This window comes from Amphiura filiformis, chromosome 11, assembly GCF_039555335.1.
Source record: "Amphiura filiformis chromosome 11, Afil_fr2py, whole genome shotgun sequence".
Taxonomy (NCBI): domain Eukaryota; kingdom Metazoa; phylum Echinodermata; class Ophiuroidea; order Amphilepidida; family Amphiuridae; genus Amphiura; species Amphiura filiformis.
This window is the reverse complement of record NC_092638.1, coordinates 56,032,869-56,139,412: the sequence shown is the minus strand read 5'-3', so window position 1 is coordinate 56,139,412 and position 106,544 is coordinate 56,032,869. Positions and strand designations below refer to the sequence as shown.

The following is a 106,544-nucleotide window of genomic DNA, read 5'->3' as shown; positions in this document are numbered from 1 at the left end:
CAGAAAAGGCAAATGAAAAGTTGATGAAAGAAGTACGGTTGAAACGCCTAGCGGGCCCTTTTTCTAAACAGCCTATTTCAAACTTAATGGTGTCTCCAATTGGATTAGTGCCGAAATCTGAACCTGGTAAAGTAAGACTAATTCACCATCTGTCATACCCTGAGGGAAAATCAATAAATGACGGCATCGACCCAGATGTGTGTATTGTAAAATATGCAAGTTTTGATGTGGCAGTGCAATTGGTGATAAGTACGGGGAAGGGAGCCCTCATGGCCAAGGCTGACATCGAGTCAGCATTTCGTCTTCTGCCTGTCCATCCGGAGGATTTTCAGTTGTTAGGAATGAAGCTTAATAATCAGTTCTTTGTTGATAAAGCATTGCCCATGGGGGCATCATGCTCGCCTGCTCTTTTTGAAAAATTTTCAACTTTCATTGAGTGGGTTGTCAAAAGAGAATCGGGGTCAGATAAAGTCACTCACTACGCTGATGACTTCCTCTTTGTTGGCACGAAGGATTTAGGTAATAAGTCATCGTGTAACCGACTTGTAAGAATTTTCGAAGAGGTATGTGGAAACTTGGGCGTTCCCTTAGCGAAAGACAAATCTGTAGGTCTGTCATCAAAATTGACCTATTTGGGTCTAGAGATCGATGCAGTAAAGCAAATAATTTCCATCCCCAGAGGTAAATTATCAGACATAAAGAAAAAGGTCCAAAATGCGTTAAAAACATCTCAGATTACGCTAAGAGAGTTGCAATCCATAATAGGGTCATTGTCTTTTGTTTGTAAGGCAGTTGCTCCCGGCAGGGCATTTTTACGGCGGTTGATTAATATCACATGTGGTATTAAGAGACCCTGGTGCAAGTTAAAATTAACTGCGGGGGCAAAAAGAGACTTGGAGATGTGGTTACTTTTCTTGACAATTTCAATGGAACAACAATCATCCCTGAGCAAGCTTGGTTTGTAGAAAGTGATTTACAATTATTTACAGATTCAAGTGGGAAAATTGGATTCGGCGGATATTTTCAAGGCAAGTGGTTTCAGGGCAAGTGGCCAAATGCAAAATTCAAAAAGCGATCAATTGCGTGGCTAGAATTTTTCCCAATCCTGGTGTCAGTGGTTTTATGGGGAGAACAGCTTACGGGGAAGAGGATTATGTTAAGATCTGATAACATGCCCGTAGTCAAAATCTTTAACAAACAATCGTCTAAATGCCCACAAATTATGAAATTGGTTAGATTTTTTGTACTCCAATGTTTAAAACTAAATCTAGCATTCTGCGCAAGGCATATACCAGGCAAGGTTAATGATATTGCTGACGCTCTGTCTCGATTTCAGATGAACCGGTTCAGAGCAGTAGCACCACAAGCAGAGCCAGTGGCCACTCAAGTGCCACAGTTTCTTTGGACGCTCTAGTGAGTGAATCTCAGCGTCTTTTACGGGCTTCATTGGCTCCTGGAACGTGGGCCGTGTATAAAAGGAATATAGAGAAATTTATAGATTTTAGGAATTGTTATCAATTAGGATCAGAGTGGCCAATATGTCATAACCAAATTGTGTCGTATATCTCATTGTTATCAATGGAAAAGTGTGCGCCATCGTCAATTAATTCACATATATCGGCGATTGCTTTTGTGCACAAGATCAATGGATGGGCTGATCCCACAGATTCTTTTCTTATTAAAAAATTAAAGGAAGGATGTAGGCGGTCCAATCCTAGGATAGATTGTAGACTTCCAATTAGCCCCATTATGTTAAGAAATATTGTAGCAAAATTGACATCCACATGCAAGTCTGACTATGAGTTAAAATTGTTTAAGGCAGCTTATTTGCTTGCATATTTTGGGTTTTTAAGAATAGGGGAATTTACATGCGCAAGCTCGAACGGGGACACCACACGCATGATATCAGTGGATGACATTGAGATTAGAGAAGCAAATATGTTTGTAAAGATAAGGGTTTCAAAGACTGACCAGAGGGGTGCATCAGCACAACTAAAAATTGACAGTTCGTCGCACATAGATTTGTGTCCTGTAAAGGCAATGTTAGGATATTTAGAAGTAAGGCCAAATGGCAGTGGTCCACTGTTTATTCATTTCAGCGGTAAACCTCTTTCTGCATTCCAATTTTCGCATATGCTGAAAGAAGGAGTTAAATTGTTAGGTTTACCCACCTCCTCATTTAGTTCACATAGTTTCAGAATCGGAGCAGCTACAGCAGCATCTATGAGCGGGTTTTCAGAGAATATGATAAAAACTATGGGAAGATGGAAATCATCAGCATTTCAGTTATATATAAGACCACAGAGCATGATAAAAATTTAACTAGCAAAAATTGTATTACAGGTTACTGCGCTTGTGATAGGCCTGAGTGGCCACTCATGTCACCTGTATGTACATGTATGTACATGCTATGAAAATATGATTATGAGATATGATAATATATTATTATGTGATAATGATTTTAACTATAAGCATTGTTAATTTCAGGGAGTTAAGCTTTAAAGAAGGTCATCATCTGAGATGGCCGAGTCGGGGTAATGCAAATGGAATGAAGATTTAATAATTATCACTTTTGTATCTGGAGTTTTAGTTTTCAGAGGAGAGAGGAAGTATTCAACGCCACCTTTTCGGTCATCACCGGCTTGGCTGTTGGTCATCGCTGGCAGAGGCAGTGTGGATAATTCTTTTTAATCTGGTGTTTATGTTAGTCAAGTGGTCGTCCCACAGCAAACACGAATAGTTGCTTGCGTTTTTTCTGTTTATTTTCTGCAGGCTCAACGCGTACATGGGTCATTGGGGACAGCATTGTGTACCGGGCTGGCCAAAGCAACACTCAGCTACATGGTGGTGGTGAAGTCCAATGGTTCGGAAAGCCTGGTGGAAAGTGTAGAGGCCTTGTGAAATGGGTGCTATTTCTCTTGAGAACAAATCCATACCCCACTACATTAATATTGCATGTCGGCACCAATGATATCTTATCAAGTCCTACGTGGGATATCAGACAGAGGGTATTAGAGAACCTGACCGGGTTGAGAGAGGTGTTGCCAAACACCAGAATTATTTGGTCAGATATCATGCTTCGCTTAGGTTATGCAGAAGAGATAAACAGGGGGGCAGGACAAAAATGCATGGGAAATGTCAACAAGTACGCACATGGGGTCATTAAGAAAGAGATGGGGGGCAATGCTCACATTGTAGTTCATTCTGGAAATTTTACTTCCAATAGGCGCAATGAGAATGGAAGACCCATTTACCTATATGATTGTGTTCACCCATCACCATTTGGCTTGCTAGTGTTCAAACAAACACTGTCAAACGCATTAGTCCACTTTGACAACAGACCTCAGTCCATAGTCTATCCGCCAGATGCTATTATAGACGAGGTGTAGGGATTTTATGCAAAATAATTAGTGAGCAAACAAATTTAAGGGGGAGGGGGGTGATTGGTCAAGTTCCATATATAAATAAGTCACTTGTGTGGGATTTGAATTCTCTTTTCTTGAATTATAATAATACTCATGTCGTGTAATAACATATTTTATCCTTTGTAACTTCAGGTGACCACCTGTTGAGTCTTGGGACTCACGCCTGGGAGCATTTGACTTGTATACACCAGTACCCTATTGATTGTTGAAATTCCAGCCATTATATTTTGCTTTAAGGATCCCAGGGTTCAGGGTCAAAACACTCGGAATTCAGTCTTAGGGTGGGGGCACGCCCTAGGGCAAGTGTGGATCACGTGTTGGTTAGCCATGATTTTTTCTAGGTGCAACACCGAGAATTTATGCCAGGGTGGGGGCACACCCTCGCGCAATTATGATCACGTGGGGTTTTATGGAAAAAATTATTGCGGTAGCGGCCACTGCTATAAACAGGAGTCAGTCGCTGGTCACTGACATCTCAATTTTCCTGACCTTCATATACATGGCTTTTACGGCTGAGATCATAGGGACTTGGTGTTGGTCTGAAAACAAAAGTCAATAAATGGTTGTCTTGTTTGATTGCCAACGAGATTGCATTTTTGCGTCTTTGTGCTTCTTCAGTTTCTCGGTCTTAGGGTAAAAAAAGTGTATTGAGTTACCATGGAATTGCCCCTATATAAAGGGTTCACAAAAAATAACTCCCCCTTAAAATTTCAAAACATTTTTTCGCATAACTTGACATATATTTCGTGGATTTGAAAAATTTAAAAACCTGTGAATAAAGGAATTGTTTTCTACCCTCCCAACGTTCTTTCGTCTGAAAATCTTTTGTTTTGGCTAAAATAATCACGTTTTCTAAAAATGATGCTTTCAGAAAAAGTTGCACTTTTCAACATCCTCATTTATGTCAAAATTAGTTTCAACAAATCATTATTTTGCACTACGTGATGGTTTCATGGGTGACTAAGAGTTCAGAGACAAAAAGGTGAAGGAAAAAAAACACAATTAAATCAATCGTGACATAGATACCGAGAAAGTTTTGTACATTACATGTATGGGATGTTGAAAAGCGCAACTTTTTTAAAGCATCATTTTGGAAAAATGTGATTATTTTTGACCAAAACAAAAAAGATTTTGAGAAGGGATAACTTTGGTAGGGTAGCAAAAAGATGCCTCTATTCACAGGTTTTTAAAATTTTCAAATCAACAAAATGAATGTTAAGTTATGCAAAGAAATGTTTTGTAACTCCTAAATTGATTTTACCATTTTTGAAACACCGGCTCAATAAAATCTTCTAGAAAAACCCAGTACATGTTAATTAGTCATTGTTTTATACTGCAAGATGATTGCATGGGTGACTGGGTAATCGTATACATAAAAATTAAAGAAAACAAAAAACACCATTAAATAAATCAAAACATTGATATCGAGAATGTTTTTGTACATTAAATGTATAGGATGTGGAAAAGTGCAACTTTTTCTGAAAGCATCATTTTTGGAAAATGTGATTATTTTTGGCCAAAACAAAAAGATTTTTTAATAAAAGAACTTTGGGAGGGTAGGAAAATGATTTCTTTATTCACAGGTTTTTAGATTTTTCAAAACAACGAATTCTATGTCAAGTTATGCAAAGAAATGTCTTTTAATTTTAGGGGGGGGGGGGGGATTTTTGTGAACCCTTTACAATTATCATGGGGGGGGGGTCTGTCCCTAAGAAATGGTGTACGGGGATGCTCAAAAGTTTTGAGGTGCATTTTCATCGTTTTTGGTGTACCAATGGGGTGGTTTTGAAGTTGTTTCGGGTATATGAATGACCCCTTATTTCGGTGATGGTATTAAGATGGGCTGTTGTAAGACTGACTCCAACTCCACCATTTGTAACAATGGTATAGAGATGGGTTGGTTAACTGATACAAACGAGGTATATTAATCGGTATAGAGATACTTAGTCTATACTTTTAGCACCCCCGTCCAAATATTTTCCACGAACCCCTCCCCCACCCCCCCCCCGAGCAAAGCGCTTCTGACATTTAAGGGCCCATTTCTTTACAGACCTCTAAAAATTTCAGCCCCCCTTTTTTTTTTTTGACATGAAAATTATAGGTCAACCCCATAGAAAAGCATATAAAACTCAATTTTCCCAGGAAAATTTGTGGTTATTTTTTTCAGCCTCCCCCTTTCAGCCCCCCTTTTTGCATCAGGCTCCTCTAACAAGTGTTTGTGAACGGCCCCTAAGGTTAGCAACTATTTTAAATTGTTGCGATTTGGTAGTTCAAGTCAAGTCAAGTTAGCTCAATCGTTAAGGCGTTCGACTATGGTGCAAGAGGTTGCGGGCTCGAACCCTGGCGGTGCCTATAATATGCTCTCGTGGAAAATTGAGTTAGCTTGGAATTCCCCTGGACAAGAAACTTAATGCTAATTGTCTCGTTGTAACCCGTACGAAACTCGGGGAGCTGATCCTGGTTGCGATGGATATTTGTGGAATGTCTAGGGTGTGCGCTCTTGAAGCAGCAAAGTCCCTGATTTGTTGTTAAATGGTTTATGGAATGATGTGGGGCCGTAGTGGTCAGCGACAACCTGTAAAGTGTGCTGAGGCTTGTGGATCCACGTCTAGGCGCTGTGCCTGTGCGTAGCGCACTATAAATCACTGCGCTTAGTTCACAGCATCTTGTGAAAGGTAGTGAGCTTTGGGAAAAAATTAGTCATACAAGATATAACAACAGTTAGTCATACAAGATATAATTCTTTTATTCAAGAAAAATAATGCTGAAATCATATATACATTTATAATGCTAAAAGAACAGTTATATCATTTCACATTAATTTACATAATTTCAACATATTTATGACTTTGATATTCAATTTGTAAAGAATAAGAAATTGCATGACTAATGACGAATTTATGACTTTGCCATTTATCATGATTTAGTTAGTCATTTACGTGCATTACTAATTGAATGATTAAATGACTAATTATATTATTTATCAAAAATCAGATTTTCTGGAACAATACTTGTAATTTAAAGATTTAAAACGCCCTTTGTTTGAACGCAAGTATTAAATTTTAAATAATTAAATAATCTTCAGTTAATATCCGCACCATTTTAAAATTGTTCACCAGTGGTTATACTTTTGACTTTAAAGTCAATCCAAATGTCTCTCGTTGTCTTGGCTGAAATGTACCATTGATCAAATGCTGACGAAGGATTCCATTCTGAAAAATACAAAAATGAAAATATATATTTTTTTATTAATAACATTCGGCCGAAGCCAGGCTAATCCCAATAGTGCTCAGAGTGCTCAAAGGGATGCCATCCGGATATGATGGGACAGGGATAAAATAAATAAATAAATGTTGGTATTTATACAGCGCCTACATGTACCAAAAGCGCTTTACATTTATTCCGCTGTCGTTATAACATGTCAGCTGCCATACAATGCCCAAGGCATGCTCATACCTTTGGGCGGCGCTCAATGGACAATATTCATAACAGCTCCCCATTTCACCCCTGGGTAGAGAGAGGCAAGTAAGGTAAAGCACCTTGCCCAAGAGCACAACACGATGACACCGCCGGGGCTCGAACTCGCAATCCACCGATTACAAGGCAGAGCCCGTACCGCTGCGCCAACGTGCCCTATAGGGATATGGAAAGAAGTTCGATTTTACTACTAAATACTACTTATCCAAGTCTAATTTGCTTTCAGTTTTTATTATGATTGTTTGAATTCTCCCAATGGCGTACCGGTATATCAGTTGTCGGTGTGGGGTGGGGATGGGTTGTGGGGGTAAAGATCCCTAGTGTACATAATTTTGACCAGGTATATTACGTTCATTGATGTATAGGTGATGTATAGGCATCTACATATCGGGCAATATATTTTGAGGATGAACTGCTCCAAGAATGACATGCGCGCGAAGAAAATGGCTTTATTCGTACAATTCCGCGCGAAAAATTGAAATTTTTTCATTGATTCTTTTGGTCCATAATAATCAAGTTGGGAAACACTCTACCCCCCCCCTCCGCCCCCCCCATGCATAAGCGCTATATTGTCCATCTTTCTCCGGGCCTTTCTCCTTCTTACCGTGTCCCTGTCTGTTTTGGCCTGTCCCTTCTCTCTTTCCTCTTCCTCCACTCTTTTTCTCTCGCTGTTATGTCTTTCTCTCTCTGCCTAGCCTGTGGGATATTCATAGTGTTCTATACTTACCGTGATGTTAATCTGATGGTATAGCAAAGAGCATAACATTAGGACTTCCTGCTCCAGCGTTTTGAACTACTCCTGGCGTGCCATCAGCTACCAGATAACCTGGGACACTCGCCGCATCAATTCCTTCATGCATCAGAAGAGCTGCTACACCTATAAGTGGTAACCAGGGAAACGAAGAAATATTTAAGGATGACCATTTAGTGCTTCTGCCAAATATAATGATACTCTGAGTATTTTTGATGAATGAGACACACAAAGTATAAAAAATCGATGTTGCTTTAGGCCTACTCTGGGGGAGGAAGACAAAAACAAAAAGAAAGGAAGAGGAGAAGGGGAGAGAGGGAGAAGGAGAGCGAGGGAGTGACAGGTCCCTAAAGTGTAGGCATAAAAAAGAATAAGTGCAGAGAAAGGAAAAGAAAGGAATGAATAAAGAAAATAATAATCATCATTATAGAAACTAAGCATATAACAGCACTAGGCAGCCATTCAATGATGCCAAAACCTTTATGCGTTACGTAATTAAAACACCCAGTCAGATGTATTTCACACCTGCCAAACACACCCCACCCAATTCGATAACTGGACGTTGAATGTACACTCTCATGAATATTAATTGGCAACATTTTCCAATATGTCAGCGCTCAAATCGGACACAATAAACACTGCAGTGCGTTGGCCGGGACTATGACAACCGACAGACAGACAAACAAACTAACAAACCTACCAGCCACATGAGGTGTTGCCATAGAAGTACCACTAAGCGTGTTGGTAGCATCATCAGTGGCATGCCACGCACTGGGAATCCATTGACCAGGAGCAAAGATATCCAGGCACGATCCATAGTTCGAAAAGCTAGCACGCTCATCTCCAATCTTGTTATAGTTGCTATCTTCCGTGTAGATTGTGGCACCGACAGTTACAGCCTATAGATGCGGTCATCGGGTAGAAAATGTTGGAAAAAAATGGAGTAGAATTATATTTCTTGTTCCAAATTTCCTAGATTTCCAATACAAATTTGCTAAAATAAGAGAATTATTTTGTGGCATTTCGATGAAGCATACCTGAAAAAGGGGGTCATTGGGGCAGCCATACCTGAAAAAAGGGGGTCATCGGTCAACTTCAAAAAAGGGGACCTATTGAAATATACATACAGTCACCTCTAAAGTTGAGTTTCCCGGGTATTATTGTTGCAATATTCCGTCATTGTTCGTTGCAACAAACACAAAACTTAGTCCTGGCCCTGTCCTACAGACCCGTATACATTTTTCAAAGAGGAAAGTTTGAAAGTTGATTCGAGTAGGGTATGCATAGGTCTTTCAAATTCTACTAGGTGGAACATTCCAAACCCGGGCAAACTCTGTATATGGCCATTTTTCAAAATGGCCGCCAAAATGTACGTATGAACCAGGTAAAATGACAATAACTCTGAAACTACTTGACCTAGAGGGGTGATTGAGGTGTCTATCCCCACTAAATCAAGGCTGTCTGGTTAAATGAAGGGGGTTTCATGGATGTCTGAGGTCCATAACACCTGGAATCCAAGATGGCCGCCCGTAGCAACCATAATCACCATATTAGCCAGATATGACAATATAATATGACAATAATTCGGAATCTGCCTGACCTACAATGGTCATTGAGGTGTCTAACCCCACTAAATCAAGGCTGGCTGAGTGAATGAAGGGGGTTTCATGGATACCTGAGGTCCAGGACACCTGAAATCCAAGATGGCCGCCCATAGCAACCATAAATCATCATATTATCCAGGTGAAATGACAATAATTCGGAATCTGCTTGACCTACAAGGGTCATTGAGGTGTCTAACCCCACTAAATCAAGGCTGGCTGAGTGAATGAAGGGGGTTTCGTGGATATTTGAGGTCCAGGACACCTGAAATCCAAGATGGCCGCCCATAGCAACCATAAATCATCAAATTAGCCAGGTGAAGTGACAATAATTCGGAATCTGCATTAACCTACAAGGGTCATTGAGGTGTATATCCACACTAAATAAAGACTGGCTGAGTGAATGAAGGGAGTTTCATGGATGTCTGAGTTCTAGGACACCTGAAATTCAAGATGGCCGCCCGTAGCAACCATAATCATCATATTAGCCAGATGAAATGACAATAATTTGGAATCTGCTTGACCTACAAGGGTCACTGAGGTCTCTATCCCTACTAAATCAAGACTGTCTAATTGAATGAAGAGGGTGTCGTGGTTGTCTGATGTCTAGGACACCCACAATCTAATGGCTGCCCATAGTAACCATATAATATTCATATTAACCAGGTGAAATGACAATATCTCTGTAACTATTTATTCTAGAAGAGCAACACACCTTAAAAGGTGTGTAACTTCGCTAAATCAAGTCACACCAAATCCAGATGTCAGTCATAGCAACCACTATAAACCAAATGAAATGTCATCAATTAGAACCTATGTACATATGAAAATCAAGGCTAGTTTCCATGGTTATCTGAGGTCTTGGACACCTAAAATACAAGATGGCTACCCATATCAACCACATGCATATTTCCACAGTTATAACTCTTGCAAATGATTTGACTTGGGGTATAGGTACATGAAATGTTGCCCACTTAACCAATGTTACAAAATGTTAATTTTGTTTGTTAATATTACAGGTGAGTAGAGATTGACAGACATGACAAGAGGAAAAGGAAGAAAGTACATCTGAGATTGATGGACTTAATCTCCTTATTCCCAAGCCTGCTCATGCTCCTCCAGACCCTGAAAAATGTATCATTTCTCAAAAAAAGAGCAAGAAATCACAGTCACTTCAGAGTGGTGAAACTGGTGGGAAACATTTACGAGCAGTGACGAGAGGTAGCTGAACTCAAAGATGATGATGTTCACAAAAAGCTTAAGGTTCTTTGACCTGATTATACATTCAAGTACCATAACATGATTGCATGTTATAAAATTAATGGTATATACAAATACACGAAATACGTACACATAGCACCAGAGGAACCTCAGGTAGATGAGGGTCCTTAAGCCCACCTCATACCAGTCACGCGCAGCACCGTCGTTCTCCGTCTAGGGCCTAGCAGCCAAACCAAGCATATTTACATTAACTGTGCAATATGTTGCTCTGATAGGGTACGAATAAAAGAAACAAGGGTGCGAGAAAAAAATGTCTGTGAACATCATCATCTTTGAGTTCAGCTACCTCTCGTCACTGCTCGTACACGTTTCCTACCAGTTTCACAACTCTGAAGTGACTGTGATTTCTTGCTCTTCTTTTGACAAATGGATACATTTTTCAGGGTCTGGAGGAGGATGAGCAGGCTTGGGAATAAGGAGATTAAGTCCATCAATCTCAGATGTACTTTCTTCCTTTTCCTCTGTCATGTCTGTCAATTTCTAAATTAACAATCAATAACGTAACATTGGTTAATTGGGCAACATTTCATGTACCTATACCCCGAGTCAAATCATTTGCAAGAGTTATAACTGTGGAAATATGCATGTGGTTGCATGCTATCTTGTATTTTAGGTGTCCAAGACCTCAGTCAGCCATGGAAACTAGCCTAGCCTATGACTGCCATCTGGATTTGGTGTGACTTGATTTAGCGAAGTTACACACCTTAATTGCTCTTCTAGATTAAATAATTACCGAGATATTGTCATTTCACCTGGTTAATGTGAATATTATATGGTTACTATGGGCGGCCATCTTAGATTGAGGGTGTCCTAGACATCAGACAACCACGACACCCTCATCATTCAATTAGACAGTCTTGATTTAGTAGGGATAGAGACCTCAATGACCCTTGTAGGTCAAGCAGATTCCGAATTATTGTCATTTCATCTGGCTAATATGATGATTATGGTTGCTGCGGGTGGCCATTTTGAATTTCAGGTGTCCTAGACCTCAGACAATCCATGAAACCCCCTTCATTTACTCAACCAGCCTTGATTTAGTGGGATATACACCTCAATGACCCTTGTAGGTCAGGCAGATTCCGAATTATTGTCATTTCACCTGGCTAATTTGATGATTTATGGTTGCTATGGGCGGCCATCTTGGATTCCAGGTGTCCTGGACCTCAGATATCCATGAAACCCCTTCATTCACTCAGTCAGCCTTGATTTAGTGGGGATAGACACCTCAATGACCTTTGTAGGTCAAGCAGATTCCGAATTATTGTCATTTTACCTGGCTGATATGATGATTTATGGTTGCTATGGGCGGCCATCTTGGATTTCAGGTGTCCTGGACCTCAGACATCCATGAAACCTCCTTCATTCACTAGCCAGCCTTGATTTAGTGGGGATAGACACCTCAATGACCCTTGTAGGTCAGGCAGATTACGAATTATTGTCATATCATCTGGCTAATATGATGATTATGGTTGCTACTGGCGGCCATCTTGGATTCCAGGTGTCCTGGACCTCAGACATCCATGAAACCCCCTTCATTCAATCAGACAGCCTTGATTTAGTGGGGATAGACACCTCAATCACCCCTCTAGGTCAAGTAGTTTCAGAGTTATTGTCATTTTACCTGGTTCATAAGTACATTTTGGCGGCCATTTTGAAAAATGGCCATATACAGAGTTTGCCCGGGTTTGGAGTTTTCCACCTAGTAGAATTTGGAAGACCTATGCATACCCTACTCGAATCAACTTTCAAACTTTCCTCTTTGAAAAATGTATACGGGTCTGTAGGACAGGGCCTGGACTAACTGATTTTCAGCGCTGCTAGTGGCGTAGCGAGCGATGGGGAGGGGGCAGAGGGGGCACGTGCGCCGAATTGGCCAATTCAGCATCGATTCTGCGCCCCCTCCTAGCGACGAAAATCAAAATGTCTGCGCGCGCATTTTGGCACAAAATCATTTAAAAGATCAATTAATACCGATATTCAACTTCATTATAACCAATTATTAATGAACGATAGGCCATATTTGTGCAAATTTTCGATCTTCCGCATGCATTTATTTCAAGAATTGGGGAGGAGCGCCATTATGTATCCTTAGCCCCAGGCGCCACAACCCCTTGCAAACAAGCCGTAGGCTTCACATGAAAAGTCCAAGTCTTGAGATATTTTCTCAAATTATCAAGAGCTATCTCATTCTCAAGAGCTTCTGAAGCTTGTTTGTACTCATTTTAATGCATTTCATGTGGAATTTGTGAATTAAAAAAAAAAACCTTGTCGTCTGCAGTCGACACACATGACGAATAAATAAAGTCACACGTCATCTACACCCCTCTACTTACTGATGGAGCTCTAGCTGGCGTATAAAGACAAGCATCATCATTGGAGTTTCCGGCAGCAATTACCACTACCACGCCAGCCTTAACCAACCTCTCAACTGCTTCGTCGACGATGTCATATGCTGGTCCGCCAAGGGATAATGAGGCGATTCTGTTGCCGGACTCCAGAGCTAATTGATCCAGTGCTGAAATCAATTTGTGGAAAGTTACAGTGGCTAAAGAATTGTTTGCAATAAAAATTGGTTTTGAAGTTAACGAGATCAGTCAGTCCCCTATACACATTTAGGCCTATTTGGCACAATTCTTAACCCTATACGAGGGTGTCGACTGCATGACAAGGTAAAAAACCATAAATGTCAGATTTGTAGATTTGAAAGATCGAGTAGGTACATCAATCTGATGTTTCTAATGAACTTAAATCTTATCAGGTATGCGTACAATTTCAAGGACATGTTTCCAGAAAGAGATACAACTGTAATTTTGCAGTCTTATATCTCTAAAACGTTTGTAAAGGTATTATCTACGTAGCGCACCCATAATTTACATTTCTTTGTAATTAAGAGTAAGTCATTATCATGATTATATGATATCTCAACTTATAGCTACTTATGACAGAAGTGTGAAATGTAATACATAGTGTAAGAGCTTACTAAATTACTTCCTGGGCCACATTCACAACTCAATAATTGGCACCCAACACAAGAAATCTGTGAGTAAATGGAACTTGGAACAAGACCTGTTTCTTGAAGAAAGTGTGTGAAAAGCAGAAGCAGCCCCGTTCCACATTATTCCACTTACTCTTTGGAAAGTACGTCGTACATGTGTAAGAATCTTGTACGCATTCTCAGATATTTCTTTTGCTGGGTGCCAGTTATTCGCCTGTGAGTGGTCCAGAAATCTGTTCCGTGTCAGTGCATTTTGCTGTGGTGTCAGTTGGATTACTGACATGTGTTTAGAGTAGAGTATTGTGTTAAGTAGTGTAATTTTGGTTCATTTTTATGGACAGGATTTTAAGATATGACCTTGTGAAATAGGCCTATTATAAATTTCTTTTTTAGCACAGTTTATATAATGTCGTATTTACCTTTGATGAGGTCGTCCCATGCTCCCGATCCCCAACAAGCCAACACACGTCCACTGTAAAGCTCTGCATTCTTAGCAATACCGAACGTAGTTCCTGCTGCAGTCCCAGAGCAATGGGTGCCATGACCATTGCAATCTTCACCACGGTTCTGCAATCATGTGGCGGGATATTTAAAATGAAAAAACAAGGCGTGTTATAATAGCTTATAATTAAAGACAGAGATAAAAAGAATTTATCGCGTCTGATGTCACTGTCAATTACGATCCTTGATTGGTTTACACAGGTTAATCAGCGCGTAAAAGGAAGACCGATCTATCTGGTGCTGATCGGAGAAAAGGAATAGCAGCAATTAAATGGCGAAAAATTACGTACTTTTACAAGGCAAAAAGCAGCTTTTCTAGGCATGGGGCATGGTGCCTTCGGTTATGAAAGTTTCCTACTATAAAGACCTAACTTTTGAGATGGTTTGCATGTCGAAAGGTGCAAAATTTACAATAAGGCGCCCGGTTATAAATCCGCGTTCAGCAAGTCATCATCACGACACTTGTAAACAAACCGTGCTCGAGTTTGATGATTGACAGATGACGTCAGACGCGATAAATTCTCTTTATCTTTGTCTTTCATTATACTTAAATCGTATTAGAAACAATGTAAAATTAATGCACTGTTTCGAACTGCACACACACAAAAAAAGGAAGGTTTTTATTTCAAACTCTAATGGTGACCCGCAGGTCAAATTGCTAGAAATGTAGGCCTACATTAAACACACCTAAACGACACAATGCAATTTGCAGGCAGCAGCTTAATCAGTGCCAATATTGCAAACATTGAAACAAACATCCAATCCAATCCAATCCAACCCAACTCCATCCCCCAGTAGGCAATGAGGATAAAGTGCCTTGCCCAAGGACACAATACGTTGGCACGAGCGGGGCTCGAACTCACAACCTATGTATATGAGTCGTGCGCCTTATCCACTCGGCCACACGTGCTCCCACACCCTGGCAATGGTTTCATTATCTCATTTAAACTAACCTCAGGTTCAAAATCCCAGAAGTAGGTTACCCGGCCTCCGAAGTCATTGTGAGTAGAGCGAATACCGGTGTCTATCACATATATCTTCTGATCTGTTCCGTCCACTGCAAGAAACAAGCACACACACTTCTTGTAGGCATACTAGTACTAGGAAGTACTGTTGCCGAAGCCCTTATAGAAAATGTGGCATCGACAATGTTCCTGCCATGTTGGCAAATTTACCAGATGAGGGAGCAGGCCCAATGATCAACATTTAGGACTACGTGAATTGCCAGACATACCAGAAGATCGACACATTGCCCAAAGTTCGCAACTATTCCATTGAAACCCAATTATATTGCCTGGTGCTCCTCAAATACTACAAAATAATGTGGTTTGTTTTATTTTCGCCCAAAACCATCAGTCTTAAATCTTCACTTCGATTCCTCTATACAGACTATGATGTTTTGGGCAATAGATTTTAATAATAACTTAGCTTTTAGGGCGAGGTTTTACGGGCTCCATTCACCTCCTCCATTGGGCAGTTATGAGTTGAAATCCATACACTATAACCTATTTTGAAATATGGCGGTCACAAAAGGAGAGGGCGTACTTTGAAGTGAGTAATCTTCAAAAAGGCTTATGGAATACACGTCCTTAATCTTAATCTTCCACACAGGAGTGTGAATTTCAAATGGAGTTACCTGAATGGGTGAATCCATTTGAGATTCATACTCCCTGTGTGGGAGATTAAGATCATGTCTTACATAATATGAGGCCATATGGATTGCATCAGGAATACGGTAGCCCATTTCACTTCATGGATCTAAGGCCTCGTATCCATAGGCTGTTCCGTTGTGGCATGTGCCCTTGTTCCGTGTTTACTTTTTCCCATGTGACCTGCCACACAGACAACCTATGGATACGGCCACTAAGCAAAACAAAGGTTCGTTGTCTGTGTGGTAGGTCACATGGGAAAAAGTAAGCACGGAACAAGGGCACATGCCACAACGGAACAGCCTATGGATACGAGGCCTAAAGTTGATTTGATATACCATAGACCTATGAATACTTACTGCGGGTAGACAATTTATTATCTAGCGGATATCCTCTCTGGTCTATTCTGTCTAATCCCCAGGACGCAATATCCTGCATTGTACGCATTACAGCATCTTCGTATATTATATCAATACCTGGCAAAGCACGCAGCTTTAAAACAAAATGATAATAAAAGAAGATTAAGGAAAACTTTCAAGACAAATTTACCGTTAAAGGGTAGTCCGTCAAGAATGGACCCGCAAGTGCGTTAGTATAAACAACTTCACGACGCATGATGCAGTCATGTCTACAGTGGAATTCATCTCGACCTTTGCAGGACTTAAACCCCATTAAAAGCTATTAAACCAAGATAACACTCATTGAAACAGCTCAACTGATTAAATCGGATCTTCTCTGGTTGTGCACATGTGTCTGTTTTATATCTGCGGTATCGCTATGAGGTGCTATAATACAGCTTCAGTTGGGTAACTGATTATAAAGGAAACGCAAGGAAACAATGGTATGTGGACCTTTGTTCACGAAATGAGACAATGGCCTGCTTTTTGTTAACCAGCATTCTTGAAAATGAGCAACATAATGATTGTTGACTTAACACGGTTTGGAAATAATTTCTTCATATTTTTGGTGTTATCTGTCGTTTACATATCCTTCCTAAAACACAAAAGTGCGACTATTTCCAAACACCTAAATTAGCTAAAAATTTAGGACATGTTACAAAACTATATTTTCTTAGAATTTCATAGAATAGTTTAAATGTAGCTTGTACCGTTTTTTTGTGGCATCATTCAGAACGGAGCGGTCCGTTACCAATATAGCTCAATATTTTCGGTCAAATCTCCATTCAATTAACACGGGGAGTTGGCTAGCTATGCTTTGCCCTCACTCATATTCTACGAAAGTGCGACTATTTCTGAACATCTAACCTAGCTGTAATTTTAGGTCATGTTAGAGAAATATATTTGCTAGAAGTTTGGAGAATAGTTTAAATATTGGCCGGTTATTTTTCACACAGTGATGTTAACTAGGCAAATGCAATATACTTCTAACATACACTATTTGTAAAGGTCGCGCGTCAATGGTGAGAGCACTGTGTATTGTGTATAGGAAAACGGACAGTAACTGCAGTATGGAATGATTCAAAGGCGCAGTCAGCCTGGTATAGCTTACAGACACTGTCCGGGGTAAAAGTCATTTTACGAGAAAACCCGTACCGGTCAGATCATGTAAATTAAGGAAGGGCTAATTTATCACGCGATCACGAATATTGCGGATTTTCATCTTCTGATCAACCTTTTGGTTGAAAATATAGTTTGCCAACGGAGGGGCACGCTACCCTTAGGCTTAACTGTTGTGATTTTCCCCTCAAAATAGTCTCCCCACGCAGAAAAATATCCTGAATACGAGGAATATCCTTCTGATATCAAATAATTTTGCCCCAAAGACCTACATTTTTGGTGTTTTAGGGAAAAAATACGAAAGGTATCAATATATCAATAGATTTATGAAGTTAACTTCGAGGACGGTTAAATATCAAAAATATTAATATGTAATCATTTGCCATAAAATTTGTATTATATCGCGAATTAAAAAAAAAAATCAATATTATTTGACTATCATCAAGACATTCTTCGTATTCAGAATGCAATTCGATATGTCTGATGTGCTCTCATGAATGTCCCACAAAATACTGTCCATGAGCATTTATATTATTTCGTAATCAGGAAACTCCTAGCCGGCTAGTTATAAACATGAACATGATGAACATCATCATTTTTACTCATCAGTTTTATTATTGATATAGGCCTACTGATCGATCTTAAGAAAATATTTTGAGGGAAAACGTTGTGCGAAAAATCTTACAAAAGAGATCTCATAATTTCTATAGACGAGTTGACTTCTGACGTCAATGCCTGACAGTATTCGCACGCATCATCACAATTTCCATTGTTTTTTGCCTGGCAGTATGCGCGCTCATCGTATTTTGTTCAGGGCTCGTGTTTTAAAACTCCCGCCACATCACAATAAGGCTATTGAACAGTGTAGTGGTTGCACGGGGTTACATTGAGGTCAACTCATCTATAGAGCGGCGACTTTCAAGTGTCTTACCTTATCGATATATTTGGAGGGAAATTCGACAGCAAGACCATGGATTATGGTGTAAGTATGACGAACTTTAATTCCAAGGCTTTTGAAATCTGCTGTTCCAATGAAATTTTCTACGCTGGTATCTTCCTGTAAAGGGAAACGACTTTTGATGTAATTTACAACAGTCAGTGATATTAATACGTTTCTTCTATGGGAAAAAGAAGCCCTGTTTACGTATACCTAAGGAAGCCCAATTTTAAGGCCTCATAAATTTATTTTGCTCTCGTTCGGAGGATTTTTTTGATGAGGGTGGGGTGTGCAATTGTACTCGATGAAACAGCGGAAGGTCTCCCAGTGGGCACGTCAGCAAAATGACGTCGGAATGTGGTTGTAGGATGGTTGTAAAAAACTTTCATATACAACTATCCAACAACCATTATACGACGTTCCGACGTTGTATTGACGTCATTTTGCTGATGTGCCCACTGGCCTTTAACTTCTTTTTTTTCAAATTCTGAGGGATAAGCCCGTATCATATAAAAAGACTTGGAAGTGATTCTCGCTCTCTAATAGACTTACTTTTCTGTGTAGAAGTCTTCCTAAAGTATTCCAAAGTCTTGCGTTTTTTGAAAATTCAACTCAATAAAAAAAGTTCCAATTTTCTTTTTAAAAATCACTGAATTATAACCATGAACAGCTATCCCGGTCCGGGGGAAGATACAAAAATTAGATTCGAGAAAATAATCAAAGATTCATCCTGTTTTAAGAAGAAATGCACAAAAAGAGTCCTCACAAAAAGGCACTGTCTTTGATGGATTAATGTCGCGTGTCGGGCCTTCTATATAAGTGTTTTCACATGCCTTATAGATAGGGTCTGGACCCAATGTAAATTTATATAGGCTATTCACCCTCCTTTATGATATAAATGCAAGACTTGCAACGAGTCATGACTCGACTTGAGACTCGACTTATCAAAATGCAATGACTCAACTCAAGATTTTTCAAGCTTTTCCCATAGAGATTGCACAGTGACTCGATTTATTTGACTCGACTCGAGATATTGCTAGAACTGACTTCACTCGACCATGAAATGACTCGACTCAGATTTTTAAATTTTCCCCGGCCCCATAGAAATTGTACAGTGACTCGAGTCATATGACTCGACTCGAGATATTGCTAGAAATGACTCCACTCGACCATGAAATGACTCCACTCATATTTTCAAATTTGCCCCGGCCACATAGAAATTGTACAGTGACTCGAGTCATATGACTCGATTCGACTCGGGATATTGCTAGCAATGACTCCACTCGACCATGAAATGACTCGACTCATTTTTTCAAATCTGCCCGGCCCCATAGAAATTGTACAGTGACTCGAGTCATATGACTCGATTCGACTCGGGACATTGCTAGCAATGACTCCACTCGACCATGAAATGATTCGACTCAGATTTTCAAATTTGCCCCGGCCACATAGAAATTGTACAGTGACTCGAGTCATATGACTCGATTCGACTCGGACATTGCTAGCAATGACTCCACTCGACCATAAAATGACACTACTCAGATTGTCAATGGACTCAAAAACAAACATGGGAGACAACAAAATTTTGTGGTGGTCATGTTCTATACCAACCGAGAGATCATTTGGTTTATTTATAAAGAATATCCTCTATGGGATTTCTTAAGTATCTCATACCAAAGAAAAATGCCTCTACACCAGACATGACCATAATCTGCGCGTATTTAAAGGCACATTATTTCTTATGACGTTATTAATTTAACAACTTCTAGATTCCATGGGAAAGTGACCCTTGACCCGGACAAGACCATAATCCGCAGCCATTTCAGGGCACATATTATTCCCTATGGTAAATGCCCCAAAGCCAAACATGACCATAATTTGCACTAATTAAGGGCATAAGTTACCATTGTTCACCATAAATATTCGCCAATTGGCACCCTTCTAGATTCCATGGGAAAGTGACCCTTGACCCGGACAAGACCATAATCCGCAGCCATTTCAGGGCACATATTATTCCCTATGTGAATGCCCCAGCCAAACATGACCATAATTTGCACTAATTAAGGGCACAAGTTACCAAAGCCTCCAAGTGTATTTTATAACACCCAATTCCATACTTTACGCAGATTTCAAATAATGACCATGTCATTTGACATGATTTGTCATAAATGCATATAATTAATGCATAATATCATTGAAAGCCGAAAAATAACTGCACATGTGCGTTTTCTTTTATAGACATGAAAGGTTTTGCTTCACTCATTTCACGTATTTATTTCCCATCTTAGGCACAATTAATTGGTATGTATTTACCACAATGCCCAGGAAACTGGTGACATACATGTACTTGGCTTGTATCTTTAACTTCAACAACCATTTTTGGTTGTTTTATTTTTATTTTATTTTTGATTATGTGGTAAAGTGCTTTTTCTTCTACTTTTTGTTTTTATGATAAAGTGCCTCCTTGATGCCGACAGAAACATTCTTTTTGTGGGATTATTTTAGCATACAAATTCTCAGACTTCAGAATTTGCTATGAATTCAACGTCATATCAAACTTATTTTGAATTTGTTGACTTTTGTGATCTTATTTCTATACAGCTAGTTCCTATTTACATTGTGAACCATTTTTCTCAAGTGTTTCGCGCTTGGAGACATTCTTAGTTTAACACGACCGCTATATGCAGTTTTTAAGGCTCAAGTATATACAATTGAAAGCTTTAAGACTTAAACTTGAATTCAAAATTATAATAACTTGCTAACTTGCGAGTTATTATCTTATCCGTGTCCCCAATTATTATGATAAACATGTTTTATTAAACATGTTAAGCCATTAACTTAATTTCCATTAACAAATTAAGCCTGCACGGCTTGATTATATTCACTTCAATTCTTATATTGTTATGCATGAATTCGAATTTAACTAATTTTGTGAATATTTGACATTTCTTATTTTTGTTTCACATGATTAACTTTGAAACGTTTAGCGCTCAGATAAACATTTAATGCTCGTGTAAATTCAAGCCGCATAATTTAGCTTTAAACATGTTTTCACAGTTACGTAAAACTTATGACCAATTGATTATTCTTACTAATTTTCCGCTAAAACATGTTAACTTATTCATGACTCGCTGTTACTTTACTTTCACTTAATACATGTACACTTATTGGGCGTGGAGGGTGGGTTTTTCAGTAGAAGTTGATCTCTCGATGATAAAACATGATATGAGTCAAAAACCCATTTGCATTTGACGATTTTGACCAGCTACAATTATGCCAAGTGATTGGTTGCATCATAGCAACAACAAAAACATTTAACAAAACCATTATGCTTGCTTTATAACCATGCACCTGTTTTAACACGGGTGAACGCATGTGCATAACTCCAAGTGGATCAACGGCTTAACCCATATTATACACAAGGGCGAAAAAAAACTCCCATTTTTACACCTGGCCAAAAATTTTCTCCCCATTGACAATCTAGTTTTAATTCGACTTCGCTTAATTAAAAGCCATTTTCAAATTTGCCCGGCCTCATAGAAATTGTACGGCGAGTCATATGCCTCGACTCGAGATTTTTAGAAATGACTCGACTCGACCATGAAATGACTCGACTCAGATTATCAAATTTGCCCCGGCCCCATAGAAATTGAACAGTGATTCGAGTCGTATGACTCGATCGACTCGACTCGACCATAAAATGACTTGACATGTTACAACTCTGATACATACCTTAAGCTTGATGACATATCGTCCTGGTATCCCTTCCTTAGCAGCTGGTTTGAAGGTTGCCAACTGCCCTAAAGAGACGGCAAACACCGCACATAGAACTACCAAAACCTGCATGACTATATTATACATACATATTTTTTACATATTTTATTTATTTCCATCATATCAAAATACATGCAAGTAAATTTAACAAAACGGCAAAATAGAATTTAAAAAAGATGGCGGAGATGTAACAAAAGGCAAAAGCCTGAATTGAGCGTTACACCACCTTAAAAGAAATATTAGGCTAATTAATATAATACTAGAATTACAGAAATTAAGAATTACACTCAAATACAGATACATACATTTACACACACACACACAAACACATGTCTCAAGCAACAAAAGCATTAAGCAAGGTAATGTAGGAAAATAACTCACAAAAATAAATCATTTGATCAATAAGTCAAAATTACGGATGTGATAAGAAAAATAGTTCAAACAAATCCTAAACCAATTATATACATGTACTGATACATAATTTACAACAAAGATATATTATATGCTTAGATTTTTCTCCATGAGAAAAGACGACAAGCGCTTTTAAAAAGAATTTAAATTTCGAGCCGCTTTAATATCATGGGGGAACGAGTTCCAAAGTTTCGGTCCCAAAGTTAATACAGATTTAATTTTGTGTATTTCGAGTCTGTAATCAGTCTTGTTTCTCGTATCATATTTGTGAATACTTTCCAATTCTGTAAATAAATTATCAAATGATTGAGGAAGTAAACCAGTTTTATACTTATACATAAATATACCCAGTTCTTTGTTGTACAATTCGAAAATATTTAAGGTATTGTAGTTTTCAAACAAAGGCTTTGTATGGCATAGATAAGAGCTATTAGAGATGATTCTTAAAGCCCTTTTTGAAGTTTAAAAATTTTCACAAGGTACTCTTTGCTGGCATTACCCCACAACAATATTCTATAGGTCATATAAGGCAAAATTAGGGAGCAGTACAATTGATACAATGATTGTTTTGGCAAGAAGTGCTTAACTTTATTTAAGACACCTATATTTCTCGAACACACCTTATAAATTTCATGTATCTGTGATTTCCACGTCAAATTCTCATCAATTGTTATACCTAAGAATTTTGCAGTAGAAACACGAGTTAATTTACAACCATCTAAGTGGATATCAGCATTTATTTGAGCGTGTTTTGTTCGATATGCTGTTCCTATAAGCATAAGGTTTGTTTTTGATGCATTGAGTGATAATTTATTGCATTTGAACCAATTGCATACTTCTTTTAACTCACAGTTCATTGTATCATAAAGCACATTTACATTTATGGCTATCGACAAGAAATAAGAGGGAATGACTGAGTGAGTAGAGTGGGAGAGAAAGGGGAACAGAGACAGACAGACAGACACAGAGACAGACAGACACACACATCGACAGACAGACAGACAGACAGACAGACAAAATGAAAGAAACAGATATTTGCTATTACAGTATTCAAGCACCAAATCCATGCAAAACCAAATCTTCGACATTTAACAAAAAATCGAAATGTGCATACCATGGAGCCTTCCTTGATCCAGGGTAAAGTGTTCATTAATTAAATTAAATTAAATTAAATTAAATTAAATTAAATTAAATTAAATTAAATTAAATTAAATTAAATTAAATTAAGATCTTAATATAAATATATAAAATCACTTAATATGAATTTGAAATAAGAATTTCATCTAGACGTAAAAATATACATATTGGTATTATTTTTTTTTTACGGCAAAATCAAATAAAAATGAAACGAGTGTTTATTTAAAACTCACCTGGTTTTGGCTGTGAAATTGCGTATTATGAGGACTGTCTCAACGAAAAATAATTGAGGCCCAACGATATTTTGCAAGTTGTGCCGTTTTATTTTCTAATCGTTTATCTCATCACAGCACCAGACATGACACAATAATTGTAATAAGTTATTACAAAATAATCTTGTTATTAACATCTGTTGTTACTCTTACTAGTTTGTTTGTATTATGACAACGATCTCATGTCGAGTTGAGATAAATTTATTTTATGGGCAGATTTCTCTACATTCGTCATCTAGGCCTTTAGGTTAGTCGCATGCACTCTCCACGCGGGTGTCGACTGCAAGTTTTTTTTTAAATTCAAACATGTCAGAATTGTAAATTGTCATGACCATGTTTGGAATCGGCATGAAAAATGCATTAAAATGAGTACAAACAAGCCTAGTATTGGTTCCGTGGTTCTTTAAAAAAAATCTTGATACTTGGACAAAATATCTCAATCTTAATTTTATGTTGACGCCTATGGCCGCATGCAAGTCTGCAAGTCGCACTATGAGCTATCACTGTTTCATTTTTCTCGTGCATTTTTATATTGGGCTTATCCTTTTAAAATCCACACTCCTTCTGTGGATGATTTAGCCAAAGGCTTCCACAGAGGGAGTGTGGGTTTTAAATAGAAAGACAATTGGGTATTACTTCCATTTGAAATACTACTATTTACCTAAAATTACTCGACCAACGAGTGTTATAAGATGACTTCATCAACGAGTGCTATCTTCCTATAAGATGACTTCATCAACGAGTGCTATCTTCCTATAAGATGACTTCATCAACGAGTGCTATCTTCCTAAGATGACTTCATCAACGAGTGCTATCTTCCTATAAGATGACTTCATCAACGAGTGCTATCTTCCTATAAGATGACTTCATCAACGAGTGCTATATACCTAAGATGACTTCATCAACGAGTGCTATCTACCTAAGATGCCTTCATCAACGAGTGCTATCTTCCTAAGATGATTTTATCTACGAGTGCTATCTTCCTAAGATGATTTTATCTACGAGTGATATTTACCTAAGATGACTTCCTCAACGAGTGCTATCTACCCAAAATGACTTCATCAACGAGTGCTATCTACAAAAGATGACTTCATCAACGAGTGATATCTACCTAAGATGACTTCATCAACGAGTGATATCTACCTAAGATGACTTCATCAACGAGTGATATCTACCTAAGATGACTTCATCAACGAGTGCTATCTACCTAAGATGACTTCATCAACGAGTGATATCTACCTAAGATGACTTCATCAACGAGTGATATCTACATAAGATGACTTCATCAACGAGTGCTATCTACCTAAGATGATTTCATCAACGAATGCTATGTACCTAAGGTGACTTCATCAACAAGTGTTATCTACCTAAGAGGACTTCATCAGTGAGTGCTATCTACTTAAGATGACTTCATCAACGAGTGATATCTACCTTAGATGGCTTCGTCAATGAATGCTATGTACCTAAGGTGACTTCATCAACAAGTGTTATCTACCTAAGAGGACTTCATCAGTGAGTGCTATCTACCTAAGATGACTTCATCAACGAGTGATATCTACCTAAGATGACTTCGTCAATGAGTGCTATGTACATAAGATGACTTCATCACCGAGTGATATCTACCTAAGATGACTTCGTCAACGAGTGCTATTTACCTAAGATGACTTCATCAATGAGTGTTATCTACCTAAGATGACTCCATCACCGAGTGCTATCTACATAAGATGACTTCATCAACGAGTGCTATCTACCTAAGATGACTTCATCAACGAGTGCTAGCATTTGTACCATTAACTTATTATGTCGCCAAGAGGTGTTGGAATTCACTATCTACCTAAAATGACTTCATCAACGAGTGATATCTACATAAGATGACTTCATCAACGAGTACTATCTAAGATGACTGCATGAGTGTTATCTTCCTAAGATGACTTCATCAATGAGTGTTATCTACCTAAGATGACTTCATCACCGAGTGCTATCTACATAAGATGACTTCATCAACGAGTGCTATCTACATAAGATGACTTCATCAACGAGTGCTATCTACCTAAGATGACTTCATCAACGAGTGATATCTATCTAAGGTGACTTCATCAACAAGTGTTATCTACCTAAGATGACTTCATCAATGAGTGTTATCTATCTAAGATGACTCCATCACCGAGTGCTATCTACATAAGATGACTTCATCAACTAGTGCTATCTACCTAAGATGACTTCATCAACGAGTGCTAGCATTTGTACCATTAACTTATTATGTCGCCAAGAGGTGTTGGAATTCACTATCTACCTAAAATCAACGAGTGATATCTACATAAGATGACTTCATCAACGAGTACTATCTAAGATGACTGCATCAATGAGTGTATCTTCCTAAGATGACTTCATCAGTATGTGTTATCTACCTAAGATGACTTCATCACCGAGTGCTATCTACATATGACTTAATCAACGAGTGCTATCTACCTAAGATGACTTCATCAACGAGTGATATCTATCTAAGGTGACTTCATCAATGAGTGTTATCTATCTAAAATGACTTCATCAACGAGTGATATTTACATAAGATGACTTCATCAACGAGTACTATCTAAGATGACTTCATCAATGAGTGTTATCTTCCTAAAATGACTTCATCAATGTGTGTTATCTACCTAAGATGACTTCATCAATGAGTGTTATCTACCTAAGATGACTTATCAACGAGTGCTATCTACAAAAGATGACTTCATCAATGGGTGCTATCTACCTCAGATGACTTCATCAACGAGTGTTATCTACCTAAGAAGACTTCATCAACGAGTGCTATCTACCTCAGATGACTTCATCAACGAGTGCTATCTTCCTAAGATGACTTCATCAGTGTGTGTTATCTACCTAAGATGACTTCATCAACGAGTGCTATCTTCCTATAAGATGAATTCATCAATGAATGTTATCTACCTAAGATGACTTCATCACCGAGTGCTATCTACAGAAGATGACTTCATCAACGAGTGATATCTATCTAAGATGACTGCATGAGTGTTATCTTCCTAAGATGACTTCATTAATGAGTGCTATCTACCTAAGATGACTTCATCAATGGGTGCTATCTACCTAAGATGACTTCATCAACTAGTGCTATCTACCTAAGATGACTTCATCACCGAGTGCTATCTACATATAAGATGACTTAATCAACGAGTGCTATCTACCTAAGATGACTTCATCAACTAGTGCTATCTACCTAAGATGACTTCATCAATGAGTGTTATCTACCTAAGATGACTTTATCAACGAGTGCTATCTACCTAAGATGACTTCATCAACGAGTGATATCTACCTAAGATGACTTCATCAACGAGTGCTATCTACTTAAGATGACTTCATCAATGAGTGTTATCTACCTAAGATGACTTTATCAACGAGTGCTATCTACCTAAGATGACTTCATCAACGAGTGCTATCTACCTAAGATTACTTCATCAACGAGTGCTATCTACCTAAGATGACTTCATCAATGAGTGTTATCTACCTAAGATGACTTTATCAACGAGTGCTATCTACATAAGATGACTTCATCAACGAGTGCTATCTACCTAAGATGACTTCATCAACGAGTGTTATCTAACTAAGATGACTTCATCAACGAGTACTGTCTAGGATGACTTCATCAATGAGTTATCTACCTAAGATGACTTTATCAACGAGTGCTATCTACATAAGATGACTTCATCAATGAGTGTTATCTACCTCAGATAACTTTATCAACGAATACTATCTACATAAGATGACTTCATCAACGAGTGCTATCTACCTAAGATGATTTCATCAACGAATGCTATGTACCTAAGGTGACTTCATCAACAAGTGATATCTACCTAAGATGACTTCGTCAATGAGTGTTATCTACATAAGATGACTTCATCACCGAGTGATATCTACCTAAGATGACTTCGTCAACGAGTGCTATCTACCTAAGATGACTTCATCAATGAGTGTTATCTACCTAAGATGACTTCATCAATGAGTTATCTACCTAAGATGACTTTATCAACGAGTGCTATCTACATAAGATGACTTCATCAATGAGTGTTATCTACCTCAGATAACTTTATCAACGAATACTATCTACATAAGATGACTTCATCAACGAGTGCTATCTACCTAAGATGATTTCATCAACGAATGCTATGTACCTAAGGTGACTTCATCAACAAGTGATATCTACCTAAGATGACTTCGTCAATGAGTGTTATCTACATAAGATGACTTCATCACCGAGTGATATCTACCTAAGATGACTTCGTCAACGAGTGCTATCTACCTAAGATGACTTCATCAATGAGTGTTATCTACCTAAGATGACTCCATCACGTGAGTGCTATCTATATAAGATGACTTCATCAACGAGTGCTATCTACCTAAGATGACTTCATTAACGAGTGCTAGCATTTGTACCATTAACTTATTATGTCGCCAAGAGGTGTCGGAATTCACTATATACTTCAAGACAATTTCCCAACCCCATGCCCCCATGTCAAAAAGAAATCTACGCCACTGCCTATACATCTGCTTACCAAGGATTATTTCGTGATCCTAGCATCCTCTTTTTTTTTAATAGCATTTGACAGTAGATATCCACGAAAAGAGCTTATTCCCAAAATTTCAGTTGATTCCGATTTTGCGTTTGCGAGTTATGCATGATTATGTGCATTACACAATGTGTTGTAATTTCGTTACCAGAACGTAATTCAAATTTCACGATATTTTTGGTAAACGAATGCAAGAATTTGATTTTTTGTGTGTACATAAACATTATGTAGCCAGAGATTTCCAATGGTATAAAAATCTCAATTTTTTTTGAGAAAAGTGGGGAGGGGTGATGCTGTGGATCACGAAATGCCTTCTAAGTTTCAACAATATCAAAGTAAAATATAGGGCCTACAGCAATGTTGTTGCAATTCTTCATTGATTGATATCTAAATTAGGGGTATATTCATAGTATATTATTATCAAAATTATTATTAGTGTTATTATTATTATTATTATTATTATTATTATTACAGACTTGACATTTAGTATGGAATATTTTTTCGACAAATATCAAGACTGGTCTGGAAGGGGTCTGCATAAACGGGCTAAATATTAATTGGGGTGTGTCGGGAGATGGTGTAAAATAATTGTTTGATTGAAAATTTGCTTTCCATGAGTTTACATTATGGTTCTCATAATGTAGCGAATCTGCCTAAAATGGCGGATGTAGGGAGGCTGAATTTGAGCTTTGAGGGGGACACAATTTCGGACTTTATGCAACATTGTTCTGTTATTATCAAATTTATAGGGGTTTGAGGTGATATTTCCTAAACTTCGTCAGCAATTGGCATTCATCACAACTGAAATACACTTGCAATGTACCAATTTTCTGAACATGGGAGGAGCTTAAAACATGGCTTTTAAAAGTGGTACGTACTCTGAAAGTTTGAATGGCCTCCCTGAGGTCAAATGTTATAAACATAAGGTACAAAACAACTGCGCGGATTCTTGGTTGTCCAATGAACTCAGGCTGTTTCTTTGTGTACAGTAACCCAGCAAACACAAAACGTTTTCGACATCATTCGCAAAAGGTTATAAAAGGTTGTCAGAAAACGTTTAAATGTCGGGTTATATAAAGGGTATATTAAGGGAATAAAACGTTTTCATAACATTAAAAATCATTTTTTTGATAATCTACTGCTCAGCAAAATTGAACAAAAAATGTTTTACAGAAAACGTTTAAATGTCGGGTTATATAAAGGGTATAAAACGTTTTAATAACATTTCAGAAACATTTTTGAAAACTTGATACAAAACATGTAAAAGAATGTTATTTTGGGGTTGAGAAAATATTTTGCGAAAAATGTTTGCCCAAAATATTTGCAATAACGTTTTGAAAACGTTTTCATGACCTTTATATAACCCGACATTTAAATGTTTAAAACGTTTTGAAAAAACATTTTAAGAACATTTCTGTGTTTCCTGGATGCAAATATTTTAACATACTGTTATTTAAGTGTTGACAAAATATTTGGCAAAAAATGTTACAAAAATAGTTTACAATAACATTTTTGAAAACATTTAAAAATATTGTTGTAGTGTGTTTTCATACAAAACGTTTTAAAACGTTTTCGTGACCTTTATATAACCCGAAATTTTAATGTTATTAAAACGTTTTTATGAAAACCAAAAGCCAAAGTATAACTTATTAAAAACGTTTTTAAAACGTTTTTGTGTTTGCTGGGAAGTTTATAGCATTTGGCCCCAGGGGGCTATTCAAAATTTCCGAGTGCATACCACTTTTCAGAGCCATATTTTTAAAGCTCCTCCCACTTTCAAAACTGGTAGATTATAAGTGCATTTCAGTTCTGACGAACACTTATTGGTATTTAGGTTCAGTAAATATCCCCTCAAACCTCAATAAATTTGATAATATCAGAATAATTTTGCTCAAATTCAGAAATTTTAACCCCCACAAAAATCAAATTCAGTCTCCCTAAATCCGCCATTTTAGGCTAATTCACTACATTATGAGCGCCATAATGTAAACTAATGGAAAGCAAATTTTCTGCCAAAAATTATTTTACACCATCTCCCGACACACCCCCAATTATTATTTAGCCCGTGCGGCTTATGCAGACCCCTTCCAGACCAGTCTTGGAATTTTAGTGTATTATTAGTGTTATTATTATTATTAGTGTTATTATTATTATTATTGTTATTATTATTATTATTATTATTATTATTATTATTATTATTATTATTATTATTATTATTATTATTATTATTATTATTATTATTGTTATTATTATTATTACAATTATTTATGACAAAGTTTACAATATTGCGACATTCTAGAAAATGATGTCACCTACCATACCTATATATACAAATATGCGTGTGCATTGGTCAATTCCGGGTCAAACTTCAAGCCTCAATAAATGATCAACTCTACCGTTGCATATAGGTGAGTCAGTGAAGTATATCCGCCACGATAAATAAATAGTTGTCCATATACCGTATTCATACTAAACAGGTAGGCCTGGTGCAAATAATATATTTAATACACGTACATACATGCAGGTTATTTCTTACAATTATTGTGTCATGAGCCGGGGTCATGAGGCCATCGTCGGGAAAGTTTGATTATTGCATAGCCAAGATATTTTGAATCAGATTCACAGCCTTAGACTCTCACTTTGGAATATTGTTGATCAGAATTCAATGGTGACATTTCAGTGACACCATTTTATTATTTCATAGCGAAACACTGGAAGTCCACAGGAAGACAGTACAGGTAGGCATGCATACTATACATATATCATAAGATAATTTCTTTAATGTTTTAGGGTAGGCCTAATAGCCATGGAGCTTTACAGCCTATGAATGATAACGGTATTAAATTATTGTATTGGCTAAATGCATAGGGCCTAACCCTGCATGGAAATAGTAGATAGGCTTACTACAGTGGCGTACCGTTTCAGGCGCTAGCCGCCCTAAAAGCAGCACATTTTGATATGTCGCTCATTCTACAAAATCCGGTGCCAATAGCCTTTTTTCCATTCTTTGGTCCACAAAAACTTTGTCGAGCATTTAGGGCATCAAATATGTTGTTTTTCTGGTAGAACTCAACGAGATCTACACGGACATATATAGTTTTCCATACTTTAAATGCTTTCTTCAGCCTGATTAACCCTTGCAAAGGCTCAAAAATTGCTAAAAATGCGTTTCCACAACTCAAGCGTCACATCTAAGGCCATATAAAATTAATATTTTGGTTCTCGTCCAGAGGATTTTCATGAATTGATGAGGGAGGGAGGTGTTTTTTTTTTTTCAATGTAAAATCAGCATTGTCAGTAGTTTTCGGTCTTCTCCAACAGTGCTCGAGGAAACGATGAGGCACTTTTTTTTTTTTTTTTTTGAGATTCTAAGGGATAAACCCCCTAGAGTACCACAAAAAGACTTGGAAATGATCCTTGTTCTCTAATAAACTTATTTATATGTATGAAAAATTCATAAATCATTCCAAAGTCTAAAATAATTGAAAAATCTAAAAAAAAAAAAAAATCTGACAAATCCCAGAAATTGAGGAGGGAGGGGACGAGAACCAAAACATTAATTTTATACGGCCTAACCCTGAATATTTTCTTTGAATAAATGCGATTTCTTTACATATTTGTTGTTTTTTAATTAGATAACGCACCATCATATTGTTTATCAACATTATTTTTTAGTGATTAAAATGTCTTTGTGTAATTCTAAAATAAATTGCACTTTCCACCAAAACGCTGTGAGCTACGTTTATGGCAAGCCAAGGGGTCCAAAAGCGTGGAACAGCTACGCGTAGCTTCTTTCTCGTTACGAGCAGCTGTTTGACCAATCAAAATAGTCACATTTAATCACGTGGTAGGGTCGTTAGCTGCGCGTAGTATAGTTATAGGTATCCTCTTTCACAATTATTATCTTGTAATTAATTTACGGAATTAGCATAGATAACGAACGGGTAAAGGAGGCCAAATCACAGCACGTGTCAAGAGAACATGTTGCTAATGCCTGGCTAAAATGACACAAAGCATATTTATTTAGTGTTTCCAAGTTTACACCGTGTTTAATAGCAAGTAACTTTATACTCGGGCTGTATTAGCGGTGCAGGGGATATGAAGGTCAAACAACAACTACTACTGATGTAAAGCGCTGTGTAAAGATATTGCAGGGAAAGCGATATCACATGCTACTGTGTAAAATGGGTCATCATTTTTTTCGGAACGGGGGGGGGTGGGGTTTCTTAAATTTACAAAAAGTCGGCGTCAATAAAATTGCGGCCCTCACTATTTTGGCATCAAAATGTTATGACCCCCGACTCCCACCACCGATACACCTTACCCCCTAGACAGTCTAAAATTGTATTGAAATCAGTCTTATTGAATACAATAAACACACTATCTGTCATCTTGTGACTCCCTACATTTTGTCATTATCAATTTATGACCCCCTCCCCCTTAAAAAAAAAAAAAAAAAAGTATGACCCCCTATATTTGGGATCCCCTTCCGAAGAAAATGAAACCGCCTCCTAAATATAGAACAATCATCATTCTGTTCAGATATTACTTTAATAGCTCCTATACCATTTTTTGCTGATATACTACAGATATTTTCATTTACAAAAATTAACAACGTAATATTTGTGAGAGAGGATGTTTACATCAGCTCCACGTGTTTAAAACCGCGAATCTGATTGGTTAATAAGCTGCACGTAACGAGAAAGAAGCTGCGCGTAGCTAGTCCCACGTTCTGAGCCGCTTAGCTTGCCATATACGTTACCCCTTTTTAACACACGTTATTGGAAAGAAGTAAAACAGAGGTTTCAATGTAATTTGCGGTTTTTGAAAGGAAACACTCATAGGTTTTTAAAAATCACTGTAAAAATCGTGATGCTGTAGCATTTTTGGCATAGAAATGTTGTAAACATTGAAATTTCGACCGACCATGTTAAGATTGGTGAGCTACGTTACCAGGATTCTATAGTATGCACTTGTATTACATGTACTTCCTAATAATATGTGAAAACTACCAGTGGTCGAACCCCATTTATATTAGAATTAACCGACATAACGTTCTAACGTTCGCAAATCACATTAAAAACATTAAAAACCAGTGAACTACGTTACTGTGAGCTACGTTACACACTCATTTCAGCATCTTCAAAACTTCTATGAAATGGTGAAATCTGTTTTACATTTCACTCAAGTGATCTTTAATTTGCTTTTTATGACCTTGGATTGAGTAAAACCAGCCCATTTTATAGTCGGTAACGTAGCTCACATTACATTGAGTTTTAGTGTTAAAAAACATCATGACTTCCTGAAAGAAAAATATGCAAGTGGTGTTGGCAATTTTTTACATCTGAAAGTAGTGATACATTTACTTTTAAAAAACACAAAAAGCAGGTCTTTTTGAACAACTTTATTTTTTTCTATTTTTTAGTGGATTGGCACCGGATTTTGTAGAATGAGCGATATAGGCCTAGTACCATTATTTCAAAAAAATGTATGCTTTATCAAATTTTTTCCGCCCTTTATTATTTACTAATTCTTTTTGCCGCCCCTTCGTTTTTGCCGCCCCTGTTTTTGCCGCCCTTCTTCTTCCGCCGCCCCAGTTCATTTTGGCCGCCCCCTGCTTTTACCCCGGGGGTAAAAGCAGCCCCCCAATACGCGCATTTAAATAACGACATCCTAGTATTATTATCATCAATATCTGTCATTCTGTCTTGTTCAAGTATTACAAACCATATCGTCAGGGCATGCCTACAATGACGTATTGTGCAAAAGCGTAACAAACGTAGCCTTTACAAGAAATGCCTTTAAAAGGAGACCGTGAAATCTTGAGAAAATTTTGTACCAGAGTTCCCATCATGCCTTAAAGCTGGTCGTAGGGGAGACGGTGTTTGCACTTACATTCAGGCAAATAAAGCTGACACACAAGAGGAATGGTATGGGTTCTAGAAAGGAGATCACATGGCTTTTGTGTCATTTCCGCCCATGATTTTTCGCGGGAAATGACCCTTCGGAGCAAAATCCCTTTTGGATTTATGACATTCAATTGAAAGCGTGTTCGGACAAACGACTCTTTGGAGTTTACGGTATAACCGTTCGGAACGAAACACTTAGGGAAATCGACTCGTTCTAAGTTTTAGTGGTAACCTTCAAATATACATCTATATAAAATACGATGCCTTTTGAAAAGGTTCCCCTTTTCCAGAACGCGCATAATTATCATTATTATATCAATTGTGAGAATTATTATATCAATTTTGAAAATGATGTTGTCAGAAATTTACATTCACATCGCTAAAAATATTAAGGCAGTAGGCAATAAGTAGCATCAATCATAAAATTAGGCCCCATTTATTTTGACCCGATTGTCTTTTAACGTTTTTGTTTAACAGAATCATTACTCGCAGCGATGGCTTCAGCTTCTAAAACAATCAACAACATCTCCTGGGCAGGTGACGTCAAGGAACACTTCACAGAGCTTGAAACTCGTCAGACAAAGAAAAACATTGATAAATCTTTGCAATTTCTATCAACATGTAGCGATTATTCCAGCAAAGAGAGCGAAGAAAGTGTCGAATTTTTACGCAAAGTTAGTCGACTGTTATCAATAAGACATATTTACGGAGATTATTTGGCAGAACAAGGGTTTGCAGGATTGTTTGCTAAGATGTGGAAGGCGTATCTCGGGCAATTCAAGACTTTGACGGATCCCATTGTAAATAAGATGGGTTTCCTAACTAGAGCGGTGATGGCCAGTCCAAAACTTTGCGCAGCTATGGGGAAGTCTGGCTCGCTGACATTGCTGCTGCATCAGCTGAGAGCTCCTAACATCACGGTAGACCAACTGAACAACGAAGACACGTTCAACTATGTTCTCCTGGTCATATTGATCATCCAATCAGCAATGCATCTTTGCAGCGACAATCGCGAGGTATATCGTCAAGCAGGTGCCGTTGCTGTTTTGACGCCGTATGTGCAACGACTACAATCAACTGAAAAGGAACTCAACAAACGGCTCATAAAGCTTGGTGCTCTTCTTACGCTCTCCTACATACTTAACGAATCAGAAACCAAGAGGCTTGACTCAGCCGATGTCAAACTTTGTGCCACGTTTCTCGGGCTAATTCATTCGAAAGATGCAACTATTCACAAGTCTATGGCGAATACAGGCGTGTCTAAAACCATGATATTAGATGGCGTCAACCATGTAGCGCTGCTAAACGATGAGAACAAGGTGAACTTCGTACAAGCTGGAATGGTACCGTTGTTGACGAAGGTTTTGAAGAACAAGGAGAAGTTTACGGAAGAGGAACGGGTGTTGGCTGCTCGAGGGTTGTGGACTTTGAGTTTTGTGGGTGAGAACAGAGATGTGCTGAAAAAAGATGCAGATGTCATCAAAAGTAAGTATTAACTCTTAATCTTGTCATTATCGTCATCATTTTCATCTCCATTATCGTCACATCATCATCGTCGTCGTCGTCGTCGTCGTCGTCGTCGTCGTCGTCGTCGTCGTCGTCGTCGTCGTCGTCATCATCATCATCATCATCATCATCATCATCATCATCATCATCATCATCATCATCATCATATCTTCGTCATTATCATTATCATCATCAAAGAGCTCCAGAAACTGCAAAGTTAACGTTATTTTGTCAATCAAAAATCTATATCCGCAGGTCTGAAAGAGAATAGCACAAGCAGCAGTGAAGGCCTACGATCGACCTGCAATTCTGCACTGTGGGAGATATATGAAGGTGAAGTAGGTTTCCTTGACATACGCAAACAAAATGCTACCAAGGACGCCAAAAAAGACACTAAAACGTCGAAATCTACCCCAAGTCTTTTGGAGGTAGTCGCTCAATCGACAGAAGATGAGCCTGAGGATGGTCAACCGGGTGGTCAACATGGTAAAGAGAGAGATGGTCAACTTGGTCAAGAGAGTAGCATCGATACGTGTCGACCGATAAAAGTGATGATTAGCTATCAGTGGGATGTCCAGGAGAATATGGTGAAACTTAAAGAGAATCTGAGTCGAACAAACTTATTCAGCGTCTGGATGGACGTAGATAAAATGAGTAAGATAATTATATCCGAGGGCACTTAACACAAAATGACAGTACGGGTACATGTTCCCCCGGAAAGACCCCCCTATTTGGATTTCGCATTTCCGTAAGACTATATTTGGTCATTATAGAGCTCCGAAAGACCCTTGATTTTGATAATTTCAGCTCTAAAGGACCCAAAAATTGTTCATTCCTCATAATTCTGTTTTATTTCAGACGATTTTCAACCAGAAAGCCAAGAAAGACCTTTGATTTTGACTGTTCGCAGCTCCAAAAGTCCCCCTTTTACCGGTACGCCGTCAGCTCCCAAAGAGCGGGCCAAAGATCTACCTCCTCAAAATTCCGGGGAACATACCCACCAAATTGTTTTGATGTGCCCCCTCCCCCCGCCTCCCCCGGGAATTATATAGCATATGCAGGGTTGACACTATTTAATTCAGGTATGAATCAAGTCATTTTGAGTAATTTTGACCGGGAATTTCGAGCTTAGGTCAAGTCAAATCACTGATTGTCACAATTGTCTCGTGATGCACGGAGGCACAGGTCGTGACTCGTTACAACTCTAGGATATGGCAGGCCGGCTATTGCTTAAAGACCCTAGTCGCTATGGGCCTTAGCGGTATTTCAGAGGAAAACATTTAAAGATTTAAACGGTTTTCAAACGGTAGCAGCTATACGACTGATAGGATTGCTATGGGCTCAAGGTTCTGTATCTAATACTTGCTTGTGAAGCTATGATGTGAAAATGTCCATTCTCCTGTTTTCTACATCTTCTGCTCCGTCGGTTTTCTGGGATTCTCATTATTATAAGAAACGGATGTCAAAAATTAGGATGTCAAAAAGTTGACGAGAAGGAGGAAAATTAAGTACGCAAAAGAGGAAGCAAGAAAAAGATGAAGAGGAAGAAGAGGGAATGAAAGAAAGAATAAATTATAAGCTATAATATATAATACGGCGCCCAGGGCACATGCCCCTTGCCCTCTAGCCACGTCACTGGTCTGAGAAGAAAATGTTAGACCTGCCTTACGGGTATACGAGGTAGACTGTTGGTCGATTTGAAATTACTTGGTACTCTAGGTCGGTAAACATGAGTAAGATTGGATCTTTCCCTAGAGAAGTCCTTTTGAGAGGGCTGGGCTTTCGGAACTCTAGCGAGTGCCATCTTCAGAGCAACTAAATAAACATGACTGTTGGTCGAAGCTGCCGGAAAAAAAATCGATTTTCATTATCTGAATCAATATTGAAAAATAACACGTTGGTGTTTTGCAAAAGTTCATTCTACAAATCATATACTTTGAATACTTGGTTAATAATATTTATTGTTGTTAATGAGTTATGTACGTTTTACAAAAGTGTTGTTGTTTCAGCCCTCTTTACAACATAAGTCAAGAACCGCGGGACCTAAAACTACAAAAGTATATCTGTGATATTTGAATTCTTCTACACGCTTGCTATGAATTGAGCAATGCAATTTTTGCTAGTCACTACCATTCGGAAGATGATGTGAACTACATTTTTCTTGCTGCTTCGACCAACAATACATCGTATACCCTTCTTTAAATACCCGGTTGATTGTTTACTTGTTGCTTTATACAGAAGGGAGCATTTTGGCAGGAATGGCAGATGCCGTGGAAGAAAGTGACGTCATTCTAGTATGTCTTTCAAGAAAATACAAGGAAAGCCTCAACTGCCGAACAGGTACGTGGATTTAATGGATCACATGGACGCTTGTGATTGAAACGAGCATAGTGTTCTCCCCATATCAATTCCTTGGGCGCTTGTTATGTACATGCGACTCAATGCTATTTTGTCGCTATTGCTCCAAAGAAAATAGCACACGAAACTGAGCTTTTATTTTTAAAGCGCAGTGATTTATAGTGCGCTACGCACAGGCACAACACCTAGACGTTGATCCACAAGCCTCAGCACACTTTACAGGTTGTCGCTGACCACTACGGCCCCACATCATTCCACAAACCATTAAAGAACAATTCAGGGACTTTGCTGCTTCAAGAGCGCACACCCTAGACATTCCACAAATAACCATCGCAACCAGGATCAGCTCCCCGCGTTTCGTACGGGGGCGTACGGGTTACAACGAGACAAATTAGCAGTGAGTTAATTCCAAGCTTTTCAAGCTAACTCAATTTTTCCATGTGAGCGTATAGGCACCGCCAGGGTTCGAACTCGCAACCTCTCACACCATAGGCGAACGCCTTATCGATTGAGCTAACTTGACTGCTATTTTTGCTAATTAATTAATGATTAATTAATAATTAAACGTAAAGGTAAAGGAGACGATCATGTATAAACAGTGATCGGAGTGCCCATCTCTCTTTCATTGGCGATTGGGCCAGACTCCTCCATGTAAGTGTTGCTGTGGGGGATCGCTACACCTCCTCCACAGCGAGTCTGTTACCTCCCCAGCTTTAAAGAATGCCGGTACCCATTTATAAACCTGGGTGGAGAAGAGTAATCGAGATAAAGTCCCTTACTCAAGGGCACAACACAATGGTGTCGCCTGGACTCGAACCGGCAACCTTCCGATTATGAGTCGGAGCCCGTTCCGCTTGGCCACCGTGTTTCCTGTAAATAAATAAATAAATAATTAATAATAATAATTAATATTATTTATTTCATCATAATTAATTTTAAACAGAGGCCAGCTATGCATACAAACTAAAGAAGCCATTGGTACCTTTGTTGGTAGAAGACAATTACAATCCAGATGGATGGCTTGGTGCTCTGGTTGGTATGGAATTATACTACAAGTTCCATCAACAGGATCAGATCACGTCGGAGCTGCCTGGACTGATTAACGCAGTTCAGGATAAATGCTCACAGGAACTCAAAGGTAAGAGCTATTAAAGATCTCAGAGTCTACTAGTGACGGCGCCAGGATTTTTTTTTTCGGGGGAAAGGGGCATGGCGGCAAAGTGAAGTTCAGGTAGACAGGTGGGGGGATTCAACAAATTTTGCCCAAAAATGCCGTAAAAAATAGAAATTTTCGTAATCTTGGGGTTTTACTGGGGTAACGGGGAGGCAAGAGTTCTGACTGGGGCATTTGTCCCTGCGGGGGGCAATTCTACCCCTGCTATGGATACATTCCCAAATACCAGAGGCAGATGACACTCGGGACAAATGAGTACTGGTAAACTTGAATCATGTATAGTGTTGTTGCCACGGGGGGGGCACTCCCATAATATTGACATACGTCATGTGGCCATGAAACGACCCTGTTATTTTTGGCAAATCCTACACCCAATGACTCCGTTTTTCAGTAGGTTACACTGAATGACCCCTTTTTTTGAACAATAGTCCTCAAAATTGAAATTTCGGCGCGCTTCGTACGCATTTTGAAAAAAATAAATGAGTTTTGTCTATCTTGTACTGTATGTAAAATTGGGTAAAAAGCTATTTTTGATTGTTACTGATGTGAAATTTTGGGCGCTCCCATACAACATCACCCCATTTTTGACATTGCCAACATCGAATGACCCCCCCTTTTTTTTCTGAAAATGTCCACACTGATAGACCCCTAGTTGCGAGTGGCCCCCGGGTTGTTGCCTGTATATGTACTGCATGTTGTGTCCTCTGGTGATCATCTCGGAGGATTGCTACAGGAAAGGAGGGCCAGACGGTATGGCTATAGGCCATAAACGATGCGGTACATCATGATCAGCATGTTGGTGACACTACACACCGACACCGCCTGGCTAATAATTATTTGGTGCAGCAGAGACACTAAAATGAATACACGGGATCGATACACGTGAATTGCTATGCACGATTTTGATATCAGACGAAAATCTTCGGATACCGGGTTAGAAAATGATGAATATCTCCCGTAAATGAATTTTTCTCAAGAAACCAGATGTGGTCTCATACACTTGAAAATACGTGTTGAACAGATATGATGGTCGCTAGAATGCGCTTTGAAAATTGGCCGTGCGCTTTGAACTCAAAATCGGACCAAAACTCTAATTTTATATTGCGTTGGTCCTGTATGGACTACATCGTGTAGTACAGCTGCACTCACTACTAGGCAGTATAAAGTCGATGACCATTGACCTCAATGGGGTATACAAGCTTATTCACGCACAACCAAGATCAATTACCCGGCTATTGTGAGTAGCCTTAGTCATGTCCCTCGACTAATTATTCCTCTCAAAGAGCTTCAAAGGTCTGAACCAAATGGCCAATCGTGGCTGTGGATTCAACCTACCATGGCGATTTCTGCCATGAAGATATAGGGTCGGTGACACTGTGCACTATGCCTCTGGTTGTAGTCTGACTTGACGAACCGGGCATCACGCCTCTGTACTGATTCACGAGGTCTTTGGTTGGTGGGTCCCAGACTGATGAGGCATAGGCCTATTCTAGGGTTGGGAGGACATAAGTACTTACCAGACTGACAACCCCATCCTTGACCGAGAGGTATCGTCTGCCATATGGATACCCAAACTGTTCTGAATCTCAGGATGCTTTCAGTTTAGGTCATGTATAGTGCACACCGCTTAGGTGGGTATCTGGGGGTGAGGGGGCCCAGCAACTCTTCAACTTCTCTCGCTACTTTAGTAAGATAAAGAAGCTCAAAGATCAAGACGGAAACGACCCATGCCTGCCCAACGACTTCGTGAAACGGACCTGACTTTACTAGAACTTAGAAGTGAACATCAGAGATACTCCCTCACATGTCGTAGAGACAGACAACAACAACAACAACAACAAGCAGCTTTTATATAGCGCCGTAACATGAGCAAAACACGACCTCGGCGCTTTACAGAAAAAAATATCTTAAACTACACATCTTACATTACTAATTTAAACAAATAAACAAAGCAGCATGAAACATGGGGGAAGAAATTAGTCCGGGAATAAATGAGTTATTGTTTGGCTCTTGAAAGAAGCAACTGTGATAGAGTTTCTGATGATATTTGGTAAAATGTTCCATAACATTGGGGCAGCATGTGTGAAAGCGCGATCTCCTTGAGTAGTGAAAGTTCTGTTGACAACAAGGCGAGGTTGGTCGTGCCCGGAACGCAGGTTGACAGACGGAATGTAAATGTGAAGGAGTTCAGTGAGGTAAATGGGGGCTTGATTGTGCAGGCACTTGTAAGCAAGCAGAAGGGTCTTGAATATGATTCGCTGTTTGACTGGCAACCAGTGCAGCTCTTGAATCAGAGGAGAAGTGTTCTCACGTCTGCTTGCCCGGAAAATGAGACGTGCAGAGCGGTTCTGGATCTTTTGAAGCTTCTGTATGTCTTTGGCTGTGATGTTAATAAGCAGAGAGTTGCAGTAGTCCAATCTGGATGTTATTACAGACCTACATCCAACAGAGGAGGGATCGCCATCTATTGCCTGTAGGGTATCACCATATATCATGACAGCGTTCTTGATCCATAGCACTTGGAGCTGATGTGGTCCTCAGTAACAATGAAGTCACAGAAAATACTATGCTGCTGTCTATAGACCACCTAGTGCTAACAGTGATATCATCAGCTATCTGAACTCCAATACCTTGTCAAAGCTGTCTGAATTCCATGCACAATCAGTTCTTCTTGGCGACTTCAATGTCCGCACCACGAAGAATGGCTTGGCAGCCGCACAACAGATGCTGCTGCTGGACGTCGCAGACTTCAGATGTGTAATACTCTTGGTCTAACACAATTTGTTAAAGAACCTACCAGGGAAGACCAGGTACTTGACCTGGTCATCACTGATCTTGATGCCACCTGCACTGTACATATAGGCCTACAAGACTAGGTACTGAAGGTGCCGATGTACAGAGATAAACCCTATACAAGCGCAAAGTGCGGCAGGGCTAATTACTGGGCAATGAGAGGTTTTCTTGCATCTGCATCTGCAGACTGGTCTCTTGCGCTCCTATCTGATGACCTAGAAGAAGCTTGCAGCAACAACATCATCAGTGATGCTATATCATGAGATTTTCATACCAGCAAAGCTCGTTATCAAGAAGACTGGAGACAAGCTACCGTATGGGTTAATGACCACTGCAAACGAGCAGCAACCAAGAAGCGCCGATTTTTCAGGAAGCTGAAAAAGAATAACACCAAGGAATACAAGGATAAGTTTACAAAAGCTAGAAAAGAGTATATAATCATGCAGAGAAGGTAGCCAGAAAGAGCTATAACAGCAACTTGAGGAAAGAACTCTCAGATTAGCCTCAGCAGCAAGAAATGGCGGAACACTGTTAACACGGCCCGGTCCACCAGAGTCTACATGCACCATCACATTAAAAGACAAAGCAGAAAAAATCTGTCAAACCTTTGACGCTAAATGTCAGCTTGCCAGCGCAAAAGAATCTGCTCTTGAAGTTCAGCATTCAGCAGCGTGTTCATGGAAAAGATAGCCTTCAATGTCAAAGATGTTAGGAAGCTTCTCAGGAATTTGCAACCAGATAAAGATATTGGTCTGACGAAATCCCTGCAAGAGTCCTGAAGGAATGCAGCGCAGAACTTTCTTGCCTTAATAATGTAGTGAGGCCTGAAACAGAATAAGGCTGGTGCCAATTTGCCTGCTTTTTCTTTAAGGGGTCCTCTCCAAATTGTCCCTTTGAAATTCATGACCCCTTTGAGTCCCCTTTGAGCATTTTAAAGGGTGCATGACTCATTTCAAAGGCGAGGCAAAGGGGATTTCATAAAATTTCATCGGGGAACATAGATTGTGTGTTATTGGGTTCAACAGGGCGATATTGTTTTTGGGCGAATGGAATTGCAATTAACCAGTCACCCCAGCTAACCTCCTAATATTATTATTCCCCTAGTCTCCAAAGGGGTATCAAATTGTCTGATTCCATGTCTGCTCACTCACTCGCTCGCTCATTTTTTTAAATTTTGGAATGATTTATGAAATCTCGGCACAATGACCACTTCCAAGTCTTTTTGGCGTAGGCTACTCTAGGGGGTTTGTCCATCAGAATCTCACACTGATTTGAAAAAACTGAAAAAAGGCCTCCGGGAAGGCCTCATAGTTTCATAAGACCGACAACTACTAACAGTAGGCCTAAACTGCTAAGTTGTAGGCGACGGTACATTGGAAAACAAAATAAAAACAAAAACACCTCCCTCCCTCATCAATTCATAAAAATCTTCTGGACGAGAACCCCGGGACGAGAAGTCTCGAGAACCAAAACATTAATTTTATATGGCCTAATTAAACTGACTCAATTATATAAATGGGCAAAAAAAACCCGGAAAAACAAAAAAAAATCCTGGTGTCCTCCAGATCGTGGCAGACACCGCCTGAGCTATTTGAAATACCGGAAGTTGGGCTTTGTATAGCAGAGTCACGGGCTCAAAATAACATGAAGTGCCTATTTTCGAGTACAATTTTATGTTGGATTTTGGCTCTAAACTTGCACTAAATGTTCAAGGAATGGTACTGTATGTGTTATTTACAATACTGAGAAGTGGTCTGTCACCGTTGATGTTGTTGGAATTGTGTTGGGAATGACTGATCGATGAAAATTCCTACGATGAAGATCGAAAAGTAGTTAAGCTTAACGAACATGATGACGAATGGCATTGACATTTGATGCATTTTAAGAATGATAAGCCCAAACAAGGGAATTTTAAACCAGGGTTAAGGAAGCTTCATAATTCAATATTATTATAACAGATATTCTATAAGCCTATACTTGTCATGTACGTACACCGTACAATACCATCATTCATTTGATGTTAGTGATACATAATTGCTGTATATTCATAATATTGCATATTGGAAATCTCCTGCAGCCTGTCACGGGTCTCACTGTGCGGCACCAACATCTGCACTGTTATTCTACCATATCATGATATCAATCCGTAGAGACGTCTATAAACTATAAATGCCTATTACTATAGGCTGGATTGAATCTTTTGCCAGAACAAATATTGAATTGGAGCCGTCTACGTCTAACACAGGGCTCAGATCACTTTAAAGTGAAACAACCGAGCAAGCAAGACTAAAAGAGCAATACTAAATGTGTAGACCTACAGCCCACTCATTTGAATCCAGCTAGGAGAGTCGGCCAGTACAACCATCAAATACGAAACAGTCAAGACAGGCAGTTATCAAAAAAGCAGTAACTTCATTTTGGACTTTACATACATTGTATGATTGTAAACATGTCACTGTCAACAGATAGCAAATATGGCATGTCTTTGTTAGAGGCTAACCAGCAAGGCATAGTAGTACAAGTGACATGGACAACAGATATGACAAGATGCTTAATAAGACTGTGGAAAGACTACACCGCTAGAGGGCTACTGGATGGCAAAACAAAACGAAATAGCGTAGCTTATGCCCAAATGACTAAAGAGCTCAAAGAACAATGCCATCTAGAATATTCTGTGCCTAAACTTCATAAAGCCGTCATCAGCAAATTGAAATGTTTGAAAAAGAAGTACAATCTTGGAGACAAAGCGAAAGCAGAAGGAAAAACAAAACAACAAATCAGTCAGGTTTTTAGGTGGTATAATGATTTGGTACCACTTATGACTGGCCAAATCGAAGTCCGTGAAAACATAGAGGACGATTTTATTGATGTCCCATTGGCTGAGCAGGATTCACATTATTTATCAAACAATCAAGAGGTTCAAGAAAATGGTGATTGGCGCCCAGGTAAGATACACTAAACCATAAACAGGGACTGCCTATTAACAAGGAAAAATCGTCCTAAGATTACCAACGTCAATGAAAGAGGAATTTGTAGCCTGAGTTGACAAAAGAATCACTCACTGTTAGGATGCTATTTAAAGGGACATATTAGGGACATGAAAGGTCAACGATCCGCCCAACCTGCCGTTGCCCAAAGTAAGGAGTAAGGACGCAATTTAGGGACATGTATGAAATCATGGCCTTATCACATTATCAACTATTGAAAAACCCAATTATATATCAGGCTGGAAAAAAATAATTTTTATTATTGGGTACATACTACTGATACTAGCACTACTTTCGGGCTCTGTTGCTATTTAGTATAGGCCTACTATCCAGAGAGGTTGCGTCAGCAACTTCTCTAGTATCTTTACAAAAAGTTATGACAGAAATATTCCTCACGCTGACGCGCTCGATCGAACCCGTCGCGCTACGCGCTCGCTAAGTCCGTGAGGGCCACAGACTGTGGCTAGGTATATACATGCATAGACATACCAGACGTGTCTGGGCATACATGTACATGTATATTATGTTAAATATATGATAAAGTTAAAGTGGTGGATTGATGATAAATTTTTGGTACAATTTTCTGTAACTTTTAGGTTTTCTGTAAAATGAAACAGAGAGGACACAAACTTCTTATTTGTCCTTAAAAAGACAACCTCCTTTCTGCGAAGATACCAATAATTTTCTAAATTGAACTGATCACATATTTTCGCAAGATTCATACATGGTCGTATGTATTATTTAAAAATTTTGTATCTGATTTGTTTTTTTATTTCTGTATCTTCTACATGTAGAGGGTCTTGGTCTACGTCCATCGGGTGTTAGTGTGGTAAGCAGGGCTGAACAGAAACTACCAAAAGCAGAGTCCTCAAATGTCATCCCTGTTTCATTATCTTCCCTAGCTGCCACTGGTAATACAGTAAGTGCATGGTCCACAGAAAGAGTAGCTGAGTGGTTAGACAACAACGACCTCTCCGACCTCAAGATGAAATTTCAACGTCTTAGAGGGAAACATCTGCATCAGTTGTACAAGCGATACCAGCGCTCACCGGATGTGTTCGACTCAACACTTAAAAACGATTTGCAGATGGATTTCATCACCATTGTGATGCTTACAACAGCATTAGAAGAGTTGTTTACACTTTAATACATGCAATGGCCCCATCCCAATGGCATAGACCACAATGGCCCCATCCCAATGGCATAGTTCTTAACCTCAATTAAACAAGCATAATGCAAAATTTGACCTCAAGTTGCAGAGTATGAGTTTTATACCCAAATTTACAAAGGTCATTCAATGAATTTACAAATGTATTGGGGTTAATGAACTGTACTCTGATAGATGAACATGTTGTGGAACCTAGTGATGTATGTACAGGTAATCTTCTAGGGCAAACTTTTACTGAAATTAGGCCAAAAAAATGGTTTGCTTGTCCTCCAGTGGGATTTCTGGGGTGGGTCTGTCGGTAGGTCAGATTTTTATATTTTTTTTAATGACACACTACTGTCAAGTGGAAAGATTACAAATACTCCAGACTATCAATACGCATTGGCACACCATAGAAATAGATTCTATTAGGGTGACTAAAAACTTACAGGCTTAAGAAGCAAAGTTTATTGGAAACATGGATGCAGGAATGGACAGTTATGAAATGTTTTACAAGTACAGTGATGATTTTCTTCAAAACTAAATGTTGTTGGCCAATTAGCTTTGAAGTGAAATTTACACTCAGAAAAAATAATAAAAAACCATTAAAATTATCTAAAAAAAATTCAAAAGGGCCCATGCTAATTTTGGCCGGGTCGGTCGTTGGAGGACAAGCAAACTATTTTTTTGGCCTAAAGGCGTATTAAAGCCCACCTGAGAGCTCAAAGCAGGGTCAGAAATTTGGTGAGAATCTGAGAATCCATTCTCGCAAGGATTCTCGTCAACAAAATTGCAAGAATCAAAATGGATTCCTGTAAATATTTCAGTTTATCATACAAAGTTATATCCATGGCGAGAATCCATGGATTCTTGCAAAATTCCACTGGGAGAATCCAAAAGGATCCTCGCACTTGGTTGGAAATTTCTGACCCTGTAAAATACATGTACTTTTTGGATTGCGAGGACTTTTTGCTATTTTAAACCATTTTTACCAAAAGTATCCCTCGTGTGTACTACATTGTATTTGCCAAATTGACAAAATGTTTTCCCACTGACTTTTTTTATATAATTTGGGATTTTGGGGCTAGTCTCCCCATAGTCCCTGGGCCCCTCATGTATGTTGAGCCAGCTACATTTGCACCAGAGAAGAAATCTTGTCCTTCCCAGAATCCTTTGCACATGGCACATCACCTCATTTCATCAAATGACACTATTGATTTGTACAGGTTCCCTTTATTTTCATGTTGAGAATAGACTGGCTAAACATGGGTCGATAGTCAAGTAATAGGCACATTTTGCAAGATCTCAAGATCTAGATCTGCTTTGTTGATTAGGATACTTTTTGTCACTATAGACCCATGTAGCAAATCAGTACAGAAAATTTAAATTAAAGAAATGCATTATGGGAAGTGTAAGATATCTTTTCTTCACATCTTTAGCTTTTTTCAATGTCATTGACAGTCATGTGCACTTTGTGTCATTGCATATCACTACTATATTGTAATAATCAGGAGCAGTGTTTCATTGTTGCAGGAAAAACATGCTATGCAGTTGTGGCCCTTGAACATGTTTAAAAGAAAACTGCAAAAAGGTTCAACAGGAGGTTTTGCTTTAAACATGTTCAGGGGCCAATGACACAGAAGGTTTTTCTTGGCCAACAATGGTTTTACTCTCTCTGGAAATTGGGTATACCAATTGAAGAATTGTTTTCCCAAATTGACCCAATTTTAGCTCAAAAATTCCTCAAATTGACAAGAATTGTAATACAGAATTTGCAAATTCATGGAAATAATCGGCCTGCTACATCTGAGTAAACACTGACCCTGAGTATCTAACTGACAGGAGCACCTAAAACATCTTGCTGACAATTTTTGAGGCCAGGGTGCTTGACAATCTAAAAAGTAATAGGGACTAATTTTTTTACCTTTTTTTCATTAGTATTAGTAGTACTGTAGCATGTTTAAACCATATTTGTATCAATATTGTCTATATACAATGTCCAATACCACCAGCAAACTAATGCTAAAATGTGTACATCCATATCAAAAAGATGCACTTGTCGGCTGCTATTGAATAAAATACCAGACTCATCTCAAGTTAAGATCACTTAAAAGTCATACCCAAGTCACATGCTGGTTTAAGAATGTTCTCTGTATTCATTAACCATGACTTAGGGATGATTTGAAGTGACCTGCACTTGAGAGGAGTCTGGTTTTACTACCTGTTATGTAAAAAGAGACACATGTAGCAGCCGACAAGTGCATCCTTTTGATATTAGAACAACTTGCCATTATCAGCTTTTTAGCAATTTTGTCCAGGTATTTAGAACCTTTTGTCCTGATATTTCGAGCTGGGGGCAACTTTCCCCCTCCTCCACCTCCACAGGTCTGTATGCCTTTGCTAGTTGACTCGGGTCATGAATGTAACCCTGGTTTGTATACTATACTGATACTGAAATAGAGTGGGCAAGTATCATGCAGAGGAGGTGCTCAGTGCTGGTGTATGTTTCATATTTATTTTTACAAAGTGGGATTTTTCAGATTTTTTGTTTCTATTCGATTAGCAAAATGATAATGTTATACTCACATTTTAGTGACGTTTCACCACTACATTAGTGGTTTCAGCAGACTGGCAACTCATCACATCTGACTATGGCTAAAAGAAGCCATTTGGATCCGCAGAAAAGGACATGACACTCTAAACAAGGATGAGGGGGTGGGCTACGCACTCATCAACATCTTTGACCAACTCATCACACCCTCTAAAGGTGCTGCCTGGTGTCTATAAAAGGACAGAGTCAGATGTGATGAGTTGCAAGTCTGATGAAACCACTAGCGTAGTGGTGAAACATCACTTTACATAGGAATTGTTAGAAATAAACAAAATCACAGTTGAAATCAACGTTCCTGATGAACTTGTTCAAAGATGTTATAAACACGTTTTGGTTTTTGTCAAAATGTTTTAATAATGTAAAAAGGTCATGAAAACATGTTTAAAACATTCTAAATATGTGACGTGTCATGTCAAAAGAAGACACTTTTGGGCAGGTTATCAATTTTGAGGTTTTTACATATCTGACATATAGAGGTATTTTGCTCCACAATGCCGTTTTTCCCAATGAAATCGGACATTCCTAAGCCAAGATATTGAGTTCGTAAGTTATGGTATTATAAAATTGGAAATTGAGATATCGGCCTTTAAATATATTATTGACAATGTTGAGAGTAGGAATTACCTAGAAAAATGTCTCAATAAGTACAAGATGCCAGTTATATTCTGGTCTGAAACTATCAGACAATATTTTAAACATTAATAACATCACAAATTCGCAACAAACCCAAATTGTGAAAAAATAACCCCGGGCAGATTTTTGGCTATTTCTCCATTTATGATCCTGCCCAAAAGTGTCCTTTTGACATGACACGTCACATATGACAATACACTGAATGTTGTCGAAATGTTATTGCAAAATATTTTTGGCAATCATTTTCGCAAAATATTTCGTCAATTAATAACATAATTATATTAGAATGTTTTGCATTCAGGTGGTACTACACCCTCTGATAAATGTTGTGACTAATTTTGCATTTTTCTCAAAAATAACTACACACTGGTAATAAAAGTTATGTATATTGTATGGAATCCAATTACTTCATTGAAATTTCAGTGATTCAAGACAAGTGGTTCATTATATGTTAAGAATTATATCATAAATAACGCATCACTTGTCTTGAGTCATTAAAATTCCAGTGTAGTAACTGGATTCCTTGCCCCTATAATATACATAACTTTTTGTTTCCAGTGTGTTATTATTTTTGGAAAAAAATGCAAAAATGTGGCTGGACGCGGCGAATGAGCCGTAAACTCGGCAAACTTCATTTCGAGCTACAGGTGAAAATATATGCAAATCTCGTATTTTGGCGAAGTTGAGATTTTTGCAGATTTTAAATGTTTAAGCTTTCTTCTAAACACATACAAAGTTTTATTTTAAAGAAATAAGTGGAAATGTGAAATAATCTACATTTTCTGAGGCCCGTCTGATGAATGGTCATTATGCTTCCCTAACTTTGAACACGTTTTGCTCAGTTTCGCGTTTTGATTCATGACAACCTATAACAAGCCATAACTTCGCTTCTGATTGTCATATGAAGTTCATTGAGGTGTCATTTTAATCCCTGAAACATGCTCTTTGCAAATATGCAAAAATGTAAAAATGACCAGAGGGGGACTTTACGGCTTATTCGAGGTGTCCAGGCACAAATAGTCACAAATTTATCAAGGGGTGTAGTAGCACCTTAAGACTAAGTTTTCAGAAATGTTTTCTGAATGTGAAGATGTTTTAAACCCTTTATTATAATATAACCTGACGTTTAAACATTTTCTGTAAAACGTTTATGTTTGCTGGGGTGAAGCATATTCTTGATATATATTATTGCATATGATGTGACCTCATAATCTTATTGAGTAACAGATTGTTCAATGTTTACATGTAAAGATTGCAATACATGTATACGTTTTTTTTTGTATGGCAGTTTCTTTTTAGGTAAATGTGATAAAAATAGAGAGATTGCATTTTCCAAATGTACGTATCAAATGCCTGTGCAATCTATTCAAAATCACTCTCCTGTGACGGGATTGTGAATAGATTGCAAGGGTGTTCGATACGTACGTGTGGAAATTGCAATCTCAATAGTATTTTTAGTAAGTGAATTTACTCTTTGGATCATTTTAGAAAAGATAATCAGTAACATGTACAGGGGCGTAACCAGACCTGACCTTCCGGGGGGGCAAGATTGAAAAATTTCCCAATATATGACCAAAAGTTGTATTATTTATATGCGCGATCATGAGCGGCTTGCCGCAAGTGATAAACGGTGGGGTCCAGGGGCCCGCCTTATGCTCATGGTTTTTGGCATATTAGAAGCTAAAATCCAGTGTTCAGAGTACAAAATTTCACAATCAAAGTAGTATAGATCTTCTTCCTCTTTCTTTCCTTTTCTCTTTCCCTTCCCTTTCTCTTCTCCTTCCCCTTTTTCTTCCCTCTTTTTCTTTTCTTCTTTCCCTTTCTCTTCTTCCCTCTTTTTCCCCTTTTTCTCTTCTCCTTCCCTTTTTCTTCCCTCTTTTCTCTCCTTCCCCTTTTCCCTTCCCAATTTTTTTGCTCTTCTTCCCAGTTTTTTGTGTCCGGGGGAGCTTGCCCCCCGCCCCCCACTGGTTACGCCACTGAACATGTATGAATATTATTTTCATATTGATAAAATTTCTTGCACATATAGAGAGCTCCCTCCTCTGAAATCCAAACATGAATTAAGGTTTTGTGTCCTTATTTGCTGTTGGGAATTTTATGGGAAGACACTATTAGGTTGTGCCTAAAATGACACTTATGTCAAGGGAGCCCATAGCGCCATTAGATGAATCTTTACTGTAGTTGGCGGCCCCAGTGTTGGTAACTTTAGAGGTGATCTACGCAGAGCGCCACAGAATATCTGAGAATTGTCCTTGGTCAATTCGGACGGGGTGCTTTCCGAATCTTTCGTGAGTACTTAATGCAAGTGGTGGAGATTCAATTCAAGGGGGTCTCCCCGTCAGTCCGAATTTTTAGGGTTATGGTTAACCCTAAAAATTTGGACGGTGGTTCGGACTGACGGGGTGTACCCCAATTCAAGATGCTCACTTTCTAAGTTTGCGCATTTACACTTTCACTTTATAAATGATTATACATGTATTGAAGGCCCTGATTCCCAATGGACTATTCCAGAAAATAGATGCACAGCCTCTATACATGTAGAGGAGTTCGGATATCCGGACTTTTTGTCCAGTCGTGATTGTTAGACTTTAAAAGTGTCCAAAGACGAAACAAATACATGCAGAAAAATAGTTCAAAATCAGAAATCCTCAATTTGATAGCTCATTTCGGACTTGGAAATCCAACCATTTCTTTTATTGAATGAATAGTTTATCCTCTATAGCAGTGGCGTAGATTTCTTTTTGACATGGGGGGTGGGTGGAGTTTGAAAATTTTTTGAAGTATAGTGAATCGAGCACCTTTTAGCGACATAATAACTATATGCTACTAATGTGCGCGAAGCGCATAAAAATGTTGCCATATTGAAGCTAAATTGATGAAATATGGTGTAAAAGTGGAGTAAATTCGCACGAAGCGTTGAAAAATTTGCCCTTTGGGGCTAAAATGGCTAAATATGAGGTTAATTTGGTCAGAAACCCACATGCAGGCGTCAACATTGGCGGGGGGGGGGTGATTGTATGGAGTGTCCCCCTTGGCAAAATATTGGGGGATTTATCCCCCCATCCCCGGGATCTACGCCTATGCTCTATAGAGGGTGTGCACTTATGTTTTGGAATAGCCCAATGCCCTTACTCATGTACACAGCAAAAATATTTTAAACAACCGTTTATGTTGTTTAGGCCTGGCACTTAAAGGTCTATTCAGTGATTTCCTGATGCGGAGGATAATATAAATCATCAAAATTCAGATTTTGGCACCTTTATCAGTTTCATATAGTGCTAACAAAGCCTGCTATCGGATAAGCCGGAAGCTGTGTATTAAAGACAATAGACATTTTACATGAATTTGGAATTTCTCTAGAAATTAGCTATATGTATTTGAATGGGGCTTCAAATTTGTCCATACTGGCACTGTTTTCCTCGGTTTACTTTTTTTGGGACAACCTTTTCATTTAAAAAATACCTAATGACAATTAATGACTTATCCTTCACTGCAATTTGTACACAATTTTTTTTTACGCTTTTGCTGGGATCACTGAATAAGTCTTTGCCCAATTTGAAAACGGTTGTTTAAAATAGTATTCATGCTTGCTCTCCTGAGTGTGCACTCTTACATGTTGCTTGCGTTTGAAGAATAATAAAAATTCAGTTTGTGAGTACATTTTGATAGCCCTTCCCAGGCAGCAACGTCCAGTTATGCATTCACCAAAATTATTGTCAACAGGGCAATATTACTGCTTGTTGTTATTTTACTCTGTATAAATTTTATATGTATTACAATAGTAGGTGCTAGACAATAAAATTTCAATGATTGATGGAAATAATAACGTTTTTTTGTTGTTGCAAATGGGATTTATTGATGAAGCCAAGCACATTAAAAAAATAAAAATAGAGCCTTGCTACATTTGGTGAATGCCCTGCCTGAGTGCGTGAAAATATAATGACAGCGCCCTCAAGCCGTATTAAATTTATTTTGGCCAGCTGTTGGGCCTTTAAGCAATCACCTATATTAAAAGAAAAGAAAAGAAAAATAAAAGAACATGGAGGAAGAGAGGGGCCTCTAGGCAACCACCCACATTAAAAAACAAAAATTTGATGAGTGATTGCTGGAGGATAGGCCTACTGTGTTTTGATATCCATCTGCAAATCCTGCATCAACTCCCGTTTGTAATTCATGAAGTTCATTGAGCAAGTGATTTGATAGAACACACCGCAGTCCGAAGATATTGAGCACATAATATTATTGTTCCAAGAGACAATGTGTGTATTTATAGGCCTAGCTAGCTATGTGAAAAGAACCCGGGGGTGGAAGGCATGTTTAGGATCACGCTTTTTTAGGATCCACCGTCCCGATCCATCATGTTTCATGACAGTCCACCAAAACATCAATGATGAGAACATGCACAGAAACAGCAAACCAAACATTAACTCCTATAACTTCCTGTCAACTCTTTAAATCGTTACTCCAAATTGTTACTCCAAATTGTTCTGTCTTTTTGTCTTTCCTGCCTTTTAGGCTACCCTTAGCTCATTATTAATATTAAGAAATACACTGCAGTTTTTAGTTAATTGGCTAAAAACTGCCATTCTACTTGCCTTATACATGCACATTAATGTTATATTAATTCGCAATGCATACTTACTATAGCACATTATAAAATGTATAAAGACTGATTACTCACTGCAATCTTAACTTTTAAACTTTTTGAATGTGTTATTGATTGTTATAGTCCGATACCGTACTCCGGCGAAGTATGATGCAAAATAACATATCACTAATATGTAGGCCTACAATTTTCACTGATGTATACGGTACTGAGAAACTTTCATCTCGCACATAAAAAGCTTGCAAAATAATTTGCATAGGCCTATTTAAAAAAAAATAATAGACCACGTTTTATATCAACCCTGAACGACTAGAAAAGAGAAAAAGAAACCATGCTAGGACTCTCGCGGGAAGGGGAAGTGGCTCTACGGCACCCTAAGCTAAGGGAAGCAATGTACCCTTCTTGGCAATGTGGCATTTTGATTCATTTTGGGGGCAATGGTCGAAAGGGATCAAAAATGTTGAAACAAACAAAAACGAGTGCAAATACTGTGAGGTGGTGGGTGGAGCTTCATTTGAAGGAGTGGGGGTTGACTGCAAAGACCACTCTGCTTATATACCAGTGGCGTAACAAAAGGACTCGGCTCCTGCGCGGTGACCATTTGATCGCACACCTTTCTGCTGTGTTTAGACCCGATTCGATTTTTTTAGCTCTTGGCCAACAGCCTATCCCGGAGGGGGTTCTCCCTGGTTGAAGGTATACGGGAATGTGCCACGGTTTTGGGGTACCTTTTCAGCAATTTTGGTATATCGATGGGTGGGTTTTCAGTGGAGACCAATGCGCCCAATTGGGCGCATTTGGGCAAAAGTGCCCCTTAAAGTGCCCAATTATGGCAATTTTGGGTGTTTTTTGTGACAAATTGGTATACTGATGGGTGGCAAAAACAGGATAAAGTAGGTATAGAGAAAGTCAGCATCCGAAAGTCTGTGTGGCACATCCCCGTAAATTTTTTTTCGAAGAACCCCCAAACAGTTTATACAGGCAAAGTCTCATTTAAACTTCGTGGGCATTTCTAAAATCATTTTTGAACAGCCAATCAGCTAAGAGAAAATGTGTGCACTCATTCGTGGAAACAATACAATCCGTCCTTGAATGAACGTAGGAACTCCACACAGACATCTCAGCACTGGCTGACCACACATATTTTGGTAAGGTTCTTCTACAGTGGCATGTTGACAGGTTGATTTGTGTTTCATGAATGACGGCACTCTTACACATCACATGTTGATGAAAAACCTATCAATATTTAGCTGATATGATGTACTTTACGATTCTGGATGAAACGGTTGGGACCGGTGTAAGAGAGCCTCTTGAATGGGATTTCTAAAAATAGTACTTAGGCGACAAATCATTGTGTTTTGAGAGTCCGTTCAACACAGTAAATCCCATTGACATCGCTCCCGCTGACTTTCTTAAAGACTTCATGACATTATAAAAAGTTCTTCTGGACGGCCTTATCTTGATCAATTTGATTAAAACAAGTTTACCATACCAAAATATATAATATTCCCTGGCACAAAATGAATGAAATGGTATACAATTGAGCAAGCCGTTAGTAATATAGCCACATGAAAAATTGGCCCCATACAAGTTCTATGGGCATGTTTTGTGTGTTGCCGCGTGCGTGTGCTGGCTGTGAATGGAAGATGAGACTAAACTGTTTGTAATGCCCCCCCGGGCAGCCTATAATTTTGCCCAATTTTAGTTCACCAGAACCCTAGATAGTTGAAATTTCAGTTCATCAAGTTAGTTATAACGATGCTACGAAAATCAGATAGGCATGATCATGATGATAGGGCGATTAGGGCCTCTCATGTGATGTCTTGTCTGATCCTGCTGTCACTTCCCCAGGGACCACAGATAAGAAGTGAAGAGCCCGGAGAATTGGGGGATTTCCCGGTGGTGGTACGTACGATCAATCTGATCTTTGCACAGTCTCGTTCGTTGCAAGCAAAATATTGACTTACTGTGCTAATAAAAATGAAATGCCCTGTCATAATTATTTTTACCTTGGTGTGTCCTAAATGACTTTTTAAAACCATGCTAACAGGCTTATATTAATTTGGGAAAATCCTAATTGTGCACAAGCAATTACGAATTCGATTAAAAATAAATAAATGCGGAACGTTTTGTCCGACAAACCAGTTTTGGGGAAAACTTCCGGGTATATCAATTAGTAAACAAAGAAAACGTGACGGTAAAATTATATTTCTGTGGCTGAAACTTTCGTGGATCATAAAAGGCCTAATTTCTTGTGACAAAATTACACTAAATTTGTGCGATCATACTTGACTAAGCTTTATGCATCATACAGCCCAAAACTGTATACGAAGAACAAACTTCGCGTCAATCTACAAAAATGCCGGGAAAGAAATGTCACAAATTTAAACAGCTCGCGAATTTTAAAGTTGTAATAACTTGCAGCCTCTATTTGCGCGCATGCACAGAACGAAACGTGTTAATAATAAAGTGCAGGATTTTATTATTAGTGACATCATTTTGACGATAACTTCCTGATATGATATGCCAAATTACTGCCTGTATTGTACCTAATGACGGGATACAAGCATAGATCCGACAACTTAGCTAAGTCATTTTACGCAACTTTCAGCTATCATATTAACTTTGAGCTAATATCTTTTACGGTGTACTGTCGCGTCGTTTTATCTGAAAAGTGAGCTTGAATTGATGCTTAGAATCGCGGGAATCTGTGGCGTCTCTTTCACTTTGAACAAGGAATATTTTGCTGCATTTATATATATATCGGTATTACTTAATTTACTTTCAGGTATGTATAGACTAAAGTATTGTTATAATTTATTCAGTCAAAACTACGACTAGTCATGCTTGTCCTAGACTCAGACCTTCAAGTTCAGGGGCTTAAGTTCCTGATGCATGCATGGAACCAGTGATCGTGCAAAGGTCTGGGTACTATGGGTACGCTTTTCATACATGTTCAACGGGGGGAGGGCGGCGAGCATAAAGCCCTCCAACTCTCTTTGGCTAGGGTCCGGGCCCACTCCCATGGAGTCCAGGCTCCCAAAAATTGCAACTTTTTGGGCACAACATATTCCCCCTGAATAGGCTGATTGTCACGCTGATTGTGCAAGATTTTTTTGCAGATTTAGCCTGAGAGGGGCCTAAGATTTATGGTAGTTTACGTGGTGAACTACCCCTTACCCTTACCCACATGTCCACACTATTATTATTTAATTATATTATAATGTTAATTATTATCATATTACCATCATCCCCAATGTTGACACCATGTGGGTTTCTGTTACAAATTTCATAGCAAATTTGATATATTTTTATTTTTGATAAGTAAACTTAATTAATCTAAAATATACATGTGTACATAGTGTATAGCTGGGAGGAAAAGCTGTTGATTAAAAATGTTGACCTTTCGTACACGGTTGTTTGATGTATATAGAATTGGCTTCATTATTAACTAAATGCAAACTATAGATGGCGCTATTTACCCTAAATCATATTTCTTTATTTGCAAGAGGTTGGTAGTTAATACTGCCATTAAAACAGCTGGAATAGGTGAAACAAGCAACAAAAGAAATTTTATAAACATATTTTATCAAACAATAAAAGGAATTATTTGTATTAAAAGCTTGAACCAGTAATTTCCAGTAACCAAATAGCGCCACCAATTTTGTCATTAATAGGCACATTTTATGTCCGAAAAAGCTTTAAAAAATGCTATAAAAGTGAATAAAATTGTAAAAGAGGGTAAATTAAAGTTGCGAATGACTCAAAAGCATATGTATACATTAGCATGATATCTCTTTCAGCTGTTTAAGCCTAAAATTTGGTTGTACATTATGTTTTGTATGAAAAACTAATAAATGATCCCATCAAACAACCGTGCGTATTGAAGGTACACATTTTTTCCCAAAGACCTAAATTTTTTAGGTCTTTTGGGTAAAAATCTTGTGGAATAACTTGCCCACCTGTACATTACAGCACACCATGTGCTGTGATATTAGATTGCTAAGCATTTTTGACAATTTTTTGTCAAATTTTACCTTCCTGAAAGTTACCTTGCCTCCCTTGTCCACCCCACCCCACCCCACCCACCTCCACCCCGGCCAAATTATAGCTATGCAGCCATTTAAAAGTTGCTCTGCTGTTTTTGCAGTGTTCCCCTGTGAGAAGTCTTTTTAGGCCTTTTTGTACTTTTAAGCCCATTTTTGACAATCTTCTTGATAGTTGCCCCTCCTTTCTCCCTCCCCCCCCCAATTCTGTGAGCTGCCAATGACTGATGTCTTCCCTCAATCCCATTTTCATTTACAGATGCTGGTAATGTGAGGTAACCCAACACTACACAATGGATATACTAGCACCTAGTGTTCATTTGGAAGGCTTTCTACAGCTGCGATCTGCAGGGCCTGTCAAGGTTGGTATCCAGGGGGTGGGGGCTGGTGGTGGTGGTGATGGGGGGGGCATCCTCTCACATTACAGTTCAGGCTTCTCACTTCAAGTTTGGTTGTGATGTATGTCACTGCATGTTTTAATACAAAAAAGGCATAAAGATTTTAAATATTACAAATGCAGTGTTTCCAGTATCGGGGGCATGAGGGAAGCTTTCCCCTTTCCTCCTGGCTATATGGCACTGCTACAGTTTCTGTAAAGATGCAAGTTGAGGGTTTCTTTAAAATATCCCTGACCAGGTGTGTTTGTAGTCAGGTAGTGAAAGTACTGATCGATTGAAGGGTGTATGTGGCTGGGGGAGATTCAACTTTCAGTGTGTGTGTATGTGCGGGGGGTGCAGACAGATTCAAACTTCATGTCTTTGAGTGAGAAATTTGATGCCAAAATGGGGGTCATTACGGTGAAAAATTGTAAATCACCAAAAAATAGTGTCATTTAGTGCGGTCTGGACAATTATTGACCCATAAGGCAATAAAATAAAACCCCAAACCTGTTCTAGGGGCATGATCGACCCAGATTTTAAATTTTGGTTTCAACAAAATAATGCCAACTCAAATATGGAAAATTTCAGGAAAAATATGCAGATTTTTAGGCCTTTTGTTTTGAGGAGAGGTGAAGCTGTCTCTTTGTTCCAGTTCTCCTTAATTACTTCTGGTGTGAGGTATAAAAATCTCCCCTTAAGCATGTTAGGGGGTACTACATCCCTGGCCAATTTTGTGCCTATTTTTGCATTTTTCTCAAAAATTACAGCGCATTGGTGACAAGTAAGGTATGTATGGCCAAGGGCTACAAGTACTGCACTGGAAATTTTTATTTCAACACAGACAGCAGTTGTGGAGTTACAGTCAAAAATGAGGAAAACCAATATTTGATCAATAAATCAATAACTACTTGCCTTGAGTTGCTGAATTTTCAGTGCAGTAGTTGTAGTCCTTGCCCCTATAATATACATATCTTACTTAACTTGTCATCAATGCGCAATAATTTTTGAGAAAAATGCAAAAATAGGCACAAAATTGGCCAGGGGTGTAGTACCCCCTTAACTGCAATCAGAGGAGCTATGACTTCACCCAGTAGTTTCGCAGAAATTTATTCACAAATGATGACTTAATATTGAGCCTCAACTCACAATCACCTGCTCCCACAAAATGAGCATAAAGTCACTATGAAGATACAGTCCATTAATCATGACAAAATTAAACAGAAAACAAAAGACATTGTGGAGGAAATCAGACCCGTACGCAGGATGTCATTTGGGAGGGGTGCTAATTTTGAAAAAGTGGACTTTTTCCAAGGGGGAGGGGCAATTTTGTGAAAAGTGGACACAATTTTGACCTTTTTTGTCCAAAAAGGCGTAAAAAACCTGATTTTTTGGCTCACTACGCTCGCATATTCTGAAAATGTGGGACTTTTTTTGAGATCCCCCGCACCCCCCCTGCGTACGGGCCCAGTGGAGGAAATATTGATTGTTGAAAGCCAAAGCAAGGAGCCAACTTTATGCCCATTTTGTGAAAGCTGGTCGTAGTGCTGTCTGGTGCTGAACCCTCAATATATTATGTTTTATCTGATTCAAAATTACAGTTTTTGTATTCTTGGTGTCCTTTATCAGGTACTAACTATTGCTCACCCACCACTCTCCTTAACAGCTCAGCCACTCACCTCAAAAATTACAGGGGAGCGATTTGAACAGCTATCCTTAATACCCTCAAGGGGAGCTGTTAACAGCTCCCCTCGAAAAATCTAAAACACAAAGCCTGGATTTTGGTGATTTTGGCTCTACCGACCCAATTTGAAAGGTCTGTCCGCACTTCAAACAGATTTTGTTTTTCACTGCCTATTACACAATTTGGCACATTTTAGAACAAAATTGTCAACCACCAAGAATTTTGGTCATTTTAAAAGACATAAACGGGTACTTTGGTTTGCGGGTGTGTTATCTGTGCTTAGAGACTGAATAGATATGTTGGCATATTACACAAATTGGATTTAATCCAAAACAATCACCGGCTGGCGGCCACTGAATCAATCTTAATCACTATTTGATTTTGAAGACATCTGTTAACCATATTTGGTAACTAGATGACATGTCATTTGTTTCATTTCTGAATCACAAAATTGACAAAATATTGAATTAATTATTTCCTTATTCACTCATTCATTTTTTTTTGCTTGTTTATTTATTCGTTCATTCACACATTCGTTTGTTCATTCATTCATTCATTCATTCATTCCATCCACTACATTCATCACTACAAATTGTTTGTTCATCTTTCTTTCTTTCTTTCTTTCTTTCTTTCTTTCTTTCTTTCTTTCTTTCTTTCTTTCTTTCTTTCTTTCTTTCTTTCTTTCTTTCTTTCTTTCTTTCTTTCTTTCTTTCTTTCTTTTTCATTCATTCATTATGTTCACTCATTATGTGCATTTTTTGATTCATTTGTTCAAATTCTCCTGCCATCCATTCTCATTATGGGCAACAATGTTCACACTGTTTGCATGCATTTTATCCTGGTAATAAAATAGGGTTTAGTACATTACACATGAACATACATACCAGGCTGGGAAATAAGTGGGGCCACAGGGCCATTTGGCTCCTGCCCTAAAAGGAAGCTAAAGGCCCTTGGTTCTTAAGTATACTTGTGACCAGGGGCCACATATTTTGTTCAAACTGGCCCCTGGCCCTAATGGTCATTTTGACCATTAATCAGAATTGTGCATTTTGTTTATATAATTCGGGTTATTTCATACATAAAGATATTTATAAAGCGCCTTTAAAATTGAACTGAACAAGGTGAGTGAAACAATATACATCAATTATTTGCCCGATAGGTCACTTACAGACCTATTATTAATATATACCTACCGTACCTTTAAAAAGATGCTAAGAAATTTCATTTTTTGATCTAAATTTAAATCCATGTCATACTCTCAGAATTATAACTTGCCTTAAGTGGAAAAATCTAAAAATAAAGCCTTTTCAGTTCGTTTTATGACTAATATTTCCTTGGAGCGGATTTGAAATTTAAGTTGACAGTGTTGGTGCAGGAAAACTTTGAAGGGAAAACAGATGATGGAGCACATTACCTTATCATGTGATCACTAGGATCTTTAAGTAAGCTTAAGTATTATTTTAGTTAAAGTGTAGTCTATATTCCTTGTTTCAATTGTTAGATTTGGGAAATTCAAATTGTTTTGAATTAAAAGCTTTTAAGGTTATACGAGGTATTGTTGGTCGAAGCAGCCAAAAAAAAATCGATATTCATTATCTGAATCAATATATTATTGAAAATTAAAACTTTGGTGTTTTGCAAAAGTTCATTCTACAAATCATATACTTTGAAAACTTGCTTTTAAATTTATTGTTATTGATGAGTTATGTACGTTTTTACAAAAGTGTTGTTGTTTCAGCACTCTTTATAACATAACTCAAGAACCACAGGAGCTACAAAAGTATATCTGTGATATTTGAATTCTTCTACATGCTCGCTGTGAATTGAGCAATGCAATTTTTGCTAAAGCTCACTACCATTCGCAAGATGCTGTGAACTACTTTTTTCTGCTGCTATACAATACATCGTATTGTGAATCTGTTGATGTGAATAAGTATCAGCTTTGTTTGTCCTACACACTAGGGGGGGCTTGTTTAAATATAAAAATTTTATAAACTAGTTTCCAAATGAGTTTTTTGGCTAGTAAAAAAAATTGAATCAGGGCAACATTTTTGTGGGGGAGAGCAAAAATCAGAAAATTGTTCTAAATTTGGGAGATTTTGAGAATAGGGTTAATTTGGTCCAAAAATAGTAACATTTGAGTGATTTTTGTCCTGGCTGTGAGCCTGGCAATCACCCATCACCCATGGCACTGCCACTGCTTTTACAATGTATGCCACAGTACACATAGGCCTACATGACCAATCTAAGACTTTAGGGGTGTGCTATTGTGGCCAGGCAAAGAAAAAAAACCCCACTGAATAGTGATTTTCAAGAAAAGTGGTATTTCTTCTGAACTTAGGCAACTTATTTATTTATTACATGTGAATGTTTATACATACTAGTAGTGTTTCTTGTTTTCATACTGTTCTTTGTATTTGTTTTCTGACTATACCTAGTTGTGTGGTAATTGTCAATAAAGACCGCATAGGTTTAGGATAGTTAAAAATGAAATGTAAATTGAGTCCAAAAAGGTATTGTTTGGTCAGAAACATACTTGGGGAAATAAATGTTTCTTGTTCAGGGGGCATTTTTGTTGGTTAGGTTAAACTCGCTTATTAAAGGGCATGAGGGTGTTTTATATGAAAAAGTTAGTCAATCATGGCCCTAGCCCAGCATGGAGCATCACTGCATGCAGACCTGTACAGCACTATAGTACATGCAGACTGGCCATACATGTATAGGGAGCACTAGGGAATTTCCCAAATAATTATGCATTATAGAGTTTTGAACTGTTCAAGCCCCTTCCCATTTCTAGAATTTATGTGATTTATTTCCTTGTGTCTTTCAAAGATGCGTTTTTGTTTGTTTTTATAGCTTGTTATGTTTGCGAAGTGAAACCAGTTTGTGAAAAATAAACAACTTAATAACAAATTGACACACACACACAAATTTGATTTTCAGTATCATAGTTTTGCAGTTAAGTTCTATTTTTTTAAAACTTAATATTGTTAATATTGTATATTTATTTTCAAAAGTGCTCGGGCTTTATTACACCCCCATGAGGGGCTCTGCCCCTTCAAACTCCACTGGGGTTTCACACACAGACCCCCACTTTCTGTCGCATCACTTTACAATTTGTTCTGATGGCCTGAGCTAAGGCACTCAAGAAATACACTAGTACATAGCCACATGCATGCATGCCTGACCAAAAAAAAATGAATAAAAAAAGAATGTTTTTATGTCCAGGCAAGTAACCCAGCAATTAAAAAATGTTTAGATGTCGGGTTAGGCTATACATGGTGTCCCAGAATGATTTATACCGAGAAAGATGGAATTTGTTAGGTATGAACGGCATTTCTATTGGTCATATTGTTTTGCATTTTAAGTTCTACATATATTTAGCTTTCTCAGATTTTTTAGATTTTAAAAATTGGATTTTTCTGGTAGAAGTTAGAGAGGATTGCGTAAAAATGGTGAATTCCAAGTTTTGACAAAATTGGTAAAAATTTACTGCGGATCCTTGAGGAAGTTATATCCTCTGTAATAATGACATTTGTGGGTAAAAATTGTGATAAAAATCACATAAAAAGTATGTTTTTCAACCTAAATATCTGATTTCATATTGAAATGTTTCACTTAATCCCATATCAAGAATTATTTTGAATTGTAAGCTCTACATCTGTGCCAAATTTGGTGTATTTCCTATAAAAGAATGTAGGACTTCTTCCAATATATTGCACAGTGCGGCTGGATGATGATGATAAAGGATCCATGTGTACAATGATGCCTTTGCACTGTAAATTACACACATGCAGTTTTCGTCCATTTTCAGTAATAGCAATGTCACGCCCAGAGAAGATGTAAAAGAAGGAGATAGATCCAGCTATCCTCAAACAAAATATGTGTGTTGCCGCTCATTCAAAAGCAATCACGCTATTTAGGTTTAACAATAAAATACAACAAAAGGGTTCGAACCCATGACGGGTGTGATACACAAGTTGCTGCTTACTGGTTTTAGGGAAAGGTCAGTGTCTGTATACCATCAATACCATGCATACCATGCATGCAGATCCTAACATCCACTTTATTTCAAATAAAATATGACCGAAGTTCCATGGCAAATAATAATTTTGCACGCTTGGTTACGCTTTCAACCTCTACGATTTATGATACAGACTATTTTCAATTATCAAAATATCTTTATTAGGTTTGCAGGAAATGACAGGAAAATACATTAAAACAATAAAATATAGATGATCAAAAATCATCCCGTTTCTAACAAAATCCTAAAACACTCTCCTAAATAATTAATATATATTCCAAAATGGGCGGATTTTTTGGAATCTTTACAAAACTACATTTCTTTCTTATAGTATCCACGTGCGGTATCCCTGCAGAGCAACATCAGGTTCTTAACACACACGTGTCATACTTTCAAGGAATTATCTATAGAAACATTGGATATGGTTTCAATTCTGGAGTGAAAATTAATCAACCGTAGTCGGCAAGGCACATCACATCAAAGGCTACTTTCAAGTAGATGTGTAACTACTTGAGAATAAAGGACTATGAATAGGTGCGACAGGATAACCTACGGGATTATCTCAAGGATATAATTCCGTTCTTCCTCCTTCTTTTTCAACTTTCCTGGTCACGCCCAAACGAATCAAGCTATTTCCATGAAAGTCACAGAATAAGTAGGATACATGTGTAGCATTGTATTGCACTTATTAAGATTAGATACACTGTTGACTATATATTTTTGATATTTTGTTCAAACACGGTATAAATCATTCTGGGACACCCTGTATAAAGCGGGATATAAAGTGTATAAAACATTTTAGTAACGTTCAAAAACATTTATGAAAACTTGTTCTCTTTCATATTTTGACTACCCCCAGGCAAGGAGCAATAGCCCCTTCTTCTAACTAAACTAGTTAGGGAGCACAGCTGACTGCTTATATTGTACATGTACAATGTGAAATGATTCAAATGAATTTACAATAAAATTATACTTCCAGACTGTTTGGCTTGTTACCAATTTAGACATTGATAAACTGTGAATATATTTAACCAAGATTATAATAGAAGCCTATAGATGCATTTCAATGCCAACTTTTACACCAGGAAGATACGATGTGAAAAGTTGAGTCTAAAGTTCACCATTGCATATTAACAGATCTAAAATATGTGATCATGATGAGATACTGAGATGATGTTTGCTGAGACGATTATGTGACTTGATATCATTGTTGTTCCTTGTTTTCATGGTAACGTAGGCTTTAGGTACCTGGATATCACATAGTTTTGGTACCTGGTAGCGGGGGGCACTTCAATATGAAATGGATATAGGTGTAGGGCTGGCACTTTCACAGTACACACTTAAAACTACGGGGTCAAAAAATGACCCAAACGGGGTCATTTTTGACCCCAGCATAGTTATCAACTAAACAACATACCACTAACGGGGTCATTTTGACTCCACTGGTCGGGGTCATTGCAATGACTACGTATTTGGGTCAAATAGTAACCCCATTGGGGTCAAAATATTACCACATTTCGGGGTCAAATGAAATGACCCTTCAAAAGGGTTGCCTTATTGGGTTACTTAATGACCTCATTTCGGGGTCAAATGAAATGACCCATTTGAAAGGGTTGTTTTATAGGGTTACTCAATAACCACATTTAGGGGTTGTTTGGATTTTTTAGTAGGCCTATAATGGTCATGCTGGTCCCACCAGGACATAAGTGTGTTTCTGCACAGAGAAAGCATTACATAAACAGCAAACTGCAAAATGCGTCTGTGTATCACACTCACACACAGTCAGTCATCGCCTATGACAGTTCACGTATTATAAGCTTACATGATATAAGCTTATAACAACTGCAGCCAAGACACCAGCCACGACAGCATGAAATTGGAATGAATCTGCGTGCATAGACAAGGGTCTATGCATCCTTGCAGTCTCACTTTTCAACTAACTGTTCATATTCCATCATGCCGACAAGCACACACGACAATCCGCTGAGCTGCACAATCAGAACAAATATGGCGCTGATGTGACCACGTGAGCCGATGCACACCGTGTGTGCAAATAGTTCGAAATGCAAGTCATTATAAAGTTGACAAATTGGGTAACTTCGGTCAAAAAATTAGTTTTATTTATTAATCAACAAACATTAATTGCAGCTCATGTTTAAACTCATTTATGAATTGAGATTTTCAAAGCGGAAGATTGAAACTGATATCAATGCGCGACGGTATCGGCAAAATGACCACTAAGTTTTTGACCACGTTAAATGTCGTGGCTAAAATGACCTCGTGAATGTGGTCAAATTAAAACAGTACAACCCCTTGAAGGGTCAAAACAACCCCAAACGTGGTCAATTCAAAATGACCACGGAAAATATAACCCCGTAGTTTTTAGTGTGTAAGGGGCATTCTTTGAGAGCAAAACGTCAAAAATATGGGGTCATTGGGTGAGAGCATGATTTTTTGCATTCAGTCAGAGCAAAATGTAAAAAATATGGGGTCACTGGGTGAGAACTTGACCATTTTTTTAAATGGAACCTTTGGATGAGAGCCGAACAGCGCCACAGAAACAGCGAACATTGAATTTCTAGAATTCTAAATGGCTTCAAATTTGTCAAAATAAGTAACAAAATCAGTCTTAAATGAAAGTTGCTGTTAAATTTAAAAAATAATGGTTTTTGGGTGACAGATCAAATAGAAAAATAAGGGGTCTTCGGGCCAGTGACAGAGCATGTGTTAGTAAACAAATAAGGGGTCTTTGGGTGACAGCAACACTGACAAAGGGGTCTTAACAGCCCTACATATAATGTACATAATTTATACATTGTTTATGACTGCATTATGTAATTGATCTTGCTATAATTAGGGAAATTTTACTTATTTATTTATTTATTTATTTATTTATTTATAAACAAAAAGTAATGCAAAAATTAAATTTTTATGCAACTGGCAGTTTCATCCATGATGGAATCATCAGGCATGGCATACTGATCTTAAAACTACATTACAAGCACACACACATATATAAATACAATCGTTATACACTTGACATAAACTGCTTGAACTTAAGCTACAATAGTCCATCATAAAACGAGTTAGTTGAAGTTGTGAAAAACCGTCAATAACCACTTGGCCAACCAAGAAAAATGTCATGTTACTCCAAAGTCACTGAGTTTGTATTTTCCCTTATGTCTGCATTTTGATACCAGTTCTGAGCGTTTGTTTAAGGTTGAGTTTTTATCAGCTGTCAAGATATGGTATTTTTCTGCTAGACAAAGATTGCAGCGTTTGGTGGATGGGTTATAAGGGGTAGCTTTCTGTATGATTGACCATTCAAGGGTGTACTGTTAAGCTTTTATCCTTTAAAGACCATATGAATTTGGAAAGTTCTGTGGAGTGGTACATGGACTTGTTTTTGAAGGACGCCGTATGGTTCCCTAATCTCTCCTTGAATGTGGTGCTGGCGAGGCCGATGTATTGCTTGGGTGGGGATGATTCTGGTGCAACGGATGCTTTATATATGATATTTCTTGTTAAGCAGTGGCCGTTCAACGGGCAGGTTGCCTTTGCTTTCTTAGGGCAATTGCATGTCCTTTCGTCGTTGCTCGCAGAGGATGTGTTGAGGGTCTGTTTGTTGTGGGTATTGATGATGGATTTCATGTTCTCCATGCATGAGTAGCTTAATTTTACATTGTTTCTGTTGAAGATTTTGTGTAAGGGGGATTCTTTTGGAAAGTGATGGTCCAAGAGCTTGAAGAATTCTTTGCCCACATTAGTTGTTACGTTTTTTGAGTGGGGTGGGTTAAACCAGATCACGTTGCGTTTGTGGTGTCTTCTTTCCTGATTATTTGGCTTGGGGTCACTTTTGAAAGTGAAATCGTGGGAGTATCCTGATCTGGATAAGGCTTCCTTATAGGGTGGAATAGCGTCAGTGAAGGATTGTTCTGAATTTGAGAGTGATGAGATGCGCTTGTTCACAGAGTTTGGCACTTCCTTGAATATCATCGGTGGATGGTTTGACTTGACGTTTATGTAAGTTGGGTCATCACCTGGTTTTCTAAATGGCTTGAATGAGTTCTGTTGCAGGTTGAGTGTGACGTCGAGGTAGTCGACGGTGTTTGTTTGTTTGTTTGTTTGTTTGTTTGTTTGTTTGTTTGTTTGTTTGTTTGTTTGTTTATTTATTTATTTATTTATTTATGTTTGTGGGGGGATGTAGCCTGTGCATGTGTTCAATTTTGATTAGAATTGGCTAGTGCATTATAATTTGGATATCTGAAGACATTTTAAAAATCTGATCATGAACCAAACAGGGATGAAAACAAAAAATGAGCAAAATCTCCTTGAAAAAATAAATAGGGACCAAATTGTATTTTTTATGTCACTTTCCAAATTTTGTGTGACCTCTGCCGGGTGCATGCCACCAAAATAGAGTTCCTATTCATTTATGTGTTAAAAGGTATGGAGGAATTGGTTATTTTCTCATTGTTAAACCTCCCTGGTTCATTCAAAACACCATTTTACCTAATGCTTATGATATCTTCTACCATATAACCAACAAATACTGGGTAGGTTAGCAGCTTGATTTTTTCGCAGTGACGCGTCGAAAATAATACATCCTGTCAATCTTACAGCACACTGATTCTATGTAGTGACGTCATCTGGTGAAGAAGAACAAAAAAACGTGCCTCAAATTTCAGAATTGTAACAAAATGTAATCTTTTTATGCTTAGATATTGAGAAAACTATCCACAAAGTACAGCTATCACAAAAATAGGCACTTCAGCCTTTTCTTCCATTAAATCAACCTTGGTGTGGTTCTCAAAATAAAAACACTGATTTTTTTACCAGCTATTTACCTTGGTGGTGTGGAATCTGTCCTTTAGTTTTATCAAAAACTTCTTGCCATGCAGGTGTGCTCAGGCCCGTACGCAGGATTTCATTTGGGGGCGGGGGTGCTGATTTTGAAAAAGTGGACCTTTTTTCAAGGGAGGGGGACAATTTTGTGAAAAATTGACAAAATGTGGACCTTTTTTGTCCCAAAAAGCGTAAAAACCCTGATTTTTTTGCTCGCTACGCTCGCGCAAATTCTTAAATTTTGGGACTTTTTGCATACTTTTCCAAATTTGGGGAGGGGGGGGGGGGGGGCGACGCACCCCCTGCACCCCCCCTGCGGACGGGCCGGGGTGTGCTTCTTTTCTGGTTTTTGATAATAATGATGCGGATAATCATGATGCTGCTGCTGATGATGATGTTGATGCGGATAATCATGATGTTGATGATGCTGCTGATGATGGTGATGGTGATGATGATGATAATGATGATGTTCTTGATGAGTTTGATGATGATGATGTTGATGATGATGTTGCTGCTGCTGCTGCTGATGATGATGATGTTGTTGTTATTGTTATTGTTGTTGTTGTTGTTGTTGTTGTTGTTGTTGTTGTTGTTGTTGTTGTTGTTGTTGTTGTTGTTGTTGTTGTTGTTGTTGTTGTTGTTGTTGTTGTTGTTGTTGTTGTTGTTGTTGTTGATGATGATGATGAAGATGAAAATGATAATGGTGATGGTAATGATGATGTTGTTGTTCATTGTTGTTATTGTTGTTGTTGTTGTTGTTGTTGTTGTTGTTGTTGTTGTTGTCATGATGATGTTAATGATGGATGCCTCCAATGACCATAAGGATTGCAATCATATGGCAAGTTTTTAGATGTGGAGAACTACAGAATACATGCATAATTGTATAGTCCACCCCAACCCTAACCCTAAACTTGGGGATGGACTACCCAAGAATTTATAGTATACTACCGTATCATCAAAAGGTTGCAATTTTCAATTTCTGATGATCCTGCCTTCATTTTATATGATTTTTTCTTTCTTATAGAGTATGAAGAAGAAATGGTTTGTTCTCCGTGATCAAGAATTCAAGGTGTACAACAACCCCAACGATGCAATATCTGTAAGTATCAAAATACATTGGCTTACTTTATGGGGGGAGGGGGATAAGACCAGGGATGTAGCTACAGCGGGCGGTGGCGGGTGGCAGACCCTGGCACTCAGATTTATAGAGCCCACCACTGATATTCAATTTAAGCTCTAGAACCCAGCACTCAAGTGTCAAAATTTGCAAAATCACATAGAATTTGACCAAATTAAGGCAATTTGCAATAAAATTATCACTTCACAAAAAGATTCCCTCAAATACCACCCAGCACTAAAAATTCTCTAGCTACAACTCTGGACAAGACAATGTACACATTCGGTAAAACACCTTGATTTGGGTATAATAGTGTAAAATGCTCACTGGGCATTTTTGTCTTTTCCCCCTTGACAAAAACTTCCAGTATGCCACTGCAAAAATAGTTTACCATTAGTTTTTTAACTTGTTGTCTCAAAGCAATTCAAAGATTAAAGGCACTTTAAACTAATTTAAAAGTCAACATTTTCAGGCTACATTTATATTCAAGCTTTTTTTGTGTGTTCAAAGCTGCTATCGTGAAAATAACAACATTTTCTGCCTGCCTGGTTGGCTGTCCGTCGAGCGGAAGCAAAACCATTAATCCATCAATTTCAAACTTTGTATGATATGGTGGGCCGATGTGCTCTATAGTTTTGTGTCATGTTCTTCATATTTATGAATATGTCATGTTATTTGCATATTTATGAATATTAGTGAGCTTATTTGCATATTGCATATTATTTGTACTAGCGGGATACCCGCGCTTCGCGCGGGTCCCCGCTAGATGAGTAAATGTGAGCGTTCACTATAACAGGAAGAATTTACTGAACAGGTAGAATCATTGAAAAGGTACATTTTATTTATATAAATCTGTCTCTTCTTACATTTCCCTTTTTCCTTTCTTTTCAGTTTCTTCTACATGGGGCTATTTTGTTCCCATTAAAAATAAATTTTGCTGCTTAGCTTGTGATTTTCCGTTTCCATGTACCGTTGGCCTATTACTCGTACCTCTTTTGTCATTTTAATTTCATTTTTTCTTTATAGTACCCCGGTACCGCTTCATGTTGTTTATACAACACACATTTTTCCCCGTATTTATTACGTCCTCTCATAGCGTGTACAAAATATGCGGACGTGTTCATCCGTTATCATAATCCCGTGACCCGTCCATGTACCTTTTTGTCCTTTGTTTTCTATTTATTTTTCCTTTCTATAATATTATCATGTCCACTGGTCTCTGGCTCTTAAGTCGCTAGGCTCTCTTGCGCGGTTTACGTAGCGCATTGGCGTAGTCACGCATTACGCCGCTGACGCTGACGCGCTGTATGCCAGCTGCAGTTTTTCATAACAAAAACCCAGTTTTTACCCATATTTTCACTGTTTTTGCAGCCAATTCTTGACCAATTTCAACCAAATAAAGTCCAGGCAATTTCCCGTATATTCCTCTATCTCCCGTATGAATTTGGCGACATTTGGATCGAAACTGACGGAGCCTTTTACATAAACCACACACATACACACACCCACCCCTACAACATTAGCCTATTTATAGTAAGATTTACAAACCATGGCTATTTACACACCAGTATGTGGGCCACAAACCATGTAATTCTATATGAGAAAGGTTTTTAACACAAGTCAACACATACATAAATGACAGCCAGTGAATTTCACTGACCATCCAGGATTTGAACCTGGGACCTTCGGATCACCGGACCGATGCTCTACCAACTGAGCTAATGAGTCAGATGGAGAAGAGCACTGATGTTATTATCTATAGGCCGTCAGTTCAATACCCAGGTTCAAATCCTGGATGGTCAGTGAAATTCACTGGCTGTCATTTATGTATATATGTGTTGACTTGTGTTAAAAACCTTTCTCATATTTAATTTACCACATAGTTTGACTTTATTTCTCCGTCTCGAATATTAATTCGGAATGATTTCCAAACCTCTTTCTTAAAGCTTCTTGGATGAGAAGATGATAGAGGGCGGGTATACAGTAGAGAAATATCCCAATTCACACCTCTTTGGGCTATTTTGTTAAGCTAATTGGGCAAACATGTTTTGCCTATGACCTTTAAAAAAAAATCAAACCAACTAACCCCACCCCTTGGAAGGGATCTATGACCACTGAACAATCATTTCTGTCTGGCCTTACGTTATTACGGAACAAAATTACAACACAGTTACCTAGAGAGCAGTCTAATGCACATAATCATGCATAACTCATAAACCCAGAATCGGAATCAACTAAAATTTTGGGATATCTACAAAATACTCCTTTAATTGATATTTATGGCAAAATCATTTTCAAATTGCAGTTATGATGTTCTTGTTGCTCCTATGGTCATTGATAGTCAACATTATGAGTTTCAGGTAGTTTAGAAAGTTGGGCAATTTACAAAGCACTTGTTCAATGCACAATACTAGTTGCAAATTCATTGTAAGTTTTGTTTCCTATAGACCACTTGACATGTGACGTCATTGCCCGGCAGATAATGTTATTGCTATTGTTCTTTGCCCGGCAGTGTGCGTACGCATCGTAGTTTGCTCAGGGCACATGCATTTTAAATCTCCCACCACATTTCATATAGTACAAGAAAGCCATTGAACAGTAAAGCGGTTCATTCGAGCATATTGACAGACCAATCCCTCGCCTTTGTTGATAAACAATGATGTCAAGTGGTCTATAATAGGCAGCATGAAAACCTAAATGTGAAATGCATTTTTAAATTTGAAGTTTAGGATGTAGGGCTAGATTATGCCTCATTTACACATAGTACAAATCAGTCGGAAGTCAGAAATATTGATTTTCAGATACAGCTAAACAAAGGAAATAATTTCTTTTGTTGCCTATCGTTTTGGAAACATGTACTTCAACTGTTCATATCTTTAGAAATAATTGTTAAATTTCTGCAAAATGTAGCTTTGCATAATTATGTGAAAATTGCATAGTTTTAGGAAAATTGTAGATAATTTTTATAAAATGTAATATTACGGTAATTTCATATTACTTGTAAACAAGATGTATGAGAAATAAATCTTTCAAATTTGTCATCAATTTTTGCTTTCAAATGTAATTTTTTCTAGATTTCTCTCTCAAAAAAACCCACAGTCTCCAGGAAAGAAACTTGCTTTTTTTAGCAGCACAATAAAGTGTTAGTCAGAACTAGAAACTAATCCGGTTGTGTGTCTAGCTTGGTGCAGATATCTTACACTTCCCACAATGCATTTCTTTCATTTCAATATTCTGCACTGATCTGCTTTCTAGTGCAACATGGGTCAATAGTGACAAAAAGTAGCTAAATGCACAACAGCACATCCAGATCTTGCAAAATATGTTTATTTCTTGACTATCGGGGGGGGCACTTGACTTTGAAAGTGAGGGATATACGGACAGCACTTCGAACTAAGGGTCTTTTCAGCGAGCATGATGAGAGCCTAGACACTGAAAAAGGGGTCTTCAGTGAGTAGGCCCCCCAAAGGGGGTTTTTGCGTGAGATTGTATGGGGAAAATCTTATCAAAAAAGGGGTCATTCAGTGAGACTGGGACATTTTTTTATTTGGGTCAAAATATAAAAGTTGATTCAAAAATTTGTCTTTTAGTGACAGGAAAACAAAAAAAGGGGTCATTGGGTGAGAGGGAGTTCAGTAAAACAAAAAGGGGGGTCATTGGGTGAGAGAGTTGAAAAATAGGGGTTGATGTGGCCGCACATCCCCGTCACCCAATTTTATTGAGTCCCCCAAGGGCTGTCTACCTATGTTTAGTCAGTCTTCCCAACATAAAACAAAGGGAGCCTGTACAATGTGATAGTACATCCCCGGGGGGTCACTCCCATTGTGGCCTGTACACCATCCGCGATAATGAAAACGCGTAAAAAGGGTAGTTTTTCGTGGGTAAGCACGATATCATGGCATAACGCGTTTAGGGTGTCAAAAACATGAAATATTGGAAAAAGGGTAGCAAAATTGCAATTGCTAATCACGCAGAAATGAAATTTAGGGTATGAAATTTGTTGCAAGGAATAAAATCCCTGTTTAGGATGTGAAAACACCTGTTTAGGGTATTGTTTTAGCCAAGGGTTAAATCCTTGTTTAGGGTGCTTATCAAAAGTTGATTATCGCGGATGGTGTACAGGCCACAATGGGAGTGAACCCCCCCCGGGGAGTACATCAGATCCATAGACTGTATGATCTGATGTAGTGAGGTGATGCATCTTGTTGCAAAGGATTCTGGGAATGGTTAGATATCTTCTCCGATTATAATCTACTGTCTCTCATCAAGATTAGGGACATGTTAGGAGATCTAGGCTATTATAGGTCGAGGGTTCACCCCCTATCTGTAATAGCTCCCAGGTGTCGGATGCACACAATACAGAATGTAGAAATTGTAAAATGCAGCCCTCCAATTAAGGATCTGAAGGGGCACAGCAACTTTTTTAGGGCAAGTTGAAAATTGCCTTGGATTTTCACTGAAAAGGCAAGGCAGTACGGCAGTTTGTAATATTTCAAGAGGGCATCAGGGCAACTTTGAAAATTTGAGAAGGGCACCAAGGCAATTTCTCAAAAGTGAAGAAAACGCACACAAACATAGATAGATGATTTTATAATGAAGGGGCTGGGCTGGGGCACCAACGGCAACTTCATTAGAGGGCACGGCAAGTCACTGCCTTGGGAAAAGAACATAATTTGAGGGCATTACGGCAGTGGGGATGGGCACCCACGGCAAAATGCCATGGGTGCCGTGGGTTAATTCGAGGGCTGGTAAAATGTCTATAAGGCAGCTATTGATGAAAGAGCATTCTTACACTATTAACCCATCAAGATCTAGTTTGTCAATCAGTGATCACCAAGTTGTTGATAGACCTATTAAGGCCAAAGAAAAATGTTTGATTGGCAAAATTAGGGTAGGTAGGTAGGGATTTTTTTGACAAAAAAAACCAACGACAACAACAACAACAACAAAACAAACAGACCAGAACAATTTGGAGTACATGTAATGAATTAAAAGAGTTGACATGAGATTAGGAATTAATGTTTTCTGCTGTTTCAGTGTGCATGTTCTCATCGTTGATGGTTTGGTGGACTGTCATGTAGATGTAAGCGTGATCCTAAAAATGCCTTTCACATTGACCAAAACTAATTACAAGACCTCTTCTACATTGAGGCTGGCTTTCCCTTTTAAAGGGAATTTTTATAAAGCTGTAAAATGCATTTGATAAAGGCCTTTGAACTTTTTTCTTCTTTTTTGTTAAATTTAATCTAATTTTTTAAATATTTTTTTAAATATTGCAAAAATAACTACATGATGTGATGTCTTGGAGGAAATAGCTTGGGGGGGGGGTGCCCATACGGGGACGTGCCGCAAATATGGGTAGCATATTTTCAGCCTTTTGGTATATCAATGACCCCTTTTTCAAAGCCTATTTTGGTATATGAATGGGTCCTTTTTTCAAAATGTTCTTATTTTTTTCGGAAAATAGCCCAATTTTTCCTAAATCTAGCCAAATGTTCCTAAACTTTTGGTAAAATTTGTAAAAACTAAGACAATTTGGGTTAAATTCGGCCAAAAATTTTGACTTTTGGTATATCAATGGGTCCAAATTTCTTGAAAAATTGGTATATTTATGGGTCCACTTTCAAATTCTCAGAAGCACGTCCTACCAACCCCCCGGAAATAGCTTCAGTAGCTTTAAGTCTCCCACAGAGGGAAAATGTTTTGCAAATGGAATTGGCTAGGGTTGCTAGGAATAATTATTTTGAAACCCATACTCCCCCTGCATCCATCCCTGTGTATGTCTTCAGGGCTGTAGCAAGCGGGGCAGCTGGGGAGGCCATGGGCGCCCCACTTTTTGAGAAATTTGTTATGTTTTTCTTTATATCTTTATTTCAATTTGGGCATTATTTGTAATTTGGGCGCCCCACATTTGTGATGGCCGCCCCACATTTTCAATGTCTTTAACCGTATATATTCCACAACTGGAGTGAGTCTTTCAAACTGGAAATTGCCCAATTGTCTATTCTATTTGAAACCCAGACTCCCTCTGTACATGCTGCAGAAGAACTCTTGCCCCCCAGTAAAAACCCAAAATTACGAAAATTTCACCTTTTTGCGGTAATTTTGCACAAAATTTGTTGATTTTGCCCCCGAAATTCACTTTTCCCCTCAATGCCCTCCCCAGACAAAAATTCCTGGCCACTGGAAACTTGTTTTAAGGGGCGTATTGAAGAAAAAAAGTAGCCCAATAGTGTGCAGCTATAGGTGCAAAGCTACACTGAGGGGGCACCCAGAATCAGGCACAAAAGCTCACAAAGGTTTGTCCACTTTTTGCTATTTTTCCAATAAAAAGGTCCAAAAGTGGGTGTAAAAAATGACAAAAAGTCAACTTTCTGGTGATAAGACATTCACAAAGACCAAAAGGGATAATTTATAGGGGGGGAGGGTTATGTCCACTTTTTACAAAAAAAAAAATTGCAGGCGGTTCACTAGTCATTCCAAAAGGTTCACTTTTTGCTCGGACTTTTTGGAAGTCCAGCACCTCCTTAAAACCTGCATAGGTGACTAGTGTGAAATGGCAACTTTCAATTTCCTACATGCACTCAGTTCAAAGCAATTGATGAAGCCATTAAATGAATGAACACACATTAAGTGTAAATGAGTTCCTTCTGATAGGAAGTTATTAAAGACCCAGCCCTTCCCTTTATCAGCAGGCAAATATGCATTAATGGTCAACGCAGTGCAATGGCTATATGTGACCCAATCTGATCATGAAGACCTGATCTGATCCACTCACAGGCCAAAATTGAAAATTAAGTTACTACCATTACGAACTTGCTCAGTACCTACACTTACTGATGTTGAATCCCCAGATGTCTTGTATACTTGGTTGTAAAAATTATGACCCTTTTATGACCATTTTCTTATGTTTTTTATTGTTTTTTCTCCTCACTTTTTGTCGATATCTCAGTTCCATAATTGGTCACTTAAGCCTGATTGGATCAGATCTGGTCACATATTTGCAAACGTTGTTTCACATGGCTGTACATTGTACAAAAGTGCTACCCATGGGCTATACCCATCCTCATCCAAGAATCTCAAAATTGCATGATTGTTCAGGGTCCGAATTTCGTTTCACACTGTAGTGCGATAATCCATCTTGATTTTTGCAGAACAAATTTGTAGGAATCATTTGATTCTTGCAAATCTGAACTTCTGTGTAAACCTACAAAAGTTTGCGAGAACCAACTTTGATTCACGCATATCTGTTTACGAGAATCTTTGTGAAAATCGATTCATGGATTCTCTCCGAAATTCTGACTAATTTTGTCTCAGAATTTCATGATTGATTTTACAGCAAAAAATTAGAAAAGGAATTTGCTGTTTCAGTTGACATGGACGCGCTAAGAAAAACGAATGTGTGCGTGGGCTTTGAGACATAACAAAATTTTTTTAAGCCTTATAGGCCTATGTACACAAATGATGCATAACTTGCAAATTATGCAAAATCAAAACAACTGATATTTTGGGAATAAGCTTTTTTTCATGGATGTCTACTGAAAATGTCATAAAAAGAGGATGCTAGGATCACGAAATACTCCTGTTAGCTATCTTCAATTCAAAGATATGTTTGTGGTGGTTTTTTGCACAATTTAGTTTTCCATTAAGGGTTCGTATAGCATTTGCACACTTATTTTTGTTGGACACATGAGAGCACATCAGACACACCAAAATGCCTTCTGATATCAAAAATTTGTAATTTTTTTGTAAAATTTGCAATATATTATACAAATTTTATGACAAATCATTAAAAAAAGACATTTTTGACGTAACAGTCCTTGAAGTAGGTATTTAAAATCTGTGAGTAAACTTGATAAATCTAATGATATGTATGTAAAGCAGAAAATTAAAGCCATCAGCATTCATCATATGAAAAATTTTGAAGGCTTACAGTATTGAAGATACAATTTTTCCCCCCAAAGACCTAAACATTTCTACAGGGCTGTCAACTTTTTGGAATTGCCTGGTGTGAGACACAGGCGTACCGGGATTTGCTGACTCCAATGTTCACGGCGCTCGAGAATGTGAAAAGCGGGGGGGGGGGTTAGGTAGGAGTAACAAATTATTCATGACGATGCGTGAGATTTTACTCATTTTGCGTGAGATTTACTACCTGGGCGTGAGATTATACTAGCTTACCGTGAGAAAGTGACCCAATGCGTGAGAGTTGACAGCCCTGTTTCTATGCCTCACATGCCACTGTTGGGTTTCTTGTCTAGTGAACTGGAACACAGTTTAACTTAAAAGTGTTCAAATGGAGAGCGGAAAGTCACCGCACGTGTCCAGACCATTTTATAATTTCTAAATATAGCTCGATCTGATAATGTCTGCTCAGGTAGCAGATTTTTTAGATAATGTCAGTATCCTTTATACAAGTATAATAATAGAGTTTTCCTATTATAAGTATAAGCCTAAAAAACGTCTGTTGCCCTTTCCCGACCGACCCAAATTTGGAAAATTTACAAAAAATACCTTTACCCATGTCTTTTGTTACTTTTACTAACATACTGATACAGAACATAACAATTTCGGAGCTGAAAGGGCAATGAACTTCTTTTTTGTGTCTTGTTTTAGAGTGTTGATGATGAATGTGGGGTTTAAATTTAGAAAGTTGGAAATTTGGCTCTGACAGTGCTAGTGCTTTATACTATATGTATTAGTATTAGTTTGAAAGTCATTGTCCAGTGAAGATATCACACCCTTCCCAGAATCCTTTGCAACATGATGCATCACCTCATTCCATCACTGACATTTTGTACAGGTTCTTATTGTTTTCATGTTGAGGATAGAATGGCTAAGCATTGTTTTCATGTTTCCCGTGCACGTGGGTGCGGCACAAAACCCCTCCCCAAATTTGTAAAAGTATACAAAAAGTCCCAAAATGTAAGAATTTGCGAGTGTAGGGAGCCAAAAAATCAGGTTTTTACGCTTTTTCATCAAAAAGGTCCAAATTTTGTGAAGAAAGCCCACTTTTCACAAAATCGCACTCCCGGATCGCACCCCCCCTTGGAAAAAAGTCCACTTTTTCAAAATCAGCACCCCCCAAAAAAGATCCTGCATACGGGCCTGGCTCTGTTCATTGAGATATAACTTACTTGTTGTCACTATCAACTCATGTTGCACTAGATAGCAAATCAGTACTGAAAATTGAAATGGGAGAAATGCATTGTGGGAAGTGGAAGATATTTTCTCTGGTCATTGTGTAAGCCCTACAGCACATGATGACAAAGCCAATATCAGACTATATGTTGGATAAATTTCAAAATTGATTGGCCTGCAGACAAATGTATCATTCATTGATGCCAAGTAAACACAATTATGACTAAGTGTTCAATGAACACAATGAATAATTATTTGTTATTCAATTTTTAAGTTGCTTTTCATTTTTGCTATTAAATTATGCAACTATGCATTATGCAAATTTGTGTACATCAGTACATTATGAAAATATGCATTGTATAACTCTTTCCTCAATTTTTTGGGAAATTTCCAAAATGATAATTGTTCAACCATCTGCAGTGAGGCAAAACTGGGCTAATTTCCAAAAAAAAAATTGAGAAAATTGTGAAGGACCCAGTCAATCCAGTCATATACCTAAATCCCCCCCACCCGATTGTGATCCTCAAAAATGTTGTACTTAGCAATGATTTGCCACAAAAATGACACAAAATAACATTTTTGATTTGATTTATTGATATTTTTTGATATTTTATGGATATTAATCCAGGAGCACACATACATATAAAAATTAAATGAAAACATGTATAAAATTATCAAAACACAAGTTCATCAAAGGCTTTAATATTTGTTATCTGAATCTTTATACATGAGTTGACCTCAATGTTTATCAACAAAGGCAAGGGACTGGTATATCGATATACTTGAGTGAACCACATGCAACCACTACACTGTTCAATAGTCTTATTGTAATGTGGCAGGAGTTTTACAAACACAAGCCCTGAACAAAATATGATGCCCGTGCATACTGCCAGGCAAAAAACAATGGAAATTGTGATGATGCGTGCGCATACTGCCAGGCATTGATGTCAGAAGTCAACTCATCTATAGTATGCCTAACTATAACAATTTAGAACATAGAATTAATTATTTCAATATGCTTGTGAATTCTGAATGAAGGTATTGACCTCTAGTGTATAGCACCACAATTTAATGATTTAGTTTTCAGTCTCTTCAGGAAGTACTTAGACTCGTTGCCATGAAAACAACAACAACAAAATGCTGGACTACAGTTCACAAACTTGAAAGTCAGACTGGAACTATAATAGCCCCGTCTGCAAACAGCCTCAAATAGTGAGTGACCATTGGGATAGCTTAGGTCATCTAAGTTACATCTGAGTCCCAGCACATATACAGAGTGTGTGAAGTCAGACATGGATACAATAATTATATGTTGAATGTTTGAGTCAAAGGTGTGTGGCCGGTGTGTGTGTGTGTATGGGGGGGGGGGGGCTGGTGGTTGTTGCAGGAGCATTATTTGCCTTGACCCAAATTTCATAAGAAAAATATGTCACAACCCACAGTCACCCACAACATAACACAAAAGTGGACCCATATTTGTACCAATTTTCGAATTGTACCAATTTTACACTTGAGACCCAGAATTTTGACCAAATTTAACAATTTTCACAAAATTTAAAAATAATTCAGAAATTTAGGCTCCAATTAGGTGAAATTGAGGCAAGTTCTGAACAATTTGAAAAAAAAAAAACTGCCCATTTTATACCAAAATTGACCTAGAAAACTTCAATTGTCTTCTCTTTATATTTCATTACTTTTTTTTTCTTTTCAGTAAAAATGGACATAATGAGACATTATATTATACTTATTGACATTATATTGACATTAAAAGAGGCACTATAATGGAGTGCTCATCTGTATAAGGGTGAAATAAGGCTCCGAAGGTGACTGCGCTGGTGCTCTACCAATGAATTGGCTTCTCTGGACAATCAACTTTGTGATAAAGTGCACCACAGTTTGGGAAGTCCTTAGCCCTGGCTTAGTCCAAGTAATGATATTAAATATACCCCCCTCCAAATATTATAATTTCCTTGATAAAACATTTCCTTTGCCTAATTGTACATTTTGTTTGATTTGATTTTCGCAGAGAAATGCCTGCCAGGATATGATCTACATCCATGACATTCAGGGAGTACGTAAACTAGCATCAGGATCATCTAGTAAATGTGGCATCGAAATTGTCAGCAGATTCAGAAAATACACACTTGTAAGTACATCTGTGAATCAGCTGACTACTCCCTATTCCAGAATACAGAACTAATTTTTTGAGACTAAAAAAATATGATCCAGTTTTGCCAAATGAAACATTGCTAAATCCTAATCCTTTAGTTAGTCCTAACAAGCAATAAAAGTTAATTTTAATATTGGCCAATTTTTGGAAATAAGGGCCACAAACATGTGTTTTAGGGTGTTTTTCGTATGCTGTGGATACAAGCCCAAAGACTTGTACTAAGACTACTTTCAGTTTATGCATTCTAATTTTTGGAAAAGAAATGTTTCATTCTTGTATTCAACCATTTAATTAAAGTAACACAAAAAAGTGAGAATTAGAGCAAAATTTGGCATATACTCAAGATTTTGAATGCTTAAGCCTTAGACTTGTTCGCTCAAGATTTTGAATGCTTAAGCCTTAGACTTGTTCGAAGTCTGTGATTTTTGTGACTCGGTTGTCAGAAAACATGCCAAAAATGCATGTTTTTGGCTCTTTTTTCAAGAAATTGGTAAAATAGTTAACTTTTTCTTTTATCTCCAGTTAGGACTAAACGAATGCTTATGATTTAGCTATGTTTCATTTGGCAAAACAGGATAATATTTTTTTAATGCAAAAAAATTAGTTCTGTATTTTTCTGTAATAAGGAGTAAGGATGATTCAATCATCAATCCCAGAAGCTATTCCAGGTATGTCTGGAGTTTTTACTCGGGTATATCTGCCTGTTTCCATTTCTAAATTCATGTTTAATTGAATGTTTCCATGTTCCAGTGTATGATGCATAAGCCTCTTCCCTTGTGTGAATTCCAGAAACTAAGTGCACACCTCCCTATAGAGGAGTAAATTTTTTAATAAAAAGGATGTCTGGATTTCCAAGTTGGCTTCCTGAAAATGATTGGAATACCAGTTACAAATGTTGCTGGAAAAAGCTTAGGAAATGCAATAAAATATAAAATAAAATCACGGATTTGTCCAAAATGAGCCCCTTAAATATTAGGATTTTCAATTTTGAACTATTTTTTGCTGCATTTTTTTTCATATTTTGACACTTTGCAGCAATCTTAAGGGATCTAAAATGAGCGTTTATTGCGTTTCGACAGTATTTTTTGAGGGACATGAGAGCACCTCAGACCTATCGAATTGAATTCTGAATACTGAAGCATGTCTTTCTGATATCAAATAATTTTCATTTTTGAAAATCACAATATAATACAAATTTTATGACAAATTATAAAAATTTGATATTTTTCAAATTTTGATATATAACAGTCCTCGAAGTAAATTATATAAATCTAATGATATATTCTTAAAGTGTATGTAGCAGAGAGGAAAAGCCGACGGTCAATTGAAAATTGTGACCTTTCATATTGAAGATATAGATTTTTTTACCAAAAAGACCTAATTTTTTTTTTGGTGTTTTGGGAAAAAATCCATATCTTCAATACGAAAAGGTCAAAATTTTCAATTGATCGTCGACATTTCATCCCACCTACATACGTTAAATATAAATCGTCAGATTTATAAAGTTTACTTCGAGTACTGTTAAATATCAAAAATATCAATTTTAATGATTTGCCATAAAATGTGTATTAAATTGCGAATTTCAAAAACCAAAATTATTTGATATCAGAATGACATTCTTCGTATTCAGAATGCAATTCGATATGTCTGATGTGCTCTAATGTCCCAAAATAAATACTGTCCAAACGTTCATACCCCAGCCCTTAACTGGTTAAAAAGTCAGGAAATCCTAACTCCTCTATAGTGGGTGGGCATATATCTACTTTCTGGAAAAGCTAATGTATTGCAAGCTATTCGCTGTCGTATAGTGCACATTAGTAACCATTAGTTACTGCTCTAAGCCTGGGCTCATACACCTGTTCCGAATTTTGATATGCCATAGGCTTTGTGTTGTGATCATTTCGATCAGTGGTTTGTAACAAAGAAAGCATGATCTAGTTGGCCTAGCAACGGTCATATTCTAACGTGCACTACAGCGAATTTCAACGTGATATCAACCACAAGTTTGCAAGGCATGACTACTTTGAGTAGACATTATGTGTCTATTATATACAATACACATGCTAGGGACCTTTCATCTATATTTTTCAACATTTGTGATGTGATCTGTGAAAACCTTTCGGTGGCATTTTTAATTTTTGAGTTTTGTAGACAAAATGCATGAACATTTAGATGTCTTTTCTAGAACTCATTTTGTACCTGTGTCATCAACATCAAATATTGTGAGTAAAGAAGGATTTTGGTGTAATGGGAGGGGGGCCTCTACAGCCACCCCTTAGGCCTGCGCCTGTCTATAAATTATCATAACACTTTAAGCACACATGTACAGGTTGTCGCTGACCACTACGGCCCACATCATTCCATAAACCATTAACAACAACCAGGCCCGTACGCAGGATTTTTTTTGGGGGGGGTGCTGATTTTGAAAAAGTGGACTTTTTTTTTCCCAAGGGGTGCGATTTTGTGAAAAGTGGACTTTCTTCCCAAAATTTGGACCTTTTTGACCAAAAAGCATAAAAACCTGATTTTTTGCTCGCTACGCTTCATAAATTCTGAAATTTTGGGACTTTTGTACACTTTTGCAAATTTGGGGAGGTGCGGTCGCACCCCCCGCACCCCCCCTGCGTACGGGCCTGACAACAACACAGGGACTTTGCTGCTACTAGAGCGCACACCCCAGACATTCCACAAATGGCCATCGCAACCCCAATCGTACGGGTTACAACCAGACAAATTAGCAGTTAAGTTCCTTGTCCCAGGGAATTTCAAGATAACTAAATTTTTCCACGAGAGCGTACTAAACCACCACCAGGGTTCGAACCCGCAACTTCTTACACCATAGTCAAACACCTTAACAATTGAGCTGACTTGACTGCAAATTAAGAGAGTATAATTTTTTATTGTTTACAGGTAGCAGCTAACACAAGAGACCAAGATAAATGGGTCAAAGCATTCCATGATGCCATGAGGAATGTACATATGCGATCCTTATCATCACCAATACCGGTAGCATACAATGTAGACAGGGAAGATCAACAACATCACCAAAGGCCGCATAGTCCATCAACACCACCGGAAGTGTAAGTTTCAATCAGACCTCGATCTTTTATACGCTTTGACACCTTAAGGGACCGTTAACAATCACTTGTAAAGGAGGGGGGCTGATGCAAAAAAATTTCATCGCGAAATTTTTTCGGGGCCCCCCTTTACAGACCTCAAAAATTTCAGGGCCCCCCATTTTGACATGAAAATTATGGGTCAACCCCATAGAAAAGCATATAAACTTAATTTTCCAGGAAGGAGGGTCAAAATATTTCAGTGCCCACCAGGTCCCCCCCTAACAAGTGTTTGTGAACGGTCCCTAATTGATCTATTCCAGTTGAAATTCATACACCCTCTGTGGAAGGCATGACCTTAATCTCCTACACAGGGGGTCTAGATTTCTAAAGGAGTCACCCATTTGCATTCAGGTAACCCCATACAGTGGCGTAACAAGGGGGCGAAGGGGGCAGCTGCCCCAAATCATCCGCTGGAGCAAACTCCCCAAATGACGGGCAGACGGGTGGCTAGCTAAGACACTGGTGAGAAGTCTTGTCCCCTCCCCCATCTTTCCCTCAGTGGGATGCTGACCGCCCTGATATACAACATTTTTGGCCCTTTTTTCTTTTTTTAGCCCATTTTTGACCATTTTCATCAAAGCTTGCCCCCCTTAAAAGTTGTCTTGCCTTTCCCCACCCTCAGAAAAAGTGCTGGCTATGCCACTGACCCCATTTGAAATTCACACTCTGTGTGGAAGTATAAGGTCCTGTTTTCCTGGGGAGGGGTGCAATGGATTTCAACTGTAATAGCACAGAGCTTAGTGAGCATAAAAGAAATACATTTTATGATTCACCCAAATATATTGAATACAAATTACACTTGGATACCACCTTATGATACTGAGATTGCTCTGGTTTCACACTGGTGGGCTAAGGCAAGTTCAACAGTGTTATTAAAATTGTCATGTTCTCATGATTCTACATCCCATTCATATTCTAGTATTTTTTACCATTAAAATCCTTTCCTGATCAGCACCCCCTGATTGTAAACAGCCTGTGATCCAACACATTTTTCAATACTGCCCTCTATAACTATTTAACATTGCTGTTAGTTCAGGTCTTAATATCTACACTGGATTATACTGAGATATGTAAGCCTACTGTACAAATGTATCAGCATGTGCAGAGATGAAATTGGTTTAGGAAGATTTTGAACCTGGGGGGGAGGGGCTGAAAATTTGAAAAAAAATTGGTGGGCCAGCCTGGGGGGTACCCAAGGGGGGTTCCCCCAGGGAGTCAGAAAATGTTGAAACTGTCAATTTTTTGATCCCACTGGCCCTTACACTGCTCAAGTCACACATTTTTTTACATTTTGTTCAGGGGTCATTTCACATTGACTTGAACAAAAGGGTAAAAAAAGCTTTCCAGAGACAATTCTGAATTCTGTATGTCTCAGTATGCCAACTTGCATGGAGACTCAATTTCAGGCAACTAAAACATGTGACAATTTATGTGGAGTTCTGAAAATTCATTTTTACTATGGGGATGGCTAAGAGTAAAGTGACAAAAAATGGGACAAGAAATTGATGAATGGGGATGAAAATGTGTCTATGCCCCCTCACACTAATATCCTGGCTATGCTACTAGTGGAGTTGTCCATATTCCTTGGGCAATAAATTGTAACTTTGGAATTACAGCTCCACAATTTTAATATGGTTTACCGGATTAATACATGTAGCATAATTTTGAAAACCCAGGGCAGGGTTATAAAGTTACAGCTGCTTGAAGATCAAAACATTGTACATTGATCTATTCCACTTGAAATCCATACCCCCCCCACCTATGGGAGGTATTACCTTAATCTCCCACACAGGGGTATAAATTTTAAATAGAAGTAATCCGTTCAGGTAACCCCATTTGAAACTCACACTCCCAGTGAGTGTGGAAGATTTAAAGTCATGTCTTTCACAGGGGGTGGACGCATTTTAACTGGAATAGGCCATTATCAGATCCTTGTAGAATGATCTTCTCTATTCGCGGCTAGTGTAGTGCATGTTAGAATATGACCCTTGTCAGGTCAACTGGCTCACGCTTCCTTTGTTATGAACCACTGATCAAAATGATCACAACATGAAGCCTATGGATGGTATATCATAATTTGGAACAGGTGTATGAGCCCAGGCTTGATACATGCACTATGGAAGCGAATACAAAGCATCCTTGCCTATCTATATAAAACTAAGATTTGTTTTTTCATTTGTTGTTGTTACACAGGAGGAAATATAGAGTTTCTGCCGCAGAATGCATGGGTACATCATCAAGCCAGAAAAAACGTCTATTCTCGGACAGTTGGATAGGCAAAAAACTCACCAGAAAATCTGCATCAGTAGACGATGAACTTCTAGATCCAAATCGGAACAGCAGGCACTCGTCATCAGGCCAATCAGTAGTATCCGATGATAGAGATCACATCTATGATGTGGTGACAGAGTTCAAGACAATTACTGAAGATATTAACCAGATGGTTTCTGAAGATAATCAGGTGGTATCCTCGGAAGATAATCAGATGGTTATGGAACAGAACAATGGTAGTGATGACGATGTGTTTGAAAATGATGCACAGCAGGAAAATGGTGTACAGCCGGAAAATGGTGTACAGCGGGAAAATGGTGTACAACTGGAAAATGGTGTACAGCAGGAAAATGTGCAGCGGGAAAATGGTGTACAGCGAGAAAATGTTGTACAGCAGGAAAATTGCGTACAGAAGGAGGAGCGATTAGAGCTGGCTGGAGATGAGTTGTATGACTCTGTTCCACGAGACAATGAGAGTACCATTGAGGTGGTTGTCAAGGATACCACCAAGGAAAACAACAATGCAGAAATGAACATTACATCATCACAGAAAGTTGAGTCTGTAGAAGTCGATGAGAGTACAGCAGAGGCTTTTGAAGATCCCACGTATATAGAAGAGTTGAGGGTGGATGATGGCGTGGAGGAGTTACGAAAGATGATACGAGATTCTGGACTTGATTTTGATGATGTTGAAGATGATTATGAGAGGATAGAAGGTGTCGGGGATGATGATGAGACACCTGCAATGGCAAAGTTAAGAGAGATGTTGGGTACAATGTAAACCAGGATCAGGGTGATCTTCCTTTGATCAGGGTGGATTTCACAATTAGAGGCTGTGCAATAATTATTAGCCCCAGGTCAGGTGCAAATGGAGAGTAAAAGTTTAGAACATCATGACAAAAATTGCTCGTCTTTCCCCCTTTCAACCTGCCCCTGGTGTCTGGTGTGCCAAAAATTCATGGCCCCTCTTTTGAACTTGCCACATTCGAACCCATTTTTCCCGGGGGTACTCAGTACAAATGACCATACGGGACGTGCATAAACATGGGTAGCACTTTCAGCCTTCTGGTATATCAATGACCCCTTTTTCAAAGCCTATTTTGGTATATGAATGGGTCCTTTTTTCAAATTTTCTCAATTTTTTCTGAAAACAGCCCAATTTTTCCTTAATCTAGCCAAAATTTTCCCAAAATGTTGGGAAAATTTGTAAAAACTAAGACAATTTTGGGTAAATTCGGCCGAAAATTGTGACTTTTGGTATATCAATAGGTCCAAATTTCTTGAAAAATTCATCAATCTCAGCGGCATGTCCCTACCAAAACCAAACTTGAGTACCCCGGGTTTTTTTTCAAACCCTACAATTATGTTCCAGCTATATGATGCAATTATAGCAAGCAGGAAATTTTGCTCATTTTGACCATTTTTTCGTAGTGCCTTTGTGCCTTCACTATGAACCACAATGGCCTCATCCCAATTCCATAGTTCAATAACCTCAACTAAACAATCATAGTGCAAAATTTGGCCTCAAGTTGCAGAGGATGAGTTTTTGTACCCAAATTTTCAAAGGTCATTAAATGAATGTACAAATGTATTGGGGTTAAAGAACTGTGCACTAATAAATGAGAATGTTTTGGATCCTAGTGCTAATAACTGATCCAATTGTTCCTTTCTTAGGGCACATAATAATTGCACAGCATCTAAAATCTTTTTGTGATGTCTGCCCCAGGTTATTCATTCTGCAACAGCCAGGATTCAAATTTATTATAGTACCCTATCTAATGTATAAGGAGGCTATCATTTTCTTCGGAAAGGGGGGGGGGGAGGGGGTCCCAAATTTACAAAAAGTTGGCGTCAATAAAATTGTGACCCCCATATTTCTGCAACAAAAATTGTATGATTCCCACCACTGATACACCTTACCCCTAAAAAGGCTAAAATTGTATTGAAATCAGTCTTTTTGAATAAAATAAACACACTATCTGTGGTCATCTTGTGAGTCCCTACATTTTGGTCATCAAAAATTTTATGACCACCCCTATTTTCTTTCCAAAATTTTATGACCCCCGATGACCCCCCTGTATGTTTGGGACCCCCCTCCCCCTTCTGAAGAAAATTATAGGCCCTAATAAGTATTATAAGCACAATGATTTATTTTCGGTTATTTTGGGACTGTACATTTTATTCATTCTAAATAAGTTGGGTAAAACTTATCCGACTGCGGGCAAATTTTAACCAAACCAAAATAATTTATATTGTTGAGATATGTTACAAATATGGGGAAAGTTGTTTTTACTGTGTATTATATAATCGTATGTATTCTTACTTGCAGATGGTTGTGAATTGGGCTAATTCGTTTAAAATCTACACTCCCCGTGTGGAAGATTTTGGAAATATGCTCGACAGGTGGAGTATGAATTTCAAATGGAATGAGCACGTTAGGTAGCTCCGTTTGAATTTCATACACCCTCTGAGAACGATTCAACCTGAATCTTCCACAGAGGGAGAGTGAGTTTCAAATAGAGTTGGTTAATGTGCTAATTCCATTTGAAATTCATAGTACTCCCACTGCGGAATATCTTCCATAGGAGGAGTGTGGATTTCTGTCCTGCATCACTTAGTTCTTGAAAATTTCTGCCTTCAGTCAGGTGCTCACCTTACGGATGTTAATGTAGGTAAAGCAGTCCGCTTCCGCATTTCCTTTTCCATATGCTTCAGTATCTGGTGGATCAGTTCGGACACTGGCTCAGCTCTCCCTGATCTTATGGCTGATTTTTTGAAGATCTTATGTTGAATGTATGGAAAACAAAAGCCTTATACTTAGAAGGAAAAATAGGTTCTATAGGAGTTCTACATACAGGGCAACTGATAAGAAAAGAGTTCTTGAAAATTGCAAGAACCCCAAAATGGTTCTTTCTGGCATTTTCAGAACCTTTTTATTGTCTAAAATGGTTGATTCTGGCCTTTGCAGAAAGTTTTTAGTTCTTTGTAAAATTATTTAAGGTTCTATATACAGGACAGATTAAGAACCTTTTTTGGATTTACTTGGAACCATTTTTCTTTCCACTCTGAACCATTTTTTAAGAGTGTAGAGTATAAGGTGTATTTGATAACACATGTATTCTAATATGTATTTTGTTCTAGATTCTAGAAGAATTTGTGTATAAGAAAAAGAATTGGAATATGTTGCATTCTCTCAATTTCTCTCATTGCCTAATAAGCATGATAAGCCCAATCGGCATTGTAATTTCCAGTTTTTGAGATCAGTTTTGGGACACTTTGACCTATGACATATCAGGGAAATTGCTGCAATTATTATTCATCCATTTATTATTGCAATAACGTTATCATAAACAATATTTCAAATAATCAATTTATGAAATAATCATGTTTTAAACAATTTTTATTCTAGTAAAACATTTTAAATAAAACAATGTTCCCGATAGGACAGAGGGCAAAGTGTCCCAAAACTACAAAAAATTGTCCCACAATGCATTGCAAATTACAATGCCGATTTGGCTTATTTTCGTGGTGAAGCACGGTATTGTGCTTGTCAAAATGTAATTACATTTTAAGAAAGCCAGTTGCAAAGGATGCAAAATATTCCAAACTTTTTCATAAATGATTATTTTTGCTACTTTAATACTCTTTGTTTATATCAATGATTTGGAATATCATTTGGAGATGATTGTTTTGTTGTTCTAGGGGTGGTGGGTGGGAATAAGGGAGAGCAAAACTCTCATTGGACCACTCTGATTAGATTTTAAACTTTTGTAACATCAAAGTTCAGCTTAGTCTGTTTGTTTTTTATTTTGTTCACCTATTTTATATATATTCTTCATGTTTAAAACAGATTAATTGAGTAGGAGAAAGTGGACCCAATTTTAATAATGCCTTGGATGTGAAGCAATATTTTCATATAATTATTCATTTATCATTTCTTTTATTTTGTATTGTTTTTGCCAATAATGAATATGCCAATTTTTGCTAATGCACAATTTTGCCTTGAAACTCTGAAGTGTTTGTATGCCATATAATTTGTGTATTTGTAAATGAGCTAATTTGCATAATTGCTAGTTAATTTGGCAAATTAGAATGTTTAGAAAATTAAGCACATTAGAAGTTTGTTAAAACCTAGCATAGGCTAGCAACAAACACAAAACGTTTTAAAGAAAACGTTTAAATGTTCGATTATATAAGGGGTTTTCAATGTTATAATGACACCAGGCCCATACGCAGGATTTCATTTGGGAGGGGTGCTGATTTTGAAAAAGTGGACTTATTTTACACCATATTTTCAGGGAGGGGCAATTTTGTGACTTTCTTCTCAAAATTTGGACCTTTTTTGTCAAAAAAAGCGTAAAAAACCTGATTTTTGTTGCTTGCTACCCTCGCAAATTATGAAATTTTGGGACTTTTTGTATACTTTTCCAAATTTGAGGGGTACGTCGCACCCCCTGCACCCCTGCACCCTCCGGGCCTGAATGACACTGATTATTTTGAGAACTTGATGTAAAACATTTGACATTTTGATGTTTTTTAAATGTATTAGTGTTAGTATTTTCCAAAAGAATGCTGTTTGCTGGGAAGGCAGTATGACACTTTGGTTTGTATATATAAGTTTCAGACCCACATAATGAAGGTTTAGAAAAATAATATTGATAACATTTTGGAGACAATTCATTTTCATGATTAATGAGCACTTCTTTGCATATTCATCATTGAATGTATATAAAAACAATAAAATACAAAGAAACTTTGCATCACTCTTTGTCAAAAACAAAACGTCCCAAACAAAATTTTGTCTCAAATTTTAGAATATGATCAGTGTCAGTTGCCCCATAGGACACGGAATGAAATGTTTATTCTAAGCCTGGGAGAACTAGAAATGACAAAGCCCTTTTTTTGAAGTTGAATATACATGTAGATACTTTAATTATTATCATCATAATTATTGGTATATTTATTGGTATGTGTTTACCACTTCTCATTCTGTTCATTGCATTGTATTCAGTTGGTTTGTATTGTTTTGGTTTGCCAAAAAGGGGCTAGGTTGAATTCCGTCAAACACAAAACGTTTATAAAACGTTTAAAACATATTATATTTTTGATTTTGGTAAACACGTTTTAACACACATTGCAACAACATTTTTAAAATATTGTCAAAATGATATTGTAAAAAAATTGCAAACATTTCTTGCAACTATTTTGTCAACACTTTTAAAATAACATGATGTGAATATTTTGCAGTATGTTTTCAAAAAACGTTTTTGAATGGTATGAAGACATTTTATACTCTTTTTATAACCCAGCATTTAAACATATATCTTGCAACCTTTTCAACCTTTTACGAATAATGTCCAAAACCATTAAAATGTTTTGTGTTTGCTGGGTTGGCAACTGGGGTGAGCATGGACATAGGGTATTTGCTCCTTCAAAGTGGGGCTTATTGTGATGGTAATGACTAAGTCTTTGTACAATGTATAAAATAATCGCATTTCAAATGTAATATTATTATGTGATGAATTTGTGCTATGAAAACAATTGTTGTAATTCACAACTCATTTGTATATAATATATATATATATTATTGTAATTATATCATAGTTTTATGAGTGAACATAAAAAAGGTGCAAAATGAATTCAGTTTTTAAAAACTTGTTTGATTCTTCGAGTCAGCGTAGCCAGGATTTTAGTGTGAAGGGGTGAAGCCAAATTTTCGTCCCCATTTGTCAATTTTTGTCCCCTTTTTAGTCATTTTAAGGACACTTAAACATTAATTTTTGCGCTCAACGCAGCTAGCTGCATGCATCGAAAATATAAATGCGCGAATAATTACTTCTTCAATAGCTCCGAAACTCCAATCGCGATTTTCGGATAATACCTTCTTTCATTTAAAAATAAATAAAGAGTCTCTGGTCGGCTGAAATCGCGACACACCAATCGAGTTGAAATCAATGCTGCGCATTTCAATGATGTTCAAACGGGAGTTCAAGCAAGTCCAGTCATGATTTAGATCTTCAGCTCACGAACACTATGGTCATCAATGTCCATCCTAAACAGTCATGTACTTTCGAATTCCGAGTTTCTAGCTACTTGACTGAGCTATCAACACAAAAACACAAGGAAAGTCCAATCTCCAAAGTTCGCTGATGATGTTCAACACAGTTTTCATGTAAAACCATGATTATACTCTGGTGTCATGGTCGAGTCTATGGCGCTACAGGGCAAGTTCTCTAAACACAAAATTATTTTGAGTCCGCTTTCCAATCCCTGACATAAAGATGAACATGGTTACAAAACTATTAGTACACAGAGGCTGCAAATATGTACAAAACTCAGTAGGAAAAACTCACGCTGTTCCACAACTGACTAGTTCATGATCACAATTTTAGTCAAATTCAAACAGCCACGGGTTCATTTCAGTTCACAGCAAGTTTACCTTTTTTGCTGATTTCTTTGCTGCTGCCTTCTTGGGTGCTGTACTTGCTGCCTTCTTCTTTACTGGTGCTTTAGCTTTTGGTTTTGCAGCGGCTGGTGCCTTGGCGGCCTTCTTTGCTTTTGGTTTCTTGACTTTCTTTGCTGCTGCTGGTTTCTTGTCTTCCCAGCAAACACACAACGTTTTCGACATCATTCGCAAAAGGTTATTGAAGGTTGTCAGAAAACGATTAAATGTCCGGGGTTATATAAAGGGTATACAAACTTAAAGGGTATAAAACATTGAAGAGATTCACCAGGATTGTCTATATAAATTATTACTAGTTCTCTTAGCAAATCCAGGTAGGCCTACTCACAATTAGCAGTGACGTTTCGCAACCTTGCTGGTTGCTTCTTCTTGACTGAGCTGTATCCAGTAGCACTTGCTGTCTTAGCTGTAGTGTTGCCAGTTGATTTTTCCTGGATAAGCTGGTTGTACTTGTAAGCATGACTGAGAAAATAAGTTGCGCCCCCCCCCCCCTCATTGTTCATAGCTTGCTCGTTGCGCCTCCTGATCCAGATTGATTCTCTTCTTTCTTAGTCATCTTGGAAACTTGAAGTTATCAGAGATCGACTTGCAGGGGACAAGACTTTAAAAAAGCGGACACTTCTTAGCGATAGATGACATCATGGAACTCCTGAAATTCATTTTAACAACGACATATTTTACTTTCAAAGGACAAAATCAACAACTTTTTGGAGCAGCGATGGGAAGCCCCGTGTCTCCAATAGTGGCCAATTTCTTCATGGTATTTCTGGAACAATCTGCCATTGCCACCGCTCCCATTGAATGCCAGCATTCCCTTTGGAAACGATATGTAGATGGCATTTTGGAGATTATTCGTAAAGGAAGTGCCGACAAGCTGAGTGACCATCTAAATCAGGTAGATAGAACAGGGAATATCAAGTTCACTTATGAAAAAGAGGAGGAGGGAAAAGGATTCCCTTTTTAGATACTCTAATATAGCAGATGGATCGGTCAAACTGTTGGTGTACCGAAAGAAAACACACACCGATCAATACCTCAATTTTCAATCCCATCACCCACTTCATCATAAGCTAGGGGTTATCAGAACCCCTTTAGACAGAGCAGATCGCCTTGTTACCGAGCAAGAAGATAGAGATAAAGAGGAGGAGCACATCAAGCAGGTACTCAGCAAATGTGGCTATCCAGACTGGTCATTTTGATAGAGTCAAACAGCAGCGCACCAACAAAACCGTTAAGTCGAAACCAAAGAAGAACTCGGACGATACACAATCTCGGGGTATGGTAGTTATTCCATACGTGCAGGGTATCTTAGAGAAAGTCCAGCGGATTCTTAAGAAACACAGTGTCTTGCAGCAGTGAAGCCACACACCACACTCAAGGAACATGTTAGTTCACCCTAAACATGCTAAAGATAAAAGGGACATATTAAGTGAAACATCAGGGTGTGTGTATCCATGTCGCAACTGCACCCACACATATGTTGGGGAAACAGGAAGACAGTTTGGAACTAGAATGAAAGAACATCAGAAAGAAGCAGATAAAATCAGTCAAAGGACATGCACCAGAGCCGCTCGGTTATCATCGGTTTCAGAACAACACAAGTCTGCCATTTCAGATCACGTTGTAGAACACAATCACATCATAGACTGGGAGGGCCCCAAAATTCTTCATCGTGAACTTAAGGGATCTGGAATGAGCGTTTTGAGCGTTTCGACAGCATTTTTGTGGGACATGAGAGCACATCAGACATATCGAATTGCATTCTGAATACGAAGAATGTCTTTCTGATATCAAATAATTTTCATTTTTGAAATTCACGATATAATATTATGACAAATTATTAAAATTTGATATTTTTCACATTTTTGATATATAACAGTCCTCGAAGTAAATTTTATAAATCTAATGATATATTCTTAAAGTGTATATAGCTGGGAGGAAAAGCCGACGATCAATTGAAAATTTTGACCTTTCATATTGAAGATATGGATTTTTCCCCCAAAAGACCTATTTTTTTTTGGTGTTTTGGGAAAAAAATTCATATCTTCAATACGAAAGGTCAAAATTTTCAATTGATCGTCGGCTTTTCATCTCACCTACATACACTTTAAGTATGAATCATCAGATTTATAAAGTTTACTTCCTGTTAAATATCAAAAATATCAATTTTTAATCATTTGCCATAAAATGTGTATTACATTGCAAATTTCAAAAAATCAAAATTATTTGATATCAGAAGGACATTCTTCGTATTCAGAATGCAATTCGATATGTCTGGTGTGCTCTAATGTCCCACAATAAATACTGTCCAAACGTTCATACCCTAGCCCTTAAGTGATAAGTTTCCAAGATGGATAAGAGAATCAATCTGGATCAGGAGGCGCAACGAGCAAGCTATGAACAAATGAGGGGGGGGGGGCGCAGCTTATTTTCTCAGTCATGCTTACAAGGAGTTTTACATAATGTCTAAAGATAACCTTTAGAGCTTTCAGAAACTGAAAACCCCATGTTGATATGACCTTTCTTTGCAAAGTTATGTCAATTTATTAATCGTACAATATAAAACAAAAGAATTTGAAGACTTTCTTTGCCAATATCTCAATTAGCGACATCCGACTCATTTCCCTTGATCGTGTCACAATTGAGTTCGGGCCCTTTTTTGTTTTAAAAGCAATGATATATAGTGTAAAAATGATGCACCAAATGGCTTCAATTGGACCTTCATTTTGAAAAAATTTCCAAACTTCTTCAGACATCCCTGCGTATATAAACAAGTGCCCGTTTTCGTGTCTGTATTTAACACCCACCACTTGATGTTTAAACCAATAATTCATATTATTCAATAACAGTGAAAAAAGTAGCTTTAATTGGTCTGTCATTTCACAAATTTGATATTTTCGGCTTTTTCAAACTAAACGTTTACACAATATAGTGCCAAAATGGTCCACCAAATGGCTTCATTTAATTAGGTCTTCATTTTGCAAAAGTTTCTCACTTCTGAGGGGGGCACAGACACCCCCCTGCGTGCGCAACTTTATGTTCACATGTAAAGCAATACCGGGTAATTTATGAAGGTCAAAACTTGTCCACGAATGGCTTCAATTGGGCCGTCATTTCGCACATTTTCAGCCTTTTCAAACTTAAAATTGTACACAATAATAGTGCAAAAATAGACTACCAACTGGCTTCAATTATAGGTCTTCATTTTGCACAATTTTCTCACTTCGGAGGGGGCACATTCCCCCTCAGACACCCCCTGCGTGCGCAAATTTATGAGTACATAATTATAAAGCAACAATTCAGACAATAAAAGTCAACACTTTTTCACAAATGGCTTCAATTGGGCTGTCTTTTCGCAAATTTTAGGCTTTTTCAAACTAAAATTGTACACAATAATAGTGACAAAATGGTCAACCAAATGGCTTCAATTGGGTCTCCATTTTCCAAAAGTTTCTAACTTCTGAGGGGCTACATCCCCCTCAGACACCCCCTGCGTTGCGCAAGCGCTCCGGGATGGCCGCTTCGCAGCCATTACTTACATTTTTTTTCGAAAATTGGCCCCCCCCATGACTGCTCTGGATCCGCCACTGCGCGTATGTTAGTACGTACGCGGCTGTTAAGTCCCCTTTTCAGCGTTACTGTTACCCAAAGACCCCATATTTGTTTACGAACATATGCTCTGTCACCCGAAGACCCCTTATTTTTCCATTTGATCTGTTACCCAAAGACCCTTATTTTTCAATTTGGACAGTAACTTTCTTTTATCACTGATTTTGATATTTATTTTGAAAAAACAAACAAAGAAATTTGAAGCCATTTTAGAACTAGAAATTCATTGTTTGAAGTATCTGTGGCGCTGTTTCGGCTCTCACCTAAAGGTTCAAATTATAAAAAGATCACGTTCTTACCGAATGCCAAAAATCATGCTCTCACCCAATTACTCCAGAAAAGATATCTTACACTCCCCATAATACATTTCTCCCATTTCAATTTTCTATACTGATTGCCTATCTAGTGCAACATGGGTCGATAGTGAAGAAATGTACCTCAGTGAGTTCAGAGCTCATCCAGATCTTGCAAAATATGCTTATTTCTTGACTATCGCCCCATGTTTAGCCATTTTCAACATAAAACCAAAGGGAACGTAATCATGGTAATAGGAGTGTCATTTGCTGTAATGAGGTGATTTATCATGTTGCACTGGATTCTGGGAAGGGTAAGATACCTTCTCTTCAATAACCAGTGATAACCCCATATTTTGTACATTTTGCTCTCACTCACCGAATGCCCCTGTGAAAGTGCCAGCCCTACCGGGGGGGGGGGCACTCAACACAAATGACCATACGGGGATGCTCCCCCGGAAAGACCCCCCCTTTTTGGGTTTCGCAGCTCTGAAATTAACCAAAATAAAGCTCCGAAAGACCCTTGATTTTGATAATTTCAGCTCTATAAGACCCAAAAATTGCTCATTCCTCAATTATTTCTTGTTTTTTCAGGCGATTTTCAACCAAAAAGCCAAGAAAGACCCTTGATTTTGACTTTTCGCAGCTCCAAAAGACCCCATTTTACTTGTTCACAGCCCGGTTCGCAGCTCCGAAAGACCCCCCTTTTAAAAAGACCCCGTCAGCTCCCATACCCACCAAATTTGTTTGATGTGCCCCCCGGGACACCAATATCCATTTCGTATTGAAGTGCCCCCCGGGCATATAGCACTTACGGTTCTCATCAAGGTTCGTGATATAGTCTCCTACCCCCGCTCCTGCCTTATATCAGGTGCGACAAACAAAAAGGGGTGGGGGGTCATCGATCGGGTATATTCGACTTCAAAAAAGGGGGCCAATTGACAGGCTTATACCGCCATTTCTAAAGTTGAGCCCACCCCACAAGTCCACGTCGGTCCTAGTTTATCATTATAATTAATATCATGTATTGTCAATGTGACGCCCTTATAACATTTGAGACCATGGGCCCATACTAGATAACCTACATGAGCTCCCCCCCCCGGATCAAGGCCCGATTTTACCCATGAAATTCGACATTTGATATTATTTTACCATAACAAAGACTTAGCCCTCCAAGGGATGTCCGGCCACTTTTTGTCACATTTTTACTGATACCGGTCGGCGTCCGATGGGGGAGTCACAACAACGAGTAAAGTGTCTGGGGGGGAGGGTGCAGGGGGAGGGGTTTGTTAAGTGCTCCCTAACCCTGAGCCTGTTCGTTTGCATGATTTTATATTTTGCTGACGTGTGAAGGGATGAAGGACTCGGGAGCATAGAAATGAATGCCTAGAGGAGGGGTGGACAATATCAACTATTATCAGTGTTATAATCACTGTAATTTATATGATATTAATTATATGGACACGAGGAAATGGTCATCCAAAACATCACCTGAAGTGATATAGGATAAGTTACGGGTTTATAATTATTTACCCTTCTCAACTTTTTTTAATCCTAATACCACACGAGGTGACGTCTTGCATGAACATTTCGTCGGCATATTATAAGCCGTTTAAAAAAATGATTGTTCTTCATCTGCTTTGAAAAGACCCGCCTCTCTCATTGACCCACTTGCAATGACCACCTTTATTTATAGTCTGGTCATTTCAAGTTGATCCAATTGGAGGGGGGGGGGGGTTTGAAGATCCATGTCTCATTTAAGACAGATAATAACGATATGCTAATTAGGGTTAGGGGTTACTAAAACTAACCCCAACCAAAATTAGCATATCGTGATGCTCTGTATTTTAAAAGAGACATCTACCCAAAACAGACCGGAAAACAGTCATTTTGATAACAACTAAGAGAACACGAGTTTTCAATTAAAAACAAGCCTTGTATCCAAGTCTGAGGCTAATGAACCTGATTTAGTCTCAGATTGAAGACATAACAAATTGATATACAGCTTCAACATACCCGTGGGTAAACTCAGAAATCCCCGGTTTATAGAGAATCGGCGAATGCGCAGGTCATATCATGACGTCATCGACAAACTCCACACTTTTGACCAATCAGCATCGCCCATTCTCAATACCGCGTAATTTTGATTAACCAATTAACTTGTCACATAAAAAACATTCGCACTCATTATAGCATGCACAAAACAACATGAACATTTTAAGATCTAAAGGAACGTATCTCTTTTATTTCAACAGACAAAATATGTTCAAATTTCAGATAATATACCTTCTTTCATTTAAAAATAAATAAAGAGTCTCTGGTCGGCTGAAATCGCGACACACCAATCGAGTTGAAATCAATGCTGCGCATTTCAATATAAATGTTTAAACATGAGTTCAAGCAAGTCCAGTCATGATTTAGATCTTCAGCTCACGAACACTATGGTCATCAATGTCCATCCTAAACTGTCATGTACTTTCGAATTCCGAGTTTCTAGCTACTTGAGCTATCAACACAAAAACACAAGGAAAGTCCAATCTCCAAAGTTCGCTGATGATGTTCAATACAGTTGTCATGTCCAAACATGAGTTCAGGCAAGTCCAGTCAGGATTTTATAGATCTTCAGCTCACGAACACTATGGTCATCAATGTCCATCCTAAACAGTCATGTACTTTCGAATTCCGAGTTTCTAGCTACTTGAGCTATCAACACAAAAACACAAGGAAAGTCCAATCTCCAAAGTTCGCTCATGATGTTCAACACAGTTTTCATGTAAAACCGTGATTATACTCTGGAATGGTCGAGTCTATGGCGCTACAGGGCAAGTTCTAAGCACAAAATTATTTTGAGTCCGCTTTCCAATCCCTGACATAAAGATGAACATGGTTACAAAACTATTAGTACACAGAGGCTGCAAATATGTACAAAACTCAGTAGGAAAAACTCACGCTGTTCCACAACTGACTAGTTCATGATCACAATTTTAGTCAAATTCAAACAGTCACAAGTTCATTTCAGTTTACAGCAAGTTTACTTTTTTGATTTCTTTGCTGCCTTCTTCTTGGGTGCCTTCTTTGCTGCCTTCTTCTTTGCTGGTGCTTTAGCTTTTGGCTTTGCAGCGGCTGGTGCCTTGGCGGCCTTCTTTGCTTTCTTCGCTTTTGGTTTCTTGGCTTTCTTTGCTGCTGCTGGTTTCTTGGCCTTCTTGGCGGCTGGTTTCTTTGCCTTTGATTTCTTTGCTTTTGGTTTCTTCGCCGCTGACTTCTTTGCCTTTGGTGCTGCCTTTGCTTTTTCTGCAGCCTTGAAGCTTCCAGATGCCCCAGTACCTTTAGCATGAACCAAGACTTTGCTCTCTGTCAGCCTCTTCAGAGCCATCTTCAGATGCACGTTGACCTGTTTCTCATCGCCGACACCCTTGTAGTTTGCCGCAATGTATTTCAGAATAGCTTGGCGAGATGAACCTTTTCTGTCTTTCAATGAAGCAATCGCAGCCAAAATCATATCTTTGTACACTGGATGAGAAGGTGCTGCTTTCTTTGTTGCCTTCTTTGCCTTTTTCTGGGCAGGCGCTGCTGGTGCTGCTGCATCGGCCATGTTTTAAATTGAGTTGTAGTTGACTGTGAACTATAGTAAAACACAAATTGACAGAGCGTGGTCTGTGACGGCTGTGACAAAAACTGAAGTAACGCGGGCTTGGTGACGCACTTCACTATATCTCGTTATTGCGGACGTCGTTGAAATCACAATAACACACAAGTTGACAGAGAGTACAAAAATGGCATCCCCGTATTGCAATGTGCTAGTTGGACTTAAAAACTCACTTTTTGCGTTACTTTTTGGTCAGCGCATACAAAATTCAAGCATGCAGTTTGATAGAGGAGATGTTGTTCTTACTTTTTCTCGCTAGAATTTAGAAGATCGAGCTAGAATTAATAATTTGCACAAGTTTTAATCGTTTTGGTGAGACGACGACAAACTACAAAGTCAAAATTTCACCAAAGCTATCTCAAAAACAGAAGATATTTTTGAATCCAACTATTTTGTGTGAAAACTATGATATCTATACTACAATCGTGTACTATGATTCGATTTTTTAATTTGCTAGAATTTTTGTGAGCAGCTTCGAAAATGGACATGACTAACACACAATTTTCATAGGACGCCATTATGTGAAAATCGCTTGTAACAACATTTCTTCAATTTTAACCATTTTCCTCATTATAACCATCCAAATTTTTTTATTGTGGTAGTAAGAAATATTTTTTTACTTGTTCTGGCAAAATTTGACATAAAAAATATTAATTTTAAGCTGTTTACGAAGCAAAAACATTGTGAAAAAATATTAATTTTATATGGCCGCTGTGCATTGGAGCTGATGACCTACCACGAATAGCGTCTGTACAGAGATCGAAAAATATCAAAATGTTTTGCCTGTTTTCTAATTTTTAAATAATTCTTGCATTAATCTAAGATATGCAAATGATTTATATGAACCTCAAGTATATTATCCTGAAATTTGAGGAAAATTCATTGTTAGGAAGTCTTTCAAAATTGCATTTTGTTGCTTAAAATATTCCATTAGAATACATTGTAAAGAAAGAAAACCAGTGTCGTCATCAAATACCAAGCGAATTCCTATATAGGTTGAGATTGAAGTATGGACTGCAATAGACAAATTCTTTAAAAAATATCCTAAAAATATTACTTTGACTTTGTTTTAATTAAATATTTAGGTAAATATAACAGGAATATATATAGTTGAAATGTAATTTTGTTTTTGTCCACACAATTAATAGCCTTTTCTTGAGTATATAAGGTAAATGCTTTGTTCTTCAATATTCTTGTCGAGACTCGATCGCGCCTTCTGAACTTTTCGAAACTGAACTAGTGCTAGTACTATTTGAGTTGATGTTTGAAAAGAACATATTTATTCAAAAATGTTGAAAACTATGATTATTCAAAATATTTAGCAGTTATTAATCCACGGAGGCCCCAATGATAAAAAAGAAGAAAAAAAGAAAAGAAAAGAAATAATATTAACATGATAACACAACTCTTTTTGTGCAATTGTGTTGAAAGCAATTGTAAAATTTTGATTTTGATCATGCATTGCACTGCAACTTTTTCTTTCAAACTCATTCAGCTTAAAGTTGGCATGAAATGGTTAAGTTTTTCTCCATAAAATTATATAATTATGATAAAAGTGACATTTATTATAAAATACTTGTGGTCAAGCTTTAATAATAGCCACATCAAGTTCATTGTCAATGGTCACGTGACAATGTAGGACACGGGATGTAAACAAGTATCAAACTGGTTGGCTCAATTAAAACGCCCATTTTATGAAAATGATTTCAGTTGTGGCTAAACTTTCTACAATGCTTTGTTTTTATTTAGAATACTATTATTTTTAAATAAACGGGATATTCTAATTAATATTATATCATAGTTATATGATATAAGCTGATATATAAAAACTACGCTTTGTTCGGTCAATTTCTAACAATGAATCAATCAATACAAACATGTCAACTGCTAATTAAGAATTATTAATTGGCAAAATGAAAATAATTCTAATTATCAAATTCCGGTATTAAATAATAGGGGTGTGGTGGATCACCGTCGTTCTGAGTTGGCTTTTTCTTTAGTCTCGCTTTATCGGTGCAAAAACGGTATATTGGGAACAGATTGGTGCAAGTTAAATGTTTGGCAATTAAACAGTTTAATATTATAGATCCTAAACATCATCATATCAAAGGTGCCGGACCCGGGGTCTAGGATCGAACCATTAAAACGTTTTCGAAACACTGTTTTTGCATAGTGGAACTTAGCGCAAAAATGAATTTAGTAAACAAAAATAAACTCCCGGAAATCAAATTATGGAACAATTCGTTCTCTAATTTGACACATTATTCTGAATTCAACACAGTTCTATAGTACATGGACTATATAGTACTACTACTACTAATGTACTACTAGTACTAGGCCCTAGTAGTGCTATTAAACGAGAAAGAACGTTCTATATATATACGAGCGTATACCTCTGATATATAGCTAGTACTAGTAGATAAAACATAATGTCCTATATGGATTTAAAAAAAAATACGAATGGGCCAAAATAACACCATTTCTTTTTTTTTATTGTTTAATGTTTGTTAATTTTCAATTGTTTATTTTTTCCCCGCTTTCCGGCATTATTTTCACTTTAATACAAATGTTTGAGGATGTATTTAAAAATATAATGGATTAGGGGGATTATTCGAGTAAGTTATTCCAAAACGTTTGCATTTTAAGTTTTAACAGGTCGTTGTATTGTACTATCTCTTTCTCTCTATCCTATATCTTACTTTTCACCGACAATAAACCATGATAAAACAGAGCTTGGAGTTTTCAGAGAAGAATTTCGTATTGCCTGCTGCCTATTTGTTAAGCCATATGCCACCATCGATTTCAATATATATTTCGGACATTTACAAATCAAAAATAGAACAATTTAATAGAAATAAAATATTATGGAAATTTAGAACAAGCGCATGTTATATGTATAGAATAGATTAATGAAAAGTAAAAATAGTACACAAAACATGAAAATGAAAATGCTATCAGCTGATTTACTTCCGTGTTTCATTGTGTAAATTGGCGCTCTATGCGGCCCGGGCTCTATGACGTGTTTTGTTTGGATCAGAGCTTCGCTTAGCCAGTGGAAAATTTGACAGCTGAAAGCCCGCGTGGGTTTTTGATTTCGAATTGACCACAAATCATGAATAATTCATTAGTTGAATTATGTAGAGCGTCTCTTGTTATGATTTGAATTAATCGCTCGTCGCTCGAATCCCCGTGTTAACATGAGCGTTCTTGTGTGGTGTTGACGAGGAGACTGGTGTTGAGTTTTATTTTCAATGTCCCGTAATTTTCGCGCTCTCGTAAAAAAGCAAATTAAGCGCTGGAATTATTATTTATATTTGAACAATGTTTTTTTTTTTAATAGCAAGAAGAAAATACAATAACTATAAAGACAATGTCACTCTTTAAAATTCTCCATGATTGAAATTAACAATATTTATTTTTTTGTACACAAGTATAAAACTTGAATAAGGCTCTCCACAATCATTTTCTTACTGTTAACCGCCCGCGTCCCCCGCGTCCAAAATTGAAAATTGCAAAATATTTAATTATTTAATTTATATTTTGCATTTTGTCCTTTAAAATTGCGTTTAATTACTTTTACTTGCTACTTTCTAACATGAATCTAACAACAATAATGATGACGATGACGGCATAACTGCACCTTATACTATGTGTAAAAGTAAAGCATAGTAATAAAATAATTAAATGCCGGCTCCAGTCAAAACGGGTTGATAATTGGTTGTGATAACTAATACTAAATAAAGAAAATAATAGATAATTAATAATTAATAATTAAAAGTCACCTCTATTAATTTTAAAAATCTGGAACAGTAAACTCGGAATCAATTGTGAAGGGCCTAATCTTTACTTTATACAGAGGTAATTATAGGAATCAGAGTGTAGGAATTGTCTCAATCACACACAAAAAAGCAAAGTGCATCAACATCAGCTTGATCAGTGCATCAACACTTGATGTGCAATAATTATGAGCCCTGGGGTAGATTTTTTTTTTGGGGGAGAAATTTTGGCGAGCCGAAGGGTGGGGGGGATAAGCAATTTTGGCGAGCCGAGAGGGGGGCAAGCGATTTTTGGCACGCATTCATGGGGCGCCTTTTAAATAAAACGCTCTAAAAAGGCTTAGGATCAGTGTTTAGGGCAAAAATATAGGGTAAAATTGCACAATTGTGCGCGCGAACTGGCCCCTCCCCGTGGTATTGCGGCCCATTTAATGGTTGTAAACAGCATCCCAGAATTGGTCCATTCCCACTTGATTCGAAGACTTAATTCGGCACCATAATTATTGTCCAATTTTAAAGGTTCCTTCTGCGATTGTAGCAATGATAATAGTGTAAAAATGATGCACCAAATGGCTTCAATTGGACCGCCATGCGCCACATTTTGCAAATTTTCACCCCCAGTTTATGGGTAAATAGATAACCGTTTTCTAATTGGTTGTCGCTTCTTTTGGACACCCGTAGGCCTACACTTTAATAATTATCTTTCAAGCAATCGACCACCAAATGGATTCTATTGGGCCATGATTTCACAAAACTTCTCGGGGTATCCTCCTCAACATCCCCTGTATGCATAAGTTACCCTTTTTGCTCCTGCTTTGGACTCCCAACACTTTGTGTGTATAGCAATATATTGTTCAATAATAATAGTAGCTATTAGTGACAACTTGTCCAAGAATGACTTTCAGTTAGAGTTAGACCGTCCTTTCACTAACTTTTCGGTTTTTCCATCTAACATTTTAGACAATAATATAGTGCCAAAATAAAATGGTTTACAAAATGGCTTCAATTAGGTCTTCATCATTGCAAAAGTTTCTCACTTCTGACAAGGACACATCCCAATCGGACACCCTTGTGTCAGACAAGCGGACTTTGCTGCCATTTTTTACATTTTAATTGTTTTTCCTCAAATTGGGCCCCTGACTTAGACTGAATCCTCCAGTCTCGAATACTACGCGCACGGCCGTTGCAATGTTTGTCCACCATTTTGCGAGTGAGAGGCCGAGGGACTCGGGCTACCCCCTGACTGTTCTTCATCTGCACTGGGTTCCACAAAAAAAAAAGCTTGTCTCCAAACTAACGTTGTGGAATTATTAGGCCTATTATCAAAAATTTAAACCAATAAAAAGAGAAATTATCATTCTTTTGTGAGATAATATCAATTACAAATTACATTTGTGCTTTCAGCAGTTTTCTATATAAATAGGGGGGTTATTATGCTCGTGCTATATGCGACCGTACACCACGAATGAGCCGTAAATGTCCTCAATTGTATTCTGAGTTACAGTGTAAAATGGGCATGAAGGTCGTATTCATAGGTACCTCAATTTGGTGCTACGTGTACCTCATTTAATGAGATACACGTAGCACCAAATTGAAATACCTATGAATATGACCTTCATGCCCATTTTACACTGTAACTCAGAATACAATTGAGGACATTTACGGCTCATTCGTGGTGTACGGTCACATATAGATATACACTGTAAACGTAAGTGTCTAATACGACTAATTAAAGTAAGTCATACAATTTTTTTATTCGAGGAAAATAATGCTGAAAATAATGACTTATAATATTCAATTTGTAAAGAATAAGATATTATATGACGAATTTATGACTTTGCGATTTATCGTGATTTAATTATTCATTTGCTTGCATTACTAATTGATTACTAATTGAATGACTAATTGAATGACTAATTATTTGTCAA

The 106,544-nt window shown here is 37.9% G+C and overlaps 4 protein-coding genes and 1 long non-coding RNA gene across 5 annotated transcripts; 2 read left to right on the top strand and 3 right to left on the bottom strand.

Annotated features, from left to right (window-relative positions):
* Positions 1 to 6,291: 6,291 nt before the first annotated feature.
* On the bottom strand, positions 6,292 to 8,553 carry LOC140164053 (uncharacterized). The gene is made up of 3 exons (XR_011860481.1): positions 8,354 to 8,553; positions 7,630 to 7,779; positions 6,292 to 6,637 (listed from the first exon to the last, which is right to left on the bottom strand). It is a non-coding gene; the product is annotated as an uncharacterized lncRNA (long non-coding RNA).
* A 2,303-nt stretch (positions 8,554 to 10,856) lies between these two features.
* On the bottom strand, positions 10,857 to 21,983 carry LOC140163785 (aqualysin-1-like). Its single transcript, XM_072187101.1, has 7 exons — positions 21,870 to 21,983; positions 18,132 to 18,257; positions 16,043 to 16,175; positions 14,988 to 15,091; positions 13,953 to 14,100; positions 12,872 to 13,053; positions 10,857 to 11,015 (listed from the first exon to the last, which is right to left on the bottom strand). Exons 1-7 carry the CDS (start codon positions 21,981 to 21,983, stop codon positions 10,857 to 10,859), a joined length of 966 nt encoding a protein of 321 aa, XP_072043202.1.
* A 12,716-nt stretch (positions 21,984 to 34,699) lies between these two features.
* LOC140165035 (uncharacterized) lies at positions 34,700 to 49,190 on the top strand. The gene is made up of 5 exons (XM_072188447.1): positions 34,700 to 35,705; positions 35,982 to 36,380; positions 37,965 to 38,066; positions 39,028 to 39,222; positions 45,833 to 49,190. Exons 1-5 carry the CDS (start codon positions 34,715 to 34,717, stop codon positions 46,183 to 46,185), a joined length of 2,040 nt encoding a protein of 679 aa, XP_072044548.1. The 5' UTR covers positions 34,700 to 34,714; the 3' UTR covers positions 46,186 to 49,190.
* Positions 49,191 to 58,334: 9,144 nt separating this feature from the next.
* LOC140164052 (uncharacterized) lies at positions 58,335 to 87,822 on the top strand. Its single transcript, XM_072187315.1, has 5 exons — positions 58,335 to 58,443; positions 70,036 to 70,110; positions 81,296 to 81,415; positions 84,350 to 84,519; positions 86,752 to 87,822. The coding sequence occupies exons 1-5, from the start codon at positions 58,375 to 58,377 to the stop codon at positions 87,608 to 87,610; spliced, it is 1,293 nt and encodes a 430-aa protein (XP_072043416.1). The 5' UTR covers positions 58,335 to 58,374; the 3' UTR covers positions 87,611 to 87,822.
* An 11,587-nt stretch (positions 87,823 to 99,409) lies between these two features.
* Positions 99,410 to 100,885, bottom strand: LOC140165034 (histone H1-like). The gene has a single exon (XM_072188446.1). It carries the CDS (start codon positions 100,784 to 100,786, stop codon positions 100,226 to 100,228), a length of 561 nt encoding a protein of 186 aa, XP_072044547.1. The 5' UTR covers positions 100,787 to 100,885; the 3' UTR covers positions 99,410 to 100,225.
* Positions 100,886 to 106,544: the final 5,659 nt, after the last annotated feature.

What these genes read in the sequence shown, in the direction of transcription:
- LOC140163785 (XM_072187101.1), bottom strand. Translation starts at nt 21,983, where the DNA reads ATGCAGGTTTTGGTAGTTCTATGTGCGGTGTTTGCCGTCTCTTTAGGG. An exon ending in GATATGTCATCAAGCTTAAG is followed by an intron (nt 18,258 to 21,869) that starts GTATGTATCAGA and finishes TTCCCTTTACAG; the next exon opens with GAAGATACCAGCGTAGAAAA. An exon ending in CGCCAGCTAGAGCTCCATCA is followed by an intron (nt 11,016 to 12,871) that starts GTAAGTAGAGGG and finishes TTGTTAATTTAG; the next exon opens with AAATTGACAGACATGACAGA.
- LOC140165035 (XM_072188447.1), top strand. Translation starts at nt 34,715, where the DNA reads ATGGCTTCAGCTTCTAAAACAATCAACAACATCTCCTGGGCAGGTGAC. An exon ending in AGATGCAGATGTCATCAAAA is followed by an intron (nt 35,706 to 35,981) that starts GTAAGTATTAAC and finishes CTATATCCGCAG; the next exon opens with GTCTGAAAGAGAATAGCACA. An exon ending in GATGGACGTAGATAAAATGA is followed by an intron (nt 36,381 to 37,964) that starts GTAAGATAATTA and finishes TGCTTTATACAG; the next exon opens with AAGGGAGCATTTTGGCAGGA.
- LOC140164052 (XM_072187315.1), top strand. Translation starts at nt 58,375, where the DNA reads ATGGATATACTAGCACCTAGTGTTCATTTGGAAGGCTTTCTACAGCTG. An exon ending in ACCCCAACGATGCAATATCT is followed by an intron (nt 70,111 to 81,295) that starts GTAAGTATCAAA and finishes TGATTTTCGCAG; the next exon opens with AGAAATGCCTGCCAGGATAT. An exon ending in CCATCAACACCACCGGAAGT is followed by an intron (nt 84,520 to 86,751) that starts GTAAGTTTCAAT and finishes GTTGTTACACAG; the next exon opens with GAGGAAATATAGAGTTTCTG.
- LOC140165034 (XM_072188446.1), bottom strand. Translation starts at nt 100,786, where the DNA reads ATGGCCGATGCAGCAGCACCAGCAGCGCCTGCCCAGAAAAAGGCAAAG.